Source organism: Oncorhynchus mykiss, chromosome 28 (genome assembly GCF_057628025.1).
Source record: "Oncorhynchus mykiss isolate SJ-2025 chromosome 28, ASM5762802v1, whole genome shotgun sequence".
Taxonomy (NCBI): Eukaryota; Metazoa; Chordata; class Actinopteri; order Salmoniformes; family Salmonidae; genus Oncorhynchus; species Oncorhynchus mykiss.
In genome coordinates this window covers 38,575,938-38,720,116 of record NC_143049.1, presented here as the reverse complement: position 1 = coordinate 38,720,116, position 144,179 = coordinate 38,575,938, and the positions used below count along the sequence as shown (strand labels likewise).

The 144,179-nt window shown below is 42.2% G+C and overlaps 1 protein-coding gene across 3 annotated transcripts; it reads right to left on the bottom strand.

The window, feature by feature from the left end:
• Positions 1-54,862: 54,862 nt before the first annotated feature.
• LOC110509126 (myosin heavy chain, fast skeletal muscle) lies at positions 54,863-124,088 on the bottom strand. Of its 3 annotated transcripts, none has more exons than XM_090225275.1 (41): positions 123,927-123,971; positions 123,445-123,487; positions 123,084-123,311; positions 122,603-122,746; positions 122,006-122,162; positions 121,766-121,793; positions 72,349-72,457; positions 72,130-72,222; positions 71,921-71,981; positions 71,177-71,275; positions 70,727-70,830; positions 70,334-70,472; positions 69,986-70,104; positions 69,678-69,827; positions 69,410-69,580; positions 68,880-69,183; positions 68,669-68,733; positions 68,488-68,575; positions 68,260-68,377; positions 67,968-68,091; positions 67,403-67,539; positions 65,296-65,551; positions 64,860-65,102; positions 64,359-64,535; positions 64,117-64,262; positions 63,852-63,942; positions 63,150-63,539; positions 62,902-63,028; positions 62,594-62,712; positions 62,275-62,471; positions 61,969-62,152; positions 61,670-61,835; positions 59,883-60,007; positions 59,244-59,552; positions 58,852-59,055; positions 58,620-58,745; positions 58,296-58,466; positions 57,899-58,003; positions 57,708-57,803; positions 55,271-55,402; positions 54,863-54,980 (listed from the first exon to the last, which is right to left on the bottom strand). In XM_090225275.1, the coding sequence occupies exons 3-41, from the start codon at positions 123,297-123,299 to the stop codon at positions 54,960-54,962; spliced, it is 5,811 nt and encodes a 1,936-aa protein (XP_090081401.1). In that variant the 5' UTR covers positions 123,300-123,311; positions 123,445-123,487; positions 123,927-123,971; the 3' UTR covers positions 54,863-54,959. The 3 variants fall into 3 exon arrangements, with proteins under 3 accessions (XP_090081401.1, XP_021445769.1, XP_036823005.2); XM_021590094.3 differs by lacking the exons at positions 121,766-121,793; positions 122,006-122,162; positions 122,603-122,746; ... (1 more) ...; positions 123,445-123,487; positions 123,927-123,971 and adding exons at positions 73,327-73,354; positions 73,571-73,727; positions 73,966-74,109; ... (1 more) ...; positions 74,785-74,831; positions 75,326-75,425; XM_036967110.2 differs by lacking the exons at positions 54,863-54,980; positions 55,271-55,402; positions 57,708-57,803; ... (30 more) ...; positions 72,130-72,222; positions 72,349-72,457 and adding exons at positions 98,510-98,629; positions 98,954-99,085; positions 100,453-100,548; ... (30 more) ...; positions 120,912-121,004; positions 121,116-121,224 and having other exon boundaries at positions 123,927-124,088.
• Positions 124,089-144,179: the final 20,091 nt, after the last annotated feature.

Sequence of the window (144,179 nt, the reverse complement as noted above, 5' to 3'; positions counted from 1 at the left end):
CACACGTCTGTTCCCATCAGAGAGGCCCTCTGAGCAGCCAGACTGGTCATGCTGTGTACCCTAGCTCATGTCAACTCTGCAATATGGCTCCCTGCTTTACACCCACTCCCTCAGGGATAGCCAGACACGGGTCAATATGGTTCCCTCCTTTACACCCACTCCCTCAGGGATAGCCAGACACGGGTCAATATGGTTCCCTGCTTTACACCCACTACCTCAGGGATAGCCAGACACGGGTCAATATGGTTCCCTGCTTTACACCCTTTGCCTCAGGGATAGCCAGACACGGGTCAATATGGTTCCCTGCTTTACACCCACTGCCTCAGGGATAGCCAAGCACGGGTCAATATGGTTCCCTCCTTTACACCCACTGCCTCAGGGATAGCCAGACAGGGGTCAATAGGGATCCACTAATGCTGATACCTAGCCAACACACACACAACAATGGACACACTAATGGACAGGCACGCACACACACACAGACACGTGCACAAATGCACATGCACTAGACTGGATCCTGGATCAACGGCGAACTAGGAGCACTTCAGTCAGGAAACCTGTCCCAGAATCCATTGAGGGAAGGAGCTGTAGTTAGTGGCAGGCGAGGCGAGAGCTAACAAACACCTCTGTAAGCTGAGATCCTTTGAAGCACAACACAGTGTTGTTGAACGAGCCAGTAGGATGGAGAAGGAGACGGTAGGATGGAGAAGGTAGGATGACATGGAGACGGTAGGATGGAGATGGAGATGGTAGGATGACATGGAGACGGAAGGATGGAGAGGGAGACAGTAGGAAAGAGATGGAGACCGTAAGATGACGGTAGGATAGAGGTGGAGAAGGTAGGATAGAGATGGAGACGGTAGGATGACATGGAGACGGTAGGATGACATGGAGACGGTAGGATAGAGAAAGAGACGGTAGGATAGAGATGGAGAAGGTAGGATAGAGATGGAGACGGTAGGATGACATGGAGATGGTAGGATAGAGATGGAGACGGTAGGGTAGAGATGGAGACGGAAGGATAGAGATGGAGACGGTAGGATGACATGGAGACGGTAGGATGACATGGAGACGGTAGGATAGAGATGGAGACGGTAGGATAGAGATGGAGACGGTAGGATAGAGATGGAGACGGTAGGATGACATGGAGATGGTAGGATAGAGATGGAGACGGTAGGATAGAGATGGAGACGGTAGGATAGAGATGGAGACGGTAGGATAGAGATGGAGACGGTAGGATGACATGGAGACGGTAGGATAGAGAAAGAGACGGTAGGATAGAGATGGAGACTGTAGGATGGAAATGGAGACGGAAGGATGCAGATGGAGACTGTACGATGGAGATGGAGACGGTAGGATGAAGAGGGAGACGGTAGGATGGAGATGGAGACGGCAGGATGAGATGGAGATGGTAGGATGAAGAGGGAGACGGTAGGATGGAGATCGCGAAGGTAGGATGTCGATGCAACAGCAACATCCCTCTCCCTACAACTGTGAGACTCTGGAGTCTAACTGACTGTGGTAGAGTCTAACTGACTGTGTGTTAGAGTCTAACTGTGTGTTAGAGTATAACTGACTGTGTGGTAGAGTCTAACTGACGGTGTGTTAGAGTCTAACTGACTGGGTGTTAGAGTATAACTGACTGTGTGTTAGAGTCTAACTGTTGGTTAGAGTCTAACTGACTGTGTGGTAGAGTCTAACTGACTGTGTGTTAGAGTCTAACTGTGTGTTAGAGTCTAACTGTGTGTTAGAGTCTAACTGACTGTGTGGTAGAGTCTAACTGACTGTGTGGTAGAGTCTAACTGACTGTGTGTTAGAGTCTAACTGTGTGTTAGAGTCTAACTGACTGTGTGGTAGAGTCTAACTGACTGTGTGTTAGAGTCTAACTGTGTGTTAGTCTAACTCACTGTGTGGTAGAGTCTAACTGTGTGTTAGAGTATAACTGACTGTGTGTTAGAGTATAACTGACTGTGTGGTAGAGTCTAACTGACTGTGTGGTAGAGTCTAACTGTGTGTTAGAGTCTAACTGACTTGTTTGATCTAATCTTAGCAGCTAACATTTCGATGGCAATAATAAATAGATATGCCGATAGTGGACACCCCTTGAAATTAGTGGATTCGGCTATTTCAGCCATACCTGTTGCTGACAGGTATTTAACCTCGAGCACACAGCCATGCAATCTCCATAGTTACAGGATGTTTGGCAGTCGAATGGCCTCACTGAAGAGATAAAATATTTTCAATGTGGCACAGTCATAGGACGCCAACTTTCCAACAAGTCAGTTTGTAAAATTTCTGGGCTGCTAGAGCTGTCAATTGAAAGTACTGTTATTGTGAAATGGAAACGTCTTGGAGCAACAACGGCTTAGCCGCGAAGTGGTAGACCACAAAAGCTCACAAAACAGGACCGCCGAGTTCTGAAGCTTGTAAAAATCATCTGTCCTCGGTTGCAAAACTCCGCTACCGAGTCCCAAACGGCATCTGGAAGCAACGTCAGCACAAGAACTGTTTGGCAGGAGCTTCATGAAATGGTTTTCTATGGCCGAGCAGCCGCATATAACCCTAAAGCGGCTTGGACTCTGGAGCAGTGGAAACGCGTTCTCTGCAGTAATTCTTACGCTTCAAGTAACGCTTCACCATCTGGAAATCTGACGGAAGAATCTGGGTTTGGCGGATGCCAGGAGAACGCTACCTACCCCAATGCATAGTGCCAACTGTAAAGTTTGGTGTTGGAGGAATAATGGTCTAGGGCTGTTTTCCATGTTTTGAGCTAGGCCCCTTAGTTCCCTTGATGGGAAATCTTAAGGCTATGGCATGCAATGACATTCTAGAGGATTCTGTCCTTCCAACTTTGTGGTAACAGTTTGGGGAAGGCCCTTTCCTGTTTCAGCATGACAATGCCCCTGTGCACAAAACGATGTCCATACAGAAATTATTTGTCGAGATCGGTGTGGAAGACTCTTGACTGGCCTGCACTGAGTGGCCTGCACTGAGCCCTGACCTCAACCCCATCAAACACATTTTGGATGAATTGGAACGCCGACTGTGAGCCAGTGTCAGACCTCACTAATGCTCTTGTGACTGAATGGAAGCAAGTCCCCACAGCAATGTTCCAACATCATGATTTTGGAATTAGATGTCCGACGAGCAGGTTTCCACATACTTCTGGTCATGTAGTGTACCTACATGACATTTGTATCAGTGTATTAGTATATATTTATCCTACAGTGTATTAGTATATATTATCCTACAGTGTATTAGTATATATTATCCTACAGTGTATTAGTATATATTATCCTACAGTGTATTAGTATATATTTATCCTAAAGTGTATTAGTATATATTTATCCTACAGTGTATTAGTATATATTATCCTACAGTGTATTAGTATATATTTATCCTACAGTGTATTAGTATATATTTATCCTACAGTGTATTAGTATATATTTATCCTACAGTGTATTAGTATATATTTATCCTACAGTGTATTAGTATATATTTATCCTACAGTGTATTAGTATATATTATCCTACAGTGTATTAGTATATATTATCCTACAGTGTATTAGTATATATTATCCTACAGTGTATTAGTATATATTTATCCTACAGTGTATTAGTATATATTTATCCTACAGTGTATTAGTATATATTTATCCTACAGTGTATTAGTATATATTTATCCTACAGTGTATTAGTATATATTTATCCTACAGTGTATTAGTATATATTTATCCTACAGTGTATTAGTATATATTTATCCTACAGTGTATTAGTATATATTATCCTACAGTGTATTAGTATATATTATCCTACAGTGTATTAGTATATTTTTTATCCTACAGTGTATTAGTATATATTATCCTACAGTGTATTAGTATATATTATCCTGCAGTGTATTAGTATATATTTATCCTACAGTGTATTAGTATATATTTATCCTACAGTGTATTAGTATATATTATCCTGCAGTGTATTAGTATATATTTATCCTACAGTGTATTAGTATATATTTATCCTACAGTGTATTAGTATATATTTATCCTACAGTGTATTAGTATATATTTATCCCACAGTGTATTAGTATATATTATCCTACAGTGTATTAGTATATATTTATCCTACAGTGTATTAGTATATATTTATCCCACAGTGTATTAGTATATATTATCCTACAGTGTATTAGTATATATTTATCAGACAGTGTATTAGTATATATTATCCTACAGTGTATTAGTATATATTTATCCTACAGTGTATTAGTATATATTTATCCTACAGTGTATTAGTATATATTATCCTACAGTGTATTAGTATATATTTATCCCACAGTGTATTAGTATATATTATCCTACAGTCTATTAGTATATATTATCCTACAGTGTATTAGTATATATTTATCCTACAGTGTAACTGTTCTACATTCTGCAGTTTGCTTAAACACTACACAGAAGTCTCTCCTAGATTCAGAGGTGTCCCGCAAAGGTGTGTGTATACAATGTGACAAGTCGTGACACAAACACAAACCTGTGGGACACCTCTAACTCTAGGAGAGGCTTCTGCGCGCGCGCGTGCACACACACACACACACACACACACACACACATACAAACAGTCCCAGGGGGCTGTGTGTGGAGAATGTGACAGTTCCTGACACACACCCCTGTGGGACACCTCCAGTTCCTGTGCGTGTGTCACTCCAGATCCAATGAGATGTCTCGACGTTCATCCAGGTCCCCAGGATGTCAAAACCGGCTTCTAGGGCAATGATGGGCGCTATTACCATCAAGTACTCTTGGGCTGGAGGGGGTTGTGATGGGCGTAAGGCTCGGAGCTATGGCTCCGAGGATCACAGGTTCAATCCCAGTGCTTTAGTATTATTTAAAAAAATCCAAAACCTTAACCATACGGTTAACAGTAAGATGGCACCGACAGAGAGGGATGCTTGTGCTCCTAGTCCTTAGGAAATGTAAACATTTCGCTACACTCGCAATAACATCTGCTAACCATGTGTATGTGACCAATATAATTTGATTTGATTTGATGAATGCCAGAACTTAACCATCGAAATGTTTACTTTTATCCCTCCCCCTGGACAAATGTCAAATAATGAAGTCAAACCATGTCAAGCCACACACAGAAGCCAGAGGTGTACCACAGGGCCCTGTTAGACTCTCCTCCACTAGAAGCCAGTCAGAGTGAAATGTCTTGTGCTGTCAGTTAAATGTGAAACCATCCCAGGGAGCCGTGTGTGTCGTCTGGAAGGGTATCCCTATGCCTGGGGCCTAGCAGGGACAGACACACAATGGGACAGACGCACACACAAGCAGGGAACACACGCACACACACACACACACACACACACACACACACACACACACACACACACACACACACACACACACACACACACACACACACACACACACACACACACACACACACACACACACATTGTCTATGGGGCTTAACAGTGAGTCCTGTCACACACATATTCTCTATGGGGCTTAATCGTGAGTCCTGTCACATACACATTCTATGGTGCTTAACCGTCAGTCCTCTCCTTCTCCTAACAGGCCATGCGTGCTACAGAGTCTTCAGTCTGGATTATCTGTTAGTTTAGTTTGCATCCCAAATGGCACCCTATTCCCTACATAGTGCACTACTTTTTGACCAGAGCCCTATGGGTGTAGTAGTGCACTAGAAAGTGAAAGGGGGTCCATTTGGGGGGGGACAGCCTTAAGGTTGTCACATGCTTCACAGTCAAAATGTGGTGTGCAGGTTAGCGCATATGTTCTGTTGAGTTTTTTGAGACGTTTTTTGTTAGTTTTGGTGTTCGGCAGGATTTTTTTTGTGCAAACAATATGTTTTTTTCCTTGAGGCATGTTGACGTTCATTAGATGAAGTCTACACCCTTTTGTCTGTGATTGGTCAACAGTACTACTCCAGGTAAGGGTGGGAACTATGAGACGGGATTCTTCAATGAGGTGCGTGTTGTCATTCAACGAGAGACGACTAGCTTTCATGCACATTTTTTCACTTGAGAAATGCACCAAAAAAAATCTTAGTTAGATATACAATAGCATGGCTTAGACCTTCTCTGCAAAAATGTCCAAATTAATTACAGATTTATCTTAGGTTAATTCAGAATATTTTGAGGAAGTGTTACTGGCTATGTTTGCTACAGTGTCTCAAGAAGAACAAACAGTAAAATGTCCTCGTTTTTCAAGCAAAATATATTTTAAGGTGAGTATGTGAGGCACAGATGAATTGATGAATTGACAATGATCCCAAACACACCACCCGGGCAACGAAGGAGTGGCTTCGTAAGAAGCATTTCAAGGTCCTGGAGTGGCCTAGCCAGTCTCCAGATCTCAACCCCATAGAAAATCTTTGGAGGGAGTTGAAAGTCTGTGTTGCCCAGCAACAGCCCCAAAACATCACTGCTAGAGGATATCTGAATGGAGGAATGGGCCAAAATACCAGCAACAGTGTGTGAAAACCTTGTGAAGACTTACAGAAAACATTTGACCTCTGTCATTGCCAACAAAGGGTATATAACAAAGTATTGAGATAAACTTTTGTTATTGACCAAATACTTATTTTCCACCATAATTTGCAAATAAATTCATAAAAAATCCTACAATGTGATTTTCTGGATATTTTTTCTCATTTTGTCTGTCAAAGTTGAAGTGTACCTATGATTAAATTACAGGCCTCTCTCATCTTTTTAAGGGGGAGAACTTGCACAATTGGTGGCTGAGTAGCAGGCAGTTTTCTCTGGGCACGCTTTTCATCCAGATGTGAAAATACTGCCCCCTATCCCAAACAGGGTATCTGCTAACTATGTGGACCTTCCTCCTCAGTGAATTTCAGAAAAAATTGATACTTTTTAGATAAAACTATACTAAATATATTCACGTCACAAAATCATGTTTTGCAATTAAGGCCTCAACAGTATTTTCTAGGTATGATGTAGCCAGACAGCTAGTTTCCAACCTCCTCTGGGAACATAGATTATTATTATTTATTTTTTTTTATATATTTTTTTATTTTACCCCTTTTTCATGGTATCCAATTGTTGTAGTAGCTGTCTCATCGCTACAACTCCCATACGGGCTCGGGAGAGACGAAGGTTGAAAGTCATGCGTCCTCCGATACACAACCCAACCAAGCCGCACTGCTTCTTAACACAGCGCGCATCCAACCCGGAAGCCAGCTGCACCAATGTGTCGGAGGACACCGTGCACCTGGCCACCTTGGTTAGCCTGCCACAGGAGTCGCTGGTGCGCGATGAGCCCCTACCGATCAAGCCCTCCCTAACCCAGGCTAGGCCAATTGTGCGTCACCCCACGGACCTCCCGGTCGCGGCCGGTTACGACAGAGCCTGGGCACGAACCCAGGCACTCTGATGGCACAGCTGGCGCTGCAGTACAGCGCCCTTAACCACTGCGCCACCCGGAAGGCCCAGGTACATTGATTTTAATACAAAACCTAGGTGGCTTGTGGTTCTCACCCCCTTCCATACAATTACACAGTAATTATGACTACTTCCGGAGGACGTCCTTCAACCTTTCAGAGCAGCAAGAACTGACATCCACCAAATCAAAGGATCAGAGAATGAATCTTCACCTGGTAACAGACAGCTGTTATGTTGTGCACTATAGTCCACAAGCGAAGGGAAACGGATACGAGGAAAGCGCATAGTTGCGAGAGGGAATGATACAACGAGCGAAGTAAACATTATATTTGTACGTGGCTTAAGTGAACTGTTTGGGCAGCTGTATTCATTCTGCTGTTGAAAAACATAAAAAGAAGCAAACGGAACAATAATAAACTCCAGTTTGGATTCTAGATCAGCCAGATGCAGGCAAGAGTGTGCAAGGCGGTATTGAATGTGACACTGTCTGTCACCTTGATTACTCAAATGTTTGTCTCGACCGGTGCATCTACGTTGTAAACTTTAATTAGTAGGCCGTGTTATAGCAAACTTATGATGGGAAAATTTGTTGTAGGCAAAACCTGTCAATGTTACATTTGAGCCGGGTGAATGGAATATGAACGACAGTCATCCAATTTGCTGTAATAGAAATAAGGCCGTGCTCAATAAAGAATACATCCCTAAATTTAAATGGCACCGACCGCTACCGACGTACAGGTAGGATCAGACTTGAGATAGCTGCCCTGTTATTCCGTAATGCTGGTTCTCCCAAAGAATGCTCACATGTACTATTTACTGGTCAGTGTTCGAAACGAGACGTTATTTGTCTTTTTACTTTAATTAATGCCTTCAGGTAGAATTCATAGCAAGCAGTGCACTGGGTTAGTCAGACTTGATGAAATAGAACAGAACAGATTAACTGGAACGGCATTCTAACTAACTGAAAAGCCACACCCCCCCCACCCCCCCGGGATGCCACGAATATGACTGCATTGAGAGTTTGACAGCCTACTGTCAAATGCAGAGGCCTTTGAAGCCCCCTACATCTGTGCAGAGGTCATTAAAATACAGTACCCCATGGATTCATCTCTATTTTTTAACTGATATGCAGCCAGGGCACTTCAACTGTCAATTACTTCAATAAGAAACAATATTGTTGCTTTGATCACATGATAAGATATCCTCCTCGCAATCTCCAAAATACAACAGCCACAGGACAACTTTGTTTGGACATCATAAAGGACCATCCGAAATTGAAGAGATACAGCTAGTTAACGACCTACTTTTCCACATGGAAAAAGAAGGTGGACAGAGATGTACATTTCTACAAGGAATCTGCCTCCTGAAAGAAGCTTTTCCCAGTTGGGTGTGACACCTACTCGCATTGCCTGCTGTACTGCTGCAGACTACATTTGTTCCCACACTCTGGACTTTGACTCTCTATTGGTTACATGGCCTCCCATCCTATTCTAACCACTGGCTTTGTATTCATGTTACCTGATGAAATTGCTGTACAATATGATCTTGTTGCCATCTAATGCAGATTCAAATGTCATAAATCAACACTGCAGGGCTCTCCCTGTCCTCTGCCGAGCCCTGATTGTATTACTGCTGATGATATCTAGAAATGTGCATGTACTCCCTGGCCCATCTACTGTTGCTAGCCCCAATTCTAGTGTAGTCTAGAAGCAGTGGATATAGATACTTTTGTACCTATTTCCTTCAGCATCTTCACAAGGTCCTTTGCTGTTGTTCTGGGATTGATTTGCACTTTTTGCACCAAAGTACGTTCATCTCTAGGAGACAGAACGCATCTCCTTCCTGAGTGGTATGACGGCTGCGTGGTCCCATATATATATACTTGCATACTGTTTGTTCAGATGAACGTGGTACCTTCAGGCATTTGGAAATTGCTCTTCTGAGGTCTTGGCTGATTTCTTTTGATTTTCCCATGATGTCAAGCAAAGAGGCACAGAATACATCCAGAGGTAAACCTCCAATTGACTCAAATTATGTAAATTAGCTTATCAGAAGCTTCTAAAGCCATGGCATCATTTTCTGGAATTTACCAAGCTGTTTAAAGGCACAGTCAACTTAGTGCATGCAAACTTCTGACCCACTGGAATTGTGATACAGTGAATTATAAATTTAAAAATTTAAAAGTACACCCCCTGGACAGGACGCTACCCAGGTAACACATAACGTTCTGAGAAGCATATGTTTCTTAGAGCTTGGTGGGAGCATGGTTGTCCTATGGTTATTATACAACCTTCCCACAACTTTCTGGGATTGGTGCAGGAGAGTTTTTTGGCTTTGGAACATTTCGGAGCACATTTAAGAAAGTTTCTTGGCATTTTATAGCTTCCTAAAAGTTCAAACTTGGTTACATTTCATTTCAATTTTGGTAATGTTCTAGGAACGTTCCCCAACAGGTTTGACTTTGGGAATGTTCTCAAATAGTTCAGACAATGTTAAGAAACAACATTCTTCTCTGGGAATCTCAGTACTTCAGCATAACGTTTCCTACAGGTTTCCTTATGGTTCTATTTAAAGTCATGTTCTCAAATTGTTTTTGAAAACGTTAAGAAAACTTTAATAATGTTCAGAGAACATTCTAAGAATGTTATTTTAAAACATACATTAAGAAAATGATCCATAAAAATAACTATTTGTGATAGGAGTGTTTGCTAAAAGACTACAAGAAAACTTTAGTAACATTCAGAGAACGTACTAAAAATTTTATTAAAAAAAAACAGCATCAACAAAACTCTATCGCTCTATCCAGAAGTGTGTTCAGGTGTGTTGCACGCGCCCACTAATTAGCCACACCTGATCTTAAATGAGTGCTTGTTTCGTTTGAAATGGGGTCTGTTTGAATAGACAAAAATTAACAGCTTTGTATGTGTAAAAAAAACTGTCATGCTAGCTCCAACCTCGTAGACTAATTCTATGCATAGAAAACACAATATTTTAGGTTTGAATCTCAATGATGCCATGTCACAATAAAAAATAAATATGTTTGCATGATTGATGCCCAAGGAAATGCATTTCCATGTGTCCTATCTGTGCTGTCAACCCAACATAAGCGAGCAGTGTTATTAAAAGTCTTACTGAAAAATTCAGTGAAAGAAGTTTAGGAACTTATTTTAAAACCTCAAAATAACCAATCATGTTCATTAATAAAACCTCCAAATAACCAATCATTTTCATTAATAAAACCTCCAAATAACCAATCATTTTCATTAATAAAACCTCCAACAACCAATCATTTTCATTAATAAAACCTCCAACAACCAATCATTTTCATTAATAAAACCTCCAATAACCAATCATTTTCATTAATAAAACCTCCAAATAACCAATCATTTTCATTAATAAAACCTCCAATAACCAATCATTTTCATTAATAAAACCTCCAACAACCAATCATTTTCATTAATAAAACCTCCAATAACCAATCATTTTCATTAATAAAACCTCCAACAACCAATCATTTTCATTAATAAAACCTCCAACAACCAATCATTTTCATTAATAAAACCTCCAATAACCAATCATTTTCATTAATAAAACCTCCAAATAACCAATCATTTTCATTAATAAAACCTCCAATAACCAATAATTTTCATTAATAAAACCTCCAACAACCAATCATTTTCATTAATAAAACGCCCCAGGAAAACGTTTATGTAATCAGTTCCACTTACTTGATACTGATGGTGTACTTGTTGCACTCTCTTGTTCTGTGTTTGATCAGGTGTTCTCTCTGGTTCTGTGTTTGATCAGGTGTTCTCTCTGGTTCTGTGTTCGATCAGGTGTTCTCTCTGGTTCTGTGTTCGATCAGGTGTTCTCTCTGGTTCTGTGTTCGATCAGGTGTTCTCTCTGGTTCTGTGTTCGATCTGGTGTTCTCTCTGGTTCTGTGTTCGATCAGGTGTTCTCTCTATCCATAAGCTCTACCTTGGCCTGGTTCCTCTCCATTGGCCCTGCAAACCTGACCATGAGAAAACCACGAGACAACCATCACACAACCATTACCTGCAACAGATGAGAACTACTTTCAGAGTGATTGGACTAATCAGAATTGTTAGTGGACCATTACTGTATTATCAGTGGTTTGTTTGTTTGTTTGTTTGTTTGACTGTTTCACCTACCAGGCCCGGCCTGAGTAATCTACTGGTTGGGGCACCCGGGCTGAGTAATCAACTGGTTGGGGCACCCGGCCTGAGTAATCAACTGGTTGGGGCACCCGGGCTGAGTAATCAACTGGTTGGGGCACCCGGGCTGAGTAAGCAACTGGTTGGGGCACCCGGGCTGAGTAATCAACGGGTTGGGGCACCTGGGCTGAGTAAGCAACTGGTTGGGGCACCCGGGCTGAGTAAGCAACTGGTTGGGGCACCCGGGCTGAGTAATCATCTGGTTGGGGCACCCGGGGTGAGTAATCAACTGGTTGGGGCACCCGGGCTGAGTAATCAACTGGTTGGGGCACCCGGGCTGAATAAGCAACTGGTTGGGGCACCCGGCCTGAGTAATCAACTGGTTGGGGCACCCGGGCTGAATAAGCAACTGGTTGGGGCACCCGGGCTGAGTAATCAACTGGTTGGGGCACCCGGGCTGAGTAAGCAACTGGTTGGGGCACCCGGGCTGAGTAAGCAACTGGTTAGGGCACCCGGGCTGAGTAAGCAACTGTTTGGGGCACCCGGGCTGAGTAATCAACTGGTTGGGGCACCCGGGCTGAGTAAGCAACTGGTTGGGGCACCCGGGCTGAGTAAGCAACTGGTTGTGGCACCCGGGCTGAGTAATCATCTGGTTGGGGCACCCGGGCTGAGTAATCAACTGGTTGGGGCACCAGGGCTGGTCAGAGAGAAGTTATAATCAATGCAGACAAGTGAAGGTAATCTGCAGTAATGAGCAATAATCTGTGAAGACTAGCTTTATAAAGGGTTTATGAAGCTTCTGTGTAGGCCTTATTAAGGGTTTATGTAGGCTTCATGAAGCCTTTAAAGTAGCTGTTAAATAAGGGTGTTTAGCTTCCATACTTACACATAGGCAGGGCCTCGCGGCGTCGCTAGGAAAGAAGCCAATCTCTCTCGTCGTCAAAATCATACCCTGCAACAGCACACAGCTGTTAGCTAATCGCATTATATTTGTCTGTGAGTAATATCCATCTCCCACCACACACAGAGTTAATCATAGCTCCTAGAGCAGACTACACTGTCGGGTGGTTAAATTTGTACAGCATCTAAAACAGCATTTCACACAAAAAAATGAATGTGATGATTCTCCTGTCTGACGACCAGAACAGTGGCTGACTCTCAATGAAAGACTCACAATTGTGTTAAATGTACCGTTTCAAGCTGGACTGAGACTGACTAACTAGGGCTTCATCAAAATCCTTAGGATAAACTTTCTCACCAGACACAACCTGAGTAAGCTTTTATAGAGGAACGCAAAACCCAGCTTTATGAAATCAGTACATTTCTCTCCAGATTTGGTAGGAGGTGATAGGGATGTCTGTTATGTCAATCTAAGATCCAGTCCTGAAGTTATTAACTTCTTTAGGTATAGGGGGCAGAATTTTCACTTTTGGTGCCCAATTTCAACTTCCTGCTACTCATGCCAAGAATATAAGATATGCATATTATTAGTAGATTTGGATAGATTTTTTAGGTCTCTGTCTGTTTGGATACATTTTTTAGGTCTCTGTCTGTTCAGTGAGTTCTCACTGGAAAACTATATTTCTTAGGAACTTGTTTTCAGTTCCTACCGCTTCCACTGGATGCCACCAGTCTTTGGAATTTGGTTGAGGTTATCTAGGAACTGCGTAACACTGTTGAGAGTTGACTTGAAAAGTAGCTTGGTTTGTTGGTTTGTATTGAGCACAGATAGACCCGTCTTCAATTTGATCGATTATTAACGTTTAAAAATACCCAAAGTTGTATTACAAAAGTAATTTGAAATGTTTTGGCAAAGTTTACAGGTAACTTTTGAAATATTTTGTAGTGACGTTGCAATTTGGAAGCTGTTTTTTTCTGGATCAAACGCTCCAAATAAATGGACATTTTGGATATATATGGACAGAATTAATCAAACAAAAGGACCAATTGTGATGTTTATGGGACATATTGGAGTGCCAACAAAAGAAGCTCGTCAAAGGTAAGGCATGTTTTATATTTTATTTCTACGTTTTGTGTAGCGCCTGCAGGGTTGAAATATGCTACCCTCTTTGTTTACTATTGTATTGTATTCGCCGAAAAGCCTTTTTAAAATCTGACATGTTGGCTGGGTTCACAACGAGTGTAGCTTTAATTTGGTATCTTACATGTGTGATTTAATGACAGTTTGAGTTTCATATCATTTTATTTGAATTTGCCGTGCTGCATTTTCCCTGGCTTTTGGCCAAGTGGGAAGCAAGCATCCCCTATACCATAAGAAGTTAAGATCCAGTTCTGAAGTTAAGATCCAATCCTGAAGTTAAAACCTGTCTAGGACTGGGGAACCCCTCGCCAACAGTCAATGAAATTGCAGGGCGCCGAATACAAATCAACAGAAATCTCATAAATCAAATTTCTTAAACATACAAGTATTCGGCACCATTTTAAATAAATAATCATCTTTAATCCAGCAGAAGTGTCTGATTTCAAAAATGATTTACAGCGAAAGCACCACAAAAGATAATGTTAGGTCACCACCAACTCACAGAAAAACACAGCCATTTTTTTCCAGCCGAAGAGAGGAGTCACCCAAAGCACAAATAGAGATAAAATGACTCACTAACCTTTGATTATCTTCATCAGATGACACTCATAGGACTTCATGTTACACAATACATGTATGTTTTGTTCGGTAAAGTTCATATCTATATCCAAAAGTCTTATTTTACATTGGCGTGTTATGTTCAGTAGTTCCAAAACATGCAGTGATATTGCAGAGATCCACATGAATTTACAGAAATACTCATTATAAATGTTGATGAAAAAAGTGTTATTCATGGAACATTAGATACACCTCTCCTTAATGCAACTGCTGTGTCAGATTTCAAAAAAACTTGACGGAAAAAGCATAATCTGAGTACGGAGCTCAGAATCGCAGTTCCTGGGAGTAAATGCTTGTTTTGTTCGATAATGTCCATCATTTATGTAAATTTATGTCCAAATAACTTCTTTTGTTAGGGTGTTTGGTAAACAAATCTAAAAGCGAGTTCAGGTCCTGTCGGACGAAAAGTTAAAAAAGTTATATTACAGGTTCGAAGAAACTTGTCAAACTAAGTATAGAATCAATCTTTAGGATGTTTATATCATACATTTTCAATGATGTTCCAACCTGAGAATTCCATTGTCTGTGGAAAATCAATGGAACGAGAGATTCCTCTCATGTGAAATGCGCTTGACTGAGAACGAGGCTGCTGGCAGACCCCTTAGTCAAACAGCTCCCATCCGGCCCCTCTTCACACGAGAAGCCTGAAACCTGTTCTAAAGAGGGTTGACATCTAGTGGAAGCCTTAGAAAGTGCAAAAATAACCCATATCCCACTGTGAATTCGATAGGGGCTGATTTCAAAAACGACAAACTTCCTGTTTGGATTTTGTCTCAGGTTTTTGCCTGCCATATGAGTTCTGCTATACTCACAGACATCATTCAAACAGTTTTAGAAACTTCAGAGTGTTTTCTGTCCAATACTAATAATAATATGCATATATTAGCATCTGGGACTGAGTAGGAGGCATTCCACTCTGGGCACGCTATTCATCCAAAAATGCTGTCCCCTATCCCAAAAAATGCTGAAGTCAAGATCCGGTCCTGAAGTTAAGATCCAGTCTGAAGTTAAGGGCATGTCAAAACAATATCAAATCATTTTTTTTGGTCACATACACATATTTAACAGATGTTATTGCAGATGTAGCGAAATGCAGTAGTATCTAACAATTCACAACAGTACACACAAATCTAAAAGTAAAATAATGAAATGAAGAAATATATAACAATTAGGACAATCAATGTCTGAGGGGGATTGACTAAAATACAGTAGAATATATGTACATATGATATGAGTAAAACAGTATGTAAACATTATTCAAGTGAGCGGTGTTCTATGTAAAGGGACCAGGGATTCCATGTCTATGTATATAGGGCAGTAGCCTCTAAGGTGCAGGGTCGAGTAACCGGGTGGTAGCTGGCTAGTGATGGCTATTTAACAGTCTGATGGCCTTGAGATAGACGCTGTTTGTCAGTCTCTCGGACCCAACTTTAATGCACCTGTACTGACCTCGCCTTCTAGATGATAGTGGGGTGATCAGGCCATGGCTCAGGTGGTTGTTGTCCTTGATGATCTTTATGGCCTTCCTGTGACATCGGGTGCTGTTGGTGTCCTGGAGGGCAGGCAGTGTGCCCCGTGTGATGCGGGAGAGTCCGGCAGTTGTTCATGTGGGGTGAATCCTTACATAACTTTCAGACAGAAATATATTGTGGAGAACAGATAACTCTTCCTTGTTGGTAATCAGGCCCACTTCTGTTGTGTTGTCTGCAAACTTGATGATTGAGTAGGAGGCGTGCATGGCCATGCAGTCATGGGTGAACAAGGAGTGCAGGAGGGGGATTAGCAAGTACCCTTATGGTACCCCTGTGTTGAGGGTCAGTGAATTGGAGGTGTTGTTTCCTACCTTCACCATCTGGGGGTGGCCCGTCAGGAATTCCAGGACCCAGTTGCACAGTGCTGGGTTCAGACCCAGGGTCCCGAGCTTAATGATGATTTTGGAGGGTAGTATGGTGTTGAAGGCTGAGCTATTGTCAATCAACAACACTCTTATATAGGTATCACATCCGTCATCATGAAGTGCTTTGAGAGACTAGTCAAGGACCATATCACCTCCACCCTACCTGACACCCTAGACCCACTCCAATTTGCTTACCGCCCAAATAGGTCCACAGACGATGCAATCTCAACCACACTGCACACTGCCCTAACCCATCTGGACAAGAGGAATACCTATGTGAGAATGCTGTTCATCGACTACAGCTCGGCATTCAACACCATAGTACCCTCCAAGCTCGTCATCAAGCTCGAGACCCTGGGTCTCGACCCCGCCCTGTGCAACTGGGTACTGGACTTCCTGACGGGCCGCCCCCAGGTGGTGAGGGTAGGCAACAACATCTCCTCCCCGCTGATCCTCAACACTGGGGCCCCACAAGGTTGCGTTCTGAGCCCTCTCCTGTTCTCCCTGTTCACCCACGACTGCGTGGCCACGCACGCCTCCAACTCAATCATCAAGTTTGCGGACGACACAACAGTGGTAGGCTTGATTACCAACAACGATGAGACGGCCTACAGGGAGGAGGTGAGGGCCCTCGGAGTGTGGTGTCAGGAAAACAACCTCACACTCAACGTCAACAAAACTAAAGAGATGATTGTGGACTTCAGGAAACAGCAGAGGGAACACCCCCCTATCCACATCGATGGAACAGTAGTGGAGAGGGTAGCAAGTTTTAAGTTCCTCGGCATACACATCACAGACAAACTGAATTGGTCCACTCACACAGACAGCATCGTGAAGAAGGCGCAGCAGCGCCTCTTCAACCTCAGGAGGCTGAAGAAATTCGGCTTGTCACCAAAAGCACTCACAAACTTCTACAGATGCACAATCGAGAGCATCCTGGCGGGCTGTATCACCGCCTGGTATGGCAACTGCACCGCCCTCAACCGTAAGGCTCTCCAGAGGGTAGTGAGGTCTGCACAACGCATCACCGGGGGCAAACTACCTGCCCTCCAGGACACCTACACCACCCGATGTCACAGGAAGGCCATAAAGATCATCAAGGACATCAACCACCCGAGCCACTGCCTGTTCACCCCGCTATCATCCAGAAGGCGAGGTCAGTACAGGTGCATCAAAGCTGGGACCGAGAGACTGAAAAACAGCTTCTATCTCAAGGCCATCAGACTGTTAAACAGCCACCACTAACACTGAGTGGCTGCTGCCAACACACTTGACACTGACTCAACTCCAGCCACTTTAATAATGGGAATTGATGGGAAATGATGTAAATATATCACTAGCCACTTTAAACAATGCTACCTTATATAAATGTTACTTACCCTACATTATTCATCTCATATGCATACGTATATACTGTACTCTATATCATCGACGGTATCCTTATGTAATACATGTATCACTAGCCACTTTATACTATACTATGCCACTTTGTTTACATACTCATCTCATTTGTACATACTGTACCCGATACCATCTACTGTATCTTGCCTATGCTGCTCTGTACCATCACTCATTCATATATCCTTATGTACATATTCTTTATCCCCTTACACTGTGTACAAGACAGTAGTTTTGGAATTGTTAGCTAGATTACTTGTTATTACTGCATTGTCGGAACTAGAAGCACAAGCATTTCGCTACACTCGCATTAACATCTGCTAACCATGTGTATGTGACAAATAAAATTTGATTTGATTTTTTGATTTGATTTGATTTGGTATTCCTCTTGTCCAGATGGGATTGGGCAGTGTACAGTGCGGTGGAAATTGCATCAATCTAAAAATCCAGTCCTGAAGTTATGGGCATTTTGTGCATAGGGCTATTACGGTGACCGTATTACCGCCACACAGGCAGTCATGAGTCATGATGTTTAGTCACGGTAATTCAATTTCTTCAAGCTCTGATGCTGCTGGTTGTCATTAGTAGCCTACCGAACTGTCTAACTGCCTGCTATTCAGCACTCTATTGTCCCTCTAATCACTCTGACGTCAAAATCAAATGTAATGGAACATCTAATTAAACACTTCATGAAAGCCCATGTGCTTATGTTGCGCAACATTTCTATAGGCTGTGCAATTGCGTGAGACAACAGAGTGATGGCCTCTATTAAAAAGATGAGGATCCCATCATCTTTCTATTGGCTAGACCTACTATATTTATATCTCATCTTTCCTAATATTAAGCACAATGCTTCTCTGGCAGGAAAATTAACCATGGGAAAAGCGTCCTCCATTCCCTATTTGCAGTGCCTTCGGAAATATTCAGACCCCTTGACTCCACATTTTGATGCATTACAGCCTTATTCTAAAATGTATTAAAAAAAACAATTGCTCCTGCAGTCTACACATAATACCCTGTATATGACAAATGGAAACAGTTTTTTACGTTATTTACATAACTATTCAGACCCTTTTCTATGACACTCAAAATTGAGCTCAGGTGCATCCTGTTACCATTGATCATCCTTGAGTTGTTTCTACAACTTCATTGAAGTCCACCTGTGGTAAATTCAATTCAATGGACAATCTGATAGCCAGATTGGAGTTAGCCAAAAGGCACCTAAAGGACTCTCAGACCATGAGAAACAAGATTCTCTTGATTGATGAAAATAAGAATTAACTCTTTGGCCTGAATGCCAAGTGTCACATAACCTGGCACCATCCCTACGGTGAAGAATGGTGGTGGCAGCATCATGCTGTGGGGCTGTTTTTCAGTGTCAGGTAGTGGGAGACTAATCAGACAACATAGGAGTTGCTACGGGACAAGTCTCTGAATGTCCTTGAGCCGAGCCAGAGCCCGGACTTGAACCTGATCAAACATCTCTTTAAAGACCTGAAAACAGCTGTGCAGCAATGCTCCCCATCCAACGTGACAGTTGAAGTTGGAAGTTTACATACACCTTAGCCAAATACAATTAAACTCTGTTTTCACAATTCCTGACATTTAATCCTAGTAAAAATTCCCTGTCTAAGGTCAGTTATGATCACCACATTATTTTAAGAATGTGAAATGTTAGAATAATAGTAGAGAGAATGATTTATTTCAGCTTTTATTTATTTCATCACATTCCCAGTGGGTCAGAAGTTTACACACACAATTAGTATTTGGTAAGATTGCCTTTAAATTGTTTTACTTGGATCAACCTTTTCAGGTAGCCTTCCACAAGCTCCCCACAATAAGTTGGGTGAATTTTGGCCCATTCCTCATGACAGAGCTGGTGTAACTGAGTCAGGTTTGTAGGCCTCCTTGCTCGCACACATTTGTTCAGTTCTGCCCCAAAAATTTCTATGGGATTGAGGTCAGGGCTTTGTGTTGGCCTCTCCAATACCTTGACTTTTTTGTCCTTAAGCCATTTTGCCACAACTTTGGAAGTATGCTCGGGGTCATTGTCCATTTGGAAGAACCATTTGCGACCAAGCTTTAACTTCCTGACTGATGTCTTGAGAACCCTGTGCTTCACGGTTGGGATGGTGTCTTCGGCCTGAAAGCCTCCCCCTTTGCCCTCAACATAACAATGCTCATTACGGCCAAAAAGTTATATTTTTGTTTCATCCGACCAGAGGACATTTCTCCAAAAAGTATGATCTTTGTCCTCATGTGCAGTTGCAAACCGTTGTCTGGCTTTTTTATAGCGGTTTTGGAGCAGTGGCTTCTTCCTTGCTGAGCGGCCTTTCAGGTTAAGTCGATATAGGACTCATTTTACTGTGGATATAGTTAGTTTTGTACCTGTTTCCTCTAGCAACTGTGAATGAGAGACTGATGAAGTGTGTGCAGCCTGTGCAAATAATGCAGAGCTCATGCCTATCATGCACCTTTTTTCAAATCATAATTTGAGTCGTTCAATGCAGCCTTAGAATGTATTAAAAATCTAAACATATGTTTGTATCACAACATAAATAACTCTAAATTAAGGATATAGCAAGACCTGTTTCTTTGTTAACGGCTCAACACAAAATAGCCGCATGTGCGCACTCCCTCAAATCGTTTGGAGAAAAAAATCATTTATATTTTATTCAGCTTTGTTCAGTTGGGGCGGCAGGGTAGCCTAGTGGTTAGAGCGTTGGACTAGTAACCGGAAGGTTGTGAGTTCAAACCCCTGAGCTGACAAGGTACAAATCTGTCGTTCTGCCCCTGAACAGGCAGTTAACCCACTGTTCCCAGGCCGTCATTGAAAATAAGAATTTGTTCTTAACTGACTTGCCTGGTTAAATAAAGGTAAAATAAAAAAAAATAAAAAAGTTGTATTCTTCAAACTATTAAAATACTATAAAATAATGCCACGGTATTCGAACAATATCTTGTCTAGCCACACACAGCCAGATCAGGGCCTAACATTAGGACAACTCAGAGGATGCTATTCTGTTCTTCTGAAATAGACTACATTTTCTTCACATCATGTTTCTTCAGACATGTCTAAAATAAATAAACAATGGATTTATTGTGAAGGTGTAGGATATATTACATGGATGTATTGTGAAGGTGTAGGATATATTACATGGATGTATTGTGAAGGTGTAGGATATATTACATGGATGTATTGTGAAGGTGTAGGATATATTACATGGATGTATTGTGAAGGTGTAGGATATATTACATGGATGTATTGTGAAGGTGTAGGATATATTACATGGATGTATTGTGAAGGTGTAGGATATATTACATGGATGAATTAGACTTTTTACAATGTAGATGTTCCAAAGGTCTGCGTCAGTGGCTTGTAGGCTATTCGTGGAAGCCAGGGGATGCTAAATGTGTTTATGCTAATTAACAGTCAATTACCATGAGACCCATAGTTATTTACTTGCTAATCACCGGCTGACAGAATTTCATGACCGCCACAGCCCTAGTATACATTTCATGACCGCCACAGCCTTAGTTTTGCTCTCATCTGTCAGGGTGTTTGTCTCCCTCTCTCTCTCCTTTATTACAGTATGAAGTGTGTCTCAGCCCTGTGCAACCCCTTTTCTCAACAGAAATTAGATTTGAAAGCGAATCCGAAGCCCATCTGATGATTCATTCAGTTTAATAACATTTCATCAGAAGCTTTGGAGAGCCCTTCTCTATTTGTTACGCCTTCGATAAGCGCATGATCAAGATTAAACGTATTAACCCGGCGCAGTAAACAGGAGCCAGCCTAAAGGATTAAATGAAATTACAGATTGATTATATTGTTCTGGCTGGCCCAGGGAGGAGGGAGAGAGAGAGAGAAAGAGAGGGGGGAGAGAGAGAGGGGCAGAGAGAGAGGGAAAGAGAGAGAGAGAGAGCGAGGGAGAGAGAGAGGGGGGGGAGAGGGAGAGAGAGAGAGAGAGAGAGGGGGGGGGAGAGAGAGAGGAAGAGAGAGGGGGAGAGAGATAATTGCCTTCAGGGTAAACTAGGGATATGAAATCTCAATGTTCTGTAATTCTATCCTTTAGAACCCCAGGGGAAACCCGTTAGAAGATTAAGTACCCTTATTAGGATGTCGTTATGGATACTGAAGGGAGGGATAAAATAAACACATTTCGGAGTAGGCTACCCCCTCCCAGGGTACATAGGCAATACAGAGTTTGGGGTGTTGTTGTTGATGCCAACGTGCGACTACACTATATACAAAAGTATGAGGACACCCCTTCAAATGTGTGGATTCAGCTATTTCAGCCATAACCGTTGCTGACAAGTGTATAAAATCGAGCTTACAGCCTTGGAATCTCCATAGACAAACATTTGCAATACTGAAGGGCTTACTGAAGAGCTTAATGCCAAGCGTCGGCTGTAGTGGTGTAAAGCTCGCCGCCATTGGACTCAGTGGAAAGCTCGCCGCAGTGGAAACGAGTTCTCTGGAGTGATGATTCACGCTTCACGTTCTGGCAGTCCATCGGATTTGGATTTGGTGGATGCCATGAAAATGCTACCTGCCTGAATGCATAGTGCCAAGTGTAAAGTTTGGTGGAGGAGCAATAATGGTCTGGGGCTATCTTTCATGGTTCGGGCTAGGCCCCTTAATTCCAGTGAAGGGAAATCTTTAGAACTACAGGATAGAATTACATTGTGGACGATTCTGTGCTTCCAACTTTGTGGCAACAGTTTGGGGAAGGCTCTATCCTGTTACAGTATTACAATTCCCTGTGTAGGAAACAGCAGAGGGAGCACCACCCTATCCACATTGACAGGACCGCAGTGGAGAAGGTGGAAAGCTTCAAGTTCCACCCACACATACAGTGTGGTGAAGAAGGCGCAACAGCGCCTCTTCAACCTCAGGAGTCTTAAGAAATGTGGCTTGGCACCTAAAACCTTCGCAAACTTTTAGCAACATTCCAACATCTAGTGGAAAGCCTTCTCAGAACAGTGGAGGTTGTTATTGCAGCAAAAAGGGGGCCCAACTCCATATTAACGCCCATGATTTTGGAATGAGATGTTCAACAAGCCACATACTTTCAGTGGCGTAGTCTTTTCACACTTTTCAGTCCAACTCAACTCTTCCTCCAGCAGGATTTTTTTTCTTTTTTTTTTCTCTTGGCTTACATTTACATGTTGTTTGTGCTATCAAACAGATCAGTGAGCCACGGTGTGTGAGCTATCAAACAGACCAGTGAGCCACGTTTGTTTGTGCTATCAAACAGATCAGTGAGCCATGTTGTTTGTGCTATCAAACAGACCAGTGAGCCATGTTGTTTGTGCTATCAAACAGACCAGTGAGCCACGTTTGTTTGTGCTATCAAACAGACCAGTGAGCCACGTTTGTTTGTGCTATCAAACAGACCAGTGAGCCATGTTGTTTGTGCTATCAAACAGACCAGTGAGCCACGGTGTGTGAGCTATCAAACAGACCAGTGAGCCACGTTTGTTTGTGCTATCAAACAGACCAGTGAGCCACGGTGTGTGAGCTATCAAACAGACCAGTGAGCCACGTTTGTTTGTGCTATCAAACAGATCAGTGAGCCATGTTGTTTGTGCTATCAAACAGACCAGTGAGCCATGTTGTTTGTGCTATCAAACAGACCAGTGAGCCATGTTGTTTGTGCTATCAAACAGACCAGTGAGCCATGTTGTTTGTGCTATCAAACAGACCAGTGAGCCACGGTGTGTGAGCTATCAAACAGACCAGTGAGCCACGTTTGTTTGTGCTACCAAACAAATCAGTGCGCTAGCAGCACCATATGGGAATTAGGCAGTTGGCCATGGGAGGCAGTCTAATCAGCTTGGAGCAACAATAGGAGGAGGACTGAGCCTCATAGTCTCAGTTGTTGTCGTAAAACCCAGGGAAAGACTGCAAAGAGATATTTCATTAAAAAACTGTAACAGGTCGTGACAGTATGGCCACACTTTAGCCACATGAGTGTCAGTTAGTTCTTCACTGCGGTTAGTCCCTCACTGAGGTTAGTCCCTCACTGAGGTTAGTCCCTCGCTGCAGTTTTTCCCTCAATGCGGTTAGTCCCTCACTGAGGTGAGTCCCTCACTGAGGTTAGTCCCTCACTGAGGTTAGTCCCTCACTGAGATTAGTCCCTCAATGAGGTTAGTACCTCACTGAGGTTAGTCCCTCACTGAGGTTAGTCCCTCACTGCAGTTAGTCCCTCACTGAGGTTAGTCCCTCACTGAGGTTAGTCCCTCACTGAGGTTAGTCCCTCACTGCAGTTAGTCCCTCACTGAGGTTAGTCCCTCACTGAGGTTAGTCCCTCACTGCAGTTAGTCCCTCACTGAGGTTAGTCCCTCACTGAGGTCAGTCACTCACTGCAGTTAGTCTCTCACTGCGGTTAGTCCCTCACTGAGGTTAGTCCCTCACTGCAGTTAGTCCCTCACTGAGGTTAGTCCCTCACTGAGGTTAGTCCCTCACTGAGGTTAGTCCCTCACTGCAGTTAGTCCCTCACTGAGGTTAGTCCCTCACTGAGGTTAGTCCCTCACTGAGGTTAGTCCCTCACTACAGTTAGTCCCTCACTGAGGTTAGTCCCTCACTGAGGTTAGTCACTCACTGCGGTCCTTTTCTTGAGTAGTTTAGTTTCTCTCTCTCTTTCTCTGTGTGAATTCACCAATTTCATCAACTTAATTCATCAATTAAAGTCACTAATTAGGTCACTCTTTAGATCTAACAGATCTAATCAGAAACCAAAAAGACACACACACGCACACGCACACGCACACACACACACACACACACACACACACACACACACACACACACACCACATGGACAGCAGAAGTTTCATCGTGTGTGTGTGTGTGTGTGTGTGTGTGTGTGTGTGTGTGTGTGTGTGTGTGTGTGTGTGTGTGTGTGTTACCAACTACCAACCACTGGTTCTGTGGTGAATCACCTGCTATGACCTGGAACAGAATGACAACTGAACGTGTGGGTTAAGTCACAACAGTTAACGAGGACTGACATCACACAAAGTCCCTTCTGTCTCTGAGAGAGAGATTGAGAGAGATTGAGTCGTCACCCACCTTCCCCCTAGGAGGAGTGTAGATTGGCAGAGATCAGCTCTGTGGTGTCCCCAGAGTGGGGACAGTAGTCTCTGATCATCAGCATCCTGGGGAGACCTGGGGACAGACAGATGAGAGGATACATGCTGAGACAGAGCAAAGGAGAGACATGCAATGAACAGAAAAGGGAACAAGTAGAGACAAGGCGTATATTGTACCTCACGGGCTGCTGAAAATACGAAGAACAAGAACAGGCAATGCCACCCGCTTGCCCTGTAGGAACAAGACTTAAGACACCTGCCAACCAAACAGACACGGCCTCTTACTCTTCCCCAGTCTGCTCCCAAAGCCAACACTTAAATACATTTACCTTCCAGCCATAGTCCTCTTTAGCCTGGTCACAGATTCTGCAGTTTCTGCAGTCTTAACCAACTCCTATGGTCATTTGTGTGACAACAACCATAAGAGTGAGCTAGACAGCAGCACAAAGAGGTCCGGGACCAGGCTAACAGTCTTGTTCATAGCAGCCAGACGGAACTGTTAATACCAGAGGAAACTATTAAAACCAGGACTACTGACCTCAGGTGACTAAACTATCCTGACATCACCATGTGCCTGATGCTTAATAGTAAAAGTTTAAACCAATAACTTTACTAGGCAAGTCAGTTAAGAACAAATTCTTATTTTCAATGACAGCCTAGGAACAGTGGGTTAACTGCCTGTTCAGGGGCAGTAGGACAGATTTGTACCTTGTCAGCTCGGGGGTTTGAACTTGCAACCTTCCAGTTATTAGTCCAATGCTCTAACCACTAGGCTACCCTCTACACCCTAACCACTGGGCTACCCTGCCACCTCTACACTCTAACCACTGGGCTACCCTGCCACCTCTACACTCTAACCACTAGGCTACCCTGCCACCCCATAAGCACAACAGTCTGCCTGCCTGTCTTTCCTCATGAAGAGATTAAGTTACGGATATTAATTTCCTCTCTAGTCCACACAGGCAGGTTATAAATATTTGACTGACCTCAGGAGGAGAGACAAGGGCACACAGAGAGAGAGGCTGGAGAGTTTAACCGCGGGCGTCCTATCCTAGGCTTTTCTTTATGGATCAACCCACTTCAATCCATCCCTCCCATATGTGTATCTATCTATAGTTTTAGGGGGCTATCTGTATCTATCTATAGTTTTAGGGGGGGTGTGTCTGTCCTCTCAACAGTAGAATGGAGCTGGTGGGGAAAGAAGGTATTGTCTAATAGAAAAAATGATTCATCTAAGTGTGGATGCTGTGATTTTTTTTGTCCTGTGTGACCAAGTGTTCCTGTGTGACCAAGTGTTCCTGTGTTCATGGTCTGTGTTCTTCATCATTACCCAACATCGTATCATGATTGTGACCATCGTCATCATCACTGACCTTTCTTTCTAGCTCTTACACTTAACAGTAGACTTGAGGTAAAGAGGGGAGGGAAGGTATTCCCTTGAGCTCTATAAATAACACTAGTTTTAAACTTTAACACATTCTTGCAAAGCAGTGGATTTCTCCACTAAAACACTTCTTCGTGGCTTTTATATATTTATATTATTTTTTGAAATTATTTTGTATTATATTATTAGCACTGAACTCTTAGAAAGAGTTAAATTCTCTTACATGCTGACCACACCGATCGAGCGTCTCGGCGTCGCCAGGTGATAAAATAGAACTTGGTTCTATTTGTGAGGCTTGATGCGCTGCAAGTCCCGCCCCTTCCATCTCCTCATTGGTTGTTAGGAGCATATACCCACGTGGGTGATTGAAAGATGAACTGAGGTCCACACACTCCAGTCCAGTTGGTGGTGGTAATGCACCTTAAAGTTGGTTGCCAACCGCCATATAAAGTCCACAGAAGAAGAAGAAGCCTGAAGGAGGAGAGATTACTAGAAACTAACTCGGTTTACCCTTTTATCTGTGGATTCATTGTCGGAGTAGAGGACCTTGCTCATTTCAGGTAAAATAACAACCCAAAGTTTATATCCCATGAGAAATTAGCTAGCTACAGCAAGCTAGCTAGCTAAAATGCCATACGTTTTTTTATGCTTTTCGACCTGTCCCGAAATTAATATAGTTGGTTCATAGTTTGTTTTTATATTTCAACCTGCGTGTCCAGATCGCGTCTGGTGTGTCAACATGCGTGCGATGGCAAACCCAAGCGCGCGAGCAGTCTGGTCAGCATGTTAGGTTACGGTGATGATGTGATTATTTCCTGTGTGCCCAAGCTCTTCTGTGTTCATTGACTGTGTTCGTCGTCGTCCTCCTCCTCCTCCTCCTCCTCATCAAATAATTGGTGTCTGTATACTGCAATTCAGCGTTAAGCTGCTAATGTGTACAATATCAAATAAACCTTGATATCATCACAGTCTATGATGCCTGAAGCCTTGTAACAGGAACCCTCCTAGAGTACTACTAGAGAGTTTAAAATTAACTTTTGAACTTTTCAGCTAAGACTTAACTTTAAACTGTTAGCGGGATGTATAGGCCACGTCCACAGACCTAGCTTTTACAGGAAGTCTCTGCTAAGATTGTAGGAAATGACACGGTCAGTCGAGCCGTACTGACCTGTGTCGTGCTGCTTCCGCACCATTGGCGCCCTCTGTGCAGAGAGAGAAGCAATATCATTCACACAGACGCGCTCACGTGGATGCACACGCAGACACACACACACACAGACAGACAGACAGTGTGATATCAACTTGACCTGCACTAAAGTATGAGTCATGGACATAATATTAATATATATAAATTAAATAAATTACCGCTGTAGTCATAGGTGTTCATTCATCTGTGAACAACAGTAAGAGAAAGGGACCTACACCACCTGATAAACATACGAAGAGAATATACTGTACATTACCATCTGTCCTACACACATCTCTCTCTTAAAACTTGATAATAACACTACAAATAATACATTGAATTTAAAGTGTCTTTCAACAACTCAAGACACTTCACGGTAAAAAAGGAAAACGAGGAAAGAAACTGTAAATAAAGACCAATAGAGTAATCTAGCTTCACATTTCACATTTATACTGTGCATGCACCTATCCATTTATCACACGTGTGTCTGTCTGTGTGAGTGTAATATTTTCTCAGGCTATTGTGACTGTAAAATTGCAGTGCTGATCTTACCGGAGGCCTCAGAGTGACACAATTTAAAATGGGGTTGGACAAGTGGCAGAGAGAGCTGAATACACTGAATATACAGCTGAATACACTGAATACACAGCTGAATACACAGCTGAATACACAGAATACACAGCTGAATACACTGAATACACAGCTGAATACACTGAATACACAGCTGAATACACAGCTGAATACACATAATACACAGCTGAATACACAGCTGAATACACTGAATACACAGCTGAATACACAGCTGAATACACTGAATACACAGCTGAATACACTGAATACACAGCTGAATACACTGAATACACAGCTGATTACACTGAATACACAGCTGAATACACTGAATACACAGCTGAATACACAGCTGAATACGCTGAATACGCAGAATACACTGAATACACAGCTGAATGCACAGCTGAATACAGAGCTGAATACACTGAATACACAGCTGAATACACAGCTGAATACACTGAATACACAGCTGAATACACTGAATACACAGCTGAATACACTGAATACACAGCTGATTACACTGAATACACAGCTGAATACACTGAATACACAGCTGAATACACAGCATTTGGTAAAGAAATATCCCTGGAGCATTTTGAGAACACAACTCAACAGTACTAGAGGCACAGATCTCTTGTTCTTTTTTTTTTTTTTACCAGTTCTTCCACAGACGCCCCAGTCTACACTCCTTATGAGCTCCGAGTCCACACTTAGGACCGAAACAGCCCTGGTTGAAGAATTGAAAAAAAAATGTTTTACCTTTATTTAACTAGGCAAGTCAGTTAAAGAAAAAAATCTTATTTTCAATGACGGCCTAGGAACTGTGGGTTAACTGCCTGTTCAGAGGGAGAACGACAGATTTGTACCTTGTCAGCTCAGGGGTTTGAACTTTCAACCATTCCAGTTCCTAGTCCAACGCCCTAACCCCTAGGCTACCCTGCGGCCCAAGGTACCCTTGGAGGAGACAAGAGATGTTACAGGTTCGGGGAGAGTGGGGTAAGTTGAGCCAAAGGACTAAGTTGTTGTTTCCAGTAAAATACTTTAAAGTACTTATGGGGGGGGGGGGTATATGTATCTATCTATAGTTTTAGGGGGCTATCTGTATCTATCTATAGTTTTGGGGGGGTATCTGTATCTATCTATAGTTTTGGGGGGTGGTATCTGTATCTATCTATAGTTTTGGGGGGGTATCTGTATCTATCTATAGTTTTGGGGGGGTATCTGTATCTATCTATAGTTTTGGGGGGTGGTATATGTATCTATCTATAGTTTTAGGGGGGTAGCTGTATCTATCTATAGTTTTGGGGGGGTATCTGTATCTATCTATAGTTTTGGGGGGTGGTATCTGTATATATCTATAGTTTTGGGGGGTGGTATCTGTATATATCTATAGTTTGGGGGGGGGGGGTGTATCTGTATCTATCTATAGTTTTGGGGGGTGGTATCTGTATATATCTATAGTTTTGGGGGGGGTGTGTCTGTATCTATCTATAGTTTTGGGGGGGTATCTGTATCTATCTATAGTTTTAGGGGGGGGGGGTATCTGTATCTATCTATAGTTTTTTTTGGGGGGGGATATCTGTATCTATCTATAGTTTTAGGGGGGGGGTATCTGTATCTATCTATAGTTTTGGGGAGGGGGGTATCTGTATCTATCTATAGTTTTTTTGGGGGGGGGATATCTGTATCTATCTATAGTTTTAGGGGGGGTGTGTCTGTATCTATCTATACTTTTGGGGAGGGTGGTATCTGTATCTATCTGTACTTTTGGGGAGGGGGGTATCTGTATCTATCTATAATTTTAGGGGGGGGGGGGTATCTGTATCTACCTATAGTTTTGGGGGGGTATCTGTATCTATCTATAATTTTAGGGGGGGGGGTATCTGTATCTACCTATAGTTTTAGGGGGGGTATCTGTATCTATCTATAGTTTTAGGGGGGGTATCTGTATCTATCTCTAGTTTTAGGGGGGTATCTGTATCTATCTATAGTTTTGGGGGGGAGGGGGTATCTGTATCTATCTATAGTTTTAGGGGGGTATCTGTATCTATCTATAATTTTAGGGGGGGGGTATCTGTATCTACCTATAGTTTTACGGGGGTATCTGTATCTATCTATAGTTTTGCGGGGGGGTATCTGTATCTATCTATAGTTTTGGGGGGGGGTTATCTGTATCTATCTATAGTTTGGGGGGGTATCTGTATCTATCTATAGTTTTGGGGGGGATATCTGTATCTATCTATAGTTTTAGGGGGGGTATCTGTATCTATCTATAGTTTTAGGAGGGGGGGGGTATCTGTATCTATCTATAGTTTTAGGGGGGGTATCTGTATCTATCTATAGTTTTAGGGGGGGGGGGTATCTGTATCTATCTATAGTTTTTTGGGGGGGGGGATATCTGTATCTATCTATAGTTTTAGGGGGGGGGTATCTGTATCTATCTATAGTTTTGGAGGGGGTATCTGTATCTATCTATAGTTTTTTTGGGGGGGGGGTATCTGTATCTATCTATAGTTTTAGGGGAGTATCTGTATCTATCTATAGTTTTTTTTGGGGGGGGGGGGGTATCTGTATCTATCTATAGTTTTTTTTTTTGGGGGGGGGGGTATCTGTATCTATCTATAGTTTTTTTTTTTGGGGGGGGGGGGTATCTGTATCTATCTATAGTTTTTTTTTTTGGGGGGGGGGGGTATCTGTATCTATCTGTACTTCACTATTTATTTTTTACTTTACTACATTCCTAATGAAAATAATGTACATTTTACTACATACATTTTCCCTGACACTCAAAAGTACTTGTTACATTTTGAATGCTTAGCAGGACAGGAAAATTGTCTGATTCATTCACTTATCAAGAAAACATTGCTGGTCATCCCTACTGCCTCCGATCTGGCGGACTCACTAAACACAAATGCTTAGTTTGTAAATGGTGTTTGAGTGTTGAAGCGTGCCCCTGTAAAAAAAAAAACAACATTTAAATCGTGCCATCTGGTTTGCTTAATATAAGAAATATTTTAAAGATTTATACTTTTACTTTTGAGACTTAAGTATATTTTAGCAATTACATTTACTTTTGATAATTAAGTATATTTAAAACCAAACACTTTTTTGACTTTTACTCAAGTATTATTTTACTGGATGACTTTTACTTCAGTCATTTTCTATTAAGGTATCTTTACTTTTACTCAAGTAAACAACAACAAGTAAACAACTTTCCCCACCACTGCTTGTTTCCATAAACAAAATGTTTATTTAATTTATTTTATTTAATTTGAACAATTATTTAGGAAGAGGTCATCATTTCATTGAGTCTGTGAAGGAAGAAACCAAATGGAAAAAGTGGTAAGCAAGTTAGGAAAATAAAAATGTATTTTCACAAAGTCAAATGCATTTATTGTTTAGAGCAGGGGTGTCAAACTCATTCCGTGGAGGGCCTAGTGTCTGCTGGTTTATGTTTTTGTCCTTTCAATTAAGACAGGTGAAGGAAGTTCCTTACTAATTGTCACAAACGTGTGTATAGGTGGCAGGGAAGTCAGGTGCAGGAGAATAAACTCGGAGTGAATAAACTCGGAATGGAGTAATCCGGATGGAGATGGTGGAATTCTCGCAGCATGGAAGGATCTAATACGTCCTCTACCGGAACCCAGCATCTCTCCTCCGGACCGTACCCCTCCCAGTCCACGAGGTACTGAAGGCTCCTCTCCCAATCCCCTCGCTTGAATCCCCTCGCCGAATCCCCTCGCTTGAATCCAAAATGGATCAAACGGAGTACGTCGGGTCCCCCTCAATGTCCAGAGGGGTTGGAGGAACCTCCCACACCTCAGACTGCTGGAGCGGACCAGCCACCACCAGCCTGAGGAGAGACACATGGAACGAAGGATTAATAAGGTATTTAGTGGGTAGCTGTAAACTATAACATTCCTCGTTCACTCTCCTCAGGACTTTAAATGGCCCCACAAACCGCGGACCCAGCTTCCGGCAGGGCAGGCGGAGGTGCAAGTTTCGGGTGGAGAGCCAGAGAATATACCCTGGTGCAAACACCGGGGCCTCACTGCGGTGACGGTCTAGCGCACTGAAGGTGACGTGGGCGGCCTCCCAGGTTTCCTCCGGAACCAATTGTCCACTGCAGGAGACTCGGTCAGACTGATGCCATGGAGCCAGAACCGGCTGATACCCTAATGCACATTGAAAGGGAGAAAGGTTAGTGGAGGAGTGACCTAGTGAGTTCTGGGCCATCTCTGCCCTGGGCACGAATTTCACCCACTCCTCCGGCCGGTCCTGGCAATAAGACCGCAGAAACCTACCCACATCCTGGTTAACTCTCCCCACCTGCACATTACTCTCGGGGAGAAAACCTGAGGTAAGGCTGACCGAGACCCCCAGACGTTCCATGAATGCCTTCCAGACCCTTGACGTAAATTGGGGACCCCAACCAGACACTATATCCTCAGGCACCCCATAGTGCCGGAAGACGTGTGTAAACAGGGCCTCCGCAGTTTGAAATGCCGTAGGGAGACCGGGCAAAGGGAGGAAACGACAGGACTTAAAAAAATGATCCACAACGACTAGGATCATGGTGTTACCCTGTGAAGGTGAAAGATCAGTTAAGAAATCCACCGACAGGTTTGACCACGGCCGTTGTGGAACGGGTAAGTGTTGTAACTTACCTCTGGGCAGGTGTCTAGGAGTCTTGCTCCGAGCAGGAGGAAACATAAATCCTCACGATTTAGATCAGTCAGTCGCGGACAGCAGACGGAACGTACAGACGCCCAGCTGGACACTGAGGGGGAGAGGGCTCTGCACATGACGCCCGCTCAATGTCCGCATCCAGCTCCCACACTACCGGCGCCACCAAACAAGAGGCTGGGAGTATGGGAGTGGGATCCATGGACCACTCGTCTGTGTCATACAGCCGGGACAGTTTGTCTGCCTTCACGTTCTGTGTAACTGGTCTGTAAGAGAGGGTAAACACAAAACGGGTGAAAAACATGGCCCACCTTGCTTGGCGAGGATTCAGTCTCCTCGCCTCCCGGATGTACTCCAGATTGCGATGGTCAGTCCAGATGAGAAAAGGGTGTTTAGCCCCCTCAAGCCAATGTCTCCACGCCTTCAAGGTTCTGACGACAGCCAACAGCTTCCCTGTCCCCCACATCATTGTTTCGCTCCGTCGGGCTGAGCTTCTTCGAAAAGAAGGCACAGGGGCGGAGCTTCAGTGGCATACCCGAGCGCTGAGAGAGCACTGCTCCTATCCCTTGTTCGCATCCGCTGACCACTGCAGCGCACCGGGCCCCCCTTCAGCAGTGAGGTAATGGGAGCTGCAACCTGTCCAAAACCCCGGATAGTAGTTGGCAAACCCTAAGAATCACTGCACCTCCTTTACCGTGGTGGGAGTCGGCCAATTACGCACGGCCGCAATGCAATCACTCTCCATCTCCACCCCTGACATGGAAATCCAATGCCCCAGGAAGGAGACGGACTGTTGGAAGAACAAGCATTTCTCAGCCTTGACGTTCAGGTCATGCTCCAACAGGGAACATGCTCGGCGCGTGTGGCAGAGTATATCAGAATGTCGTCGATATATACCACTACACCGTGCAGGTCTCTGAAAATCTCGTCCACAAATGATTGGAAGACTGATGGAGCATTCATCAACCCATTTGGCATGACTAGGTAATCATAATGCCCTGAGGTGGTACTAAATGCCGTCTTACACTCGTCTCCCCTCTTAATACGCACCAAATTGTACGCACTCCTGAGATCCAGTTTAGTGAAGAAGCGCGCCCCGTGCATTGACTCAATCGCCGTAGCGATAAGCGGTAGCGGGTAACTATACCTCACCGTGATTTTATTGAGACCTCGACAATCAATGCACGGGCGCAAACCTTCATGCTTCTTCTTCACAAAAAAGAAACTCGAGGAGACGGGAGAAATGGAGGGCTGAATGTACCCCTGACACAGGGATTCAAAGACATATGTCTCCATAGTCACCATCTCCGCTTGTGACAGGGGATACACGTGACTCCTGGGAAGTGCAGCGTCTAACAGGAGATCTATCGCACAATCCCCCCTTCAATGGGGTGGTAATTGAGAGCGATATCGGCAGATTCTGGGGGGATGCGCACGGTGGAGACCTGGTCTGGAATTTCCACCGTAGTAGCACCAACAGAAACCCCTAAACACCTACCTGAACACTCCCGCGACCACCCCGTGAGAGCCCAGAGCGGGGTAGGCCCAGAGCGGTGGCCTCCCCGATAAACCCTGACCCTACTGGTCGACTATCTAAAGCATGAACGGGGAAAGGCATATTTACAGGAACAATGGGAATCCCTAAACTACTGATCCTTTATTAATGAAATTCCCAGCCGTGCCTGTATCTACTAGCGCCTTATGCTGGGAACGCAGGGAAAATTCAGGAAAGGTAACAGAGACAAACATATGTGCAACAGAGGGCTCTGGATGAGAATGGTGCCTACTCACCTGGGGTGACGCCAGAGTGCCCTGCCTGTCGCCTCGATACGCAGAGGAACCAACCCGGCACCGACCAGCAGTGTGACCTCTGTGGCCACATATGGTGCACGAGCGGGAACCCTCTCCGTTCTGCCTGTGCACCGCATCTCCCAGCTCCATAGGTATCGGAGAGGGTGTGCGGGATGATGGAACAACCAGACCCCTATCTGGACGTCCGCGAGTTGCCAGGAGGTTGTCCAGATAGACAGGTCCACCAGCTGGTCGAAGGTGAGGGTGGTGTCTCTGCAAGCCAGCTCCCGACGGACGTCCTCACGTAGACTACAGTAGTATTGGTAGATTAAGGTCTGGTTGCTCCATCCAGCTCCGGCAGACAAGGTCCTAAACTCCAGTGCAAACTCCTGAGCGCTCCTCTTCTCCTGCCTCAGATGGTAGAGGCGCTCACCCGCCGCTCAGCCCTTAGGTGGGTGGTCGAAATCTGTCTGGAAACAGCGGGTGAACTCCTCAAAATCGTCCAATCTCCCCCTCCACACACAGCGCTCACTCCAGGGCTTCCCCGGTGAGGCACCAGACGAGGGCAAAACTCCTCTCAGGGTCCAATGGAGCTGGGTGGACCGTGGCCAGGTACAGGCTTAGTTGGAGAAGGAAACCCTGGCAGCCGGCAGCATCTCCGTCATATCCCTGGATATCTGGATCCTGTTTGGTTCAGGTGGGAAAGAGGCGTTCAAGGGAAACCCCGGTTGTGCTGGTGGAGGTGCTGGGAAAACTCCCTGTGTTCCCAGCAGTCCATATTCTGGACAACGCGATCCATGGTGACGCTCAGTTTGGAAATCATCGCAGTATGTTCCATGACACGCTCCTCCACCTCCTTGGTCGGGGTACCTTCTCCTGCTGACTTCATTGGTGGTCAGAGATTCTGTCACAAACGTGTGCATAGGTAGCAGGGAAGTCAGGCGCAGGAGAATAAACTCGGTAAATGGAGTAATTTAATAAAACTAAACACAACTCCAAAAGCATAAAATAGAAATGAAACAAATTGGGTACGAGGACCCATTGCGCACCAAATACAAACAACACGAAACTGAAACAAGATACAATCTCTGACAAAGACATGATGGGAAACATTGTCACGCCCTGGCCATAGAGAGGCTTTTTATTCTCTATTTTGGTTAGGCCAGGGTGTGACTAGGGTGGGCATTCTATGTTCATTTTCTATGTTTTTGATTTCTGTGTTGTTTGGCCGGGTGTGGTTCTCAATCAGGGACAGCTGTCTATCGTTGTCTCTGATTGAGAACCATACTTAGGTAGCTCTTTCCCACATGGGTTTTGGTGGGTAGTTGTTTTCTGTCTCTGTGTCTCTACCAGACAGGACTGTTTCGGTTGATCTTTTGTTTACTTTGTGTTTCAGTGTTCAGTTATTGAATAAATTTAACATGGACACTTACCACGCTGCTCATTGGTCCGATCTAGACTACTCTTCCTCAGATGACGAGGAGAATCGTTACAAATATATGGGTAAATACACAACAGGTAATGAATGGGATTGAAACCAGGTGTGTAGGAAGACAAAACCAATGGAAAATTCAAAATGGATCAATGATGGCTAGAAGACCGGTGACGTCGACCGCCGAGCACCGCCCGAACAAGGAGAGGCATCGATGTCGGCAGAAGTCGTGACACATTAGTGATCAGAATGAATCAATCAAGTGATGAGTGAAAACCCGAGAGAGATACAGAGAGATACAGAGAGATCAGCATATAGGGTTCTAGTCAAAAGAAATTCACGACAGTGCATTGCGAAAGTATTCGGCCCCCTTGAACTTTGCAACCTTTTGCCACATTTCAGGCTTCAAACATAAAGATATAAAACTGTATTTTTTGTGAAGAATCAACAAAAAGTGGGACACAATCGTGAAGTGGAACGACATTTATTGGATATTTCAAACTTTTTTAACAAAACAAAAACTGAAAAATTGGGCGTGCAAAATTATTCAGCCCCCTTAAGTTAATACTTTGTAGCGCCACCTTTTGCTGCGATTACAGCTGTAAGTCGCTTGGGGTATGTCTCAATCAGTTTTGCACATCAAGAGACTGAACATTTTTCCCATTCCTCCTTGCAAAACAGCTCGAGCTCAGTGAGGTTGGATGGAGAGCATTTGTGAACAGCAGTTTTCAGTTCTTTCCACAGATTCTCGATTGGATTCAGGTCTGGACTTTGACTTGGCCATTCTAACACCTGGATAGGTTTATTTTTGAACCATTCCATTGTAGATTTTGCTTTATGTTTTGGATCATTGTCTTGTTGGAAGACAAATCTCCGTCCCAGTCTCAGGTCTTTTGCAGACTCCATCAGGTTTTCTTCCAGAATGGTCCTGTATTTGGCTCCATCCATCTTCCCATCAATTTTAACCATCTTCCCTATCCCTGCTGAAGAAAAGCAGGCCCAAACCATGATGCTGCCACCACCATGTTTGATAGTGGGGATGGTGTGTTCAGGGTGATGGGCTGTGTTGCTTTTACGCCAAACATAACGTCTTGCATTGTTGCCAAAAAGTTCAATTTTGGTTTCATCTGACCAGAGCACCTTCTTCCACATGTTTGGTGTGTCTCCCAGGTGGCTTGTGGCAAACTTTAAACAACACTTTTTACGGATATCTTTAAGAAATGGCTTTCTTCTTGCCACTCTTCCATAAAGGCCAGATTTGTGCAATATACGACTGATTGTTGTCCTATGGACAGAGTCTCCCACCTCAGCTGTAGATCTCTGCAGTTCATCCAGAGTGATCATGGGCCTCTTGGCTGCATCTCTGATCAGTCTTCTCCTTGTATGAGCTGAAAGTTTAGAGGGACGGCCAGGTCTTGGTAGATTTGCAGTGGTCTGATACTCCTTCCATTTCAATATTATCGCTTGCACAGTGCTCCTTGGGATGTTTAAAGCTTGGGAAATCTTTTTGTATCCAAATCCGGCTTTAAACTTCTTCACAACAGTATCTCGGACCTGCCTGGTGTGTTCCTTGTTCTTCATGATGCTCTCTGCGCTTTTAACGGACCTCTGAGACTATCACAGTGCAGGTGCATTTATACGGAGACTTGATTACACACAGGTGGATTGTATTTATCATCATTAGTCATTTAGGTCAACATTGGATCATTCAGAGATCCTCACTGAACTTCTGGAGAGTGTTTGCTGCACTGAAAGTAAAGGGGCTGAATAATTTTGCACGCCCAATTTTTCAGTTTTTGATTTGTTAAAAAAGTTTGAAATATCCAATAAATGTCGTTCCACTTCATGATTGTGTCCCACTTGTTGTTGATTGTTCACAAAAAAATACAGTTTTATATCTTTATGTTTGAAGCCTGAAATGTGGCAAAAGGTCCCAAAGTTCAATGGGGCCGAATACTTTCGCAATGCACTGTATATAGTGAATTTAAGACACAAGCCTATCAGTGCCATGTTGGCCGCACGATAAGGGAAATCATGCGTAGTAATCGCACACAGGCTCAGCCTCAGATTTAGACAATTGGCCTTGATTTACATGGCAAAAAAAAAAGTGTGTTGGCTAAATTACAGAGGAGGAACTTTTCGATATTATTAAATGTTTTCAGTCCAGGGAAAAACTCAGGGGCTTGATGGCATTTACACTTTAATACTCAAAGATCAACTTCTATTATGGAAACTATCAGATACTATTATACCAGAACCAGATACCAGAATTATTACTGAAACAGGACCCAGATGTAAATATAAAGATGAACTTCTATTAATATATTAATTCATATATGTAATATTTAATTAAGTTAATATTTAATATTAATATATAATATATTTTAACATATTTTTTGAAATAAAGATGGCAATGCATAAATAATACACATTTACAATAGGCCTGTATCTAAAAATACATACAGCCAAATTATATATACAGTCGTGGCCAAAAGTTTTGAGAATGACACTGTCACGCCCCGACCATAGTAAGCTGTTTATTCTCTGTGTTGGTTGGGGCGTGATAGTGACTTGGGAGGGTCATCTAGGTGATATTGTATTTCTATGGTGGCCTGATATGGTTAACAATCAGAGGCGGCTATTTATCGTTGTCTCTGTTTGGGGATCATATTTAGGTAGCAATTTGTGTTTGTGGGATCTTGTCTACAATTCGTTGCCTGTGTGCACACCAGTAGCTTCAAATTTCGTTTGGTTGTTTTTTGTTTTGTTCTGTGATTTTCGGTTTATTAAAATTATGTGGAACTCTACGCACGCTGCGCCTACTCAACGATCGTGACAGACACAAATATTAATTTTCACAAAGTCTGCTGCCTCAAAATATATTAAGATATTATGAATAGGAATGATGGGTGGCTGATGTACTTGCTCCTAACTGATTGTGTTGTTATGGTAGATTTTTAGCGTTGTTTGTTACTGATATTTAAAACTTTTTTTGTACATAATGTTGCTACCGTCTCTTATGACCGAAAATAACTTTTGGACATCAGAACAGTGATTTCTCACAACAACTGGCAGAAGCTTTTTTTTTAATGAGTCCGACAAGCCCGACTGATGTGAACGACACACTGCTTTCCCGGAAACAGGCCCAGATCCCCCTCATTTGCGTGAAGAGACAATGGAGAAAAAGAGGACGGAGCCTTCTGAGAAAACATAGGCGATCGAATAAACACCACCTGCTTTCTGTTCTTCTAGCTAACATGCAATCATTGGAAAATAAAATTGAGAACCTACGACTTTAAAAACTGTAATATGTATTTAGTACATATTTCACAGAGTTGTGGCTGAACGACGACATTATCAACATACATCTGGCTGGTTATACACTGTATCGGCAGCATAGAACAGCGGCGTCTGGTATGACATGGGTGGCGGACTATGTATATATGTAAACAACAGCTGGTGCACGTTATCTAAGGAAATCTCAAGGTTTTGCACGCCTGAGGTAGAGTATCTCATGATAAGCTGTAAACCACACTATCTACCTACTGTCTACATACCACCACAGACAGATGCTGGCACTAAGACCGCACTCAATGAGCTGTAAGGAAACAGGAAAATGATCATCCAGGGATTTTAATGCAGGAAACTTAAATCTCTTTTACTCAATTTCTATTAGCATTTTAAACGTGCAACCAGAGGGATAAAAACTCTAGACCACATTTACTCCACACACAGAGATGCCTACAAAGCTCTCCCTCAACCTCTATTTGGAAAATCTATCCTCCTGATTCCTGCTTGAGACAGGACTGTTTTGCTAGCACAGACTGGAATATGTTCCGGGATTCTTCCTATGGCATTGAGGAGTACACCACATCAGTCATTGGGTTCATCAATAAGTGCATCAATGACATCATCACCACAGTGACCGTACGTACCCCAACCAGAAGCCATGGTTTACAGGCAACATCTGCACTGAATTAAAGGCTAAAGATGCCGCTTTCAAGGAGTGGGACTCTAACCCGGAAGCTTATAAGAAATCTCGCTATGCCCCCCGACGAACCATCAAACAGGGAGTGTCAAATACGGGCCTAAGATTGAATAGTACTACACTGGCGCAAACGTTCGTCGGATGTGGCAGGGTTTGTAAACCATTACAGACTACAAAGGGACGCACAGTCGAGATGCATGAGAGCACGAGCTGTTCCGGACGACTGTGTGATCACGCTCTACACAGCCAAACATTCACAAGGCAGTAGAGACAGATGGATTACCAGGACATGTACTGCGAGCATACGCTGACCAACTGGAAAGTGTCTTCACTGACATTTTCAACCAGCATGTTTTAAGCAAACCACAATAGTCCCACAATAGTCCCTCTGCCCAAGAAGACTAAGGGAACCTGCCTAAATGACTACCGACCCGTAGCACTCACGTCTGTAGCCATGAAGTGCTTTAAAAGGTCATGGCTCACATCACCCTTAAGTTAGAAACCCTAGACCCACACCAATTTGCATACCTCCCTAACAGATCCACAGATGATGCAATCTCTATTGCATTGTCTCCCCCTAGTGGTCAAAATATGTGAATGCTATTATTTGACTACAGCGTTCAACACCATAGCGCCCTCAAAGCTCATCAATAAGCCAAGGGCCCTGGGACTAAACACCTCCCTCTGCAACTGGATCCTGGTCAGCAACTGGATCCTGGACATCCTGACGGGCCACCCCCAGGTGGTAAGGATAGATAACAACACATCTGACACACTGATCCTCTACACCTTGGCCCCTCATAATTAAGTTTGCTGATGACACAACAGTGGAAGGCCTGATCACTGACAATGACGAGACATCCTATAGGGAGGAGGTCAGAGACCTGGCCGTGTGGTGCCAGGACAACAACCTTTTCCTCAACGTGATCAAGACAAAGGATATGATTGTTGACTACAGGAAAAGGAGGAACGAGCACGCCCCCATTCTCATCGACAGGGCTGTAGTGGAGCAGGCTGAGAGCTTCAAGTTCCTTGGTGTCCACATCACCAACAAACTAACATGGTCCAAGCACACCAAGACAGTTGTGAAGAGGGCACGACAAAACCTACAAAATGTATTCCCCCTCAGGAGACTGAAAAGATTTGGCAAGAATCCTCAGATCCTCAAAAGGTCCTACAGTTGCACCATCGAGAGCATCCTGACTTGTTGTATCACTGCCTAGTATGGCAACTGCTCGGCCTCCGACCGCAAGGCACTACAGAGGGTAGTGCGTACGGCCCAGTACATCACTGGGGCCAAGCTTCCTTTTTATTTTTTTTATTTTTTTTTATTTCACCTTTATGTAACCAGGTAAGCTAGTTGAGAACAAGTTCTCATTTGCAACTGCGACCTGGCCAAGATAAAGCATAGCAGTATGAGCAGACAACACAGAGTTACACATGGAGTAAACAATTAACAAGTCAATAACACAGTAGAAAACAAAGGGGGAGTCTATATACAATGTGTGCAAAAGGCATGAGGTAGGCGAATAATTACAATTTTGCAGATTAACACTGGAGTGATAAATGATCAGATGGTCATGTACAGGTAGAGATATTGGTGTGCAAAAGAGCAGAAAAATTAATAAATAAAAACAGTATGGGGATGAGGTAGTTGAAAATGGGTGGGCTATTTACCAATAGACTATGTACAGCTGCAGCGATCGGTTAGCTGCTCAGATAGCTGATGTTTGAAGTTGGTGAGGGAGATAAAAGTCTCCAACTTCAGCGATTTTTGCAATTCGTTCCAGTCACAGGCAGCAGAGTACTGGAACGAAAGGCGGCCAAATGAGGTGTTGGCTTTAGGGATGATCAGTGAGATACACCTGCTGGAGCGCGTGCTACGGATGGGTGTTGCGATCGTGACCAGTGAGCTGAGATAAGGCAGAGCTTTACCTAGCATGGACTTGTAGATGACCTGGAGCCAGTGGGTCTGGCGACGAATATGTAGCGAGGGCCAGCCGACTAGAGCATACAAGTCGCAGTGGTGGGTGGTATAAGGTGCTTTAGTGACAAAACGGATGGCACTGTGATAGACTGCATCCAGTTTGCTGAGTAGAGTGTTGGAAGCCATTTTGTAGATGACATCGCCGAAGTCGAGGATCGGTAGGATAGTCAGTTTTACTAGGGTAAGCTTGGCGGCGTGAGTGAAGGAGGCTTTGTTGCGGAATAGAAAGCCGACTCTTGATTTGATTTTCGATTGGAGATGTTTGATATGAGTCTGGAAGGAGAGTTTGCAGTCTAGCCAGACACCTAGGTACTTATAGATGTCCACATATTCTAGGTCGGAACCATCCAGGGTGGTGATGCTAGGCGGGCATGCGGGTGCAGGCAGCGATCGGTTGAAAAGCATGCATTTGGTTTTACTAGCGTTTAAGAGCAGTCGGAGGCCACGGAAGGAGTGTTGTATGGCATTGAAGCTTGTTTGGAGGTTAGATAGCACAGTGTCCAATAGTGTAGTGTCCTGACATTCAGGACATCTATATCAGACGGTGTCAGATGAAGGCCATGAAAATTGTCAAAGACTCTGTACCCCCTGTATATAGCCTCCACATTGACTCTGTACCGGTACCCCCTGTATATAGCCTCCACATTGACTCTGTACTGGTACCCCCTGTATATAGCCTCCACATTGACTCTGTACTGGTACCCCCTGTATATAGCCTCCACATTGACTCTGTACCAGTACTCCCTGTATATAGTCTCCACATTGACTCTGTACCAGTACCCCCCTGTATATAGTCTCCACATTGACTCTGTACCGTAATATCCTGTATATAGCCTCCACATTGACTCTGTACCGGTACCCCCTGTATATAGTTTCGCTATTGTTTTTTTACTGCTGCTCTTTAACTACTTGTTACTTTTATTTCTTAGTCATATTTTTTTAAACTGCATTGTTGGTTAGGGGCTTGTAAGTAAGAAATTCACTGTAAGGTCTACACCTGTTGTATTCATGTGCATGTGACTAATGACATTTGATTTGATTTGGAGTTACATTGCTTTCAGAAAGTATTCATACCACTCGACTTAATTATTAAATATATTTGTTTTATCTCACCCATCTACACTCAAAAACCCACAATGACAAAGTGAAAACATGTTTTTAAGAAATGTTTGCTAATTTATTGAAAATGAAAGAGACATTTCTCATTTACATAAGTATTCACACCCAAGACTCAATACTTTGTAAAAGCACCTTTGGCTGCGATTACAGAGTCTTTCTGGGTAAATCACAAAGATTATTTGCTAAATCGGTTGTTGATCATTGCTACACATCCATTTTCAGTTCTTGCTATATATTTTCAAGTAGACTTAAGTCAAAACTGTAAGTCAGCCAGTCAGGAACATTCCCTCTCTTATTTCAACTCTAGTGTAGATCTGGCCTTGTGTTTAAGGCTTGTCGATCAGGCATGAACGAAGTGGTTTCTGGGACTGGTATATTTTCTCTTAATGGTGTTCGATACCCCCATCTAGTGGTCTCTCTAGCTCCGCACTCTATCACAATCTTGTGTTATTTATGCTGAGGAGATGTTTACATTGTATATGTAAATGCAATTATTGATGATATTTCTCTGTCCGTATCGGTATATTTTGTATATAATCTAGATACTGATTCATAGATTTTCTGATGTAGTTTCTTGCTTGATCATGTGACATGCAATTCTCCTTGAAAATAGAAGTCAGGTGACATGCAATTCTCCTTGAAAATAGAAGTCAGGTGACATGCAATTCTCCTTGAAAATAGAAGTCAGGTGACATGCAATTCTCCTTGAAAATAGAAGTCATGTGACATGCAATTGTCCTTGAAAATAGAAGTCATGTGACATGCAATTCTCCTTGAAAATAGAAGTCAGGTGACAATTCATAACACTTATGGCCTGAAGTCGAAACGTTTCAATTTTTAAAGAAAGTCTCCCATTAAATTGAGTGTAATTTCTACTTTAAATTATTTTCAATTGGATTACAGTGCTTGAACACACTTTGATACCACATCGTAGTTGATGACTAGAGGACACGGCAATTTATTCCACAGTTTTGTTTCTTTACACAGCATGGGGTTTACAATTGCAATGATTAATTTCTTGATTTTTAGGGCACAGTGATGTTCTAATAAACATCTTTATTTTGCATTCAAGCCTTAGTTTTGAATGTATAATTATTTTTTTCCACAGTGTCGCCAGCTCTTCCAGCTAAAATACACTTAACACGTTGGAGTCAGTCACCTGCCAAGACTCAAATCTGTCCAGTTCCTTTGAGATCTGAGCTTTTGTTTTCTTTCTTTCTTTCTTTCTTTCTTTCTTTCTTTCTTTCTTTCTTTCTTTCTTTCTTTCTTTCTTTCTTTCTTTCTTTCCTTCTTTGCTGAAAAGGCAACCAGTCCCCAAAGAAACAACAACAACAACAAAAACAAATAATGGCAGGTGATTTCACAGTTGAACAAAGAGCAATTGAAGTCCAAGGCTATCCTACCGCTATGATGAATAACTAACTTTGATGAGATTAACCCAGGGACAGGTGTGGACTGGCAGGCTCTGTTTCTCTAGAACCAAAACTCTCCCCCATATCCTCTCTACTCCACCATCTACTCTCCTCCATCCTCTCTTCTTCTCCTCTCTCCTTTCTTTCATCCCCATCTCTCCCCATTCCTCCTCTCACTTCTCTCCACTACGGAAGTGTGAGCGTCCAGGAAGAGAGAAAATATGTGGTGGATGTCTCCCCCTAGTGGTCATTTATAATATAATCTTGTCCCAGTCCCATTGGCTGTGAGTGTATCTGTACACTGTCTGTAGTAAACATACCTGTAGTAGGAGATGATACTTGAGGACTTTCTGCATGGGGAGGTAGATCAGTAGATCTCTGAGTAAACTTCCCATTGTTCGCTCTCTTAGAACACACATGGTTTGAATATGCTGTGATTTCTCAATTGGACACTAAAGGGCCACAACACTTCAAATGACCCCGTAATAGAAATCCTTCAACAATCACCATTATAGTGTCTTCTTACCTCTAGCTTCAGATACAATCCAAAACAGCAATGGATATCTCAACTTGGCTGCAATAGATTCTATAAATGAATAACCTACAATTTTAAGGTGATAAGTATCATTATGGAGGGCAATTGAAGCCAACATTAAGTTGTTTACATTGTGTTACACCAAACTATGACTTTTAAGGAATCGATGTGTTGTACTGTGTGTAAAACTATTAGGTATAATGTAAATGGATTAATATTAATAAATACCTGTCCTTATAGGCGATGTAGATCTTGTAGAGGTTTAAGGTGTTCTTGTTGAGAATGGAGTCTTGCACCTCCACTATGAGACTCTTATGGACTTTCACCAGACCCTACAGCACAGAGAGACCTTACCAGATGTTGCACATTACAACAACTTTACAACTATTCTCTAACTTGAGTCTACTCCTTAGTGCCAGATTCTGGTGTAGAAATCTAAGCCTGGACCAGGTGTTGAAGCCACCCTCTGTGCTCCGACTATCTGTCTCCCTCTCTACATTTGCCACTGTACTGTCAAGACTAATACAAATCCTTTAAAAAATGAAATAAATAAAAACTATAATATAACTATTGGTCTTCCTTTCCTGTGGCGGTCCTCATAAGAGCCAGTTTCATCATAGCTCTTGATGGTTTCTGTGACAGCACTTGAAGAAACTTTCAAAGTCCTTGAAATGTTTCAGGTTGACTGACCTCCATGTCTTAAAATAATGTTGGACTGTCGTTTCTCTTTTCTTATTTGAGCTGTTCTTGCCATAATATAGACTTGGTATTTTACCAAATAGGGCTATCTTCTGTATACCACCCCTACCTTGTCACAACACAACTGATTGGCTCAAATGCATTAAGAAGGAAAGAAATTCCACACCTGTTAATTGAAATACATTCCAGGTGATTACCTCATGTGGCTGGTTGAGAGAATGCCAAGAGTGTGCAAAGCTGTCGTCAAGGCAAAGGGTGGCTATTTGAAGAATCTCAACCATAAAATATATTTTGATTTGTTTAACATGGTTTTGATGTCTTCACTATTATTCTACAATGTAGAAAATAGTACAAATAAATGAGTAGGTGTGTCCAAACTTTTGACCGGTAGTGTACAGTTGTGGTCGAAAGTTTTCTGAATGATGCAAATATGAATTTTCCCAAAGTCTGCTGTATGATGTATGATGGCAATTTGCATATACATATACTCCAGAATGTTATGAAGAGTGATCAGATGAATTGCAATTAATTGCAAAGTCCCCCTTTGCCATGCAAATTAACTCAATCCCCCAAAAACTTTTCCACTGAGTTTCAGCCTTGCCACAAAAGGACCAGCTGATATCATGTCAGTGATTTTCTCGTTAAGACTGGTGTGAGTGTTGACGAGGACAAGGTTGGAGATCACTCTGTCATGCTGATTGAGTTCGAATAACAGACCGGAAGCTTCAAAACGAGGGTGGTGCTTGGAATCGTTGTTCTTCCTCTGTCAATCCTGGTTACCTGCAAGGAAACATGTGCCGTCATTATCGCTTTGCACAAAAAGGGCTTCGCAGGCAAGGATATTGATGCCGGTAAGATTGCACCTAAATCAACCATTTATCGGATTATCAAGAACTTGAAGGAGAGTGGTTCAATTGTTGTGTAGAAGCCTTCAGGGCACCCAAGAAAGTCCAGCAAGCGCCAGGACCATCTCCTAAAATTGATTCAGCTGCGGTATCAGGGCACCATCAGTACAGAGCTTGCTCAGGAGAGCAACTTCTCCCAAACCATCCAGGAACAGTTTGGTGACGAACAATGCCTTTTCCAGCATGATGGAGCACCTTGCCATAAGGCAAAAGTGATAACTAAATGACCCGGGGAACAAAACATCGATATTTTGGGTCATGGCCAGGAAACTCCCCAGACCTTAATCCCATTGAGAACTTGTGGTCATTCCTCAAGAGGCAGTTGGACAAACAAAAACCCACAAATTCTGATAAACTCCAAGCATGGATTATGCAAGAATGGGCTGCCATAAGTCAGGATGTGGCCCAGAAGTTAATTGATAGCATGCCAAGGCAGATTGCAGAGGTCTTGAAAAAGAAGGGTCAACACTGCAAATATTAACTATTTTCATCAACTTCATTTAATGTTATGAAATGCTTGTAATTATGTTACAGTATGCCATAGTAACATCTGACAAAAATATCTAAAGACACTGAAGCAGCAAACTTTGTGAAAATGTATATTTGTGTCATTCTCAAAACTTTTGGCCACGACTGTATGTATAGCAACCCAGATGTAAAATAGTAATAGCCAAGGCTGTCCGTTGTGACCGTATCTATTCATTATGGCCATCAAAATGCTAGCTATTAAAATCAGATCCTATGAGAACATTAACCTCTCTAGGGGGTGTGGGACGCTACCATCCCACCTGTCCAACATCTAGTGAAATTGCAGAGCGCCAAATTCAAAAGCAGAAATACTCGTTATAATAATTCATAAAACATATAAGTGTTATACAACGGTGTAAAGATTAACTTGTTAATCCAACCACGGTGTCAGATTTCAAAAAGGCTTTACAGCGAAAGCATACCATGCGATTATCTGAGAACAGCGCCCATCAGACAAATCATTGCAAACAGTTACCAGCCAAGTAGAGGAGTTACACAAGTCAGAAATAGTGATACAATTAATCACTTACCTTTAATGATCTTCATATGGTTGCACTCACAAGCCTCCCATTGCCTCAATAAATGTTTGTTTTGTTCGATAAAGTCCCTCTTTACACACTGCACATTTTGTTCAGTAATCCACAGGCTCAAAGGTAGTCATAACAGACAGATGAAAAATTTAAAAAGTATCAGTAAAGTTTGTAGAAACATGTCAAATGTTATTTCATTCAGAGTGGTCCACTCATTCAGAGTGGTCTTAATCCCTCATTTTTCAGAATACAAGCCTGAAACAATTTCTAAAAACTGTTGACATCTAGTGGAAGCCATTGTAAGTACAATTTGAGTCCTAAGTCAATGGATACTCGAATGGCATTCAATAAAAAACTACAAACATGAAAAATCCCACTTCTTGGATGGTTTTTCTCATGTTTTTGCCTGCCATATCAGTTCTGTTATACTCACATACATCATTGTAACGGTTTAGGAAACTTTAGAGTGTTTTCTATCCAAATCTACCGATTATATGCGTATCCTAGCTTCTGGGCCTGAGTAACAGGCCTGCTAACCATCTGAATCGCCGCGTCCCAAACACTCACTGAACCCATATTTACTTTCTATCCCTTTTCGATTTTTTATTTGTTTATACCTTCCGGTAACCTGCCTCACCCAATGTGATACGGAACCGCTATTATCTTTACATTTTTAGAACACACTCAAGAACCTTCAGAAGCTAACCAGCTAACTGGCTACAAGCTATTTAGTCATTGTTAGTTTTCTAACCTGGATAACACTCGCCAGTCCAGCTTCCCTGCCCCATCCACCGCTGCCCCTTGGACACTGATCACTTGGCTACATAGCTGATGCATGCTGGACTGTCCATTAATTCACGGTAATCCATTCTGCTTGTTTATGTTTTATCTGTCGGCCCCAGCCGCATTTAGGCTCTGTGTGTAGTTAATCCGACCCTCTCTGCCTAATCAATCGCCATTCTACCTGCTGTTGTTGTGCTAGCTGATTAGCTGTTGTTGTCTCACCTACTGTTTTAGCTAGCTCTCCCAATTCAACACCTGTGATTACTGTATGCCTTGCTGTATGTCTCTCTCAAATGTCAATATGCCTTGTATACTGTTGTGCAGGTTAGTTATCATTGTTTTAGTTTACAATGGAGCCCCTAGTTCCACTCTTTATACCCCTGATACCTCCTTTGTCCCACCCCCCACACATGCGGTGACCTCACCCATTACAACCAGCATGTCCAGAGATACAACCTCTCTCATCATCACCCAGTGCCTGGGCTTACCTCCGCTGTACCCGCACCCCACCATACCCCTGTCTGCGCATTATGCCCTGAATATATTCTACCATGCCCAGAAACCTGCTCCTCTTATTCTCTGTCCCCAACGCCCTAGGCGACCAGTTTTGATAGCCTTCAGCCGCACCCTCATACTACTCCTTCTCTGTTCCGCGGGTGATGTGGAGGTAAACCCAGGCCCTGCATGTCCCCAGGCACCCTCATTTGTTGACTTCTGTGATCGAAAAAGCCTTGGTTTCATGCATGTCAACATCAGAAGCCTCCTCCCTAAGTGTGTCTTACTCACTGCTCTAGCACACTCTGCTAACCCTGATGTCCTTGCCGTGTCTGAATCCTGGCTCAGGAAGGCCACCAAAAATTCTGAGATTTCCATACCCAACTATAACATCTTCCGTCAAGATAGAACTGCCAAAGGGGGAGGAGTTGCAGTCTACTGCAGAGATAGCCTGCAAAGTAATGTCATACTCTCCAGGTCCATACCCAAACAGTTCGAACTACTAATTTTGAAAATTACTCTCTCCAGAAATAAGTCTCTCACTGTTGCCGCCTGCTACCGACCCCCCTCAGCTCCCAGCTGTGCCCTGGACACCATTTGTGAATTGATCGCCCCCCATCTAGCTTCAGAGTTTGTTCTGTTAGGTGACCTAAACTGGGATATGCTTAACACCCCGGCAGTCCTACAATCTAAGCTAGATGCCCTCAATCTCACTCAAATCATCAAGGAACCCACCAGGTACAACCCTAACTCTGTAAACAAGGGCACCCTCATTGACGTCATCCTGACCAACTGGCCCTCCAAATACACCTCCGCTGTCTACAACCAGGATCTCAGCGATCACTGCCTCATTGCCTGTATCCGCTACGGAGCCGCAGTCAAACGACCACCCCTCATCACTGTCAAACGCTCCCTAAAACACTTCTGTGAGCAGGCCTTTCTAATCGACCTGGCCCGGGTATCCTGGAAGGACATTGACCTCATCCCGTCAGTTGAGGATGCCTGGTCTTTCTTTAAAAGTAACTTCCTCACCATTTTAGATAAGCATGCTCCGTTCAAAAAATGCAGAACTAAGAACAGATATAGCCCCTGGTTCACTCCAGACCTGACTGCCCTCGACCAGCACAAAAACATCCTGTGGCGGACTGCGCTAACATCGAATAGTCCCCGCGATATGCAACTGTTCAGGGAAGTCAGGAACCAATACACACAGTCAGTCAGGAAAGCTAAAGCCAACTTCTTCAGGCAGAAGTTTGCATCCTGTAGCTCCAACTCCAAAAAGTTCTGGGACACTGTGAAGTCCATGGAGAACAAGAGCACCTCCTCCCAGCTGCCCACTGCACTGAGACTAGGTAACATGGTCACCACCGATAAATCCATGATTATCGAAAACTTCAACAAGCATTTCTCAACGGCTGGCCATGCCTTCCGCCTGGCTACTCCAACCTCGGACAACAGCTCCCCCCCCCCCGCAGCTACTCGCCCAAGCCTCTCCAGGTTCTCCTTTACCCAAATCCAGATAGCAGATGTCCTGAAAGAGCTGCAAAACCTGGACCCGTACAAATCAGCTGGGCTGGACAATCTGGACCCTCTATTCCTGAAACTATCCGCCGCCATTGTCGCAACCCCTATTACCAGCCTGTTCAACCTCTCTTTCATATCGTCTGAGATCCCCAAGGATTGGAAAGCTGCCGCAGTCATCCCCCTCTTCAAAGGGGGCGACACCCTGGACCCAAACTGTTACAGACCTATATCCATCCTGCCCTGCCTATCTAAGGTCTTCGAAAGCCAAGTCAACAAACAGGTCACTGACCATCTTGAATCCCACCGTACCTTCTCCGCTGTGCAATCTGGTTTCCGAGCCGGTCACGGGTGTACCTCAGCCACGCTCAAGGTACTAAACGATATCATAACCGCCATCGATAAAAGACAGTACTGTGCAGCCGTCTTCATAGACCTTGCCAAGGCTTTCGACTCTGTCAATCACCGTATTCTTATCGGCAGACTCAGTAGCCTCGGCTTTTCGGATGACTGTCTTGCCTGGTTCACCAATTACTTTGCAGACAGAGTTCAGTGTGTCAAATCGGAGGGCATGCTGTCCGGTCCTCTGGCAGTCTCTATGGGGGTGCCACAGGGTTCAATTCTCGGGCCGACTCTTTTCTCTGTATATATCAATGATGTTTCTCATGCTGCGGGCGATTCCCTGATCCACCTCTACGCAGACGACACCATTCTATATACTTCCGGCCCGTCCTTGGACACTGTGCTATCTAACCTCCAAACGAGCTTCAATGCCATACAGCACTCCTTCCGTGGCCTCCAACTGCTCTTAAACGCTAGTAAAACCAAATGCATGCTTTTCAACCGTTCGCTGCCTGCACCCGCACGCCTGACCAGCATCACCACCCTGGATGGTTCCGACCTTGAATATGTGGACATCTATAAGTACCTAGGTGTCTGGCTAGACTCTAAACTCTCCTTCCAGACCCATATCAAACATCTCCAATCGAAAATCAAATCAAGAGTCGGCTTTCTATTCCGCAACAAAGCCTCCTTCACTCACGCCGCCAAACTTACCCTAGTAAAACTGACTATCCTACCGATCCTCGACTTCGGCGACGTCATCTACAAAATTGCTTCCAACACTCTACTCAGCAAACTGGATGCAGTTTATCACAGTGCCATCCGTTTTGTCACTAAAGCACCTTATACCACCCACCACTGCGACTTGTATGCTCTAGTCGGCTGGCCCTCGCTACATATTCGTCGCCAGACCCACTGGCTCCAGGTCATCTACAAGTCCATGCTAGGTAAAGCTCCGCCTTATCTCAGTTCACTGGTTACGATGGCAACACCCATCCGTAGCACGCGCTCCAGCAGGTGTATCTCACTGATCATCCCTAAAGCCAACACCTCATTTGGCCGCCTTTCGTTCCAATTCTCTGCTGCCTGTGACTGGAACGAATTGCAAAAATCGCTGAAGTTGGAGACTTTTATCTCCCTCACCAACTTCAAACATCTGCTATCTGAGCAGCTAACCGATCGCTGCAGCTGTACATAGTCTATTGGTAAATAGCCCACCCATTTTCACCTACCTCATCCCCATACTGTTTTTATTTATTTATTTTTATTTTTCTGCTCTTTTGCACACCAATATCTCTACCTGTACATAACCATCTGATCATTTATCACTCCAGTGTTAATCTGCATAATTGTAATTATTTGCCTACCTCATGCCTTTTGCACACAATGTATATATAGACTCCCCTTTTTTTCTACTGTGTTATTGTCTTGTTAATTGTTTACTCCATGTGTAACTCTGTGTTGTCTGTTCACACTGCTATGCCTTATCTTGGCCAGGTCGCAGTTGCAAATGAGAACTTGTTCTCAACTAGCCTACCTGGTTAAATAAAGGTGAAATAAAAAAAAATAAAAAATAAAAAACTTTAGGCACGCTTTTCATCCGTACGTGAAAATATTGCCCCCTACCCTAATGAATTAAGGGCTTAGAAATCCGAGGCTTAACAAAGGTGTCTATGTATGCCAATGACATTTCAGGGGAAATGCAAAAAGAGCATTTAAAGCTACTTTCACTTTTGGACATTAACAAGGAGACCCTCCATATTAACTCCTCCTCCACATTTACTGGATTGGTTGAAAAGCGCAGAAGAGAACCTACCCTGACAGTTTTTTTTTCTCATCAAGACCAGTATGTAATTTAATTTATGTAATTTAAGGCGTGTTTGTTATGTAGGGGGATCTAATTTAAAGCGTGTTTGTAAGGGATCTAATTTCATTAATACTTTTTATTTTATTAGGTTTAATTATTATTAGGTTTATTAACAGACAATTTCATGACGATTTTCTTGTCTGGATCCACTCATGTAGAAAAAAACGCTTTCACAAGCCCAATGTTGTGGAATAGTCAAAAGCTTTACATCTGTGGAAAGAGGGGATTGAGCTGCAGACACTGCAAGAAACGGTCTAGCATAATTAATAAAAAAAATAAAAAAATTGATCCGATGCAGGAAACCATCCATTCATAGAAGTCACAACTTCACAGGAAAGCCTTTTGTAAATGCATTTTTTTTCTCAGAAATGCCTTCTCGAACATGTGAACTGTCATGTGTCTTATTAACAAACTTCCATGCCATCTGTAAGTATGATAAATTGTTAATTTATGAGCCTTGTTGGTTAAGCCAAAGAAAAAGTCAGCAACCGTCCCACTAGGCATGACTGTCTGAGATAATGAGTGGGCTGGACATACCGATAGAGGAGTTTGGATTGGTCTGCCATATTGAAGCCGTCTGTCTATTTGAGCTCGTCAGTCGGTGTTGGTAATCCTGTCGAACTTTTAAAAAATGTATTGTGTGGTAAAACGGCATTAGTCTTGCTTTCCATTTTCTGGAGGAAATCAGTGGAATTAGAGTATGATAGCTAAAGATATGGAGAAAACACCTGTCTCCGGATTACATCTTCAAACTAAGGGCAACCATGGTATGGCATTCGTGACAGGGAGACGCATCCATGATGCATGTTGATGTATACAGGTAAGATAGTCTAGCATCAGCTAGCTACATTTTCATATATTACACGTTTCTAATTTTGACAGGGAGTGGTTTCATTTCAAGCTAAAGTGTACTGTTAGCTAGTTAGCTAACGTAAGCTGGCTGGCTCCCTAGCTGACGTTATTATTTGTTTGCTTTTCTAGTTTGAGTCTAATGTTAGCTAGCTAAATTGTAATCCTTTGCTACTATGGCCTATTTATTGCCTACCTCCTCATGCCTTTTGCACACACTGTATATAGATGTTCTTTTTTTTCTACTGTGTCATTGGCTTGTTTATTGTTTATTTCATGTTATTCCACGTGTAACTCTGTGTTGTTGTCTGTGTCACTCTGCTTTGCTTTATCTTGGCCAGGTGGCAGTTGTAAATGGGAACTTGTTCTCAACTAGCCTACCTGGTTAAAAAGGTATTGCAGACTCAGTCAAGAAGTTGGTCCGTGCATGCTTTGAGTCCTGGTAATCCATCTGGCCCCGCGGCTTTGTGAATGTTGACCTGTTTAAAGGTCTTGCTCACATCAACTACCGAGAGCGTTATTCCCAAATTGTTGCCAGCAGAGCTGGTTAGGCTGTTTTCATAAGACTTTAAAAATAAAGTCAATGGGGTCTGAATACTTTCTGAATGCACTGTATCACACAGATTAAGGGAGATGCAGAGTTGGGCTAGTTTTATAGTTATACACTGTCATGGTTCTATTAGCATCCTTTTATACTGGTGTCTCTTGCTGATGCTTTGCTATACAAGACTGGAACATTACATGAAAGTTGTCCATGTGTTCATGGCTGAGATTGAAATGTGTGTGAATTGTGTTTTGTTATTTTGCATAAGGTCAATTATTTTTTGTTATTTAGAGAAAATTCAATCAGAGACGTATTTCCTATTTATGTAAAGTTATTTGATATATGAATATTCATTAATTAAACTTTGGATTATTAAAACTTGATACATTAATAAATCATTATCCTGGTTGCTTCCCTTTTCCACTGCATTTCAGATGACTATACTATAGTGATTCCTTTAGAAACCTAGGGCAAACTGTTTTAAAGAGGCCACACAATGTCATCAATATGCTAACTTTGATTATTTCTCGATTATTATTATTTTTTAATTCTTTTAGATCCACATTTGTTATACATGTCAACATCCTCCATCCGTTTACTAAGAACAGGAAGCAAACTGATTGGACGGCTGTTAGAGCCAGCAAAGGGAGCTTTACTATTTATAGTGGAATTAAAGGGTTTAAAAAAAACAAACAATGCCTCTCTATCTCACCTAGTTGTTTTGTTCATGTCAACGTTTTTAAATGTACTGTATGTCAATTGTAAAGTTTTTTTTCTCCAATAAATATCTTTGTTATCTGTCAGACCCCCTGGAAGACGAGCTGTCGCCATTTGAAGTTGGCTAATGACAATCCCAATCAATTCTAAAGGTCTATGAATTTGATAGTGGTTACATTTCTCCAGCCTCACCCTCAGCTGTTTACAAAAAAAAGGTGACACCTTAAATTCGTTGGGTTGACCACATCGTTGTGGTTGGAATCCCAGATTGCACCTTAAACTAAAGTACAATATTTGTATGATATGAAACAGCTATTAGCTGAGTAATGAGTCCACAGTCACAAAGGAAGTGTATGTAAGCCGACATGTTTTTAATCGAAGCTCATTTTCACCATGAAAATCATATTTTATGCAACACAGGAAAATGATGTAAGACTTTGGTTTTGTTTATTCAGCAACTTCTTTGCCCTGTAAGGAAGACAGAAAGAAATGAATGGATGAGTATTAATAATGAACATGTTAGAGATATTAGAGCATTAAATGGCTCAGTGCTGAGCTTTGATTTTCAATTTTGAAGAACCAGCTTAGTTTGAATGAATCTATTTTAACCCTACCTGAAATGTGATTCTTAGAGATCTTAAATACATTTTAGTGAGTGTAAAAGGTCAGTATTGACCTCTGAGAAGACTATCATAGGTGGTGTTGATGTGGACATATTTGAACATGAGTCAGGTATAGGTTTAGCAGCAGCTCCGTACCTTTCCAGTGTCGCGGGCCTTGGCTCTGAGCTTGTTGACTTGAGACTCAGCGATGTCAGCACGCTCCTCAGCCTCCTCCAGCTCATGCTGAACCTTCCTGAACTTAGACATGTGGCCGTTGGCTTGTTCCTCCTGGGTGCGGAAAAGAGAGGGAGAGCATAAAATCAGCATTCAAAGTTTGAATCTTCAGGTAGCAAATTAATATTATTTTTTTCTTAATTAAGGTATTTCAATGCTTTTTGTTGTTGACAGATTTAGGATAACAATGTATATAGGGAGATAGAGGATCCATCAGAGAGAATGAGTGGTGAAATGGGGGATCAAACCACTGCCTCCGGGGGTGTTCAGTGTCTAAAACAAGTATTCACACCCCCTTTTATTGTGTTACAAATTGGGATTAAAATGGATTTAAATTAAAGTTTTTTTGTTCAATGATCTATACAAAATACTCTGGAATGTCAATGTGGAATTTAAAAAATTATTCATGAAAAATAAAACACTAATATATCTGGACTAATTTGTTTTCACCCCCCCTGAGTCAATACATGTTATAAACATATTTTTGGGTAAGTTTTCTAAGAGCATTGCACACCTGGGTTGTGCAATTTTTAAAAATCTAAATGTGTTTATTCGCAGAAATGCCTTCTGGAACATGTGAACTTTCATGTACCTTAATAGCAAACTTCTATATGCCATCTGTAAATACAAATAAATAGTTAAATTACGAACCTAGTTGGTTTAGCCACGGAAAAAGTCAGGAACCTTCCCGCTAGCCATGATTGGCTGAGATTATGGATGGGCTGTACATGCTGAGAGATGAGTTCTGATTGGTTTGCCATGTAGCATGCTTCTGTCTATAACATGAGCTGCTCAGTATGTGTAGATAATCCTTGCTACTGTGGCTTTTTTGAAAGATATAACATTAGCCATGGAGAACTGCAAAAGTGTTGCTACTGCTATCAACAACATTGCTGTCCTGAACCTAGTTGGTTATCTTTAGCTACCTGCAGATTCATACTACAGCATTTCATGCATGGTGGCTAGCAATGTCAATCAGTCTGTAGTGATAGTAGTATGGTTTGGGATTATGGGTCATTGTTTGGCTAGCTAGCTAGCTACATGTCTAAACAAAAGACTCCACTATTGTATTTCATGAACACGTATACATGTCGAGACACTAGTGACCCAACCACTTATCTAGATGTGGCTGGAGGGTGCTTATTGCATTTCTTTCATATGACCCATCAATTTAGACAAGTGCGTCTGGGTTAGCATCATCTAATAATTATAAAATAATTATAAAATATATTTTATCTGGACACTTTCTATTTTTGATATTGCTATATTGCAAATATGCCAGTAACCATTACACTGTACCATTTACACCTTATGTAACCTGTGCATGTGACAAATAAACATATCTTTTATTTGATATAGTGTATGTTTTCCAAAGTCGGTAATGTGAAGAACAACATGACCTGCACCAAAGTCAGATTAGGATATAGGCCAAGTACTAGATTAAGTGTATTTTTACTACTACTTTCTGCTACTACTTTTACCACTTTTAGTCTTGAAATCTTTGGTTGTTTACTACACTACCGTATTCACTCTGTATAGCACATGGTCTCACATGTGAATCCTTAAAGAGATGGGTGGGGTTCAGAGGGTGTGAACAATGCTGAATGGGTGTAGACAAAGAGCTCCCCTGTATGTGTACCTAGACATTCAAGGGGCCATTTTCTCAATAGTTGGGTTACAGGTTTATCACCTTTCAAATCATATTTACTTTCACATTGTTCCTCAACTGCAATGTATGATACACTACTTGTATCCTACTTGTATCCAATTTTCTAGTCAGTGTGACATTGTGGATTATCTTGTGTAGAACAATGACAACAACATTACAATTAAATTAATTTCAATCCCACTTTCTAACAGTGAAAATAAATCCAAAAGGGGTGAATAATTATGAGAGGCACAGTGTGTGATTCAGGGGTGGTCGCACTACCATTAAACCAGTCCCCAGCACACTACTGCCACTAGACCAGCCCCCAGTACAGTACTACCACTAGACCAGCTCCCAGTACAGTACTACCACTAGACCTACCACTAGACCAGCCCCCAGTACAGTACTACCACTAGACCAGCCCCCAGTACAGTACTACCACTAGACCAGCCCCCAGTAGAGTACTACCATTAGACCAGCCCCCAGTACAGCCAATTAATATTCAACCCCGTCACCTTTAACTTGGTGACACATAGACATAGGAGGCGCTCAGTGATGTGCATAATTTCTTCAGAAATGACTTGCACTATCAATTGAGTCATTGTTTACTGATGCGCAGTAGTAAAACTGAATTCAAATTTGAATGTCTAGTAAGGACTTTTTGGGGGGGAATGTATGCTTTCAAAGTATTTGACAAAGTTTGTGACTCACCGCTTCCTCAGCCTGCCTCTTGTAGGCCTTGACTTTCATCTGCAGCTTATCTACCAGGTCCTGAAGTCTGACAACATTCTTCTTATCCTCCTCAGTCTGTGGGACAAGATCAAAGAATCAATGCCCCATAGTTTTATACACAAACCTGTCTGTGTTGGTGTCAAGTTTGGGAAGAAGGCACTTTCTGTTACCTGGTAGGTGAGCTCCTTGACTCTGCGCTCATACTTGCGGACTGCCTTGATTGAGTCTGCACCTCTTCTCTGCTCGGCCTCCACCTCATTCTCGAGCTCACGCACCTTTGTGGAAGAAATTAACACAGGAATTTTTTTGAGGTGGTGAAATCAGATGTAACAAATCTTAGTACAACAGAGGTATATTCTTCTACCCAGTCAACGAGGCACAATTGTTGTCTGTTCCTATGTATTTTCACAATTGTATTTGAAGGGATCTGTAATGATACAATGTCATTATCTATGTGGGTTATTGAGAGAAAGTCATTACACAAAGCTCCTGTGTATTTGCATGGTTAAATACATTTTCGGCAATTAGTCATTCAATCCACCCTAATCCACCCTGCTGTTAACTCACCCTGGACTCCAGTTTCTGGAGCTGCTTCTTGCCTCCCTTCATGGCCAGATTCTCAGCCTCATCCAGACGGTGCTGCAGGTCCTTGACTGTGACCTCCAGGTTCTTCTTCATCCTCTCCAGGTGAGAGCTGGTGTCCTGTTCCTTCTTCAGCTCCTCAGCCATCATGGCCGCCTGGAATCGTAGTTTTTTAAATTTATGCACCAATTGGCACCAATCATAACGTCCTTCTGAGGACTTTGTTGTGGTATACCAGCTCAGCTATCCAACCATTGGCCCATGGATACAAATGAAGTGAATGTAATTGAATAGATCATAAGGACTCACATCAGTAATAGCCTTCTTGGCCTTCTCCTCTGCATTCCTGGCCTCCTGGACGATGTCTTCGACCTCTCCCTGCACCTGCACCAGGTCAGACTCCAGCTTCTTCTTAGTGTTCAGAAGGCTGGTGTTCTGAAGGAGTTAAAACATTTTTTTGACTATCTAGAGAACTTTCAGGTCACAAGGCAGAAATGGTATGCCTGGTTGAATTTCATTCGAAATGGCTTTTGACCCATACCTGGGAGTGCAGCAGTCCAACACGCTCGCTGGCGTCTACCAGCTCAGTCTCAGCCACTTTGCGGCCTCTCTCCGCCTGCTCCAGAGCAACTCTCAGCTCCTCGATTTCAGCCGCCATCAGACCGTTCCTACGCTCCACCATGGCTGCCTGCTCCTTCATATCATCTGCGACGCGAACAGCGTCATCAAGGTGCAACAGGGCATCCTGGGGTTCACAATGACATGGGTTCATTAGGATTTGTGGAAGTAGAGGTGATTGGGTCATTGATTTAAATGCTCCTTGGTAAGAACTTCCCAATATCCTTACCTGTCTACAGCATACTAGTAAACGCTATTGAAATTCCTCTTTATTTTCTACAGATTCACAAACAAATCTCTCCCCAGTCCCTTTACCTTGAGCTGTCCCTGGACGTTCCTCAGCTGTTTCTGGGCCTCAGCTGCCTGCCTGTTGGCGTGGCTAAGCTGGACCTCCATCTCGTTCAAGTCTCCCTCCATCTTCTTCTTCACCCTCAGGGCATCATTCCTGCTCCTGATCTCAGAATCCAGGGTGCTCTGCATGGAGTCCATCATCCTCTGGCTGTTCCTCTTGATCTGCTCCATCTCCTCGTCCTTCTCAGCCAGCTTCCTGTCCACCTCACCCTTGATCTGGTTCAGCTCCAGCTGCACACGCAGAATCTTGGATTCCTCGTGCTCCAGTGTTCCCTGGACAAAGAGAAGCAGTCAGGCCAATTGTGTTCAATACATTTGGATGTGTATAAGCCAAGGAATTAAATATATATGACTACAATAAACACCAATACAGGGAGTGTGGGACTGTAGCTGGCGTTGGCTAGTGTACCACTTTAGTTGGACTTTTTTGTATATCGCATCTTACATTTGTGTGACTGTCCTTGTCTATCAGTGTTTTGTTATTTGTTGTCTTGTGTTTTTTGTGGACACCAGGAAGAGTAGCTGATGCTTCTGCAAAAGCTCATGGGGATCCAAATGATCAAATGAACACTGCTTTTCCCATCAAACAGCTGTAGATTGTACCTCAGCCTCCTCCAGAGCGGTCTGGATCTCAGACTTCTCTGTCTCCACGGTCTTCTTGGCCTTCTCCAACTCATGGATGCTCTTGCTAGTCTCTCCGATCTGCTCAGTCAGGTCAGAGATCTCCTCTGCACACACAAACACAGGAGCAGTTTAGACTTGGGAGATATTCAGTGGATACCACCAATACACTGAAGTTGACATTGAATCAATTAATCAGAATTTCAAATGGTCTTGCAAATCTAACTGTCACGTCTTCAGCAAAATTAATGCAGTTTACACAGTTTTAAAAACATAACAATACATTCACAGACTGTGTGCCCTCTGACCCCTACTCCACCACTTCCACATATCTACAGTACAACATCCATGTGTACATGTGTGTATAGTGCATATGCTCGTGTGTGTGTGTGTGTATGTGTCTGTGCCTATTTTTGTGTTGCTTCACGGTCCCTGCTGTTCCATAAGGTGTTTTTTTAGTCTGTTTCTTAATCTAATTTTACTGCTGCATCGGTTACTTGATGTGGAATAGAGTTCCATGTACGCATAGCTCTAATTAGTACTGTGAAATAGAGTTCCATGTAGTCATAGCTCTAATTAGTACTGTGCACCTTCCATAGTCTGTCGGACTTGGGGACTGTGAAGACATGTCTTGTGTGGTATGCATCGGTGTATTCATGTCAATAACTCTCATAAATACAAGCAGTGATGAAGTTAATCTCTCCTCCACTTTGAGCCAGGAGAGATTGGCATGCATATTATTAATGTTAGCTCTCTGTGTGCATCCAAGGGCCAGCAGTTACTGTAGTAGCTGACGTGTGTAGTTTGAGTTTCTGCAAACATAGACACTAGCTTTACTCAAAGCCAGTTGCATGTCGTTAGTAAAGATTGAAAAAAGTAATGGGCCTGGATAGCTGCCTTGGGGAATTCCTAATTCTACCTGGATTATGTTCCATTAAAGAACAGCCTCTGTGTTCTGTTAGACAGGTACCACTTTATCCACAAGAAAGCAGGGTTTATGAAGCCATAACACAAGTTTTGCCAGCAGCAGACAATGATCGATAATGTCAAAAGCTGAAGTCTAACAAAACTGTCCCTACAATCGTTTCATCATCAATTTCACTCAGCCAATCATCAGTCATTTGTGTAAGTGCTGTCCTTGTTGAATGTCCTTCTCTATTAGCATGCTGAAAGTTTGTTGTCAATTTGTTTACAATAAAATAGCATTGTATCTGGTCAGCCACAATTTTTTCAAAAGGTTTACTAAGGGTTGGTAACAGGCTGATTGGTCGACTATTTGAGCCAGTTAAGGGGGCTTAACTATTCTTAGAAAGTGGGATGACTTTTGCTTCCCTCCAAGCCTGAGAGCACACTTTCTAGTAGGCTTAAATTGAAGATGTCGAACATTGTCCACTATTATCCTCAGTAATTTTCCATCCAGATTGTCAGACCCCGGTGGCTTGTCATTGTTGATAGAGAACAAAAAAAACATCACCTCTTCCACACTAACTTTACGGAATTGAAAATTACAGTGCTTGTGTTTCATTATTTGGTCAGATATACATGGATGTGTAGAGTCAGCATTTGTTGCTGACATGTTACATCTAAGTTTGCTGATCTTGCTAATGAAAAAATCATTAAAGTAGTTGGCATAAATCTTTGGATTGTTCAAGTCGAAATCATAAAGTAATTATAATACTGTTTTAAAATGGTGTTGATGATTACAGTTCCCTCCATTTTCAAAACACTATTCAAACATGAGCCCAATAGAGATTCTGTCAAATGCTCACGTTGCAGGTTCTTGTTCTCTCTCTTCAGAGTCTCCAGATGATCCAGAGCCTCCTCGTAGGAGTTCTTCATCTTGAAGAGTTCAGTGCTCATTGAGCGAACCTCCTTCTGAGCTCCTTCCAGCTCAGCCTGGCCCTCCTCATACTTCTGCTTCCACTCTGCCAGAACCTAGGGAAATCAATGGGATTTTCTTTAGATCTTGATGAAGAGTTTTGAATCAGAAATATGCTACAATTATTCTGCATTTGATCATATAGCAGACAGAAAATATCACTCTAGGTTGAGAATTATTAATGTTCACCTTGTCAAAGTTCCTCTGCTTCTTGTCGAGGTTGGCAGCCATTGCGTTGGCTCTCTCAACGTCAATCATGAGGTCCTCCACCTCTCCCAGCAGCCTCTGCTTGGTCTTCTCCAGGGAGGCGCACTTGGAGTTGGTTGCCTCAATAGTCTCCTCAGCATCCTGCAGACGCTGGGCCAGCTTCTTCCTGTTGTATGACAGAATGTGTACAAATGTTAAAATACTTAGCAAAATAATAATTTCTTAGAGCCCCCTACGGCCCTCACCATCCACACCGTATATGAGTTTTTGCTGTTCCGTGCGACTCACTTGGCCTCCTCCAGCTCTTCTGTGCGCTGGATGGCATCAGTTTCATACTTAGTCCTCCACTGAGCCACCTCACTGTTCGCCTTGGACATGCCGCGTTGCAGCTCTGCCTTGGCCTCCTGCTCTTCCTCAAATTGCTCTCTCAGGAGGTCACAGTCATGGCGGGCAGACTGGACACCGTGGGCCAGTGCATTTTTAGCCTGTGAGAGAGAAAGTGAAAGACAAGGAGAGATAAGAGAGATAGTTAAACAAATTACAGTAAAAGTCTCAGAGGGTGGCGTAGTCACTGTCTAAACTATGTAGTTCATTTTGAGTTCCTTACCTTGACCTCCTCCTCAATCTGCCTCTTCAGCTCCTCCACCTGCTGGGTGAAGGCCTGTTTGCTTCTGGTCAGCTGAGTCACCAGGGCTTCCTTCTCCTCCAGCTGGCGGCCAAACTCACCTGCAGGAACAGAGGGACATCTTGTTAATTGGGTCTCTGTTCTCTCAGATTGAAAATTGATTTTAAGGTATCGCAGGGCAATGTTAGGTGTGAAACTGTGGAATATACTATCTGGATACATCCCCAATACAAGTTATTGTGTTTTACTGAATAATTAATTGGTTTGTTGTTCATTGTTGATGATGGTACCATTTTCTGTTAGGAGTCTGGCCCTCTGTCCACCGATGTCGTTGATCTGGCGAACATTCTCCTCATTCTTGGTCTTGATCTCGCTCAGCTGGTCCTCAAGAGTACGGCACATCTTCTCCAGATTGCCCTGTTAGTGAAACATGTTCCATCATTACTTTATATATGAGACTCCTGTCAACTTCAGTTCACTTGAATGGTAATGTAGTTGACCCTCCTCAACACTGCTTGATCAAAACATCACTACTCACCTTAGCCTTGGCGATGGCCTCCATGTTGCTGGAGAGGTCATCAATCTCCATCTTGTACTCACTCTTCTCCTTCTCCAGCTTCTGTTTGACACGCTGCAGGTTGTCAATCTGCTCCCCGAGCTCAGCCACACTGTCGGCCTGTTTCTTGCGCAGAGCGGCGGCTACGGACTCATGCTGCAGGGTGGACTCTTCAAGATCACGACGCAGCTTCTGGAACTCTGCCTCACGCTTCTTGTTCATCTCAATCTGAACAGAAGTGGCGCCTCCGGCCTCCTCCAGCCTCTCGCTGATCTCCTCAAGTTCCCTGGAGAGATCGGCCCTCTGCTTCTCAACCTTAGCCCTGGCAGCACGCTCAGCCTCAATTTCCTCCTCCAGCTCCTCAATACGAGCCTAGAACAGGGGGCAGGAGCAGGGAGGGATGAACACTACAATACAGTTGAAACAACTGAACCAAATAAATAATAAACAAAATAATAAGAGTCTGTGTATATTTTTCATAAATGTTAAAATGTGTTCATACAAAGCCAGTTTCACAAATATATTAAGTAGATGGTGTCCCATGCGGGAACCAAACTACAACAGTAAGAAGCACCATCTTGCAACCTTCAAGCCACCAGGAAAAATGTGTGATACCAGAATATTTTTTAGGAGATGTTTCAGGTGTGTTCTTTCCTGTACTGGAGCTTAGGTCCTGTACTGTACCTGGAGTTCCTTGATCTTCTTCTGTAGCTGAGCTCCCAGAGACTGTTCATCCTCTATTTTACTGAGGAGCTGGGATGTCTCAAACTCCTTCCTAAGAAACACAAACACGGACATTTTCAAACACATTTTGGGTAGAAAAGTGTAAAGAGAGAGTATTATACGAATCACATGCAAATGTTAATTCATATTTACAAGAATTAGACAAGAACAACCGTTCATTTGCTCAATATTGCAGGTAAAATTGCAGTAATTTGTTTTTGTTTACTTCTTGATTTTCTCATCAGACTGCTGCTTGTCATTCTCCAGGTCCATTATGGACTCCTGGGCCAACTTCAGATCTCCCTCCAGCTTTCTCTTGGCTCTCTCAAGGTCCATACGGAGCTTCTTCTCTTGCTCCAGAGAACCCTCAAGCTACAAGATAAAAACAAATGTATTTTTCAAATCTAAACAACAGAAGATAATAACATCTTACACACTATCATGGCCAAAATGTCTAAATCCACTCACGTCGTCCACTTGCTGTTCCAGCTTGGTCTTGGCCTTGGTCAGAGTGTTGACTTTGTCCTCCTCTGCCTGCAGGTCATCCAGTGTCTGCTGGTGGGCCTCTTGGAGGGCTTTCTTCTCCTTGGTCAGCTTGGCAACACTCTCATCCAAAGACGCCATCTCCTCTGTCAGGTTTTTAACCTAAAAACCGCCACCACATAATTAGCCTTTTGTTACTTTACATGGGAGATTTAGTTTCATACGTATTGCATTAATTTAATTCAGATTAGAAATGTGTCAACAGGTACTGTTCTATAGATTCAACACTAGATGGAGGTGTACTCCATGCCAGTGTACTGAATGGAAGTTATAAACGAGGGGCAGCTGAACATACAATAAATGTGGGGAGTACCACTATTCTACTATTTTGTGTCTTCATGTTTCCGCCACCCACAATACATCTGGAATTCCATTTCTATGTTTTGAGTTGATTGAGGTTTGGGTTATTGTTTGGTTAAACAAGACCTTGTTTTCAGTGGCGTGCTTCTCCTTCTCCACTTTGGCCAGGGTGAGCTCCAGGTCATCAATGTCCTTCTTCAGCTCAGAGCACTCATCCTCCAGCTTCCTCTTCTTGGCAGTCAACTCAGCATTCATCTCCTCCTCATCCTCCAGCCTCTCAGCCGTCTCTTTGAGTTTGGCCTCCAGCTGGATCTTGCTCTTGATGAGTCCCTCACACCTTTCCTCAGAATCGTTCAGATTCTCTGATTCCTGATTTCAGAACAGGACAAATATTTGCAGACTCACGTTGTTTATCAAAATATAGACTTGATTTAGTCATAGAGGTCAGAGCAAATCAACATTCATGAAATATGTATTTAACATGGGCAATAAAAAAAATGGTGCTCATTTGTGTATTCATGTGTATGAAAATATGACCTTAGGAGGATAATTTCTCACTCACAGATGCAACTTGGAGTGCCAGGTCGTTCTTCTCTTGCAGAATGGACACCATCTTCTCCTCCAACTCCTTCTTCTTGGCCAGAGCCTTCGCCAGGTCTGTTTTCATCTTGTCAAAGTTCTCCTTCATGTTGGCCAGCTCCTTCTCCGTTTCAGCGCTCTTCAGCAGGGGCTTGATCTTGAAGTACACCTTCATCCATGGCCAGGTTTTCACATTCATGAATGAACGGATGTTGTACTGGATGGTGAAGATGGCATCTCTGGTCGACAGAGAGGATAGAGTGACATGGTGAGTGACAAGGCCCAGTGCCGTCAAAAACATGATTGTCCTCTGTTTTATATATATTTCCACACTATGAGTTTGGAATAATACTCTGAAATTGTGAAGATTATGGTAATGCCCTTTTAAGTGTAAGCTTTGTTTGAAATGATTGCCTGAAATTGGTAATGTAATCTAGTTAATAGACAAATAAGAAAGAGCTTTACAAACCCCTTTGCCAATAACAGATAGTTTTCAATTTTTTCGCCTCCCCACTTTTCACCTCCCCCCAGACAGTCATAGATAAATTCTTGCTTGAGAAATTGCTCTTTGCTAAGAAGCTATTTTTGTTTGTTTTCAATTAATTTGGGGTAGGTGGCTGCATTTGACATCCAGATGAAAAGCGTGCCCAAAGTAAACTGCCTGTTACTCAGGCCCAGAAGCTAGGATATAGAAAACACTCCAAAGTTTCTAAAACTGTTGAAATAATGTACAGAACTAATTTGCCAGGCAAAACCCCGAGGACAAACCATACAGGGAAAATGGGTTTCTATGGGACTCCATTATTATTTATTTTTATTTTTTTACCTTTATTTAACTAGGTAAGTCAGTTAGGAAAAAATTATTATTTTCAATGACAGACTAGGAACAGTGGGTTAACTGCTTGTTCAGGGGCAGAATGACAGATTTATACCTTGTCAGCTCGGGGATTTGAAGTTGCAACCTTCCGGTTACTAGTCCAACACTCTAACCACTAGGCTACCCTGCCACCCCATGAACCTGGTTGCAGTTCCTACGGCTTCCACTAGATGTCAACAGTCTTTAGAAATTGTTTGATGTTTTTCTTTTGAGAAATGAAGAAGTAGTGCTATTCATTGTAAGTGTCACTCCAGGTGGACTCTACTGTTTTGCTATGCGTAAACTGGAGCGCGCTTCACATTGTTTTTATCCGGTATTAGAAACAGTTTATTCCTTCTTAAAATGTATTGATGATTGAGGTTGGATTAAGAATGTTGTTTGAAATGTTTAGACCAAGTTTACAGGTAACTTATTAGATACTTTGTAGGCGTGTTGGGCGAGTTGAAACCGGTGTATTTCTGAATCAAACGCAGCAAATAAATTGACATTTTTGGGACATAAAGAAGGACTGAATGGTGAGCATAATATACAAGGAATTTCTCAAAGCTGCTAATGAGAACCTTGACGACACCCACCTAGGTAGAGACCCCCACCTAGGTAGTGGCAGTGCTGGCAACATTAGCAGCAGTAACCCATGGGGATGGCTTCACACTCAGACAATCAGAGAGGGGGCATATTGCCCTGGCAGGACAAAATAATTGAATGGTCTGACTGCATCGAGGTGCTTGGTTAATAAATGGTCACAGCTGGGTTCAGGACTATGTGAAACATCACACCACAGTTGAAAAATATATGGCTAAATCCAATGAGGGGAGGGATGTTAGGGGGAAAGAATAAAGAAGCTAAATATATATATATATATATATATATATATATATATATATGTTTTAAATATATATTATATTAAATATGGGGGATTGGAAATTATGTAGACAATTACAATGATGGAAGCCACAATCTATGCACAATATTAATGCTGATCTACCCCCCCCCTCCCACTCCCCAAAAAATACAAAATAATGAATGGGTAAATATCACCAATATAAAAGACAACTGAACAGCTTTGCCAAATCCCAAACTGCAGCACTAATAGAACATTATAAGACCTACTTTCTCATTCTGATCAACTCACAGCATATACAGTATGTGATCATAATGCATTACATTCAGGTGGTTCACAGAAAGCTTTGCCAAGATGTCTACTCTTCCTCACCTCCTCTCCATCATCTTGGTGAACTCTTTTCTCATGAGGAATCCACGGCTGAGAGCCTGGACCATGCCGATCAGAACGGCCAGCTTCTCATCTCTCATCTCCTCCAAGACACCCAGCAGACCGGCTTTGAAGAACACCTGAGACACAGGTCAACATGGCCATTGGAACCAGATTCAGATGGTGACAGATAGAAAGGGTTGGATCAGAACAGGGGAACAACATCACTAGATTCATTTGAACAACATAAATATTGCAATTCTTACAAACACACCATGAAATAGCTTGTTTAAAAGTTGTAAGTTATTGCAGAGGTGTAGATGAATAATGTACACAGATACAGATAACTGAAGCCATACCACTCTAACACAATACACATGATAATGAGTTGAGTTTCTATACTTCTCCATCTTTTGAAGAAAGAAAAAAGGATGGATAACCAACTGGTAAGATGCTTTTGTTATGTACCTGACATCGACACACCGGTGCGTCAAACGACTCTAGGGGTTTAAATTATCATTGAAGTTCTTTTTTTGTTGTCAGATTTTGCTGGGGGTATTTGACTGACCTTGGTGTGTCCAAACTTGTAATCGTCGTGATTTATATCAATGGACCCAAGCAGCTTCTCAGAAGCCTTCTTGTTGTCCATGAACTGGCCCTCAGGGATGACACTGGCATTCAGTACTTTGTACCTGAATGACGAGACATTTTTAACACGTCAAGTTGTAATAGGTTGGTTATATCACATAAAAAGTAAGCCTATTCTGATGCTGCGAATGCCCTTGGAGCAGATCGTTCTGTGGTTGTGTGTGTGTTGTATGTTGTGTGTGTTGTGTGCATGTGTGTTTGCATGAGTGTACCTCTGCTTGAAGTCAGCATAGATGATTCTGCTGGGGAAGCCCTTTCTGCAGATCCTGATACCCTCCAGAACACCATTACACCTGAGCTGGTGGATAACCAGGAAGTTCTCCATCAGACCTGGAAAAACAAACCATGTCTCTTTAATACTTATTAACAGATTAAAGGATTGTTAAGGTTACTGACACTGTATTGATAAAATGTAATATTCAAGTCAATATTTATTGTACCTGGAGTCTTTGACTCGTTGGGGATCAGGCAGCGCACAAAGTGAGGATGAGTGCTCCTCAAGTTGGTCATCAGCTTTTGTAAGTTCTCCTGGAAGAGGGTTACAAACCATTTTCTCAGAAATTATTTATGGTAATCAATGCTCCTTTTGGAGGACTGAATATACACATTTCAAAAGCTCACCCTGAACTGGGACGACACAGTCTGCATGGAGCCACCCTTCTTCTTGCCTCCTTTCTTGGTTGTATCTGTTCACATGTAAGTAAGTAAAAGATCATTAGAAATAAGAGAATCAAATGCTGCCAATGAGATTGTGAAAAATAACAACTATTGACTTTAAAAACAATGTGGGTCTGAATTGTAACAGGTGCATTTGATGTGATGCTAGTCTTACCCTCAGGTGGGGCAGCAGGATACAGGGTAGCCATCAGTTTGACTGAGGACTTCCCGTACATAAGAAGAACTGATTCGTTCAGGGGGTCCTTGTTCTTCTCCAGCCAGCCAGTGATGTTGTAGTCCACAACGCCGGCATAGTGCACCAGGGAGAAGTGGGCTTCTGCCTTGCCTTTGGCAGGCTTGGGCTTCTCATATGCCTTGGTTTTGCCAAGATGCTGATCGTTCAGCTTGTTCTTGAAGGTAGTGTCTGAAGCCTTGGGGAACATGCACTCCTCTTCAAGGATGGAGAAGATGCCCAATGGCTTTACAAAAAGAGATGTATATCAAATTAGTGATTTTACATTTAGGATCACATTTATTTCTTTAGTAAACATCATTTTATAGGATTATATTCATTTAGGGGTCATAATAGGAAACATATTGAGTTCTCAACAGTCAGATATGTTGTACCATTGTGTTAATATCTCTCAATGTGCTCATTATGAGCTTTGATGTTGCATCCTATTATAATCCTTACAGACAATTTACCTTCTCAATAAGCTCAATGCAGGCAGCCAAGTCCATGCCGAAGTCAATGAAGGCCCAGACGATTCCCTCCTTCTTGTACTCCTCTTGTTCCAGGACGAACATGGTGTGGTTGAAAAACTGTTGCAGTTTCTCATTGGTGAAGTTGATGCACAGCTGCTCCATGCTGTTGTACTGTTGATGGAATTTGAAAAGGGATAATTTCATCATCATACAAGGCTGTAATCCTTCTGAATCACAACTAATTGTCTTGTTCTGGTCTCATACTCACATCAAAGATCTCAAATCCGGCAATATCGAGCACACCGATATAGAACTGCCTTGGATTCTTGGTGTCCAACATCTCGTTGATACGGATGACCATCCACAAGAACATCCTCTCATAGATGGACTTGGCCAAAGCCATGACTGCATTATAAACCTTCAATGATAATGCCTCAAATTAATACATGATATATTGACCATGTCCAGTGATAAGGTTGGGAAAAACAACCTAAGTATTTATAAGAAGCAATGCAATTGTCCCCAAAATAATTAATGTTGTCAGAAAATGTTTGATGGTGTGTTTAACCGCCTTACCTGAGGCACAGTCTGTCCCTTGGTCACGTACTCGTTGCCGACCTTCACTCTGGGGTAGCACAGACATTTCAGCAACTCAGCTGAGTTCAGGCCCAGCAGGTAGCCGATTTTATCAGCCACTGGAGAGAAAACCAACAACAACAGATCGCTTGTTTCTGATGTCACACTGACAATATAGTTTGGTCAACTATTTTGATTTTAACCCACGCATATTATTTAAAATATTTTATGGGGTTTTGAGTTTGTATCTCCTGCCTGACTTTCATGTGGCACTGTCTGTCTTACGTGCTTGGGACTGGGAAAGGGACTAATGCTTTCCACATATTACGTCTTACGAGTGGGACTCACCCTCAGTGCCGTCTGGCTCGGCCTGCTCCTCACGCTGCTTCTGCTTGAATTTCAAGTTGCCATGGTGCATTACAGCTCCTGTCAGCTTGTAGATGGCCATTTTCTCATCGTTAGAGAAGCCCAGGATTGTAATTGCATCCTGGTATTAAACAGGAAGTACAACAGTGAAGAACTGAACGGTAGTTTGCTCAGTTACAGTACACTACCATTCTGTATTCAGTCCAGAACAAATGGGATGGTTAGAATGAACTGGCTTCTCAGTTCCACATGATTACTTTTGGCCAACACACTAGTATATGACAGCACAATATGAGTTTTATCAATGCATTCAGTGTGTATTGTGGTCCTACCCATTCCATGTCTAGAGTTTGGTTCACACTTTGTATCACTCACATCGGTGGCATCCAGCTCGACCTTGTCGTCAATGCTGGCCACACTGATCTGACCCTGGCTGATCATGGGGAAGTCGTAAGGGTTGGTGGTGATGAGTGTCATTTCTGTGGACAACAGAGAATGGCTTGTCAGTTAAATCACTGAGAATTCTGCTGTCCTACCTTTACAGTATCTCTCCCTCCTTTACTCAATAGATGGACTCAAGGATACATGCAGTATATAATGCATAGCATTAAAAGAGGGGGACTGATGCTCCTGGACTAGTGTATCACAGTGCATTACTTGATCTTTCCCATGAAAGACCTTGAAAGACCTGCCTCATGTTTAGATGCCTTGTTACCTTGGAAGTACTCATTATAATAATATTAACAGTGTGGACTAGGAAACATTTGAATAAGTTCCACAGATGGCGGTGGAAATAATTTCACCTTAACCTGTACTTTGCCTTACCAACTAGCTCAGGTTTGTGGTTGGTCATCATCTGGTAGAAGATATGGTAGCCTCTCTCAGCGGGCAGCTGGAAGGCCACTCTGGACTTCTCTAGTAGGTCTGAGAGAGAGAGAGAGCGAGAGAGAGAGAGAGAGAGAGAGATAACGATAACGATATAGATATAACGATATAGATATATAGATATAACTATATAGATATATAGATATAACGATATAGATATATAGATATAACGATATAGATATTACGTCTGATGATATGATCTCCCCAAAATGTTGTGTTTGAATTTAAAGAGATTCTCCGGTACTTGTGTATACTTCATAGCCAGTAGTTCATAGTTCCTAGTTCTGGAACTCTCACGAGTCAAAAGTGGTCCCTGACAATTACGTACTACCTCACATTGGTGCAGATATGAGGCACCAAGTCATTGCTCTATCTTTTGCTCTGTTGTGAGTGCAACTTGCTAGCTGTCTCTCAAATTGTGAAGGGCTGAAGCTCATTGGCTGAAACTTGAATTACTAAGGGGGCTGACCCACATGGGTGAACATTTTGAGAAAATGGCGCCACATAACTTCCAGAAAACATTTCCTGGCTAATTAAGGTAAGAGAGATTGTGCATGTATGAACTAAATATTGACACATCTAGTACAAAGCGGGAGGTTGAAAAAATGCTTGCTAGTCTTCAAAGTTCCACAGCATGTCTTTAAGGAAAGCATTTAGAAACAAAAGGAAGGAAAACCAACTCACAGGTCTCAATGTCAGCTTTAGCCAGTTTGCCTGCTTGGAAGTGAATCCTGATGAATTTACCCTGTAGTTGAGGCGGAAAGAAATAGGTCAACTAAATAAATCTAACATTTTACTTTGATAGACCCCTTGAAATGTTAAAACTATAGTGAACTACTGAAATTTTTCCACCCAATATAAGGTAACTTCCACAGTATGCCCTTCATACTTACAAAGCGAGACGAGTTGTCGTTCCTCACTGTCTTGGCATTACCATAAGACTCCAGCAGAGGGTTAGCTGCAATGATCTGATCTTCAAGAGACCCCTGATTGAGACAAACACAAGTTTCTCAGAAACTAGCAAACACTTTTCTTAAAACAGTATTCACCGCTTGAAAAACAAAGTTTACACAGCACACCAAAATTAAATTTGTTATAAAAGCACAACCAACCTGCATTTTGGTGGGGTCTACTTCCTTCTTGACACCAGAAACTGCAATGGTGGCAAAGTACTGGATGACACGCTTGGTGTTGACAGTCTTTCCTGCACCGGATTCTCCGCTGGTTAATATGACAGACGGGTTTGAGTGTAAGATTGGTTTTTGCTAATCTGCATTGACAAATACACTGTTCACCTGTTTTCTAACAAAAGTCAATTATTAACTAAATATTTCCACTCATTGGCTCATTATAACGCACAACCTAATCCAGTTATAATGTAATGTAATAACTGAACAGAAATATAAACGCGCCATGGAACAATTTCAATGAGTTACAGTTTATGTAAGAAATCAGTCAATTGAAATAGATGAATTAGACCCTAATCTATGGATTTCACATGACCGGGCAGGGGCGCAGCCATGGATGGGCCTTGGAGGGCATAGGCCCACCCACTGGGGAGCCAGGCCAAGCCAATCAAAATGAGTTTTTCCCCACAAAAGGACTTTTGTACAGACAGAAACACTCCTCAGGCTCATCAGCTGTGGCTGGTCTCAGAAGATCCCGCTAGTGAAGAAGCCGGATGTGGAGGTCCTGGGCTGGTGTGGATACGTGCTACACATGGTCTGTGCTTGTGAAACTGGTTGGACGTACTGCCAAATTCTCTAAAACAATGTTGGAGACTTATGGTAGAGAAATGAACATTCAATTATAAAAACATCTGCGGCAATGTGACAAAACGGCACATTCTTTATTGTCCCCAGTGGTTAGAGCATTGGACTAGGATCCGAAAGGTCGGAGGTGCACCTATGCAACGATCGTGTTGTTTAATCAGCTTCTTAATATGCCAATATGGTCCCATTCTTAATATTAGACCAACACTTTACATGTTGCATTTATATTTTTGTTCAGAATATTTTCATCACACCCAAGTCACACAACATATCAGAATAGAAACACTTAATCAAGTGAAATGATAGAAAACAACTTACGTAATCAGGACAGACTGGTTCTCCTTATCTGGAACCAAAAAACATGTTGCTTATTATAATCAATCAACATTTGGAGTACATCATTATATTCATAAGCATCATCATGAATTTCATTTTGGAATATCTTCCATTCAAGGCTAGGGAAATGAGAGATTCCCAGCAAACTGTTCTAACTTAGACTAGAAGACAGTAGATTCCATCCATGCATCCATCCATCCATCCATTTCTCCATGAGAGCTCGTACCAATCATCATGAACTGGAAGGCATTGTCAGAGACAGAGAAGATATGGGGTGGAGCCTCCATCCTCTTCTTCCCTCTGTAGGCGTTGACAACCTCTTCGTCGTACACAGGGAGCCACTTGTAGGGGTTCACCGTGGCACAGAAGAGCCCAGAGTAGGTCTGGATGAAAGGAATTTCAATTAGGAGATTAGCAAAGTTAGATGGACTTTTACCTGGATTTTATGTGAGGATGTGGGTGTACTATGGTATACTAATGTGGGTCTACTGTATTGGTATGTTTTGGTTTCTACTATTCATTTGAGTGTAGTACTTTATGTGGGTATTTCTCATGTTCATGCATGTAGGAATTTCTTATGTTCATTTACAGTATGTGTGTATGTTTATGCAGGTTTCTTACATAGATCATCCATGCTGCATAACGCTCTTTGAGGTTATACAACACAGAGGCTTCATTCAGGTAGGTCATCATGGCCATGTCCTCAATCTTGTCGTACTTAGGGGGGTTCATCTGGTAGATGTCTGCTTCTTTGAACTCTTTGTCCTGAAACAGTCAGAAATCTAGATTTCACACGGATCAAATTGGTCATGAATGTTTTTTTGCTGATTAAATACACGATAAATCTTTTAAAAAAATGCATACCCACATTTAATCCAAGTACTTTGTTAACACCCACTGACAAATACATGTGATTCTTGACTTGTCATTATCAATAATTCCATGCCAATTTTAAACAGCATCAATAAAAGTGTTTTATTTGAGGGTTATTTTCTGCTTTAAAAAAAGAACAAAGAAATGATTCTTAATCTTTTTTTGTTACTGATTTCATATTGGCTTTGTGATGTTTTTGATCATTTTAAAATGTCAATACTTTTCAGATAAGACTTACCATTGTAGTGCCGTCAGGATTTGTGACTTTGACAGTACACTTTCCCTCTGTCCTGCCAGTGATCAAGCCCTTAAGGTACAGCTCCTTGACATCTGTCACATAGCAGGCGTTCTTTGAATCAAAGGGTGCGGCTTGTGCCTCAATCCTCTCCCTCTCGGGTTTACGAAGGTACAAGGCAGCCTTGCCGTAGATTTTCATCTCCGCGTCCGTACTCATGGTGACGGTTCACTAGGAAAGAGATGAAACAAGAAACATGATTGACTCTGTGGTGCTTCCTCCAGAGTCAACAGAGTGAGCGGTACTGTATCTCACACAGAATATTGTCTCACCTTCTTTTTACCCCTCCTACAGATGTATTTGTACGTCTTGGAGGATCCTGTGAAACATTAGGCTGTTGTGAATAAGCATAGGTCTGAAGCCTTATCATTTAGCCCTCGAAGGACAATAAACATTTTGAACGGCATAATTCAACTCCATCATTACAGCCATGTCCAATTCAACTACAGATGCAACCATACACTTTCATTTTCCTAGTTGCAATTCACTTTACATTCTCTCAAGAATTCTAAAAAAGCAGCCCTGAAAACCCAGTTACATTCTAGACCACCCCCTCATTTTACAAAAAAGGGTGCAGTAATACCAAATTTTACTGTGAATGAAAGTTACACTTTACAATGAAAGTTACACCTTACAATTTAAGTGAAACACATTTAACTAAAACCTTTTAAATCAATGCCACTTGATTGCGTATTGTAAAATCTTACAAAAGACCAAAAAATGCTGAATTCAAACAATGCAGTTAGCTACTGCCTTAGATGCTGAGTGAAAATAGACTGTATGTACACACTAAGGAAGTGGAGAAAGTCTTACCACAGAGGAAGAAGGTATCAATCTGACTTATGAATGCTGGGGCCTCAGCCTCCTTATATCTGGTTGGAAGTGCCAACCAAGCAAAAGTTAATTATGGACCACTCTAGTAAAGGAAATGGATTGGATGAGAGGCCTCTGTGTGTCTGTGTCTCTCTAGTCCCACCCACTTCGAGGAGCACCACACTCCTTATTCTTTTACCATGGATTGTTCTAGACTATTTTGAGACCTTAAGGAGGATCAGGTTGCCTACTGCAGGAATGTCTACAAATGACGTGTCCATCTAACTTGCTCCTAGAGTAGAGCTCTGTGGCTGACCTTGAGCTGCTGTACATACTAAACATGTGCACACTGTAATTTACATAAATAAAATACAATTATTTAGTTTAGAACTTGACCTACTGGTTCCATGTAAATCTCAGACTGAGAAAAATGTGATCTCCCGCTATCTGCAAGTTTGGCCAATGGCATAACACCTCATTGACATGTAAATTCAACCAACCATTCTGAATACATAAATGTTAGAATACATACTTATCTTTAATATAATATAATATAAAATTTCACAGAATTTTACGTAAATGAGAGATGTCATAACTAGTAATTATGCCAATGTTTTAATAATCAAATTGATTCCAATAGTATTCCAAATTGATTCCAAATGTTCCTCAAATAGTGTAATGGAGTGAGTCCACGTTGCCCCCACAACCATTATAATTCTTTATAGAAAATATAATCTGACTTTATTTAGTTGAATATCAGTAATTAATTAATCCTTACCAATAACTATATATATTTTTTGAACCTCTCCTCACCTCATGCTTCTGACAGAGTTGGCCGTTACCTCACGCTTTTGCTCAGTTTGATTTATGACCCTGGTGAAACCATATCAAATAAATATTTAAAATCTAGAACAGACACATTTAGGCTTTTATATAGCTTATAGCACTGTTAACTCCGATGTGTAGTTATTCATCTACATTATGAAGATGCCGCAGGCGCTTTAAACAGTCCAGTCGGATTCTTACGACTTAAGGTTAGAGTTAAAATTCCGATGGCCCATAACACCGGTACACTATTTCATGACTCCTATCCACTCATATGGCTGAGAGAGATATAATATAGCTGCCTCAAATTTTCATGGCACTCTGAATGAAGTAAATCGCTTAGCAGCTGAGCAGGCTTCAATAAAACTGATATGAAATGAATAGGGGTGGCACTTAATACCAACGCCTTTGTAATAAATCATTTATCATTTATTATTAAATTGTTTATTCATCATTACTCACACATGTTAGTAAGTTATTCACACATTTATAAACACATTTGAATGTGTTTAATAATGATTTATGAGATCATTCATAAGATGTTAATTTAAGGCACCTATATAAACCATGTATTAATCGGCAGAACAAACTTGTCAGCTCAGGGATTCGATCTTGCGACCTTTCGGATCCTAGTCCAACGCTCTAACCACTAGGCTACCTGCCACCCCATGTATAGCCCCTTCAAAAAAAATAACCACTAATCCTGAAACAATTCATTTGTTTCTCCAAATTGGAAATTACATGTGAGATGCATCTTTAAGATTTGATGTACTAGTGTGATTTGTATTTGTTAAAAGACATAGGTTCTTGGTATGAAATCAAAATCAAAACTTTTAACAATAATTTTACAGCTTTTAATATCTAACATTTTCTGTGAAACACCTTCAATCAATTGCTGTGTAAAAGTTATTTATTTCCAATTGGTTCAGATGAATTAATGTGGCATTCTGATTATTTCAGATGCTGCGTTTCATTCCATCCCCCAACGAGCAAAATGAAGACGTCACAACGTTCTCCCAACTTATTAGCAACAACGTGACAATGTCCTGTATTAATAAAGTCACTGTTGGAAACATCATAGGGGGCGTTACAGGAGACACATGTTGAGTAGGCAAGGCAAACAATCTTTTAATTTCTTAGGCTATGCTATTCTCATCTCAGCAGTCAAGGCTTATTGTTTAAAGCCTTTGAAGTGATTGAGTATCGGCCAACTCTTCCAAACAGCTGCCACAACATATTTTCTAGACACGTTTGTGGGTAGAGAGAGTCTTCGTACCATGCAGATTATTAAAATGGAGTTCATGACATTAAAGGTATTTTAATGGGCAGGTGTGTAGATATCTTACATGATATTTAACCACTTGTCATTGTATCTGCGGGACATGTTTCTCTTAGATCCACAGTTGGGTATAAGCTTTCCTTAGAATCAGTTTACCAAGTCCTCAACTTAACCATAAAGGTGGAAATTATAAAACAGATCATTAGATTGATTTTTAGATCAATATCAAAGTTATTCTGTGCTTACCTGACACTCCATGATAGAGGGCACACTTGTACATTCGGCCACAAAGGTCAAAGCTGAGGATTCTCAGAATGAGGTGAGCACTGTATCTGAGTGGTAAAACAGTAGCTGGACAGGAAAGGGTTAAGGTGTGCTGTAGATGAATGCAGTGGACCAAGCCCGGGCCTGGAGAGCTGCTGGCAGAGTGCACAGGCTCTTTTCACTAACACACCTGATTGGTTCGAATCAATGCTATGAGGAGTTGATTCGCTTAATCAACTGTGATAGAGCTGACACACCTGATTGGTTTGAATCAAGACTATGAAGAGTTAATTAGCCGAATCAGCTGTGATAGGGCTGACACACCTGATTGGTTCGAATCAATACTATGAGGAGTTGATTAGCTGAATCAACTGTGATAGGGCTGACACACCTGATTGGTTCGAATCAATGCTATGAGGTGTTGATTAGCCGAATCAGCTGTGATAGAGCTGACACACCTGATTGGCCGAATCAGCTGTGATAGAGCTGCTGTGGAACAAAAGTCTATACCACCTTTGCAGCTGTCCAGAACTGTTGCAGAACCCTGATGGTATTGTTAACCGCCAGCTGTCCAGAACTGTTGCAGAACCCTGATGGTATATTGTTAACCGCCAGCTGTCCAGAACTGTTGCAGAACCCTGATGGTAACATCACAATGACATCAATGATATCACAGAGTGGCAAGTAGCTTATAGTGATTATAGTGTTAATAATAGAGAGGTTGCTAGTTCTTATCCCTGAACTGACAAGGGTTTCTCAGGGGGGAGTTGGGATATGGGAAGAAAATAAAGAAAATGGATTTCACAAATGTAAATCACCCATCATAATACATGTTTAAATCAGACCAACTCCTTGAAGTCTGCATTTGTCTAAAAAAACAGTATTTTGCTCAAAACTTATATATATATTTTTTTACCCTTAAGCATGTGTGCATCACTGTATTTTTACCTTGGGATATTGTTTTTCTACAGGAAAAGTATAAAATAAATACCTGGAGTGCCTCTTTAAAGGTGTTCTATCTCACAAAGTAGTGTTATTGTGACAGGCATGAGTTGTCTGCCAGTCCTCCGCCATTGGCATACAACAGCGGTTTTTTTTGTAACGTGATTTAATCCATTACAATGTCCCCCCGGTAAAGGTCTAAATTGGGATGTATAATGTCACAACGCAGTGGCAGGGGTCCACATAACAGTCGTGGTATCCTTTTGAAAGACTTGGAGTCGTCAGAGCTTCAGGGCTCAGCTCATTCAGAACTTATTTTCCATGCAGGTCACATATCTCAGTGGTGAATCTATTACAGTAGCCAATGTCAGTCAAGGTGGTGGACAGGGTTGATCAAAATGGTCAAAATATTGCGCTGTCCTACACCGGAGTCCTCTGTCTTCCACAGCATAGGTTGTCGGAGCTTTACTTTAACAGCAAGTCTATGAAAGGATGACATGTCTAATTAAAAAAATATATATATATTGCTATTAAAAGTATAAAGAAATGAATCTTAAAAGTCAGTTATTGTGTCTTTTTAAAAAGATGTTCATCCCCATAACCACCCAATCGAACACATCTGTTAAACCTTGTTTTTGGAACTCCAGTCCAATGTCATGAGGTCAAAGAGCAAAAAACACGATTATTTACAAGCCCTATCAATGATCTTGTCTTCAATATTGCCATGTTCACAAACTGGGTGTCAGGAGTAAATGTAACCACCACACCATAATTTGGCTTCATTACCCCCCTGTCAAATTGATTGAGTATCAAACCAGATCTACTGCCGTTTGAGCACCAGTGGGATACAGACTAGACATGGCCAAATACAGACCAGTGTCAAATACCCGCTTTTTTTTTTTTTTGGACAGCTATATATATATTTAGATCCTTTTAAGACAGGACAAGTTCATAACAAAAGAGAACATTGATGAAAGCGGTAATCCCATCCCCTCCCCTCAAGGGTTAGGGTTGTCCTGCAGCTGTTGAGTGTACATACATCTTGGGTAGCAGGGGGACTGGTCCAGACCAGCCTTAGGAAAGAGTGACATCACAGTCCTCTAGAGCAGTGGTTCCATAACTGTGTATATATGAGTACCAGTCAAAAAGTTTAGACACACCTAGTCATTCATATTTTCTACATTGTAGAATAATAGTGAAGACATCAAAACTATGAAATAACACATATGGAATCATGTAGGAACCAAAAAAAAGTGTTAAACAAATCTAAATATGTTTTATTTTTTATTTTGGAGATTCTTCAAAGTAGCCACCCTTTGCCTTGATGACAGCTTTGCACACTCTTAACTAGTACCCACGAAACACCAGTCTCAACGAAAACAGTGAAGATGTGACTCCGGGATGCTGGCCTTCTAGGCAGAGTTGCAAAGAAAAAGCCATATCTCAGTCTGGCCAATAAAAATAAAAGATGAAGATGGGCAAAAGAACAGACACTGGACAAAGGAACTCTGCCTAGAAGGCCAGCATCTTCACTGTTTTCGTTGAGACTCGTGTTTTGCGGGTATAATTTAATGAAGCTGCCATTTGAGGACTTGTGAGGCGTCTATTTCTCAAACTAGACACTAATGTACTTGTCCTCTTGCTCAGTTGTGCACCGGAGCCTCCCACTCCTTTTTCTATTCTGGTTAGGGTCCGTTTGCGCTGTTCTGTGAAGGAAGCACGAGATATTCAGTTTCTTGGCAATTTCTCGCATGGAATAGTCTTCATTTCTCAGAACAAGAATAGACTGACTAGTTTCAGAAGAAAGGTCATTGTTTCTGGCCATTTTGAGCCTGTAATCGAACCCACAAATGCTGATGCTCCAGATACTCCACTAGTCTAAAGAAGGCCAGTTTTATTGCTTCTTTAATCAGAACAACAGTTTTCAGCTGTGTTAACAAAATTGCATAATGATCAATTATCCTTTTAAAATGATAAACTTGGATTAGCTAACACAAAGTGCCATTGGAACACAGGAGTTGCTGATAATGGGCCTCTGTACGTCTATGTAGATATGCCATTTAAAATTAGCCGTTTCCAGCTACAAAATTAATTTACAACATTAACATTGTCAAGACTGTATTTCTGATCAATTTGATGTTATTTTAATGGACAAAAATTGTGCTTTTCTTTCTAAAACAAGGACATTTCTAAGTGACCTCAAACTTTTGAACGGTAGTGTATATTTTTCATTACTTTTAGATTTTTGTGTATTGCTGTGAATTGTTAGATACTACTGCACTGCTGGGGCTAGCAACACAAGCATTTCGCTACTCCTGCAATAACATCTGCTAAATATGTGTATTTGACCAAAACATTTTGATTTTGAATTTTAATTCAAACCACAAGTCCAGAGAATAATGGACCATTTCTTTGTGGATTTTGAGGTTATTGTATTGTTTTCTTCCAGGCACACCGACACGACAATGCCTCTTCCCCCTCAGAACATGGGGCTTCAGATCCTCAGAAAGTTCTACAGGAGCACCATTGAGAGCATCACCGCTGGCTGCATCACCGATTGATATGACAACTGCTTGGCATCCGACCGTAAGGCGCTACAGAGGGTAGTGCGAAAAGCCCAGTATATCACTGGGGCTGAGCTCATTGCCAATCCATTACCTCTATACCAGGCGGTGTCAGAGGTAGGCTCTAAAAATGGTCAAAGACTCCAGCTACCATATACTGTTCTCTCTGCTACCGCACAGGAAGCGGTACCGATGTACCAAGTCTGGAACCAACAGGTCCGTGAACAGCTTCTACACCCAAGCTATTAGACTGCTCAATAGTTATTTAAATAGTTACCTGGACATTCTGCATTGACCCTATCTGCACTAACTTTGTTTTGACTCATCACATACACTGCTGCTACTGTTTATCATCTGCCACTTTACCCCTACCTATATGTGCATATCTACCTCAATTACCTCATACCCCTGCACATCAACTCAGTACTGGTACCTGTTAGTCTACACCTGTTGTTTATGTCACTTTACCCCTACCTATATGTACATATCTACCTCAATTACCTCATACCCCTGTACATCAACTCAGTACTGGTACCTGTTAGTCTACACCTGTTGTTTATGTCACTTTACCCCTACCTATATGTACCTATCTACCTCCATTACCTCATACCCCTGCACATCAACTCAGTACTGGTATCCAGTGGTATATCATTATTCATTGTATTTATTCCTCGTGTTATTCTTTTTCTATTATTTCTCAATGTTATTCTCTGTATTATTGCGAAGGGCCGTAAGTAAGCATTTCACTGTTAGCCTACACCTGTTGTTTACGACGTAACCAATGCAATTTGATTTGATTTTGGAAGGTCCACTTACGGCCAGGTTTCAGCCTCCTGAAAACATACCCATAACATTACTGTAACGGCTGTCTTGGGAAGAAGGTGAGGACCAAAGCACAGCGTGGTAAGTGAACACTGAATAACAAACAAAGAAACAACCGAAACAGTTCTGTCTGGTGCAGACACACAAAGACTGAAAATAACCACCCACCAAACACAATGGAAACCAGGCTACCTAAATATGGTTCTCAATCAGAGACAACGATTAACAGCTGCCTCTGATTGAGAACTATACCAGGCCAAACACAGAAATAGAAAATCATAGAAAAACTAACATAGACAACCCACCCAACTCACACCCTGACCATACTAAAACAAAACACAAAACAAAGGAACTAAGGTCAGAATGTGACAGTACACCCCCAAAAGGTGCGGACTCCGGCCGTAAAACCTAAACCTATAGGGGAGGGTCTGGGTGGGTGTCAGTCCACGGTGGCGGCTCTGGCGCGGGACGTGGACCCCACTCCACCATAGTCCTTCTCCGCCTCTCTACCCGGCTCTGTGGCCTCTTTAACGCGGCGATTCTCACCGCCGACCTCGGAGACTCCGGCAGCTCCTGACTGACAGACGGGAGACTCCGGCAGCTCCTGGCTGACAGACGGGAGACTCCGGCAGCTCCTGGCTGACAGACGGGAGACTCCGGCAGCTCCTGGCTGACAGACGGGAGACTCCGGCAGCTCCTGGCTGACAGACGGGAGACTCCGGCTGCTCAGGGCAGGCGGGAGACTCCGGCAGCTCAGGGCAGACGGGAGACTCCGGCAGCTCAGGGCAGACGGGAGGCTCCGGCAGCGCTGGGCAGACGGGAGGCTCCGGCAGCGCTGGGCAGACGGGAGGCTCTGGCAGCGCTGGGCAGGAGGAAGGCTCTGGCAGCGCTGGGCAGGAGGAAGGCTCTGGCAGTGCTGGGCAGGCAGGAGCACCTGTAGGAAGGAGACGGAGAGACAACCTGATGCGGGGGGCTGCCACCGGAGGGCTGGTGCCTGGAGTTGGCACCGGATAGACCAGACCGTGAAGGTGCACAGGAGGTCTCGAGCACCGAGCCTGCCCAACCTTACCTGGTTGATTGCTCCCCGTAGCCAGGCCAGTGTGGCGAGGTGGAATAGCCCGCACTGGGCTGTGCTGGCGAACCGGGGACACCATGCGTAGTGATGGTGCCATGTCCCCCGGCCCGAGGAGACGCACTGGAGACCAGATTCGCTGAGCCGGCTTCATGGCACCTGGCTCGATGCCCAACCTAGCCCTGCCGATACGAGGCGCTGCCATGTACCGCACCGGGCTATGCCTGCGCACCGGGGACACTGTGCGCTTCACGGCATAACACGGTGCCTGCCCGGTCCATCTCTCTCCAAGGTTAGCACGGGGAGTTGGCACAGGTCTCCTACCTGACTTCTCCACACTCCCCGTGTGCCCCCCCCCAATACATTTTTGGGGATGCCTCTCGAGCCTCCTTGATCGCCGTGCCAACTCCATTGGCCGGTATCTCTCCTCACATTGTTCCAGAGAATCCCAGGCGGGCTCCGGCAACCGACCACCTCTCTATTTCGTCCCATGTTGTAATATAGTCGCTGCTGCTGCTGGTGCCCGTTACCACGCTGCTTGGTCCTTTGGTGGTGGGTGGTTTTGTTACGGCTGTCTTGGGAAGAAGGTGAGGACCAAAGTGCAGGGTGGTAAGTGTTCATCTTATTTAATGAAAAAACTAAACACTGAATAACAAACAGCAAAGAAACAACCGAAACAGTTCTGTCTGGTGCAGACACAAAAAAAAGACTGAAAATAACCACCCACCAAACACAATAGAAAACAGGCTACCTAAATATGGTTCTCAATCAGGGACAACGATTAACAGCTGCCTCTGATTCAGAACCATACCAGGCCAAACACAGAAATAGAAAATCATAGAAAAACTAACATAGACAACCCACCCAACTCACGCCCTGACCATACTAAAACTAAATACATAACAAAGGAACTAAGGTCAGAACGTGACAATTATCCAGATCTTTTCAGGGGAAAATGTATTACTTGTTAAACAAAATCTCTTTACCTGAGCAATTGTATCAGTATAAAATAACATAATTTTCCCTAAAATATTTTTGCTCAGGATTTGTATTCCTTATTTTATACTTTTTTTTGCACAGTTTTCATTTTGGACCTGACTGCATGTGGCATGGTAGACATAGTGGAGATCTGAGATCAGACGATTTTGATTTAATACCTGCTGACAAAGATCTACAGGCTGGGCTCATTGCGTCTTGAAGCCTCTGGTATGTAGATAAGTGTAACAAATACTGCATACATGAAATGCTTTTATATTGGTCGTAAACTGGTATAGACTAATGTTGTCATTATAGGAGTATGGTTCAAGTGAACGCTGACAGGATAATTCCACCGTGTCTAATTTAAATCCTATAATAAATCTATTATCATAATGAGGACAGTGGAAGGCAAGTTGGTAAATATATTTGATGGCAGCATTGAGGGTAACATTTACTGAAATTTCACAAACTAATATGCTGCACTGGTCATGCTGTTCCCTAAAGAGTGTACGACGCAGGCACATTCTCTCTCACACAGACAGGCACACACACTGGTAGACCAAGAATGTAAAATACCAGGGGAAGCACTGGCAGCATGCAGACGACTGCAGTGATTCTCCTACTACACACTGACTAGTTCTGTCTCTGACTCACAGACAGCCAGGAGGAGAGGTTATGTCTCTGACTCACAGATGACCAGGAGGAGGAGAGGTTCTGTCTCTGACTCACAGACAGCCAGGAGTAGAGGTTCTGTCTCTGACTCCCAGACAGCCAGGGGGAGAGGTTCTGTCACTGACTCACAGACAGCCAGGAGGAGAGGTTCTGTCTCTGACTCACAGACAGCCAGGAGGAGAGGTTCTGTCTCTGACTCACAGACAGCCAGGAGGAGAGGTTCTGTCTCTGACTCACAGACAGCCAGGAGGAGAGGTTCTGTCACTGACTCACAGACGGCCAGGAGGAGAGGTTCTCCGATTTTTTCCAGACTATTTCAGTCAAAAGAACATATCTTTCGATACATTTTGTTCATTTGATGCCCCCCTACTGGTGAATGTTGAGCTGAAGACTTGAAAGAGTCAGGATTCAAGAAACCTCTGGTTCTCATGTCATTCACCATGGGGAGCTTATTCATTGGAGCGATCATTTGTGACTCAGCCTTGTGTAATGTGTGCTTTTAAACAATGTACAATTTGTTGATTGCTAGGCACACAAATACAATTATTTCTTGATACATTTGAAACCAGATCTAGTTTCGGCCACAACTGAACTAGATCATGAACAACTTTAGGCGAATGTCACGCCCTGACCTTTATGTCTCTATTTTGGTTTTGGTCAGGGCGTGAGTTGGGGTGGGCATTCTATGTTTTGTGTTTCTATGATTTTCTATCTCTATGTTTTGGCCAGGTATGGTTCTCAATCAGGGACAGCTGTCTATTGTTGTCTCTGATTGGGAACCATACTTAGGCATCCCTTTTTCCCACTTGTGTTTGTGGGAAGTTGACTTTCTTTATGGCACTTAGCCTTAAGCGTCACAGTTTTTTTTAGTGTGTTGTTTTGTTCGGCGTCTTTTCTTAATTAAAGATCATGTACGCTCACCACGCTGCACCTTGGTCCAGTTCCTTCAACAGCAGTGACAGCGAAATGCAGGATGATAAGCAACAATATCAACAAACATGACTCAGTTACATCAGCTCTGTCAGGAGGAATGGGCCAAAATTCACCCAACTTATTGTGGGAAGCTTGAAGGCTACCCGAAACGTTTGACCCAAGTTAAACAATTTAAAAGCAATGCTACCAAATACTAATTGAGTGTATGTACACTTCTGACCCACTGGGAATGTGATGAAATGAAATAAAAGCTGAAATAAATCATTGTCTCTACTATTATTCTGACATTTCACATTCTTAAAATAAAGTGGTGATCCTGACTGACCTTAGACAGAGAACTGTTACTAGGATTAAATGTCAGGAATTCGTTTAATTGTAAACTTAGTTTAAATGTATTTGTCTAAGGTGTGTGTAAATGTCCGACTTCAACTGTATATGACAGACAAGTTGTTGGTTGGAGCACGCCTCGGGAGCCATATATATGACAGACAAGTTGTTGGTTGATGCACGTCTCGGGAGCCATATATATGACAGACAAGTTGTTGGTTGAAACACGTCTCGGGAGCCATATATATGACAGGCAAGTTGTTAGTTGGAACGGAGTCTACAGTCTAAGGTGACACCAAACCGTTTAGTCCCCTCAACTTACTCAACAGCCAATCAATCATTACCAGATTCAGCTGAGGTCTAGAATTTAAGGAATGATTTGTATCAAATACAATGCTTTTAGTTTTAGAACAAGTTTGTTTAGTGTTACAGTGATTTCACCAGCTGTGGTAGCTGACATGTATAATTCTGAATCATCAGCGTACATAGACACACAGGCTTATTTTAATAGTGGGGCTGACACTCAGTGTCAGAGGATATACCCAACTAGACAACTGTGTATTTGGCCACAACAGACCTCATCAACTGACTTGACAGCCATGGGTCTTCTCACATTCTACTGAGCACTGTATCGATATCAGGCCCTTGTATGTATCAAGCGTCTCGGAGTAGGAGTGTTGATCTAGGATCAGGTCCTCAATGTCAAAGTCATTTTATTTATTGTGATCTAAACAGCAAACCTGATCCAAGATCAGGTTGGGTTCAATTCAAGTCAATTCAGGAACGTAACTGAAATGATTCTCATTCAAAAGCAGTGTGAACAGTTTACTTCCCGATTGAACTGAATTGTATTTGTTCCAATCCAACACTAACATACTGAACCTAACATACTGAAAGATTATGATCTGTTGATTTAGCTGAACCCGCTTTGTTTGTGCTTGGGGTTTTGAATAGAATCCTACACACCATGTGGTTGGGCTGTCCAGAACAGGAGGTCCTTGATGTACTGTCATTAAAGCAGAAATCTGCAGTTTAAAAAAAAAAATTGTAAAGTAGGGATCCCGCCTTTGATTTGGTAAAGAGCTGAGGGATGGGGCTGGTGGAAATGTAACTCATCTCAAATGTATAGATAGAGCTATGGGCGCTAAGGACTGATCATCCATGAGATCAGATTAATAGTTTGAATGATGTTTTGAAGCTATACGGTGTTGGTTTACAATGACATTGTTTACAAACAGTGGCGTTAAAAAAATACAAGATTTTGGTTTCTGATTGGGTTCTGGTCGGGTTCTGATTGGGTTCTGATTGGGTTCTGGTCGGGTTCTGATTGGGTTCCGGTCGGGTTCTGATCTGGTTCTGATTGGGTTCTGATCTGGTTCTGATTTGGTTCTGATTGGGTTCTGGTCGGGTTCTGATTAGCTTCTCATTGGGTTCTGGTCTGGTTCTGATCTGGTTCTGATCTGGTTCTGATCTGGTTCTGATTGGGTTCTGGTCTGGTTCTGATTGGGTTCTCATTGGGTTCTGATTCGGTATGACTAAACTCATGAGGCATTAATAAGTTATATTCTTCAAGAATTAATGAAGATAACATTAATATAAAAGTAATATAACACATTAATATGAAAGCTGTGGTATATCAGAACATATACCACGGGTATGACAAAACATTTCTAATGACATTGGTAAACAGTTTATAATAGCAATAAGGCAGCTCAGGGGTTTTGTGGTATATTGCCAATATACCACGGCTATGGTCTGTATCCAGGCTCTCTGTGTTGCGTCGTGCTTAAGAACCAACATTAGCCGTGGTATATTGGCCATCTACCACACCCACTCGGGCCTTATTGCTTAAATATTCAACTGGCGTTCTACAGTATATATTTGCTGTATTCTGGCAGGACCTTGGGAGGGTTGAACAATAACTCTTGATCCTATACATTTTAAGGGATTTAGTGCTCACTTCAATCCGTAGCCCATAAGATCTGTGTTGTAGTGCGATTGACATGTAAAGGCAATGTTACCGCAATCTGTGAGACTGCGTTTGCTGTAAATGCTGCACATGTCGACACAATCATATCATCATTCCATTTTGTTTTGTCAACCGCGCTACAACTCATATGTTCTGTGAATCGAGCCCCTAGTCTGTGCTCGCAAAGTCGTTTTTATCGCCACAGACAGGAGTTTGCCTGAGACACCCCAACGCCTTGGCTCATGTCAGCATTTTTTTTACATGATTTCATCCATTCAAATGCCACAAGTCGCAAACATCTAAATCTGGATTTGAAATGTCACATGCTGTGGCATGGATCCACAAAATAACTGATCTGGTTGTTTTTTACCCCCCTGACAGTGACCTTTTCCTTGGCCAATGGCCATGTTCCCGAAACTGGATGTCAGAAATACATGCAGCCTTAAGTTGTTTGGGATTGTTTTATGACCCTGTGTCATGGAGATGGTATCAAACCACATCTGCTGAGCTGTTCTTAAAACTCCAATTTGATCCCATTTACAGTCAGAGTTACAATAGCAACAAATGATTTACAAGCCCAATATGGTCATGTTCAGAAACGAGTGTGTCAAGGGGCGGACTGGGACCAGCCATGGCATTTCAAACACATGGGACCGTAGTTTTCCTCAAGGCCCCCACACCGGCCCATTTAATTTCTTTAGGACCCTAATATAGGCCAGATAATAATACATTTTTTTGCAAGAAACCCAAGTTAAACAGGCCCATTGAAGAAAACAAAAACGAACAGCCCATCTGAGAGAAATACATCCAGCTTCCACAACAATATATCTAAAGTCATTTAGCATTTCTTTCTTGTTTTGTTTCCATTTTGAGCTGTGCACCAGCGGATAAAGACCTGAAATGGCCATTAAACGGACCAATCAAATACGTTTCTTTTTCAGACAGCTTTATTTTTAGACTTTCAAATGTCAAGACAACACCGATTGTAAGAAGATGCAGTCGAGGACAAGAAAAGTAAAGGCCATAAGAGATCAATAAAACTGGGAAGCCCACACCATCCCTTCAGCCGCAGCTGTTGGAACACAAGCGTCTGGGGGAGCAGGGGACTCATCCTAGCCAAGCGTTTGGAAGAGGCAGGGTAAGTGGTTAGCCCAAATCCACTAGGTAACCCTGCACCTTAGAGGCTGCCGCTCCATATACATAGACTTCAAATCACTGGCCACTTTAATAATGGATCACTAGTCACTCTAATAATGTTGACATTTTAATTGTATTTTTGCTTATGTATGTATGTGTATATATATATACTGTATTCTATTCTACTGTATTTTAGTCTATTGTTTGAGGAGAGTGCACAGTTATGAACTTGAAAATGTATTAATAAACTAATTAGGCACACTTGATACAAATATTTTTACAGAAATGCAATGGTTCATTTGATCAGTCTAAAACTTTGCACATACACTGCTGCCATCCCAAAATCTAAATTGTGCTGAAATAATACATTATGTCCTTTCTCTTGCATTTCAAAGATGATGATAAAAAAAAAATACATTGAAAAACTAATGTTTTTTTCTTTGTATTATCTTTTGCCAGATCTAATGTGTTATATTCTACTGCATTCATTTCACATTTCCAAAAAGGTCAAAGTGTTTCCTTTCAAATGGCATCAAGAAAATGCAATATCTTTGCTTCAGATCTTTTAAGGGGGCGGACCCTTAAGAAGTTTTAACCAACAATGCTTTAAGAAGTTAAGAAGAAAAAGTTAAGAAGAAAAACTTGTTAAAAGTAAAAAATAATTGAAAATAAAAGTCCAAAATAATTAAACAGCATTAGTAAAATAGCAATGTGGAGGCTATATACAGGGTATTACGGTAAAGAGTCAATGTGGAGGCTATATACAGGGTATTACGGTACAGAGTCAATGTGGAGGCTATATACAGGGTATTACGGTACAGAGTCAATGTGGAGGCTATATACAGGGTATTACGGTACAGAGTCAATGTGGAGGCTATATACAGGGTGTTACGGTACAGAGTCAATGTGGAGGCTATATACAGGGTATTATGGTACAGAGTCAATGTGGAGGCTACATACAGGGTATTACGGTACAGAGTCAATGTGGAGGCTATATACAGGGTATTACGGTACAGAGTCAATGTGGAGGCTATATACAGGGTATTACGGTGCAGAGTCAATGTGGAGGCTATATACAGGGTGTTACGGTACAGAGTCAATGTGGAGGCTATATACAGGGTATTACGGTACAGAGTCAATGTGGAGGCTATATACAGGGTGTTACGGTACAGAGTCAATGTGGAGGCTATATACAGGGTATTACGGTACAGAGTCAATGTGGAGGCTATATACAGGGTGTTACGGTACAGAGTCAATGTGGAGGCTATATACAGGGTATTACGGTTCAGAGTCAATGTGGAGGCTATGTACAGGGTATTACGGTACAGAGTCAATGTGGAGACTATATACAGGGTGTTACGGTACAGAGTCAATGTGGAGGCTATATACAGGGGGTACCGGTACAGAGTCAATATGGAGGCTATATACAGGGGTACCGGTACAGAGTCAATGTGGAGGCTATATACAGGGTATTACGGTAAAGAGTCAATGTGGAGGCTATATACAGGGTATTACGGTACAGAGTCAATGTGGAGGCTATATACAGGGTGTTACGGTACAGAGTCAATGTGGAGACTATATACAGGGTATAACGGTACAGAGTCAATGTGGAGGCTATATCCAGGGGGTACTGGTACAAAGTCAATGTGGAGGCTATATACAGGGTATTACGGTACAGAGTCAATGTGGAGGCTATATACAGGGGGTACCGGTACAGAGTCAATGTGGAGGCTATATACAGGGGGTACCGGTACAGAGTCAATGTGGAGACTATATACAGGGTGTTACGGTACAGAGTCAATGTGGAGGCTATATACAGGGGGTACCAGTACAGAGTCAATGTGGAGGCTATATACAGGGGGTACCGGTACAGAGTCAATGTGGAGGCTATATACAGGGTGTTACGGTACAGAGTCAATGTGGAGACTATATACAGGGTGTTACGGTACAGAGTCAATGTGGAGACTATATACAGGGTGTTACGGTACAGAGTCAATGTGGAGACTATATACAGGGTATTACGGTACAGAGTCAATGTGGAGGCTATATACAGGGTATTACGGTACAGAGTCAATGTGGAGGCTATATACAGGGTATTACGGTACAGAGTCAATGTGGAGGCTATATACAGGGTATTACGGTACAGAGTCAATGTGGAGGCTTTATACAGGGTATTACGGTAAAGAGTCAATGTGGAGGCTATATACAGGGTGTTACGGTACAGAGTCAATTTGGAGGCTATATACAGGTGGTACCAGTACAATGTCAATGCGGAGGCTATATACAGGGTGTTACGGTACAGAGTCAATGTGGAGGCTATATACAGGGTGTTACGGTACAGAGTCAATGTGGAGGCTATATACAGGGTATTACGGTACAGAGTCAATGTGGAGGCTTTATACAGGGTGTTACGGTAAAGAGTAAATGTGGACGCTATATACAGGGTATTACGGTACAGAGTCAAACTGGAGGCTATATACAGGGTATTACGGTACAGAGTCAATGTGGAGGCTATATACAGGGGTACCGGTACAGAGTCAATGTGGAGGCTATATACAGGGGTACCGGTACAGAGTCAATGTGGAGGCTATATACAGGGTATTACGGTACAGAGTCAATGTGGAGGCTTTATACAGGGTATTACGGTAAAGAGTCAATGTGGAGGCTATATACAGGGTGTTACGGTACAGAGTCAATGTGGAGGCTATATACAGGTGGTACCAGTACAGAGTCAATGTGGAGGCTATATACAGGGTGTTACGGTACAGAGTCAATGTGGAGGCTATATACAGGGTATTACGGTACAGAGTCAATGTGGAGGCTTTATACAGGGTGTTACGGTAAAGAGTAAATGTGGAGGCTATATACAGGGTATTACGGTACAGAGTCAAACTGGAGGCTATATACAGGGTATTACGGTACAGAGTCAATGTGGAGGCTATATACAGGGGTACCGGTACAGAGTCAATGTGGAGGCTATATACAGGGGTACCGGTACAGAGTCAATGTGGAGGCTATATACAGGGTATTACGGTACAGAGTCAATGTGGAGGCTATATACAGGGTATTACGGTACAGAGTCAATGTGGAGGCTATATACAGGGGTACCGGTACAGAGTCAATGTGGAGGCTATATACAGGGGTACCGGTACAGAGTCAATGTGGAGGCTATATACAGGGTATTACGGTACAGAGTCAATGTGGAGGCTATATACAGGGTATTACGGTACAGAGTCAATGTGGAGGCTATATACATGGGGTACCAGTACAGAGTCAAGGTGGAGGCTATATACAGGGTATTACGGTACAGAGTCAATGTGGAGGCTATATACAGGGGGTACCAGTACAGAGTCAATGTGGAGGCTATATACAGGGGTACTAGTACAGAGTCAATGCGCGGGGGCACAGGTTAGTCAAGGTAATTGAGGTAATTGAGGTAATATGTACATGTAGGTAGAGTTAAAGTGTCCATGCAAAGATAATAAACAGAGAGTAGCAGCAGCATAAAAGAGGGGTCTGGGTAGCCCTTTCAGGAGTCTTATGGCTTGGTGGTAGAAGCTGTTGGCGCTCCGGTACCACTTGTCGCGCGGAAGCAGAGAGAACAGTCTATGACTAGGGTGGACGGAGACTTTTGCCAATTTTTAGGGCCTTCCTCTGACACCGCCTGGTATAGAGGCCCTGGATGGCAGGAAGCTTGGCCTCGTGATGTACTGGGCCGTACGCACAACCCTCTTGTAGTGCCTTGTGGTCGGAAGCTGAGCAGCTGCCATACCAGGCAGTGATGCAACCAGATGCTCTCAATGGTGCAGCTGTAGAACCTTTTGAGAATCTGAGGACCCATGCCAAATATTTTCAGTCTCCTGAGGGAGAATGGGCGTTGTCATACCCTCTTCACAACTGTCATAGTGTGTTTGGACCGTGATGGTTTGTTGGTGATGTGGACAAAAGTTCTCCAACTGCTCCACTGCAGCCCCGTTGATGATAATGGGGGTGTGCTCGGCCTTCCTTTTCCTGTAGTCCACAATCATCACCTTTGTCTCGATCACATTGAGGGAGAGGTTGTTGTCCTGGCACCACATGGCCAGGTCTCTGACCTCCTCCCTATAGGCTGTCACATTGTTGTTGGTGATCAGGCCTACCACTGTTGCGTCAACGATAAACTTAATGATGGTGTTGGAGTCGTGCCTGGCCATGCAGTCATGACTGAAAAGGGAGTACAGAAGGGGACTGAGCACGCACCCCCTGAGGGGATCAGTGTAGCGGATGTGTTGTTACCTACCCTTACCACCTGGGGGCGGCCCGTTAGGAAGTCCAGGATCCAGTTGCAGAGGGAGGTGTTTAGTCCCAGGATCCTTAGCTTAGTGATGAGCTTTGAGTTCACTGTGGTGTTGAATGCTGAGCTGTAGACAATGAATAACATTCTCACATAGGTGTTCATTTTGTACAGGTGGGAAAGGGCAGTGTTGAATGCAATAGAGACTGCATCATATGTGGATCTGTTGGAGCAAACTGGAGAAAGACTGCATTTAATCAGTGAACACCCCTTGTTTTTATTACAACACACCTGTCATAATTGTTTTATTTACTAAAGTAGAGGTTTATTATTATTATTGCTAAAGGTATTGCTAAAGGTATTGCATAGGTTTAAACAATTTTTTTAACGAGAGATAGCACTTGTATAGCAAGAAAGTAGCATCAATGTGCAGAAAGTAGTTGCATTTTATTGAAAAGTCTTGAACTTTTTTGGCAACATATAGACATATTCTTATATATTGTACAATGTAGAATTCAACTACAAAATACTAGTCTTCTCCCATTTTTTTTTAAACCATTGCCCCCACCAACAAGGTGCATAAACAACATCAATACATAAGAACAAAATAAGATAACAGATACAAAACAAAAACGTGAATAACATAAATCAATCAACTCTAATTAGCACATGTAGGACAGTATGCTAGTGTGTGTACATGGACTTTGTAGATGTATTTCTCACATGTAGGACAGTATGTAAGTGTGTGTGCCTGGACTTTGTAGATGTATTTCTCACATGTAGGACAGTATGCTAGTGTGTGTACATGGACTTTGCAGATGTATTTATCACATGTGCAGCACATAGGATTTGTTTTACAGTCCTTCTTTTGGGGACAGAATTGGCATCTCCTCCTCTTGCCTGCCCCAGCTGCAGCCTCAGGTGGATCAGGACAAGATTCAGCCTCCTGAACAGCTTTCACAAGTGCTGCAGAGGCTGCTGTGCGGGAGAGGCGCCCCCGTCTTTGAAGTGCCTTTCCCAGCTGCTCCAGGAACACCTTCCTCTAGTTCCGCTTATCAGGCATCCAGATAGGGTTGATCTTGTCCCATATCATGAAGGCATTGTATGAGGACACATCATTGATGCTATGAAAGATGATCAGGGGCCAGCGGACAGTCATCCTCCTGCAGCTTTAAGTTCCAATCACCTTGTCCAGGTTGTTCATGGCTCCTTTGTTGTGGTTGTAGTCCAGGATGATGACTGGCTTCCTGTCCTCATGATCACTGATATGAGCTGTTTTGTGCAATGTGCTCAGGAGGACCACATTCTTGTTCCTCTTTGGGGGGTAAGAAACTAGAGTGGTGGTGGGGATGAAGGCAACCTTTCATGAGAAGGCCTCTCTCCCCCTTGTTGCGAAGAGTGCAGGGGAGAGCTCAGGCTTGTTCTCTCTAACTGTGCCAACTATGGTGATCTTCCTCTTCAGGAGCTGCTGGCTGAGTTTATAGGAAGTGAAGAAAATCACTTACAGTGAACATCACTTACGTTACAGATATGAAATTGAAAAATGTACCTCAAATGAATCAGTTGCTCATCCACTGTTACTTCAGGCCCAGGGTTGTAGCGGTATGGCAGACGCTCCACCCACTTCTCCCAGACCTCTATTATGGCCAGCAATTTGTCTCTCACACATCTTGCAGGTCTTGACTCAAAGTTACATGGCATTCTTGAGAAAGTGTGAAAGACTTTCAGTGGCATCGTGGCACGGAAAATCGCCCTTCCACTCTCTGCATCCCAGAGACTACATGTAGCTTCGCCTCAGGACCTATACACACCCGTTAATATTAGCAGCCCTATGTAGGCACGCAGGTCAATCTCATCCATCCTTTACCAGTTGTCTCCATATTTACAGAAACCCTCCAAATTTTGCCATGGGGAATAGAGAAAATGTTGCAGTTTCTTAAAGGGCTCCCGAGTGGCGCAGCGATCTAATGCACTGCATCTCAGTGCTAGAGGCATCACTACAGACCCTGGTTTGATTCCAGGCTGTATCACAACCAGCCGTGATGGGGCGGTGGACAGATTTAGCCGAGGCGGGCCGTCATTGTAAATAAGAATTTGTTCTTTATTAACTGACGTGACCAGTTAAATAAAGGTTAAATAAAATAAATTAAAATTCTACACTTTTTTGCCATAGGATGGAGGCAAATGTTTGCAGCTTTTAATGTGATTCGACATACTACAAGTTTAGATACTGTAGCTGGCCGTGAGACTAATTTACAAATCTAATACATTTTTAGCTGACATGGGCTTATTGAGCGACTGAGGCAAAACCACATTTCTAAAATGACACATTATGAATACATTACAATTCCAGCTATTTTATGTGTACCCATGAGGTCACCAGTCAAATTGCCAAGATCAGAGGTTCCAAGACTGTCCTACTCGCTTTATTTCTATGGCCGTAACACTGTCATAAGGCAACACAACACGCGTGTATTGGTCCTGCATATAAATGTGATCACTTTGTAGAGATGTAAAAAGTTATACAGTGCCGAGTAAAAGTCTAAACACCCCCTTGAACAGTTTTAAAATATTGTTACCTTTAAAATGGACTAAATTAAAGAAGTTCTACCCAACTACACAACCTACTCCACATTTTCAAAGTAAAAGAAAGATTAAAGAACATTTCCTAATTTATTGTTTTCATTCCACCGAGGTTATAACTTTTGACAGGCCATTACAGCTTTGAATCATTTGGATTTATACCCACCTCCTACGGGAACATGCAGGTAAAATGCCAAAATAACGGAAACACTTGAGTAAATAAGGGATACAAAAAAAAATGTTGGAAGCAGGTGTGCTTCATGAGTTAATTAAGCAATTAACTTCCCATCATGCTTCGGGTCAGTTTCCCATTATTTTAGCTACCACTGATAAAAGAAGAGATCTCAGTGACTTGAAAATAAGAGTCTCAAAAGAGCAAAGGGGGTTTAAAGGTGTGTCTGGGTCTGTGTCAGTGTCACCAGATCCCAAAAGGAGATTCTGTAGCAGTGCCAGAGAGAACGTTTTCCATCAACAAAACAGCAAATGCAACAATTTTTCCAAAGGAGATTTCATCATCTCTTTATTGATCTTCAGTCTGCAATACTTTCTCGGTAAGTACCGCAGCTCATATACAGCTTCATCTAATGTTTTTGTGCTTGGTGCGTGGACTCCTGACATAAATGTCATCTTAGACATTGACCTCCATATTGAGTCTGTCTGTTAAATACGCTTGTCTCTTTTTCCCCTCCCAGTGTTTCTGTTTTGAGGAGCAGCATTTGAACCGAGTTTGAGGAACTGCGTATGACCCTTGTTGACACCATCACCCTCTCATAAACCTTCTTCGAGGTCAAGGAGGAACAGAAATTACCACTCTCTGGAATTGTGTACATCTGCCGAAAAATCTATTGGAAATGCAAATTGGCTAATGCTAAATCAACATCACGTTTGTAATTTTTCCCATTTATAGTCAGTTAAATCTCACGTAATCTCACGTAATTTGGTCAGATGCTCGATTACCATTTCTGTTGACATAGTCTGTCCACGAGAGATGAATGTGCACGTAATGTGACAAATCTGGTCTGTTTCCTGAGAACCCCACAATCTCCAAAGAGAAGCCCTTTCAATTGTTACCATGGTTATGCAAATGCTTCTCTTATTATATATTGTTTTGAAACATTTCAATTTGGGCCTGTCCTTACAGACCAATGGTGTCAAACTCATTCCATGGAGGGCCGAGTGTCTGCGGCTTTTTCCTTTCAATTAATCCCTGGACAACCAAGTGAGGGGATTTCCTTTCTAATTAGTGACCTTAATTCATCAATCAAGTACAAGAGAGGAATGAAAACCGGCAGAAACTCAGCCCTCTGTGGAATGAGTTTGACACGTGATATTGGCCAATTTCCCCAAGTGTAAAGGGTAAAAACAATAATTTTAATGTTATTGCTGGTTAGTTCTTGCATCCATAGCTGTCACGTCCTGACCTTAGTTCCTTTTTTATGACTCTGTTTTAGTTTGGTCAGGGTGTGAGTTGGGGTGGGCATTCTATGTTTTTGTTCTAGGTTTGGTATTTCTGTGTTTGGCCTGGTATGGTTCCCAATCAGAGGCAGCTGTCGATCGTTGTCTCTGATTGAGAACCATACTTAGGCAGCCTGTTTTCCCACTGGGATTTGTGGGTAGTTATTTTCTGTTTTGTGTCTGCACCAGACAGAACTGTTTCGGTTTCATTTCGTTCTCTTGTTGTTTTTGTCATTCAGTGTTCTATTAAATAATCATGAACACTCACCACGCTGCGCTTTGGTCTTCACCTTCTTCCACCAACGAAAACTGTTACACATAGCTATGAATTTGAGTGGTAACATTTTTCCAGCCTCATCCCTCAGCTGTTTACCAAAAAAGGTGATCGCTTCGTTGGGGTGACCGCTTTGTTGTTAGAATCCCCAGATTGCTTTTTTAAAAGTATAATTTTATGATATGAATAATCTGATTACGGGAGACCAGATTCCCAAGGCAATTTAAATTGCGAATTCTCGTTTGAACGACTTAGTAGAAAAATATTTTTAATTTAAAATGGCATACTAAGTCGTTCAAACAAGATACTAAGTAGTTTGAACGACTTAAACGTGATTTTGTCTAATTTATGCCTCATTTGTTATTGCAGCTTCTCAGACTAATGTTGCTGCAGCCTTTCATTCACTGAATCCATCCATTGATATGATCATTCATTGACAGTTCTTTTTAAAGCCTAAAGAAGGGCTGCTTTTGAATGCATATAAGTGGGCGAATGTAGGAGGAGCAGAGCGTAATTCGAGTGGATAAAAAAAGAAAATGGTGTCTCCCACTCCAATATCGCTCTGGTACTGCTCAGCCACAAGCTCTGGGTATCACTGGCACTATTTAAATTTTCACTTGACCTTTCGGTTGCAAAAAAAAAAACCTACTTAGTATCTCATTTGAACTTTTGTGTTTTTTTTCTTAAATTATTCAAATGAGATACTAAGTCGTTTGAACGAGTATTCCAATACTGTTTTTTTCCCCCATAGTCACAAAAGTGTAAATGTAGGCCTACATGTGTTTGCTGAGTAATGAGTCCACAGTCACAAAGAGTGTATGTAAGCCGACACGTTTTTAATCCAAGTTAAACATTTCACCGTGAAAATCATATTTTATGCAACACAGGAAAATGATGTAAGACTTTGGTCTTGTTTATTCAGCAACTTCTTTGCCCTGTAAGGAAGACAGAAAGAAAATAATGGATGAGTATTAATAATGAACATGTAAAATATATGAATATATGAACAGTTAGAGATAATGTAATGGATGAAGCATTAAAGGCTCAGTGCTGAGCTTTGATTTTCAATGTTGAAGTACCAACTTAGTTTGAATTCATCTATTTTGACCCTACCTGAAATGTGGTTCTTAGAGATCTTAAATACATTTTAGTGAGTGTAAAAGTTTGGTATTGACCTCTGTGAGGACCGAATCATAAGTGGTGTTGATGTGGCCATATTTGAACATGAGTCAGGTTTAGGTTTAGTAGCAGCTCTGTACCTTTCCAGTGTCGCGGGTCTTGGCTCTGAGCTTGTTGACTTGAGACTCAGCGATGTCAGCACGCTCCTCAGCCTCCTCCAGCTCATGCTGAACCTTCCTGAACTTAGACATGTGGCCGTTGGCTTGTTCCTCCTGGGTGCGGAAAGAGAGGGAGAGCATAAAATCAGCGTTCAAAGTTTGAGGTTGACAGATTTAGGATAACAATGTATATAGGGAGATAGATGATCCAGCAGAGAGAAGGAGTGGTGAAATGGGAGATCAAACCACCGCCTCCAGGGGTGTTCAGTGTCTAAAACAAGTATTCACACCCCCTTGGATAACATCACATTTTATAGTGTTACAAATTCAGATTAAAATGGATGTAAATTACGTTATTGTCAATGATCTACAAAACACACTCTGTAATATCAAAGTAGAAGAACAATTTAAAAAACATTTGTAATAAAAAATAAAAAACCTTTAGCTGTGTCTTTATGGGTAAATCTCTGGATTGTGCAATACTTTCATAATTCTTCAACATCTGTCCATTTGGATGTTGATCATTGCCATACAGACATTTGTATGTCTCGCCATCATTTTTCAAGAAGATATAAGTCAAAATCCTTCTTATTAGCTACACACAGTTAATACTGAGACACAGATAGCCTAGCGGTTAAGAGCGTAGGGCCAGTAATCGAAAGGTTGCTGGTTTGAAACCCCCCAGACGTCTAGGTGAAAGTCTGTCGGTGTTCCCTTGAGCAAGGCACTAATTTCTCTGGATGAGTGTGTCTGTTTAAAGAATGTGTTTGAAGAGAGCATTTGTCTGTAAGCTATTTTATCTTCACTTATAGGCTGTTAAAAATGTTTTTTTTAGTTGAATGTATCAACTGACGGCCTGTACAGGTCCGTTTTTGTTTTGCTTTTGTAGCCCATTTTAGCGATCACTATGGCTGAAATCAGACTAAATTCAAAGGTGGAGATTACCCCCCACTCCTGGTCCACCTACACCGAAAGAAGTGGATGGCGAGTGGGATGGAAATCCTCCCATTCACAGGGTGAATTTGGGCCATGAACAACTTTAGCCACACCTGATATCACCGTTTCTCATTTCCTTTAGTTTCCTTACTAGGCCACTCCGGAACATTCTCTGTTATCTTGGTAAGAAACTCAAGTGTAGATATGTCCTTGTGTTTTAAGTTATTGTCGAGCTGAAATATTAATTTGTCTTCCAGTGTCTGGTGAAAAGCAGACTGAATCTGTTTTTTCTCTAGGATTTTGCTTGTTCTTATCTACATTCCGTTTTTTCTTCATCCTGAAATACTCCCCAATCTTGCCGATGAAAAGCATTCCCGGAAATTTTTTATTCCTTTGCATTTTTTTTAACCTATCTACCAATCAGTGCTCTTCTTTGCAAGGTATTAGTTAAACGCTAAACTAAACTGTATGGATATTAAGGTTTGTAATGTCTACAAGGGGAGAAAATTGTTTACCAATGTATGCTGACAAAGTATGTGACTCACCGCTTCCTCAGCCTGCCTCTTGTAGGCCTTGACTTTCATCTGCAGCTTATCTACCAGGTCCTGAAGTCTGACAACATTCTTCTTATCCTCCTCAGTCTGTGGGACAAGATCAAAGAATCAATGTCACTTAGTTTTATACACAAACCTCTCTGTGTTAGTGTCAAGTTTGGCACTTTCTGTTACCTGGTAGGTGAGCTCCTTGACTTTGCGCTCATACTTGCGGACTCCCTTGACCGCATCTACACTTCTTCTCTGCTCAGCCTCCACATCAGTCTCGAGCTCACAAACCTTTATGGACGAAAGGCGTTTGTTTAAGGTGGTAAAATCAGATGTAACAAATCTTAGTACAACAGAGGTATATTCTTCTACCCAGTCAAGGAGGCACAATTGTTGTCTGTTCCTATGTACTTTCACAATTTTAATTAAAGGGATCTATAATGATACAATTTCATTATCTGTGTGGGTATTTGAGAGAAAGTCATTACACAATGTTCCTGTGTATTTGTATGATTAAATACATTTCCAGCAATCAGTATTTCAATCCACCCATATCCACCCAGCTGTTAACTCACCCTGGACTCCAGTTTCTGGAGCTGCTTCTTGCCTCCCTTCATGGCCAGATTCTCAGCCTCATCCAGACGGTGCTGCAGGTCCTTGACTGTGACCTCCAGGTTCTTCTTCATCCTCTCCAGGTGAGAACTGGTGTCCTGCTCCTTCTTCAGCTCCTCAGCCATCATGGCCGCCTGGAATCGTAGTTTATTTAATTTATGCACCATTTGGCACCAATCATAACGTTCCTCTGAGATCTTTGTTTTGTTAAACCATCCCAGATAGCATTGGTCTTTGGATACAAATCAAGTGAATGCAATTGAACATAAGGACTCACGTCAGTGATGGCCTTCTTGGCCTTCTCCTCTGCATTCCTGGCCTCCTGGACAATGTCTTCCACCTCTCCCTGCACCTGCACCAGATCAGACTCCAGCTTCTTCTTGGAGTTCAGAAGGCTGATGTTCTGGAGGAGAAGTAAGAAACAACATGTGACTCTCAAGACAACTTTCAGGTCACAAGGCAGAAACGGTATCCTTGGTTGAGTTTCTTTAGAAATGGCTTTTGACCCATACCTGGGAGTGCAGCAGTCCAACACGCTCGCTGGCGTCTACCAGTTCAGTCTCAGCAACTTTGCGTCCTCTCTCTGTCTGCTCCAGAGCAACTCTCAGCTCCTCGATTTCAGCCACCATCAGACCGTTCCTACGCTCCACCATGGCTGCCTGCTCCTTCATGTCCTCTGCGGCGCGGACGGCGTCATCAAGGTGCAGTTGGGCATCCTGGGGTTCACAATGGCATGGGTTCATTAGGACTTGTGAAAGTAGAGGTGATAGGGTCAGTGAAAGAAATGTTAGTTACGAATTTCCCCAATATCTCTACTTTTCGACACTATATTAGTCAAATCTATTAAATTCCCCTGTTCTTTTCTACAGATTCACAAACAAATCTCTCCAAAGTCCCTTTACCTTGAGCTGTCCCTGGACGTTCCTCAGCTGTTTCTGGGCCTCAGCGGCCTGCCTGTTGGAGTGGCTCAGCTGAACCTCCATCTCGTTCAAGTCTCCCTCCATCTTCTTCTTCACCCTCAGGGCATCATTCCTGCTCCTGACCTCAGAATCCAGGGTGCTCTGCATGGAGTCAACCATCCTCTGGCTGTTCCTCTTGATCTGCTCCATCTCCTCGTCCTTCTCAGCCAGCTTCCTGTCCACCTCACCCTTGATCTGGTTCAGCTCCAGCTGCACACGCAGAATCTTGGATTCCTCGTGCTCCAGTGTTCCCTGGACAAAGAGAAGCAGTCAGGCCAATTGTGTTCAGTACATTTGGATGTGTATAACACAAGTAATTCAATATATATGACTACAATAAACACCAATACAGGGAGTGTGGGACTGTAGCTGGCGTTGGCTAGTGTACCACTTTAGTTGTATTGTTTGTATGTTGTATCTTACATTTGTGTGACTGTCCTTGTCTATCAGTGTTTTGTTATTTGTTGTCTTGTGTTTTTTTGTGGACCCCAGGAAGAGTAGCTGATGCTTCTGCAAAAGCTCATGGGGATCCAAATGATCAAATGAACACTGCTTTTCCCATCAAACAACTGTAGTTTGTACCTCAGCCTCCTCCAGAGCAGTCTGGATCTCAGACTTCTCTGTCTCCACGGTCTTCTTGGCCTTCTCCAGCTCATGGATGCTCTTGCCAGTCTCTCCGATCTGCTCAGTTAGGTCACCGATCTCCTCTACACACACCAAACACAGGAGCAGTTTAGACTTGGGAGATTTTCAGTGGGTATTGTCAATGCAATGAAGTTGACTTTGAATCATAATAATTACTGGGGCCGAGCTTCCTGCCATCCAGGACCTCTATACCAGCCGGTGTCAGGGAATGCCCTAAATATTTTCAAAGACTCCAGCCACCCAAATCATTGACTGTTCTCTCTGATACCGCATGGCAAGCAGTACCAATGCATCAAGTCTGGAACAGACAGGACCCTAAACAGCTTCTTCCCCAAGCCATAAGTCTGGGTAGCTATTGGTTACTATGTAACGATCTACACATCTACACATCGACTCGATACTGGTGTCTTGTGTACATCGCCTAGTTATCGTTACTCATTGTGTATTTATTCCTCTGGTTATTTTTTCACTATTATTTCCTTTTTTTCTCGTTGCATTGTTGGGAAGGGCCGTAAGCACCTGTTTTTTACGAAGCAGGTAACAAATACAATTTGATTCATGAATTAATCAGCACTTCATAGGTTCTTGTGAATCTAAATGCCCCCACTCCTTTGGGTTGTTCAAAGGAATATCGATTATAAGTTGAAAAAAATTGAAATGTTGATGTTTACACTAGTCAAACATGAGTACAATAGAACTGCTGTCAAATGCTCACGTTGCAGGTTCTTGTTCTCTCTCTTCAGAGTCTCCAGATGATCCAGAGCCTCCTCGTAGGAGTTCTTCATCTTGAAGAGTTCAGTGCTCATTGAGCGAACCTCCTTCTGAGCTCCTTCCAGCTCAGCCTGGCCCTCCTCATGCTTCTGCTTCCACTCTGCCAGAACCTAGGGAAATCAATGGGATTTTCATTAGGTCTTGATGAAGAGTTTTGAGTCAGAAATATGCTACATTTGATCATACAGCTGACAGAAAATAATACTCTAGGTTGAGGATAATGCATTTTCACCTTGTCAAAGTTCCTCTGCTTCTTGTCTAGGTTGGCGGCCATGGCGTTTGCTCTTTCAACGTCAATCATGAGGTCCTCCACCTCTCCCTGCAGCCTCTGCTTGGTCTTCTCCAGGGAGGCACACTTGGAGTTGGTCGCCTCAATGGTCTCCTCAGCCTCCTGCAGACGCTGGGCCAGCTTCTTCCTGTTGGATGACAGAGGGTGTACAAACGTTACAATACATCTCAACGTGATCTTATTTTAGAGTTCCCTACCACTCACTATCCACACTCTATATTTTAGTTTTGCTGTTCCGTGCGACTCACTTGGACTCCTCCAGCTCTTCTGTGCGCTGGATGGCATCAGTTTCATACTTAGTCCTCCACTGAGCCACCTCACTGTTGGCCTTGGACATGCCGCGTTGCAGCTCTGCCTTGGCCTCCTGCTCTTCCTCAAACTGCTCCCTCAGGAGGTCACAGTCATGGCGGGCAGACTGGACACCATGGGCCAGTGCGTTTTTAGCCTTTGTGAGACAAAGAGTGAAATGTATAGACTAAGAGAGATAGTAAAACATATGACAGTAGTAGTAGTAGTCTCTAAAGGTGGCCTAATCACTGTCTATCAGGAGTGGGCAATCATTTTGTCTCGAGGGCCACATTTGGATTTCAAAATTGTTTTACCTTGACCTCCTCTTCAATCTGCCTCTTCAGCTCCTCCACCTGCTGGGTGAAGGCCTGTTTGCCTCTGGTCAGCTGAGACACCAGAGATTCCCTCTCCTCCAGCTGGCGGCCAAACTCACCTGCAGGGACAGAGGGACATCTTGTTAATTGGGTCTCTGTTCTCTAAGACTGAACATGTATTTCATGGTAATGTAGGGCAATGTTAGGTGTTAAATATTCGGGGTTGGGTAGGTTACTTTCTGAATATAATCCATTACAGTTACTAGTTACCTGTCAAATTGTAATCAGTAACGTAACTTTTGGATTACCCAAACTCAGCAATGTAATCTGATTACTGTGTTGCTTTTGGATTACTTTCTCCTTAGAGGCATTAGAAGCATAAAGTATCCATCAAATCCATTTGGTGTGTCATCATAGTGGTCTCTGACTTGTGGTCAGACTCGTTCAGGTGGAACTAACAAACTTGCTAGAAAACTAAATGAAGTCAATGTATTTTTTGACCAACATAATTTCTGAATTTAAAATAAATTAAATAAGTAATCATCTAGTTTTTCAAAGGTATTAGTAATCTGAATAAAATATTTTTTCTGATAATGTAACAAATGGCTCTAAAGTGCGACCATTACAGTTTAAGTCAGAACAGTAGAAACTCTGTGGACTGGAATACGTGGATACAGCCCCCAATACTTGTTATTGTGTTTTACTGAATAATTAATTGGTTTGTTGTTCTTTGTTGATGATGGTACCATTTTCTGTCAGGAGTCTGGCCCTCTGTCCACTGATGTCGTTGATCTGGCGAACATTCTCATCATTCTTAGTCTTGATCTCGCTCAGCTGGTCCTCAAGAGTACGGCACATCTTCTCCAGATTGCCCTGTTAGTGAAATATGTTCCTTCATTACTTTATATATGAGACTCCTGTCAACTTCAGTTCACTTGAATGGTAATGTAGTTGACCCTCCTCAACACTGCTTGATCAAAACATCACAACTCACCTTAGCCTTGGCGATGGCCTCCATGTTGCTGGAGAGGTCATCAATCTCCATCTTGTACTCACTCTTCTCCTTCTCCAGCTTCTGCTTGACGCGCTGCAGGTTGTCAATCTGCTCCCCGAGCTCAGCCACACTGTCGGCCTGTTTCTTGCGCAGTGCGGCGGCTGTGGACTCATGCTGCAGGGTGGACTCTTCAAGATCACGACGCAGCTTCTGGAACTCAGCCTCACGCTTCTTGTTCATCTCAATCTGAGCAGCAGTGGCGCCTCCAGCCTCCTCCAGCCTCTCGCTGATCTCCTCAAGTTCCCTGGAGAGATCGGCTCTCTGCTTCTCAACCTTAGCCCTGGCAGCACGCTCAGCTTCAATTTCCTCCTCCAGCTCCTCAATACGGGCCTAGAACAGGGGGCAGTAGCACAGTTGATGATACAATAGATAAAACAATAAGAGTATAATTATTTTTTAAATGTGTCCATACAAAACCAGTTAGACTAATACAGTCAGTAGATAGCGTCCCATGCGGAAACCAAAACCACTACGATAAGAAACCACATCTTCCAAAAAATGTGTGATACCAGAATATTTTTTTAGGAGATGTTTCAGGTGTGTTCTTTCCTGTACTGGAGCTTAGGTCCTGTACTGTACCTGGAGTTCCTTGATCTTCTTCTGTAGCTGAGCTCCCAGAGACTGTTCATCCTCTATTTTACTGAGGAGCTGGGATGTCTCAAACTCCTTCCTAAGAAACACAAACATGTGGATTGCAAGGTTGGTTTGGGTTCGATAGAGTGAAGTTAGAGTATCATACGTATCGCAGGTAAATGCTAATTTATAATTACAAGAATTAGACAAGAACAACCATTACTGTCAATACGGCAGGTATTGTTTGCTTACTTCTTGATTTTCTCATCAGACTGCTGCTTGTCATTCTCCAGGTCCATTATGGACTCCTGGGCCAGTTTCAGATCTCCCTCCAGCTTTCTCTTGGCTCTCTCAAGGTCCATACGGACCTTCTTCTCTTGCTCCAGAGAACCCTCAAGCTACAAGATAAAAACACACATGTATTGTTCAAATCTAAACAACTGAAGATAATAACATCTTAAATACTATCGTGGCCAAAATGTCAAACTCCACTCACGTCGTCCACTTGCTGTTCCAGCTTGGTCTTGGACTTGGTCAGAGTGTTGACTTTGTCCTCCTCTGCCTGCAGGTCGTCCAGTGTCTGCTGGTGGGCCTCTTGGAGGGCTTTCTTCTCCTTGGTCAGCTTGACAACACTCTCATCCATAGACGCCATCTCCTCTGTCAGGTTTTTAACCTGAATACCGCCACCACATAATTAGCCTTTTGTCACTTCACCATAAAGGGGAGATTTAGTTTCATGTATTGCATTCATTTAATTCAGATTTGACATGTGTCAACAGGTACTGTTCTATAGATTCAACACTAGGTGGCAGTGTACTCCATGCCAGTGTACTGAATGGAAGTTATAAACGAGGGGCAGCTGAACATACAATAAATGTGGGGAGTACCACTATTCTACTATTTCGTTACAATACATCTGGATTTCCATTTCTGTTGAGCAATTTTTTGAGTTGATTATGGTATGAGTTATTGTTTGGTTAAACTGTCTTTGGTAAGACACAAGACCTTGTTTTCAGTGGCGTGCTTCTCCTTCTCCACTTTGGCCAGGGTGAGCTCCAGGTCATCAATGTCCTTCTTCAGCTCAGAGCACTCATCCTCCAGCTTCCTCTTCTTGGCAGTCAACTCAGCATTCATCTCCTCCTCATCCTCCAGCCTCTCTGTCGTTTCTTTGAGTTTGGCCTCCAGCTGGATCTTGCTCTTGATGAGTCCCTCACACCTTTCCTCAGCATCGTTCAGATTCTCTGATTCCTGATTTCAGAACAGGAGAAAAATCAGCCTCCTCACTTTGTTTATCAAAATATGGAATTTATTTAGTCATAGAGTTCAGAGCAAATCAACATTCATGAAATATGTATTTAACATGGGCAATAAAAAAAATGGTGCTCATTTGTGTATTCATGTGTATGAAAATATGACCTTATGAAGATCATTTCTCACTCACAGATGCAACTTGGAGTGCCAGGTCGTTCTTCTCTTGTAGCATGGACACCATCTTCTCCTCCAACTCCTTCTTCTTGGCCAGAGCCTTGGCCAGGTCTGTTTTCATCTTGTCAAAGTTCTCCTTCATGTTGGCCAGCTCCTTCTCCGTCTCAGCGCTCTTCAGCAGGGGCTTGATCTTGAAGTACACCTTCATCCATGGCCAGGTTTTCACATTCATGAATGAACGGATGTTGTACTGGACGGTGAAGATGGCATCTCTGGTCGACAGAGAGGATAGAGTGGCATGGTGAGTGACGTGCTTAAAGCTACATTCTGGGATTTAAAGAACAACATCCCCTCAACACTTTGAGTATACAGCTGAGGAACGGAGCTAAGGAAATGAAACAACTCTTACATTCATAGACAGAGTTCTAGATGCAAGGACTGACAGGTCATACTTAAATCAGGAGGCATTTTATATTATTTAATAATGAATGGGTAAATATCATCAATATAAAAGACAACTGAACAGCTTTGCCAAATCCACAAACTGCAGCACTAATAGAACATTATAAGACCTACTTTCTCATTCTGATCAACTCACAGCATATACAGTATGTGATCATAATGCATTACATTCAGGTGGTTCACAGAAAGCTTTGCCAAGATGTCTACTCTTCCTCACCTCCTCTCCATCATCTTGGTGAACTCTTTTCTCATGAGGAATCCACGGCTGAGAGCCTGGACCATGCCGACCAGAACAGCCAGCTTCTCGTCTCTCATCTCCTCCAAGACACCCAGCAGACCGGCTTTGAAGAACACCTGAGACACAGGTCAACATGGCCATTGGAACCAGAGTCAGATGGTGACAGATAGAAAGGGTTGGATCAGAACAGGGGAACAACATTAACATTGCAGTGCTAACTAACACACCATGGGATAGCTTGTTTGTCAGTTGGAAGTTATTCTGGAGTTGTCGATGAATAATGTACACAGCAGTTCTCTGCAAAAATCACTGAAGCTGGAGACATATTCCCTCACTAACGTTAAACCGATAGCTGCAGCTGTACATAGCCCATCTGTAAATAGCCCAATCTAACTACCTCATCCCCATATTGTTTTTATTGACTTTTCTGCTCTTTTGCAGAACAATATTTCTACTTGCAAATCACCATCTGCTCATCTATCACTCTTAATTTGCTAAATTGTAATTACTTCGCTACTATGGTCTATTTATTTTCTTACCTCCTCACGACATTTGCACACACTGCACATAGACTTTCTGTTCTTTCTACTGTGTTATTGATTTTACGCTTGTTTATTATGTGAAACTCTGTGTTGTTGTTTCTGTCACACTGCTTTGCTTTATCTTGGCCATGTCGCAGTTGTAAATGAGAACTTCTTCTCAACTAGCTTACCTGGTTAAATAAAGGTGAAATAAAAAATAAATGTAAAAATAATAATAAATATTTGACTGACCTTGGTGTGTCCAAACTTGTAATCGTCGTGATTTATATCAATGGACCCAAGCAGCTTCTCAGAAGCCTTCTTGTTGTCCATGAACTGGCCCTCAGGGATGACACTGGCATTCAGTACTTTGTACCTGAATGAGGAGACATTTTTAAAACATGTCAAGTTGTAATAGGTTGGTTATATTACATAAAAAGTAAGCCTATTCTGATGCTGGGAAAACACTTGGAGCAGGTGTGTGTGTTGTGTGGTGTGGTGTGTTGTGTTGTGTTGTGTTGTGTTGTGTTGTGTGTGTGTGTGTGTGTGTGTGTGTGTGTGTGTGTGTGTGTGTGTGTGTGTGTGTGTGTGTGTGTGTGTGTGTGTTGTGTGAGTGTACCTCTGCTTGAAGTCAGCATAGATGATTCTGCTGGGGAAGCCCTTTCTGCAGATCCTGATACCTTCCAGAACACCATTACACCTGAGCTGGTGGATAACCAGGAAGTTCTCCATCAGACCTGGAAAAACAAACCATGTCTCTTTAATACTTATTATTAACAGATTAAAGGATTGGGCTTGTTAAGGTTACTGATACTGTACTGATAAGATGTCATATTTAACTTAATATTTCTTGTACCTGGAGTCTTTGACTCGTTGGGGATCAGGCAGCGCACAAAGTGAGGATGAGTGCTCCTCAAGTTGGTCATCAGCTTTTGTAAGTTCTCCTGGAAGAGGGTTACAAACCATTTTCTCAGAAATCAGTTATGTTAATCAATTCTCCTTTTGGAGGACTGAAAATACACATTTCAAAAGCTCACCCTGAACTGGGACGACACAGTCTGCATGGAGCCACCCTTCTTCTTGCCTCCTTTCTTGGTCGTATCTGTTCAAATGTGAATAAGTAAAAGATCATTAGAAATGAGAGAATCAAATGCTGCCAACGGGATTGTGCAAAATAACACCTATTGAATGAGTAAATGAACCCAGTAATAACCCTGATAAATTGTGATTCATTCAAAGAATTTAAAGCATTGGTCACCAACATGACGATCAGGATTTTAAACCGTTTCATGTCTGAAGGTAGAGAGCAAATCAACTGCACGTATAGGCCTACTGCCTGTACAGTTTCCTCGAGCCATAGACTCCATAGACTGTCAAAACAAGAATCGGACCCACAACAAAGTTACTACATTGAGATGTAAAAACGATATAAACTATGACTAGAGAGACTCGACAAATACAGCAGAGCGGTGCTGTTTTAATGAGTTAGTTCATGTTTAAGTTGTTATTCAACACTTTGTTCAACACTTTTATGAGACATAAAATGCGTGTTCTCCCTACTTCCACTCATGCTACAACCAGCACTGCAGCTGTAATGAATGACTACAACCAGCACTGCAGCTGTAATGAATGACTACAACCAGCACTGCTTCTGTAATGAATGACTACAACCAGCACTGTAATGAATGACTACAACCATCACTGCAGCAGTAATGAATGACTACAACCAGCACTGTAGCTGTAATGAATGACTACAACCAGCACTGCAGCTGTAATGAATGACTACAACCAGCACTGCAGCTGTAATGAATGACTACAACCAGCACTGCAGCAGTAATGAATGACTACAACCAGCACTGTAGCTGTAATGAATGAGGACAACCAGCACTGCAGCTGTAATGAATGAGGACAACCAGCACTGCAGCTGTAATGAATGAGGACAACCAGCACTGCAGCTGTAATGAATGACTACAACCATCACTGCAGCTGTAATGAATGACTACAACCAGCACTGTAGCTGTAATGAATGACTACAACCAGCACTGCAGCTGTAATGAATGACTACAACCATCACTGTAGCTGTAATGAATGACTACAACCAGCACTGCAGCTGTAATGAATGAGGACAACCAGCACTGCAGCTGTAATGAATGAGGACAACCAGCACTGCAGCTGTAATGAATGACTACAACCAGCACTGCAGCTGTAATGAATGACTACAACCATCACTGCAGCTGTAATGAATGACTACAACCAGCACTGCTTCTGTAATGAATGACTACAACCAGCACTGCAGCTGTAATGAATGACTACAACCATCACTGCAGCTGTAATGAATGACTACAACCATCACTGTAATGAATGACTACAACCAGCACTGCAGCTGTAATGAATGAGGACAACCAGCACTGCAGCTGTAATGAATGACTACAACCATCACTGCAGCTGTAATGAATGACTACAACCAGCACTGCAGCTGTAATGAATGACTACAACCAGCACTGCAGCTGTAATGAATGACTACAACCAGCACTGCAGCTGTAATGAATGACTACAACCAGCACTGCTTCTGTAATGAATGACTACAACCAGCACTGCAGCTGTAATGAACGAGTAAAGCAAAGTGTTCTGATATGCTTGTGTTGTTATTATTAGTGGCTTGTGTCTTATTTAATATCGAGGAATATTTCAGTTTATTATTAATTATTATTACTGTTATGAACCATTACTCAGCTGTGGCTCAATCAGCAATACGACAAATGATCTATTACCAGTGTGATCATATACCTATTTTCTTTATATATATATATATACAATTTCAAAATTGTCTGAAAAACATCACATTGGCAGGGCAATTCAAGTATAACCTGTGTACAGTGATAATGTATTGGGCCTATAGCCTACTGAACAAACATCATTGCTACAGGACTGTTTTTAATTGGTTCATGTTGCATAGGCTTGTGTTTTCTAAGTCGTTGTTAAAACAATTCTCAGCAGTAGATCTTGGCTTGCATTTTGACTCACAAAGTGATCTTGACTCTGAAAAGGTTGGTGGCCAGTGCTTTAAAGACAATGTGGGTCTGAGTTGTAACTGTTGCTTATTAATTTAATCTTTTGACTTGATGCTGGTCTTACCCTCAGGTGGGGCAGCGGGATACAGGGCAGCCAACAGTTTGACTGAGGACTTCCCGTACATCTGAATAACTGAGTCGTTCAGGGGGTCCTTGTTCTTCTCCAGCCAGCCAGTGATGTTGTAGTCCACAGTGCCGGCGTAGTGCACCAGGGAGAAGTGGGCTTCTGCCTTTCCTTTGGCAGGCTTGGGTTTCTCATATGCCTTGGTTTTGCCAAGATGTTGGTCGTTCAGCTTGTTCTTGAAGGTAGTGTCTGAAGCTTTGGGGAACATGCACTCCTCTTCAAGGATGGAGAAGATGCCCAATGGCTTTACAAAAAGAGATGTTTATCAAATGAGTGATATTTCAAATCAAATCAAAGTTTATTTGTCACGTAGTAGACCTTACAGTGAAATGCTGAATACAACAGGTGTAGTAGACCTTAATGTGAAATGCTTACTTACAGGCTCTACTAGTGCAAAAAAGGCATTAGGTGAACAATAGATAAGTAAAGAAATAAAACAACTGTAAAAAGACAGTGAAAAACAGTAGCGAGGCTATTTAAAGTAGCGAGGCTACATACTGGTTAGTCAGGCTGATTGAGGTAGTATGTACATGTAGATATGGTTAGAGTGACTATGCATATATGATGAACAGAGAGTAGCAGTAGCATAAAGAGGGGTTGGGGGGTGGTTGGGGGGTGGTGGGTGGCGGGACACAATGCAGATAGCCCGGTTAGCCAATGTGCGGGAGCACTGGTTGTTCGGGCCAATTGAGGTAGTATGTACATATGTACATGAATGTATAGTTAAAGTGACTGTAAAAACATTTGCATTTCGGATCACATTTATTTCTTTAGCAAACATCATTTTATAGGATTATATTCATTTAGGGGTCATCATAGGAAACATATTGAGTTCTCAACAGTCAGATATGTTGTACCATTGTGATAATATCTCTCAATGCGCTCCCTATGAGCTTTGATGTTGCATCCCAATATAATCCTTACAGACAACTTACCTTCTCAATAAGCTCAATGCAGGCAGCCAAGTCCATGCCGAAGTCAATGAAGGCCCAGACGATTCCCTCCTTCTTGTACTCCTCTTGTTCCAGGACGAACATGGTGTGGTTGAAAAACTGTTGCAGTTTCTCATTGGTGAAGTTGATGCACAGCTGCTCCATGCTGTTGTACTGTTGATGGAATTTCAGAAGGGATCATTTCATGATACAAGGCTGTAATCCTTCTCAATCACAACTCAATGTCTTGTTCTGGTCTCATACTCACATCAAAGATCTCAAATCCAGCAATATCGAGCACACCGATATAGAACTGTCTGGGATTCTTGGTGTCCAACATCTCGTTGATACGGATGACCATCCACAAGAACATCCTCTCATAGATGGACTTGGCCAGAGCCATGACTGCATTATAAACCTTCAATGATAATGCCTCAAATTAATACATGATATATTGACCATGTCCAGTGATAAGGTTGGGAAAAACAACCTAAGTATTTATAAAAAGCAATGCAATTGTCCCCAAAATAATTCAGGTGGTCAGAAAATATTTGATGCTGTGTGTTTAACCGCTTTACCTGAGGCACAGTCTGTCCCTTGGTCACGTACTCGTTGCCGACCTTCACTCTGGGGTAGCACAGACATTTCAGCAACTCAGCTGAGTTCAGGCCCAGCAGGTAGCCGATTTTATCAGCCACTGTAGAGAAAACCAACAACAACAGATCGCTTGAGTCAGATGTCTTTTATAGGTTAAGTTTTCATTTTCACCCACATCCATTATTCAAATCATTTCTGGAGGTTGGAATTTGATCTCCAAAATGTACATCCTGCCTGACTTTCATGTGGCACCGTCTGTCTTGTTCATTTCCCTGTAAAAGGACCAATGAGCACCAACATGGGAAGTTCATAGGCGCATGTCAAATTGGGTGTCAAATGAAAGCTAAGAGTCTATATTTTCTAGAAATTAAGGAAAAAATATATATATATTTGTTTTACCATTTGCCATCTTGAAAATGGTGAATAAACAAATGCTTAGATTTCTGGTCAAACAGATGAACATGGGTTTTATAAAACAGCAGAAAAAGTCTTGAAAGGTATTAGGAATACAACTAATATCAACACTTATATTTTGTTTTGGAGAAATGTTTCTGCCTTCTGTAAGTTTAAAAAACATTGCCTTGTGCATTAAAATTCTGTTACCTCATGAGGCGGGAGAACAATGAAGCTTTACAGAATTAACAAGTAAAGGGAGACCTGCCAATTAGTTAGTGTTTTTACTCATATCAATTCAGTTCAGTAGTGTATAGTTCAGTTCAGTAGTGTATAGTACAGTACAGTAGTGTATAGTTCAGTACAGTAGTGTAGTGTTTAGTTCAGCCCAGTAGTGTATAGTACAGTACAGTAGTGTATAGTTCAGTACAGTAGTGTAGTGTTTAGTTCAGCCCAGTAGTGTATAGTACAGTACAGTAGTGTATAGTACAGTACAGTAGTGTAGTGTTTAGTTCAGCCCAGTAGTGTATAGTTCAGTACAGTAGTGTAGTGTATAGTATAGGTAGATTAGTTAGCTAGTAAAGGTAGATTAGTTAGTTAGTATTTCTACTCATATCAATTTTGTTTATGAATTATTCATCGGTAACAGAATTTCTGGAAAGAAATTGAATTGGCTACAATGGGAAATCATAGTAGTCATAAACCACAGTTGGGTTCACAAGTTTATACAGTACAGAATGTGTATATTTCAGTACAGTATTGTACAGTACAGTACAGTAGTGTATAGTTCAGTACAGTAGTGTATATTTCAGTACAGTATAGTACAGTACAGTACAGTAGTGTATAGTTAGACTACTGCAATGCTCCACTTTCCGGCTACCCGGATAAAGCACTAAATAAACTTCAGTTAGTGCTAAATACGGCTGCTAGAATCCTGACTAGAACGAAAACATTTGATCATATTACTCCAGTGCTACACTGGCTTCCTGTCAAGGCAAGGGCTGATTTCAAGGTTTTACTGCTAACCTACAAAGCATTACATGGGCTTGCTCCTACCTATCTTTCCGATTTGGTCCTGCCGTACATACCTACACATATGCTACACGTATGCTACGGTCACAAGACGCAGGCCTCCTAATTGTCCCTAGAATTTCTAAGCAAACAGCTGGAGGCAGGACTTTCTCCTATAGAGCTCCATTTTTATGGAATGGTCTGCCTATCCATGTGAGACGCAGACTCAGTCTCAACCTTTAAGTCTTTAATGAAGACTCATCTCTTCAGTAGGTCATATGATTGAGTGTAGTTTGGCCCAGGAGTGGGAAGGTGAACGGAAAGGCTCTGGAGCAACGAACCACCCTTGCTGTCTCTGCCTGGTCCTGTTCCTCTCTCTCCACTGGGATTCTCTGCCTCTAACCCTATTACAGGGGCTGAGTCACTGGCTTACTGGTGCTCTTCCATGCCATCCCTAGGAGGGGTGCGTCACTTGAGTGGGTTGAGTCACTGACGTGATCTTCCTGTCTGGGTTGGCGCCCCCCCTTGGGTTGTGCCGTGGCGGAGATATTTGTGGGCTATACTCAGCCTTGTCTCAGGATGGTAAGTTGGTGGTTGAAGATATCCCTCTAGTTGTGTGGGGGCTGTGCTTTGGCAAAGTGGGTGGGGTTATATCCTGCCTGATTGGCCCTGTCCGGGGGTGTCCTCGGATGGGGCCACAGTGTCTCCTGACCCCTCCTGTCTCAGCCTCCAGTATTTATGCTGCAGTAGTTTATGTGTCAGTCTACTAGGGTCAGTTTGTTATATATGGAGTACTCCTCCTGTCCTATCCGGTGTCCTGTGTGAACTTAAGTATGCTCTCTCTAATTCTCTCTTTCTCTCTTTCTTTCTCTCTCTCTCGGAGGACCTGAGCCCTAGGACCATGCCTCAGACTACCTGGCATGATGACTCCTTGCTGTCCCCAGTCCACCTGGCCGTGCTGCTGCTCCACTTTCAACTGTTCTTCCTGTGGCTATGGAACCCTGACCTGTTCACCGGACGTGCTACCTGTCCCAGACTTGCAGTTTTCAACTCTCTAGAGACAGCAGGAGCAGTAGAGATACTCTGAATGATCGGCTATGAAAAGCCAACTGACATTTACTGCTGAGGTGCTGACTTGTTGCACCCTCGACAACTACTGTGATTATTATTATTTGACCATGCTGGTCATTTATGAACATTTGAACATCTTGGCCATGTTCTGTTATAATCTCCACCCGGCACAGCCAGAAGAGGACTGGCCACCCCACATAGCCTGGTTCCTCTCTAGGTTTCTTCCTAGGTTTTGGCCTTTCTATGCAGTTTTTCCTAGCCACCGTCCTTCTACACCTGCATTGCTTGCTGTTTGGGATTTTAGGCTGGGTTTCTGTACAGCACTTTGAGATATCAGCTAATGTAAGAAGGGCTATATAAATACATTTGATATGATTGGATATGAGTTCAGTAGTGTGTAGTACAGTTCAGTATAGTATAGTACAATACAGTAGTGTATAGTTCAGTAAAGTAGTGTATAGTACAGTACAGTAGTGTATAGTTCAGTACAGTAGTGTATAGTTCAGTACAGTAGTGTAGTGTATAGTTCAGTACAGTAGTGTATAGTACAGTACAGTAGTGTATAGTTCAGTACAGTAGTGTATAGTTCAGTACAGTAGTGTAGTATATAGTTCAGTACAGTACAGTAGTGTATGGTTCAGTACAGTATTGTATAGTTCAGAACAGTAGTGTATAGTTCAGTACAGTAGTGTATAGTACAGTACAGTAGTGTATAGTTCAGTACAGTAGTGTATAGTTCAGTACAGTAGTGTAGTATATAGTTCAGTACAGTAGTGTATAGTTCAGTACAGTAGTGTATAGTTCAGTACAGTAGTGTAGTGTATAGTTCAGTACAGTAGTGTATTGTTCAGTACAGTAGTGTAGTGTACAGTACAGTAGTGTATAGTACAGTACAGTAGTGTATAGTTCAGTACAGTAGTGTATAGTTCAGTACAGTAGTGTAGTATATAGTTCAGTACAGTAGTGTATAGTTCAGTACAGTAGTGTATAGTTCAGTACAGTACAGTAGTGTATAGTTCAGTACAGTAGTGTATTGTTCAGTACAGTAGTGTAGTATATAGTTCAGTACAGTACAGTAGTGTAGTATATAGTTCAGTACAGTAGTGTAGTGTATAGTTCAGTACAGTAGTGTATTGTTCAGTACAGTAGTGTATAGTTCAGTACAGTAGTGTATTGTTCAGTACAGTAGTGTAGTGTATAGTTCAGTACAGTAGTGTATTGTTCAGTACAGTAGTGTATAGTTCAGTACAGTAGTGTATTGTTCAGTACAGTAGTGTATTGTTCAGTACAGTAGTATATAGTTCAGTACAGTAGTGTATAGTTCAGTACAGTAGTGTATTGTTCAGTACAGTAGTGTATTGTTCAGTACAGTAGTATATAGTTCAGTACAGTAGTGTATAGTTCAGTACAGTAGTGTATAGTTCAGTACAGTAGTGTATAGTTCAGTACAGTAGTGTATTGTTCAGTACAGTAGTGTATTGTTCAGTACAGTAGTGTATAGTTCAGTACAGTAGTGTAGTGTATAGTTCAGTACAGTAGTGTATAGTTCAGTACAGTAGTGTATTGTTCAGTACAGTAGTGTATTGTTCAGTACAGTAGTGTAGTGTACAGTACAGTAGTGAATAGTACAGTACAGTAGTGTATAGTACAGTTCAGTAGTGTATAGTACAGTACAGTAGTGTATAGTTCAGTACAGTAGTATATAGTTCAGTACAGTAGTGTATTGTTCAGTACAGTAGTGTATTGTTCAGTACAGTAGTGTAGTGTACAGTACAGTAGTGAATAGTACAGTACAGTAGTGTATAGTACAGTTCAGTAGTGTATAGTACAGTACAGTAGTGTATTGTTCAGTACAGTAGTATATAGTTCAGTACAGTAGTGTATTGTTCAGTACAGTAGTGTAGTGTACAGTACAGTAGTGAATAGTACAGTACAGTAGTGTATAGTACAGTTCAGTAGTGTATAGTACAGTACAGTAGTGTATAGTTCAGTACAGTAGTGTATAGTACAGTACAGTAGTGTATAGTACAGTACAGTAGTGTATAGTTCAGTACAGTAGTGTATAGTTCAGTACAGTACAGCACTTTACAGTAGAGTTCAGTACAAAGTTGGACACAAGTTGAGTACTCTATAATATACCATACTGTATTGTACTGAACTCTACTCTACTCTACTGTACTATATTGTGCTGTGCTGTACTGTACTCCACTGAGCTCTAATGTACTGTGATGCCCAAAGTCTATATTTGCCCCTAACCCTACCACATCTCCCCTATTTGGAGTAAACTAATGGACAACAACACTTAGGCTACTTCTTCCAGTTTATACATACTATACACATTTTACGGATATTTTACAACAGTTGTCTTCTGTTTGTTTTTAGTCAAATCCTTTAGCTACCCTCAACCTCTCCCAACTCTCTCCAGTTTCTATTTGCCATTTTTCAATTGTGCTGTGATGCTTCACAAAAGTACTGAACCTTTCTATTCTCATAGTTTCCATGTATTATAAATTAAAGATAACATTTTTTGCTATGGGTATTATATTATATTGACTTTTCAAATCACTCAGTTGTGCTATTTGCAGACATTGTTGAATCTTAATTCAGAGCAGTGTTGGGCACAGAAAAACTGAGGGAGATTTTACTAGAATTCTTGTTACCAAACTTTGCACATCTGCACAGTAAATGTTTTTTTGTAATATTTTCAGTGTAAATTGTTAAAAGTTGAGTTGAATGGTTTGTTAAACTGTAAAATGTATGATTTATGTTGGTCATACATTTTAAATGAAAATCACAACACATCCGTTTACGTGGAATTAACTTCTTACGTTGTTGTATTTCTACGTTGGGGAAAGGGACTAATGCTTTCCATATATTACGTCTTACGAGTGGGACTCACCCTCGGTTCCATCTGACTCGGCCTGCTCCTCACGCTGCTTCTGCTTGAATTTCAAGTTGCCATGGTGCATTACAGCTCCTGTCAGCTTGTAGATGGCCATTTTCTCATCGTTAGAGAAGCCCAGGATTGTAATGGCATCCTGGTATTAAACAGGAAGTACAACAGTGAAGAACTGAACGGTAGTTTGCTCAGTTACAGTACACTACCATTCTGTATTCAGTCCAGAACAAATGGGATGGTTAGAATTAACTGGCTTCTCAGTTCCACATGATTACTTTTGGGCAACACACTAGTATATGACATCACAATATGAGTTTTACACAGTTCCACAGGGGACTTAGTGGCAGTATCTGATGTCTTACATGTGTATGCCTCAAGGTGAAGTGTGAAGGCATGAAGAATGGCCTTGAAGCACATGACTAACTAACACAAGATGGCCAGCTGCCATCAAGTTGGATTTGAGCAATGCATTCAGTGTGTATTGTGTGCCTACCCATTCCATATCTAGAGTTTGGTTCACACTTTGTATCACTCACATCGGTGGCATCCAGCTCGACCTTGTCGTCAATGCTGGCCACACTGATCTGACCCTGGCTGATCATGGGGAAGTCGTAAGGGTTGGTGGTGATGAGTGTCATTTCTGTGGACAACAGAGAATGGCTTGTCAGTTAAATCACTGCGAATTCTGCTGTCCTACCTTTACAGTATCTCTCCCTCCTTTACTCAATAGATGGACTCAAGGAAACATGCAGTATATAATGCATAGCATCAAAAGAGGGGGACTGAGGCTCCTGGACTAGTGTATCACAGTGCATTACTTGATCTTTCCCATGAAAGACCTTGAAAGACCTGCCTCATGTTTAGATGCCTTGTTACCTTGGAAGTACTCATTATAATAATATTAACAGTGTGGACTAGGAAACATTTGAATAAGTTCCACAGATGGCAGTGTAAATAATTTCACCTTAACCTGTACTTTGCCTTACCAACTAGCTCAGGTTTGTGGTTGGTCATCATCTGGTAGAAGATATGGTAGCCTCTCTCAGCGGGCAGCTGGAAGGCCACTCTGGACTTCTCTAGCAGGTCTGAGAGAGAGAGAGAGAGAGAGAGAGAGAGAGAGAGAGAGAGAGAGAGAGAGAGAGAGAGATAGAGAGAGAGAGAGAGAGAGAGACAACATAAGATAACATTACATTTGATGATTCAATCTCCAACAAATATTCTGTGTGATTTAAGGAAAGCATTGAGAAACAAGGGAAACCAACTCACAGGTCTCAATGTCAGCTTTAGCCAGTTTTCCTCCTTGGAAGTGAATCCTGATGAATTTACCCTGTTGTAAAGCATGGGGGTTAGAAATAGGTCAACTAAATAAATCTAATATTTTACTTTGATAGACCCCTGAAAAGACACAATTTGTTTGACATCTATTGACAAAACCATAGAGCACCACAGTATCAGTCGTAATACCCATAAAACCTAGCGGTCAAACAGGGAAATGGTTCCAAACGTTTATACACACCATTCATTTTACCAATAGTGGATTTTAAAAACACTTAAAACAAGTGCTGGGTTTTGTGTAGGCTCACTCTAGCGTGTAGTTTTGATAACTGTAAATCTATCTAAGACAAGGTGACTTTTAGCGAAATATTTTTGCCTGTATTTAGCCACAACAAATGAAATGCTAATTCCCTGCTAATGTGGCTAACATAAAGAACTACATATGCCATAATGATCTGGACGAGAGTGCCTAAATTAGGCAAAGGTTAGAATCTCTGGATTAATCTCTAATGTTAGCTAAATTTAGTAATTAATAAATTGGCTACATTTATTGACACAACATCTGTTAGCAAAGATGTCCGCTAGAGATGACCTGCAAGATCTTGCAGTGATTTGTATTTTTCCATGATGTCTACTTTGATGCTAATTAGCATTTTGAAAATCTGAGAGTAAATAGAGAAAAATATTTTGATAAAAGTCACCTTTTCTGTTTGACACGGTGATCAAAACGTCACGCCAGGGTGAGCCTACATGGACCATAGCCCTTATTTAAAGTGTTTCTAAAATCCCCTATGGGAGAAATAAAAGGTGGAAAAACAATTGGACGCATTTCCCTGTTTTTACCGCAAGGTTTTATGGGTATTATGACACCTATAGGGAACTACTAAAATATTTTTTCCAATTGAAGGTCACGTCCACAGTATGCCCTTCATACTTACAAAGCGAGACGAGTTGTCGTTCCTCACTGTCTTGGCATTACCGTAAGACTCCAGCAGAGGGTTAGCTGCAATGATCTGATCCTCAAGAGACCCCTGATTGAGACAAACACAAGTTGCTCAGAAACTAGAATACACTTTAATTAAAAAACTATTCACCGCTTGAAAAACAAAGTTTACACAGCACACCAAACTAAAATGTGTTACCTTCATTTTGCTGGGGTCTGCTTCCTTCTTGACACCAGAAACTGCAATGGTGGCAAAGTACTGGATGACACGCTTGGTGTTGACAGTCTTTCCTGCACCGGATTCTCCACTGGTTTATATGACAGAGAAAGATTGGTTTAGTCACATGTTTGAATGTCAGATTGGCTTTCACTAAGAAATAGCTTTGAAAAATACACTGCAGACACGTTTTCTAACATACGCAAATAATTAATGAATATTCACCCTCATCGAGTCATTGTTAAGCATAGTCTAATCCATTCACAATGTCCTGTATTTTATAACACCAAGTCATTACTACAGAAAGCCTAATCCATTCATAATGTCCTGTATTTTATAACACCCAAGTCATTACTACAGAAAGCCTAATCCATTCATAATATCCTGTATTTTATAACACCAAGTCATTACTACAGAAAGCCTAATCCATTCATAATGTCCTGTATTTTATAACACCAAGTCATTACTACAGAAAGCCTAATCCATTCATAATGTCCTGTATTTTATAACACCCAAGTCATTACTACAGAAAGCCTAATCCATTCATAATGTCCTGTATTTTATAACACCAAGTCACCCAATATATTAGAATAGAAACACCTTCTCAAGTGAAATGATAGAAAACAACTTACGTAATCAGGACGGACTGATTCTCCTTATCTGGAACCAAAAAACATGTTGCTTATTATAATCAATCAACATTTGGAGTACATCATTGTATTCATAAGCATCATCATGAATTTCATTTTGGAATATCTTCCTTTCAAGGCTAGTGAAATGAATGCTTCCCAGCAAACTGTTCTAATTTAGACTAGAAGACAGTAGATTCCATCCATCCATCCATCCATCCATTTCTCCATGAGAGCTTGTACCAATCATCATGAACTGGAAGGCGTTGTCAGAGACAGAGAAGATATGGGGTGGAGCCTCCATCCTCTTCTTCCCTCTGTAGGCGTTGACAACCACTTCGTCGTACACGGGGAGCCACTTGTAGGGGTTCACCGTGGCACAGAAGAGCCCAGAGTAGGTCTGGATGAAAGGGATTTCAATTAGGAGTTTAGCAAAGTTAGATGGACTTTTACCTGGATTTATGTGAGGATGTGGGTGTACTATGGTATACTAATGTGGGTCTACTGTATTGGTATGTTTTGGTTTCTACTATTCATTTGAGTGTAGTACTTCACGTGTGTATTTCTCATGTTCATGCATGTAGGAATTTCTTATGTTCATTTACAGTATGTGTGTATGTTTATTTTTTATTTTTATTTTACCTTTATTTAACTAGGCAAGTCAGTTAAGAACAAATTCTTATTTTCAATGACGGCCTGGGAACAGTGGGTTAACTGCCTGTTCAGGGGCAGAACGACAGATTTGTACCTTGTCAGCTCGGGGGTTTGAACTCGCAACCTTCCGGTTACTAGTCCAACGCTCTAACCACTAGGCTACCCTGCCGGTTTCAGGTTTCTTACATAGATCATCCATGCTGCATAACGCTCTTTGAGGTTATACAACACAGAGGCTTCATTCAGGTAGGTCATCATGGCCATGTCCTCAATCTTGTCGTACTTCGGGGGGTTCATCTGGTAGATGTCTGCTTCTTTGAACTCTTTGTCCTGAAACAGTCAGAAATCTAGATTTCACACGGATCGAACTGGTCATGACTCAATGCTTTTTTCTCATTAAAATGGTTACCCCCATTTAATCCAACTACTTTGTAATCACGCACTGACAAATACATGGAGATTCTTGACTTGTCATTATCAATAATTCCATGACAGTTTTAAATAGCAGCAATAAAAATGCTTTTTCTGAAGGTTATATTCTGCTTAAAAAAAGAACAAAGAAATGCTTCTTAATCTTTTTTTCGTTACTGATTTCATATTAGCTTTTGGCATGTTTTTGACAATTTGGATAATTTTTTAACTTCAATACTTTTCAGATCAGACTTACCACTGTAGTGCCATCAGCATTTGTGACTTTGACAGTACACTTTCCCTCTGTCCTGCCAGTGATCAAGCCCTTAAGGTACAGCTCCTTGACGTCTGTCACATAGCAGGCGTTCTTTGAATCAAAGGGTGCGGCTTGTGCCTCCATCCTCTCCCTCTCGGGTTTACGAAGGTACAAGGCAGCCTTGCCGTAGATTTGCATCTCCGCGTCCGTACTCATGGTGCCGGATCACTAGGAAAGAGATGAAACAAGATACATGATTGACTCTGTGGTGCTTCCTCCACAGTCAACAGAGTGAGCGGTACTGTATTATCACACAGAATTTATTTCATCACTTTTTATGTGAAGACAAACCATGTCTCACCTTTTTCCCCTCCTACAGTTTAATTTGTATGTCTTGGAGGATCCTGTGAAACATTACGGTATTGTGAATACGCACAATTCTAAAACCTTGTAATTTGGCCCCTGAAGGGCAAGAAACATTTTGAATGGCATCATTCAACTCCATCATTACAGCCATGTCCTATTCAACTACAGTTGCAACTGGTATCATTCATTTTCCTACTTTACTGTACATTCTGTCAAGTATCCCTGACAATCCAGCTACGTTCTTGACCACCCCCCCTGAATTTACAAACAAATGCAGGTGCAGCACTATTCACCTTGAATGAACGTGACAGATTTGAAGCAAAACACAATTAAAGTACATTTTAAATCAATGCCACTTGATTGAATAGTGTAAGGCCTTACAATACATTAAATTATGAACTCAAACAATGCAGTTAGCTACCGCCTCAGATGCTGAGGACAAATATGAGACAAATGTAACAATCTAAGGAGTCTTACCACAGAGGAAGAAGATATCTGACTCATGGATACAGGGGCCTCAGACTCCTTATATCTGGTTGGAAGGGACAACCAAGCAGAAGTTAATTATGGACACCTCTGGTAAAGGAAATGGATTGGATGAGAGGCCTCTGTGTGTCTGTGTCTCTCTAGCCCCACCCACTTCGAGGAGCACCACACTCCTTATTCTTTTACCATGGATTGTTCTAGACTATTTTGAGACCTCAAGGAGGATCAGGTTGCATACTGCAGGAATGTCTACAAATGACATGTCCATCTGACTTGCTCCTAGAGTAGAGCTCTGTGGCTGACCTTGAGCTGCTGACTTACATAAATAAAATACAATATTTTAGTTTAGAACTTGACCTACTGCTTCCATGTAAATCTCAGACTGGGAACAATGCAAGTTTGGCCAATGGCATAACACCTCATTGACATGAAATTCAACCAACCAATCTGAATACATAAACATTAGAATACATATTTATTTTTTTCCCTATTTGTTTTACCTTTATTTAACCAGGCAAGTAATTTATGAACAAATTCTTATTTTCTGAATACATCAACTTTATAATGCATATTTCGGAAGAGTCTAGTAGAAGCAAAACCAACCCTGTTACACTACCCCCAGCCTGTTGACTAGTAGTGTAGTCTGTCAGTGTAGTGTGTCTGTCAGGGTGTTGGGTACACAGACTTTAAAATGACAAGTTTTCACCGTATAAATAAAGATTTGTATTTTGAAGATTCCTTATGAATGACGCTAAATACATGTGTTTTGATTGTTACAATGAATGGTACTACATCACAGGCTTAAAGGTGTAATGAATGGTACTACAACACAGGCTTAAAGGTGTAATGAATGGTACTACAACACAGGCTTAAAGGTGTAATGAATGGTACTACATCACAGGCTTAAAGGTGTAATGAATGGTACTACAACACAGGCTTAAAGGTGTAATGAATGGTACTACAACACAGGCTTAAAGGTGTAATGAATGGTACTACATCACAGGCTTAAAGGTGTAATTAATGGTACTACAACACAGGCTTAAAGGTGTAATGAATGGTACTACAACACAGGCTTAAAGGTGTAATGAATGGTACTACAACACAGGCTTAAAGGTGTAATGAATGGTACTACAACACAGGCTTAAAGGTGTAATGAATGGTACTACAACACAGGCTTAAAGGTGTAATGAATGGTACTACAACACAGGCTTAAAGGTGTAATGAATGGTACTACATCACAGGCTTAAAGGTGTAATGAATGGTACTACAACACAGGCTTAAAGGTGTAATGAATGGTACTACAACACAGGCTTAAAGGTGTAATGAATGGTACTACAACACAGGCTTAAAGGTGTAATGAATGGTACTACAACACAGACTTAAAGGTGTAATGAATGGTACCACAACACAGGCTTAAAGGTGTAATGAATGGTACTACAACACAGGCTTAAAGGTGTAATGAATGGTACTACAACACATGCTTAAAGGTGTAATGAATGGTACTACAACACAGGCTTAAAGGTGTAATGAATGGTACTACAACACAGGCTTAAAGGTGTAATGAATGGTACTACATCACAGGCTTAAAGGTGTAATGAATGGTACTACAACACAGGCTTAAAGGTGTAATGAATGGTACTACAACACAGGCTTAAAGGTGTAATGAATGGTACTACAACACAGGCTTAAAGGTGTAATGAATGGTACTACATCACAGGCTTAAAGGTGTAATGAATGGTACTACAACACAGGCTTAAAGGTGTAATGAATGGTACTACAACACAGGCTTAAAGGTGTAATGAATGGTACTACAACACAGGCTTAAAGGTGTAATGAATGGTACTACAACACAGGCTTAAAGGTGTAATGAATGGTACTACAACACAGGCTTAAAGGTGTAATGAATGGTACTACAACACAGGCTTAAAGGTGTAATGAATGGTACCACAACACAGGCTTAAAGGTGCAATGAATGGTACCACAACACAGGCTTCAAGGTGTAATGAATGGCACTACAACACAGGCTTAAAGGTGTAATGAATGGTACCACAACACAGGCTTAAAGGTGTAATGAATGGTACTACAACACAGGCTTAAAGGTGTAATGAATGGTACCACAACACAGGCTTAAAGGTGTAATGAATGGTACCACAACACAGGCTTAAAGGTGTAATGAATGGTACTACAACACAGGCTTAAAGGTGTAATGATGGTTTCACAAAAGAGTGATGAGCCCCTTCAAATAAAGTGTTACCAAAAGAACCACTAATACTGAAACAATTCATTTGTTTCTCCAAATATGAGATTACATGTGAGATATATCCTTAACATTATATATACTTCTGAGTTTTCTAATTGTTAAAAGACATAGGTTCTTGGTATCAAATCAACACTTATTTTTTTCAAGTCAATCACGTCACAGCTTTTAATATCCATTGTATATGTTCTGTCAAACATCTGCAATCAATTGTTGTGTAAAAGTTATTTATTTCAAATTGGTTCAGATGAATTAATGTGGCATTCTGATTATTTCAGATGCAGCGTCTCATTCCATCCCTCTACGAGCAAAATGAAGATGTCACAACGTTCTCCCAACTTATTAGCAACAATGTGACAATGTCCTGTATTAATAAAGTCACTGTTGGAAACATCATAGGGGGCGTTACAGGAGACACATGTTGAGTAGGCAAGGCAAACAATCTTTTAATTTCTTGTGCTATGCTATTCTCATCTCAGCATTCAAGGCTTATTGTTTAAAGCCTTTGAAGTGATTGAGTATCGGCCAACTCTTCCAAACAGCTGCCACAACATATTTTCTAGACACGTTTGTGGGTGGAGAGAGTCTTCTTACAATGAAGGTTATTAAAAAGGAGTTCATGACATTAAATATATTTTAATGGGCAGGTGTGTAGATATTTTACATGATATTTAACCACTTGTCATTGTATCTGCGGGACATGTTTCTCTTAGATCCACAGTTGGGTATAAGCTTTCCTTAGAATCAGTTTACCAAGTCCTCAACTTAACCATTACTGTGGATATTACAAAGCAGATCTTAGATCATTTGATTAGCTGAATCAGCTGTGATAGAGCTGACACGCCTGATTGGTTTGAATCAAGACTATGAGGAGTTGATTTGCTGAATCAGCTGTGATAGAGCTGACACACCGGATTGGTTTGAATCAATGCTATGAGGAGTTGATTCGCTGAATCAGCTGTTATAGAGCTGCTGTGGAACAAAAGTCTGTACACCTTGTTGCTGTCCAGAACCGTGATGGTAACATCATAAGGACATCAACGATATCACAGAGTGTCAAACCCTGATGCTATTGTTAACCACCAGCTGTCCAGAACTGTTGTCAAACCCTGATGCTGTTGTTAAATGCCAGCTGACAATAACTGTGCTATTGTTATCGAGAAGGACCTTCCCAAAGCTACACCACAGAACAGAACTGTCAGGCAAGAGGCCCAGGACCACCGACTAATACCCAGCTACACCACAGGACAGAACTGTCAGGCAAGAGGCCCAGGACCACCGACTAATACCCAGCTACACCACAGAACAGAACTGTCAGGCAAGAGGCCCAGGACCACCGACTAATACCCAGCTACACCACAGGAGAAGACTCTCAGATACACACAACAACTGCTGTAGCTACTAACATACTGAACCCCCAGCCAAACGTAAAACATTCATAGTATTCACTCATGACTGTCGGCGATGGATTGATTTCTGACTGAGACACTCATACAAAGAGTTACAGTAATCCAGACATGAGGAAATTAAAGCTTTTACATGTTTCCCCAGATCAGTGACTGAAATGAAAGTCTTGATTTTAATAATATTTTAATTATACTTCTTCAGTCAGTCAATACAAATGTTATGATCAAAATTATCCAAAATAACTAGAATATAGCATTCACCACCGGCTTCGGTAGCCAACAGAAGGTCACTACTGACTTTCAATAAAACTGCTGTGAAGTGATCGGAAGCCCGACTGGATGAAAAAAAAACAAGTTGTTAATGCTCAAATGAGTCAGCAATTGCTTGAAAATAACTTTTTCTAACATCTTGGATTAAAAAAAAGGAAGCTTAGAGATAGGTCTATAATTTCTCAGTGAGGAAGGGGACTAGATTGAGCTTTTAAGGAGAGGTTGGACAAAACAGTTTTAAAGTGGGCTGGAATGGAGCCAGAGGTCAGTGAACTATTTACAATAGCGAATGTTGGAGTCAACAGTAGGCATAACGTCTTGTCGAAGTCTTGTATGGACCAACAGTATCAGGGAGGAAGTAGAAGCAGTAGACGGTCTCAGAGTAGTTGCCTCAAGTGCTTCCTGAACAGAAATTCAGTATGGGGCTGGCTACTGTCAATCTGGGATCTAATATTTTCTATATTTTCTGTAAAGAAGAGATCAGGGGTGGAAGCTGGCTGAGCTACAGCAGTTTTTGTCAGACCATGAGGAATCCCATCTGGGGTGGAAGCTGGCCGAGCTACAGCAGTGTTAGACCATGAGGCATCCCATCTGGGGTGGAAGCTGGCCGAGTGTTTGTCAGACCATGAGGCATCCCATCTGGGTTGGAAGCTGGCCAAGCTACAGCAGTGTTAGACCATGAGGCATCCCATCTGGGGGGGAAGCTGGCCGAGCTACAGCAGTGTCTGTCAGACCATGAGACATCCCATCTGGGGTGGAAGGTGGCCGAGCTACAGCAGTGTCTGTCAGACCATGAGACATCCCATCTGGGGTGGAAGGTGGCCGAGCTACAGCAGTGTCTGTCAGACCATGAGACATCCCATCTGGGGTGGAAGGTGGCCGAGCTACAGCAGTGTCTGTCAGACCATGAGACATCCCATCTGGGGTGGAAGCTGGCCGAGCTACAGCAATGTTTGTCAGACCATGAGGCATCCCATCTGGGGCGGAAGCTGGCCGAGCTACAGCCAAATTCTGTCTGTAGCATCCGAAACAATACGACCCCACTGGGGAAACAATATGACCCCACTGGGGAAACAATATGACCCCACTGGGGAAATAATGTGACCCCACTGGGGAAACAATGTGACCACACTGGGGAAACAATGTGACCCCACTGGGGAAACAATGTGACCCCACTGGGGAAACAATGTGACCCCACTGGGGAAACGATGTGACCCCACTGGGGAAACAATATGACCACACTGGGGAAACAATGTGACCCCACTGGGGAAACAATATGACCCCACTGGGGAAACAATATGACCCCAATATGACCCCACTGGGGAAACAATTTGACCCCACTGGGGAAACAATATGACCCCACTGGAGAAACAATGTGACCCCACTGGGGAAACAATGTGACCCCACTGGGGAAACGATATGATCCCACTGGGGAAACAATATGACCCCACTGGGGAAACAATGTGACCCCACTGGGGAAACAATGTGACCCCACTGGGGAAACAATATGACCCCACTGGGGAAACAATGTGACCCCACTGGGGAAACAATATGACCCCACTGGTGAAACAATATGACCCCAATATGACCCCACTGGGGAAACAATTTGACCCCACTGGGGAAACAATATGACCCCACTGGAGAAACATTGTGACCCCACTGGGGAAACAATATGACCCCACTGGGGAAACAATATGACCCCACTGGGGAAAAAATATGACCCCAATATGACCCCACTGGGGAAACAATATGACCCCACTTGGGAAACAATGTGACCCCACTGGGGAAACAATATGACCCCAATATGACCCCACTGGGGAAACAATGTGACCCCACTGGGGAAACAATATGACCCCACTGGGGAAACAATGTGACCCCACTGGGGAAACAATATGACCCCACTGGGGAAACAATGTGACCCCACTGGGGAAACAATATGACCCCACTGGGGAAACAATATGACCCCACTTGGGAAACAATGTGACCCCACTGGGGAAACAATATGACCCCAATATGACCCCACTGGGGAAACAATGTGACCCCACTGGGGAAACAATCTGACCCCACTGGGGAAACAATGTGACCCCACTGGGGAAACAATATGACCCCACTGGGGAAACAATGTGACCCCACTGGGGAAACAATATGACCCCACTGGGGAAACAATGTGACCCCACTGGGGAAACAATGTGACCCCACTGGGGAAACAATATGACCCCACTGGGGAAACAATGTGACCCCACTGGGGAAACAATATGACCCCACTGGGGAAACAATTTGACCCCACTTGGGAAACAATATGACCACACTGGGGAAACAATATGACCACACTGGGGAAACAATATGACCCCACTGGGGAAACAATGTGACCCCACTGGGGAAACAATATGACCCCACTGGGGAAACAATATGACCCCACTGGGGAAACAATATGACCCCACTGGGGAAACAATTTGACCCCACTGGGGAAACAATATGACCACACTGGGGAAACAATGTGACCCCACTGGGGAAACAATATGACCCCACTGGGGAAACAATATGACCACACTGGGGAAACAATGTGACCCCACTTGGGAAACAATATGACCCCACTGGGGAAAGGAGAGACTCTCACAGGACATTCTCCATTTTGTTCTATGACCCCATCAGTGTCACGGGACTCGTCTGAAGGTATCCCATTAAAATGAATAGAAGTATGGAGGTAGTTTCGGGCCTACAAAAATATAGGTTTAAATATGTGTAAATAATATACATATATCTTTTCCTGAGCTTTCTTATATCTCCTAGATATAGGACAGACACTTTTTCACTGTCTTTTTTCCCATTTATGAATGTTATTCAATGCATTTCTCTGTGCTATAGTAGTAAAGGCCAAAAGCAAATATTAATTTTTTATTCCTAAATGGGTCCTAAAATTCTGAATCAAATAGCTAACTTATCCATGGTATGACCATGGATCATTCCATATGGTACCTTAGTAGAATCAAACCTACATTGCAAGCTCCATGTTCTACTAACCCCCTTAGCTACAGAGGACGTACAATATTATAGTATTTTGTAATACATTATTATAGACGTCATACATACAAAACCAGTCAAAAGTTTGGACACACCTACTCATTCAAGGGTTTTTCTTTATTTACTATTTTCTACAATGTCGAATAATAGTGAAGACATCAAAACTATGACATAACACCAAAAAATTTGATAAACTAATTCTTCAAAGTAGCCAACGTTTGAATTGATTTCTGAATTACCCTAGAGGCATCAACTCCACCAACGTTAAGCTCTTTTGGAGATCATTCCACATGAGAGGCGCAAAACAACTAACATCGGATTTACCGGTGGAGATTGAAGGGATTCGTCTCCAGGGTTAGCCATCCCTGAGTCCAGGTCTGGTAACTTACCTGTCTGAAGGTTAATAATGAGCTACGGTATGACGGACGTTTATAGACAAAAAGAGCGCAATGCATCGATCTACGCGACTTAAAGGAGGGCCAGCCTACTTGCTGATACCAAATGCAATGATGTTTACTGGACCTATCACATGTAATAAAGAGCTATGATAAACTGAGTCCAAATGGCTTTAATGCAGTGACGTCTTCATTCGTATCGACTACATTGCCATAGCCAATGACAGGAATGAATGTTGACTGAATGGTTTGTTTTCTGCTATTTAACAAAAGGCTGATCCCAGAGAAGAGGGCTATTTGAATGAGTACATTTCCGGTGGTGAGAAAAAGTACCCAAAATCCTCTGCATCATTCACAGCAGAAGCTGACTGTTCTGTGTGTATATGCAGTGATGGGGGAAAAGTACCCAATTGTCAAACTTGAGTAAAAGTAAAGATACCGTTAATAGAAAATGACGCCCAGTAAAATACTACTTGAGTAAAACTCTAAAAAGTATTTGGTTATAAATCCACTTAAGTACTTTTTACCACTGGTTATTTCTTAACTGAGTTGACTAGGAAGTTGTCCCTGAGTGCTTGGTGTGTTCAGTGATAGTTCTATAGCCTTGACCGCTATGGCAGCTGTTGTTTCTGTTGGACACTGAGGATACCAGTTTGATTGAAGATGTGATGAAAGGATCTATTTAGTAATGAAATCCACCCCACGAACAGAGCCAATTTCTGAGGGACTGACTGCCATTAACTGTCAAAACTATCATAATAACTGTCAACGTTATTCAGCTACCATCTTAATAATGTTATATGGAATAGATCGTGAAGATGAAGTGAGGTTCATTTGTTGGATCGGAATCAGATTTACTGCATTCATTGGTCTGTAAGGTTGTCCTACTGTAGTAGTTATAATAATGTGGGATACAATTCTCTACACTCTTAGAAAACTCTACATTCTCAAAACAGTTAATCAGCTGTCCCCATAGGATAAATAAAATAAAATAAAATGTATTTATATAGCCCTTCTTACAGCAGCTGATATCTCAAAGTGCTGTACAGAAACCCAGCCTAAAACCCCAAACAGCAAGCAATGCAGGTATAGAAGCACGGTGGCTAGGAAAAACTCCCTAGAAAGGCCAAAACCTAGGAAGAAACCTAGAGAGGAACCAGGCTATGAGGGGTGGCCAGTCCTCTTCTGGCTGTGCTGGGTGGAGATTATAACAGAACATGGCCAAGATGTTCAAATGTTCATAAATGACCAGCATGGTCAAATAATAATAATCACAGTAGTTGTCGAGGGTGCAGCAAGTCAGCACCTCAGCAGTAAATGTCAGTTGGCTTTTCACAGCCGACCATTAAGAGTATCTCCACCACTCCTGCTGTCTCTACAGAGTTGAAAACAGCAGGTATGGGACAGGTAGCACGTCCAGTGAACAGGTCAGGGTTCCATAGCCGCAGGAAGAACAGTTGAAACTGGAGCAGCAGCACAGCCAGGTGGACTGGGGACAGCAAGGAGTTCATCATGCAAGGTAGTCTGAGGCATGGTCCTAGGGCTCAGGTCCTCCGAGAGAGAGAGAAAGAAAGAGAGAAAGAGAGAATTAGAGAGAGCATACTTAAATTCACACAGGACACTGGATAAGACAGGAGAAGGACTCCATATATAACAGACTGACCCTAGTAGACTGACACATAAACTACTGCAGCATAAATACTGGAGGCTGAGACAGGAGAAGGACTCCATATATAACAGACTGACCCTAGCCCCCAGACACATAAACTTCTACAGTTAAAAAAATACTGGAGGCTGAGACAGGAGAGGTCAGGGGACACTGTGGCCCCATTCGATGATACCCCCGGACAGGGCCAAACAGGAAGGATATAACTCCACCCACTTTGCCAAAGCACAGCCCCCACACCACTAGAGGGATATCTTCAATCACCAACTTACCATCCTGAGACAAGGCCGAGTATAGCCCACAAAGATCTCCGCCACGGCACAACACAAGGGGGGGCGCCAACCCAGACAGGAAGATCACATCAGTGATTCAACCCACTCAAGTGACGCACCCCTCCTAGGGACGGCATGGAAGAGCACCAGTAAGCCAGTGACTCAGCCCCTGTAATAGGGTTAGAGGCAGAGAATCCCAGTGGAGAGAGGGGAACCGGCCAGGCAGAGACAGCAAGGGCGGTTTGTTGCTCCAGCGCCTTTCCGTTCACCTTCACACTCCTGGGCCAGACTGCACTCAATCATATGACCCACTGAAGAAATTAGTCTTCAGTAAAGACTTAGAGGTTGAGACCGAGTCTGCGTCTCTCACATGGGTAGGCAGACCATTCCATACAAATGGAGCTCTATAGGAGAAAGCCCTGCCTCCAGCTGTTTGCTTAGAAATTCTAGGGACAATTATTAGGCCTGCGTCTTGTGACCGTAGCGTAAGTGTAGGTATGTACTGCAGGACCAAATCGGAAAGATAGGTAGGAGCAAGCCCATGTAATGCTTTGTAGGTTAGCAGTAAAACCTTGAAATCAGCCCTTGCCTTAACAGGAAGCCAGTGTAGGGAGGCTAGCGCTGGAGTAATAGGATCAAGTTTTTTGGTTCTAGTCAGGATTCTAGCAGCCGTATTTAGCACTAACTGAAGTTTATTTAGTGCTTTATCCGGGTAGCCGGAAAGTAGAGCATTGCAGTAGTCTAACCAAGAAGTAACAAAAGCATGGATAACTTTTTCTGCATCATTTTTGGACAGAAAGTTTCTGATTTTTGCAATGTTACGTAGATGGAAAAAAGCTGTCCTTGAAACAGTCTTGATATGTTTGTCAAAAGAGAGATCAGTGTCCAGAGTAACGCCGAGGTCCTTCACAGTCTTATTTGAGACGACTGTACAACCATCAAGATTAATTGTCAGATTCAACAGAAGCTCTCTTTGTTTCTTGGGTCCAAGAACAAGCATCTCTATTTTGTCCGAGGTTAAAAGTAGAACGTTTGCAGCCATCCACTTCCTTATGTCTGAAACACAGGCTTCTAGCGAGGGCAATTTTGGTGTTTTCACCATGTTTCATTGAAATGTACAGCTGTGTGTCATCCGCATAGCAGTGAAAGTTAACATTGGGTTTTCGAATGACATCCCCAAGAGGTAAAATATATAGTGAAAACAATAGTGGTCCTAAAACGGAACCTTGAGGAACACCGAAATGTACAGTTGATTTGTCAGGTGACAAACTATTCACAGAGACAAACTGATATCTTTCCGACAGATAAGATCTAAACCATGCCAGAACTTGTCCGTGTAGACCAATTTGGGTTTCCAATCTCTCTAAAAGAATGTGTTGATGGTATCAAAAGCAGCACGAAGGTCTAGGAGCACGAGGACAGATGCAGAGCCTCGGTCTGACGCCATTAAAAGGTAATTTACCACCTTCACAAGTGCAGTCTCAGTGCTATGATGGGGTCTAAAACCAGACTGAAGCATTTCGTATACATTGTTTGTCTTAAGGAAGGCCGTGAGTTTCTGCGCAACAGATTTTTCAATTTTTTTTGAGAGGAATGGAAGATTCAATAGAGGCCGATAGTTTTTATATTTTCTGGGTCAAGGTTGGGCTTTTTCAAGAGAGGTTTTATTACTGCCACTTTTAGTGAGTTTGGTACACATCCGGTGGATAGAGAGCCGTTTATTATATCTAACATAGGAGGGCCAAGCACAGGAAGCAGCTCTTTCAGTGGTTTAGTTGGAATAGGGTCCAGTATGCAGCTTGAAGGTTTAGAGGCCATGATTATTTTCATCATTTTGTCAATTGATACTATAACTCTTTTTTATTCCAGGTATAAACCTTTTTGGTTCCAGGTAGAACTCTTTTGGGTTCCATGTGGAACCCGCTCCGAGAAGGCTTCTACATGGATCCCAATATAGTTCTACCTGCAACCAAAAATAGTTATTTGAAGGATAATCCTATGAGGATAGCCTTATAACCTTTTTCTACAAGCGATGGTTCTCACACACACATTGTAAAGTGAGGTGACCTAAAAAAAAACAACCTTCAAACACCATGTGTTATTTTAACTACAACTGTCTGCTTGGCCTTGAAGCCAACTCTTCCTGCCTCTCTGGATTCTATGTTTAGCTGTCCCAAAAATGTCTGAAGTCTCCACTATGTATGTGGCATAGTGGAGATCTGAGATCAGACAATTTTGATTTAATACTTGCTGGCAAAGATCTACAGGCTGGGCTCATTGCAACTTGAAGCCCCCTATATACGTGTTACATTACTGAATACATTAAATGCTTTTATCTTGGTCTTAAACAGGTGTAGACTAATTGAAAGCTTGGGACAATAAGGTTCTTTCTGCATTTTTTTGTAATAGCCTTGTTCTGGTCAATATTCTTCCCCAAAATACCCAAACAAATACCCAAATAAAAAAAACATTCAAACCAATTACGGTTCCGAACTTTAAAGCCAATTATCTCAGAATCATATTTTTTGCAGATAGAAACTTATAGTCCCCAAGCTGTCATAATGTTGTCATTATAGGAGCTTGTTTCCAGTTGACAGCATAATTCCACCGTGTCTAGATTTGATGAATGCTATAATAAATGTTTCATCATTTTATAATTTATAGTCTGAGGACAGTGGAAGGCAAGTTGATGAATACATTTGTTGGGATAATTGAGAGTAACATTTAGGTTATGCCTCTGACTCACAGACAGCCAGGAGGAGAGGTTCTGTCACTGACTCACAGACAGCCAGGAGGAGAGGTTATGTCTCTGAATCACAGACAGCCAAGAGGAGAGGTTATGTCTCTGACTCACAGACAGCCAGGAGGAGAGGTTCTGTCTCTATCTCACAGACAGCCAGGAGGAGAGGTTATGTCTCTGACTCACAGACAGCCAGGAGGAGAGGTTCTGTCTCTATCTCACAGACAGCCAGGAGGAGAGGTTATGTCTCTGACTCACAGACAGCCAGGAGGAGAGGTTCTATCTCTGACTCACAGATGGCCAGGAGGAGAGGTTATGTCTCTGACTCACAGACAGCCAGGAGGAGAGGTTCTGTTACGGACTCACAGACAGCCAGGAGGAGAGGTTCTGTTACTGACTCACAGACAGCCAGAAGGAGAGGTTCTGTTACGGACTCACAGACAGCCAGAAGGAGAGGTTATGTTACTGACTCACAGACAGCCAGAAGGAGAGGTTCTGTCACTGACTCACAGACAGCCAGAAGGAGAGGTTCTGTTACTGACTCACAGACAGCCAGAAGGAGAGGTTATGTTACTGACTCACAGACAGTTCTGTACCAGTTTGCTCTGTCAGTGTCCAATATTTATTTCAGGCACGCCTAGGTGAAATAATTAGCAATGAACATCAGTCGTCATCAGCAGAACTAACCCTGCCTTGTCCTCTCTTTCATGTTATGCTACCTGAAATCTGAGTGCAGGCGACACCAGGCAAACCTCCGTTCAACATAGATGCTGGCACCCAATGACAAGACACTGGAACTCATCATTGCTCTGTTTCCTATGTCAGCGCTGCGGGCTAGCGATGAGCTGTGGCTTGCCCAATTTTGCGTTGGCACCGCTACAACTTCTCAAATCGGTCCCGGCTTCACCCTCAAGATCGTGGGCCCACGATCCTCTGCTGCTATAATGTTACATTTGATTGATTGTGAGACTGTGGAAACTACATGAGTTCCTGCAGTATTGCTATAGGATCAGGATTGTGTCAGCCCTGTGTCCCAGTAGCTATGTTGCATAGGTAGAATAGCCTCATGTACCAAGATGACAGCTCATCCTGCCTCAGCTTAGTCCCCCGGCGATGCAGCTATATGGCAGGTGGTTGGCTAGGTTCATCGCAGGCGTGGTCATACACCTTACGGTTTCCAAGTTAGATAGGAAGAATATACCCATGTACCAAGATGACGGCCCATCTTGCCTCATCGAGGGCGGTGCGTCGCATTAGGAATACGTATGGCTGCTGATGCTAGCTGATGCTACATATAGTTAGTATTCACACATAGGCCTAGTACTCAGGCATGTAATATAATTAACTTAGCTGGTCTATAGAGAGCTCCTAAACGGAGTTTACATGGCTGTACCATGCCTCATTAAGCTTACTGACGGCGTCAGCCGTGGTGAATAGCCGACATGTTGCCGTCTTTGCTGTCTACTTGATATAAGTACATTGCATATATCAACAGGTGGTTGGGCTGGGTCATATTGCTTAAGGTTGCTTGTTAGATAAGGAGATATTTTAATATAGACCCACCAGATGATTCGTCATTTAGTTTCCGCTACAGCACCCGGCAATGGGTCTCCAGGGCAACTGAGTTCTTACTGCTTACGGTTGCTAGTTAGATGGGTAGAATATTCCCATGTAACAAGATGACAGCTCATCTTGCCTCAAGTGAGGGTAGCCAGCGGTGAGTCATATGAGAAATATGAGACGTGTTGAAAAAGCTCATACTATACATGGTAAATATTCACACAGAGTCCTCTAATGGTAGGATGACTTTAGTTGGTGTATACTATACAGTCTTGTAATGGTAGGATGACTTTAGCTGGTGTTTAGTATACAGTCTTGTAATGGTAGGATGACTTTAGCTGGTGTTTAGTATACAGTCTTGTAATGGTAGGATGACTTTATCTGGTGTTTAGTATACAGTCTTGTAATGGTAGGATGACTTTAGTTGGTGTATACTATACAGTCTTGTAATGGTAGGATGACTTTAGTTGGTGTATACTACACAGTCTTGAAATGGTAGGATGACTTTAGCTGGTGTTTAGTATACAGTCTTGTAATGGTAGGATGACTTTAGCTGGTCTGTAGTATCCAGTCCTCTGATGGTAGGATGACTTTAGCTGGTGTTTAGCATACAATCTTGTAATGGTAGGATGACTTTAGCTGGTGTTTAGTATACAGTCCTCTAATGGTAGGATGACTTTAGCTGGTGTTTAGTATACAGTCTTGTAATGGTAGGATGACTTTAGTTGGTGTATACTATACAGTCTTCTAATGGTAGGATGACTTTAGCTGGTGTATACTATACAGTCTTGTAATGGTAGGATGACTTTAGCTTTACATGTTGAGTGCTTAGCAGGACAGAACACGGTCCAATTCATACACTTATCCAGCAGTGGAAAAAGTACCCAATATTGTCATAATTGAGTAAAAGTCCGATACCTTAATAAAAAGTTACTCAAGTGAAAGATGAAAGTCACTCAGTAAAATAGTATTTGAGTAAACGTCTAAAAGTATTTGGTTTTAAAAATACTTAAGTGTAAAAAGTACATGTAATTGCTAAAATATACTTAAGTATCAAAAATAATTCCTTATATTAAGCAAAGCAGACGAAGCCATTTTCTTGTTTTTAAAATGTACTACTAGCCAGGGTCACACTCCAACACTCAGACATTATTTACAAAAGACACATTTGTGTTTATTGAGTCCACCAGACCAGAGGCGGTAGGGATGACCACGTTTTCTCTTGATAAGTGCGTGAATTTTCCTGTTCTGCTAAGCATTCAAAATGTAACAAGTACTTTGGGTTGTCAGGAAAATGTATGGAGTAAAAAGTACAATATTTTCTTTAGGAATGTAGTGAAGTAAAAGTAAAAGTTGTCCAAAATATAAATAATAAAGTAAAGTACAGATACCTCCCAAAAAATACTTAAGAAGTACTTTATAGTATTTGTACTTAAGTACTATACATCATTGCACTTGTCAAGAGGACATCCCTCATCATCCCTACTGCCTCTGATCTGACGGACTCACTAAACACAAATGCTTTGTTTGTAAATGATGTCTGAGTGTTGGAGTGTGCCCCTGGCTATCCGTAACTTAAAAAATATTGTGCCTACTGGTTTGTTTGTTATAAGTAATTAGACATTTTTCATACTTTTACTTTTACTTTTGATACTTTAATACATTTTTGTAACTACATTTACTTTTGATACATACTTAAGGACATTTAAAACAAAATACTTTTACTCAAGTAGTATTTTACTGGGTGACTTTCACTTTTACTTGAGTCATTTTCTATTATGGTATACTGCTACTGCTTCTACTTCCTCCCTGATACTGTTGCTCACATGAAGACCTCCTCCTGCCCCTTGGACATGGTCCCTACAAGACTACTACAAGACGTTATGCATACTGTTGACCACAACATTGGCTAATAAAAATAGTTCACTGACCTCTGGCTCCGTTCCAGCCCACTTTATAAATGTTTTGTTTAACCTCTCCTTAAAAAGTTATTTTCAAGCAATTGCTGGCTCATTTGAGCATTAACAACTTATTCAAAAAAAATCTGTTGGGTTTCCGATCCTTACACAGCAGAGAAACTGCTTCATTAAAAGTCCGTAGTGATCTTCTGTTAGCTACCGGAACTGGTGAATTCAATATTCGAGTTACTTTGGATACTTTTGATTCTAACATTTTTGTTGACCGGCTGGAGAGGTGGGTGGGAATCTCCTGCACTGCATTGAACTGGTTCAGGTCATATTTTTGTGGCAGGCGTTTCTCAGTGAGCATTGGTGTTTCAGGATCGTCCCCAGAACCTATTCACTATGGTGTACCTCAATGGGTCAAATCTGGGCACCATTATTTTTTTATTGTATATGTTTTCCTTTGGTGACATCATCTGCAATCATAACATTCAGTTTCTCTGCTATGCAAATGACACACAGCTCTATTTATCAATCAGACACAGTGACCAAGCTAGTGTAGCTACCCTTCACCAATGACCAAGCTAGCGTAGCTACCCTTCACCAGTGACCAAGCTAGCATAGATACCCTTCACCAGTGACCAAGCTAGTGTAGTTACCCTTCACCATTGACCAAGCTAGCATAGCTACCCTTCACAATTAACCAAGCTAGCATAGCTACCCTTCACCATTGACCAAGCTAGCGTAGCTACCCTTCATCATTGACCAAGCTAGCTTAGCTACCCTTCACCAGTGACCAAGCTAGCATAGCTACCCTTCACCATTGACCAAGCTAGCGAAGCTACCGTTCACCAGTGACCAAGCTAGTGTAGCTACCCTTCACCATTGACCAAGCTAGTGTAGCTACCGTTCACCAGTGACCAAGCTAGCATACCTACCCTTCCCCATTAACCAAGCTAGCGTAGCTACCCTTCACCAGTGACCAAGCTAGCGTAGCTAACATTCACCAGTGACCAAGCTAGCGTAGCTACCCTTCACCATTGACCAAGCTAGCGTAGCTACCGTTCACCAGTGACCAAGCTAGCATACCTACCCTTCCCCATTAACCAAGCTAGCGTAGCTACCCTTCACCATTGACCAAGCTAGCGTAGCTACCCTTCACCATTGACCAAGCTAGCGTAGCTACCCTTCACCATTGACCAAGCTAGCATAGCTACCCTTCATTAGTATCTTGCTGACATCAAATGTTAGATGTCTGACAGTTTTCTCCAGCTCAATGATAAGAAACCCGAGATTGTTGTATTTGGTCCCCACCTTGAAGGGAGTCAGATTGTAGTTAACCTTAGAACCTTTCCCACCAATGTAAAGTCCAGAAACCTTGGCGTCTTCTTTGACCCCGACCTAAACCTGGAGCTGCATGTAAAGAAGGTTGTCCAGTCCTGCTTTTATCATCTAAGAAATATAACTAAAGTCAAGACTTTTGTCTCAGTCACTGATCTGGGGAAACATGTAAATGCTTTTATTTCCTCATGTCTGGATTACTGTAACTCTTTGTATGAGTGTCTCAGTCAGAAATCAATCCATCGCCGACAGTCATGAGTGAATGCTATAAATGTTTTACGTTTGGCTGGGGGTTCAGTGTGTTAGTAGCTACAGCAGTTGTTGTGTGTATCTGAGAGTCCTCTCCTGTGGTGTAGCTGGGTATTAGTCGGTGGTCCTGGGCCTCTTGCCTGACAGTTCTGTCCTGTGGTGTAGCTTTGGGAAGGTCCTTCTCGATAACAATGGGGTCATCCGTCAACCCATATCTCTTCACCATCTACCCTGCATCTACCCTTCTCTGTCTATCCGGACATTTGATGTTACTGTGGACAGAGAGAAACAGTTTCACGTTTCAAGTTGTGTTAGTCGTATGTACAGGATACGCAGCTGTTACAACAGTGTTCTGGGGCCAGCTGCACCACTTGTTCAACCCCAGCTCTATCACAACTGAGTGCACCAGTTGGGCGTAAACAAATATGAATTTCTTTATACTTTTAAGCAATATTTTTTTAATTAGACATGTCCTCCTTTCATAGACTTGCTGTTTAAGTAAAGCTCCGACAACCTATGCTGTGGAACACAGAGGAATCCGGTGCAGGACAGCACAATATTTTGAAAATGTATGTCGACCCTGTCCTCACATTGCTGACATTGGCTACTGTAAAAGATTTAACACTGAGATATGTTGCCTGGAAAACAAGCTCAGAATTTTAGCACAGTTATTGTCAGCTGGCATTTAACAACAGCATCAGGGTTTGGCAAAAGGTTCTGGACAGCTGGTGGTTAACAATAGCATCAGGGTTTGACACTCTGGGATATCGTTGATGTCCTTATGATGTTACCATCACGGTTCTGGACAGCAGCAAGGTGAACAGACTTTTGTTCCACAGCAGCTCTATAACAGCTGATTCAGCGAATCAACTCCTCATAGTCTTGATTCAAACCAATCAGGTGTGTCAGCTCTATAACAGCTGATTCAGCGAATCAACTCCTCATAGTATTGTTTCAAACCAATCAGGTGTGTCAGCTCTATCACAGCTGATTCAGTGAATCAACTCCTCATAGTCTTGTTTCAAACCAATCAGGTGTGTCAGCTCTATCACAGCTGATTCAGCGAATCAACTCCTCATAGTCTTGTTTCAAACCAATCAGGTGTGTTAACTCTATCACAGTTGATTCAGCAAATCAACTCCTCATAGTATTGATTCGAACCAATCAGGTGTGTCAGCTCTATCACAGTTGATTCAGCAAATCAACTCCTCGTAGTATTGATTCGAACCAATCAGGTGTGTTAGCCCTATCACAGTTGATTCAGCTAATCAACTCCTCATAGCATTGATTCGAACCAATCAGGTGTGTCAGCTCTATCACAGTTGATTCAGCTAATCAACTCCTCATAGCGTTGATTCTAACCAATCAGGTGTGTTAGTGAAAAGAGCCTGTGCACTCTGCCAGCAGCTCTCCAGGCCTGGGCTTGGTCCACTGCATTCATCTACAGCACACCTTAACCCTTTCCTGTCCAGCTACTGTTTTACCACTCAGTTACAGTGCTCACCTCATTATGAGAATCCTCAGCTTTGGCCTTTGTGGGCCGAATGTACAAGTGTGCCCTCTATCATGGAGTGTCAGGTAAGCACAGAATAACTTTGATATTGATCTAAAATCAATCTAATGACCTGTTTTATAATTTCCCCCGTAATGGTTAAGTTGAGGAGTTGGTAAACTGATTCTAAGGAAAGCTTATACCCAACTGTGGATCTAAGAGAAACATGTCCCGCAGATACAATGACAAGTGGTTAAATATCATGTAAGATATCTACACACCTGCCCATTAAAATATCTTTAATGTCATGAACTCCTTTTTAATAACCTTCATTGTAAGAAGACTCTCTCTACCCACAAACGTGTCTAGAAAATATGTTGTGGCAGCTGTTTGGAAGAGTTGGCCGATACTCAATCACTTCAAAGGCTTTAAACAATAAGCCTTGAATGCTGAGATGAGAATAGCATAGCCTAAGAAATTAAAAGATTGTTCGCCTTGCCTACTCAACATGTGTCTCCTGCAACGCCCCCTATGATGTCTCCAACAGTGACTTTATTAATACAGGACATTGTCACGTTGTTGCTAATAAATTGGGAGAACGTTGTGACATCTTCATTTTGCTCGTAGGGGGATGGAATGAGACGCTGCATCTGAAATAATCAGAATGCCACATTAATTCATCTGAACCAATTGGAAATAACTTTTACACAACAATTGATTGCAGATGTTTGACAGAACATATACAATGGATATTAAAAGCTGTGACGTGATTGACTTGAAAAAAGAAGTGTTGATTTGATACCAAGAACCTATGTCTTTTAACAATTAGAAAACTCAGAAGTATATATAATGTTACGGATATATCTCACATGTAATCTCCAATTTGGAGAAACAAATGAATTGTTTCAGTATTAGTGGTTCTTTTGGTAACACTTTATTTGAAGGGGCTCATCACTCTTTTGTGAAACCCTTCATTATACCTTTAAGCCTGTGTTGTAGTACCATTCATTACACCTTTAAGCCTGTGTTGTGGTACCATTCATTACACCTTTAAGCCTGTGTTGTGGTACCATTCATTACACCTTTAAGCCTGTGTTGTAGTACCATTCATTACACCTTTAAGCCTGTGTTGTAGTACCATTCATTACACCTTTAAGCCTGTGTTGTGGTACCATTCATTACACCTTTAAGCCTGTGTTGTAGTACCATTCATTACACCTTTAAGCCTGTGTTGTAGTACCATTCATTACACCTTTAAGCCTGTGTTGAAGTACCATTCATTACACCTTTAAGCCTGTGTTGTAGTACCATTCATTACACCTTTAAGCCTGTGTTGTGGTACCATTCATTACACCTTTAAGCCTGTGTTGTAGTACCATTCATTACACCTTTAAGCCTGTGTTGTAATACCATTCATTACACCTTTAAGCCTGTGTTGTGGTACCATTCATTACACCTTTAAGCCTGTGTTGAAGTACCATTCATTACACCTTTAAGCCTGTGTTGTAGTACCATTCATTACACCTTTAAGCCTGTGTTGTAGTACCATTCATTGTAACAATCAAAACACATGTATTTAGCGTCATTCATAAGGAATCTTCAAAATACAAGTCTTTATTTATACGGTGAAAACTTGTCATTTTAAAGTCCGTGTACCCAACACCCTGACAGACA

What these genes read in the sequence shown, in the direction of transcription:
- LOC110509126 (XM_036967110.2), bottom strand. Translation starts at nt 123,299, where the DNA reads ATGAGTACGGACGCGGAGATGCAAATCTACGGCAAGGCTGCCTTGTAC. An exon ending in CAGACCCCAGCAAAATGAAG is followed by an intron (nt 121,005 to 121,115) that starts GTAACACATTTT and finishes TGTCTCAATCAG; the next exon opens with GGGTCTCTTGAGGATCAGAT. An exon ending in CCACAAACCTGAGCTAGTTG is followed by an intron (nt 119,339 to 119,684) that starts GTAAGGCAAAGT and finishes TGTTGTCCACAG; the next exon opens with AAATGACACTCATCACCACC.